This window comes from Cucumis sativus, chromosome 1 (assembly GCF_000004075.3).
Source record: "Cucumis sativus cultivar 9930 chromosome 1, Cucumber_9930_V3, whole genome shotgun sequence".
NCBI classification, from domain to species: domain Eukaryota; kingdom Viridiplantae; phylum Streptophyta; class Magnoliopsida; order Cucurbitales; family Cucurbitaceae; genus Cucumis; species Cucumis sativus.
Window position 1 is genome coordinate 9,364,642 of NC_026655.2, and position 144,179 is coordinate 9,508,820.

The 144,179-nt window shown below is 32.3% G+C and overlaps 5 protein-coding genes, 4 long non-coding RNA genes and 1 pseudogene across 41 annotated transcripts in view; 5 read left to right on the top strand and 5 right to left on the bottom strand.

Annotated features, from left to right (window-relative positions):
- Nucleotides 1-2,720, top strand: part of LOC101207379 (protein-tyrosine sulfotransferase) — a 7,641-nt gene extending 4,921 nt beyond the window's left edge. For all 3 annotated transcript variants that reach the window (XM_031880151.1, XM_031880150.1, XM_031880152.1), the window contains exons 9-13: nucleotides 831-883; nucleotides 958-1,020; nucleotides 1,121-1,240; nucleotides 1,765-1,896; nucleotides 2,463-2,720. In XM_031880151.1, the coding sequence (XP_031736011.1) occupies nucleotides 831-883; nucleotides 958-1,020; nucleotides 1,121-1,240; nucleotides 1,765-1,896; nucleotides 2,463-2,603 (509 nt within the window). In that variant the 3' untranslated portion in view covers nucleotides 2,604-2,720. The remainder of the gene's footprint in view (nucleotides 1-830; nucleotides 884-957; nucleotides 1,021-1,120; nucleotides 1,241-1,764; nucleotides 1,897-2,462) is intronic.
- Nucleotides 2,721-5,932: 3,212 nt separating this feature from the next.
- On the bottom strand, nucleotides 5,933-9,103 carry LOC116402296. Its single transcript, XR_004214812.1, has 2 exons — nucleotides 8,018-9,103; nucleotides 5,933-7,894 (listed from the first exon to the last, which is right to left on the bottom strand). It is a non-coding gene; the product is annotated as an uncharacterized LOC116402296 (long non-coding RNA).
- Nucleotides 9,104-16,886: 7,783 nt separating this feature from the next.
- LOC116404616 (protein-tyrosine sulfotransferase-like) lies at nucleotides 16,887-24,150 on the top strand. 3 transcript variants are annotated; one of them, XR_004217578.1, is made up of 13 exons: nucleotides 16,887-17,088; nucleotides 17,416-17,484; nucleotides 17,762-17,927; nucleotides 18,018-18,089; nucleotides 18,714-19,002; nucleotides 19,935-20,075; nucleotides 20,736-20,840; nucleotides 20,952-21,099; nucleotides 22,259-22,311; nucleotides 22,386-22,451; nucleotides 22,593-22,671; nucleotides 23,195-23,326; nucleotides 23,893-24,127. XR_004217578.1 is itself a non-coding variant. In XM_031887662.1 (13 exons), the coding sequence occupies exons 2-13, from the start codon at nucleotides 17,436-17,438 to the stop codon at nucleotides 24,031-24,033; spliced, it is 1,482 nt and encodes a 493-aa protein (XP_031743522.1). In that variant the 5' UTR covers nucleotides 16,887-17,088; nucleotides 17,416-17,435; the 3' UTR covers nucleotides 24,034-24,150. The 3 variants fall into 3 exon arrangements, 2 of the variants coding, with proteins under 2 accessions (XP_031743522.1, XP_031743527.1); XM_031887662.1 differs by having other exon boundaries at nucleotides 22,552-22,671; nucleotides 23,893-24,150; XM_031887667.1 differs by lacking the exon at nucleotides 22,386-22,451 and having other exon boundaries at nucleotides 22,552-22,671; nucleotides 23,893-24,150.
- Nucleotides 24,151-31,045: 6,895 nt separating this feature from the next.
- LOC116402482 lies at nucleotides 31,046-35,810 on the bottom strand. Of its 2 annotated transcripts, XR_004214874.1 has the most exons (3): nucleotides 35,598-35,810; nucleotides 34,907-34,998; nucleotides 31,046-33,294 (listed from the first exon to the last, which is right to left on the bottom strand). It is a non-coding gene; the product is annotated as an uncharacterized LOC116402482 (long non-coding RNA). The 2 variants fall into 2 exon arrangements; XR_004214876.1 differs by lacking the exons at nucleotides 34,907-34,998; nucleotides 35,598-35,810 and adding an exon at nucleotides 33,867-34,271.
- A 5,138-nt stretch (nucleotides 35,811-40,948) lies between these two features.
- LOC116406421 lies at nucleotides 40,949-48,241 on the top strand (annotated as a pseudogene).
- A 12,657-nt stretch (nucleotides 48,242-60,898) lies between these two features.
- On the bottom strand, nucleotides 60,899-62,480 carry LOC116406422. The gene is made up of 2 exons (XR_004219427.1): nucleotides 62,000-62,480; nucleotides 60,899-61,415 (listed from the first exon to the last, which is right to left on the bottom strand). It is a non-coding gene; the product is annotated as an uncharacterized LOC116406422 (long non-coding RNA).
- Nucleotides 62,481-68,048: 5,568 nt separating this feature from the next.
- On the top strand, nucleotides 68,049-78,518 carry LOC116406420 (protein-tyrosine sulfotransferase-like). Of its 3 annotated transcripts, none has more exons than XM_031890148.1 (13): nucleotides 68,049-68,250; nucleotides 68,576-68,644; nucleotides 68,922-69,087; nucleotides 69,178-69,249; nucleotides 69,893-70,181; nucleotides 74,081-74,221; nucleotides 75,092-75,196; nucleotides 75,308-75,455; nucleotides 76,387-76,439; nucleotides 76,514-76,579; nucleotides 76,680-76,807; nucleotides 77,419-77,550; nucleotides 78,227-78,518. In XM_031890148.1, exons 2-12 carry the CDS (start codon nucleotides 68,596-68,598, stop codon nucleotides 77,516-77,518), a joined length of 1,317 nt encoding a protein of 438 aa, XP_031746008.1. In that variant the 5' UTR covers nucleotides 68,049-68,250; nucleotides 68,576-68,595; the 3' UTR covers nucleotides 77,519-77,550; nucleotides 78,227-78,518. The 3 variants fall into 3 exon arrangements, with proteins under 3 accessions (XP_031746008.1, XP_031746006.1, XP_031746007.1); XM_031890146.1 differs by having other exon boundaries at nucleotides 76,680-76,799; nucleotides 78,227-78,512; XM_031890147.1 differs by having other exon boundaries at nucleotides 69,061-69,087; nucleotides 76,680-76,799; nucleotides 78,227-78,512.
- Nucleotides 78,519-78,629: 111 nt separating this feature from the next.
- On the bottom strand, nucleotides 78,630-105,906 carry LOC101215913 (ubiquitin-like protein 5). Of its 21 annotated transcripts, none has more exons than XR_969322.2 (4): nucleotides 105,590-105,902; nucleotides 103,804-105,457; nucleotides 103,538-103,594; nucleotides 102,521-103,415 (listed from the first exon to the last, which is right to left on the bottom strand). XR_969322.2 is itself a non-coding variant. In XM_031890155.1 (2 exons), exon 1 carries the CDS (start codon nucleotides 105,821-105,823, stop codon nucleotides 105,602-105,604), a length of 222 nt encoding a protein of 73 aa, XP_031746015.1. In that variant the 5' UTR covers nucleotides 105,824-105,906; the 3' UTR covers nucleotides 78,630-79,100; nucleotides 105,590-105,601. The 21 variants fall into 21 exon arrangements, 10 of the variants coding, with proteins under 10 accessions (XP_031746015.1, XP_031746014.1, XP_004139445.1 ...); XR_180779.3 differs by having other exon boundaries at nucleotides 102,521-103,235; nucleotides 103,325-103,415; nucleotides 103,538-105,457; XR_004219426.1 differs by lacking the exon at nucleotides 103,804-105,457 and having other exon boundaries at nucleotides 102,521-103,235; nucleotides 105,590-105,906.
- Nucleotides 105,907-108,516: 2,610 nt separating this feature from the next.
- LOC101216309 (50S ribosomal protein L19, chloroplastic) lies at nucleotides 108,517-114,086 on the bottom strand. 6 transcript variants are annotated; one of them, XM_031887988.1, is made up of 7 exons: nucleotides 113,692-114,086; nucleotides 113,076-113,176; nucleotides 112,414-112,678; nucleotides 110,442-110,690; nucleotides 110,261-110,347; nucleotides 109,945-110,078; nucleotides 108,517-109,016 (listed from the first exon to the last, which is right to left on the bottom strand). In XM_031887988.1, exons 3-7 carry the CDS (start codon nucleotides 112,657-112,659, stop codon nucleotides 108,911-108,913), a joined length of 822 nt encoding a protein of 273 aa, XP_031743848.1. In that variant the 5' UTR covers nucleotides 112,660-112,678; nucleotides 113,076-113,176; nucleotides 113,692-114,086; the 3' UTR covers nucleotides 108,517-108,910. The 6 variants fall into 6 exon arrangements, with proteins under 6 accessions (XP_031743848.1, XP_031743849.1, XP_031743851.1 ...); XM_031887989.1 differs by having other exon boundaries at nucleotides 113,076-113,173; nucleotides 113,692-114,077; XM_031887991.1 differs by lacking the exon at nucleotides 113,076-113,176 and having other exon boundaries at nucleotides 113,692-114,078.
- A 16,307-nt stretch (nucleotides 114,087-130,393) lies between these two features.
- Nucleotides 130,394-130,780, top strand: LOC116401781. Its single transcript, XR_004214144.1, has 2 exons — nucleotides 130,394-130,435; nucleotides 130,610-130,780. It is a non-coding gene; the product is annotated as an uncharacterized LOC116401781 (long non-coding RNA).
- The last annotated feature ends 13,399 nt before the right edge of the window (nucleotides 130,781-144,179 follow it).

Here is a 144,179-nt window from a genome sequence, read left to right on the forward strand (position 1 = left end):
AATTGCTTACACCATTGGAGGGAATTGAAGTCTTTCGAGATTCAAATTTTCCACTCGGGTTCTTATTTGTTTAATCCTTTTCCATCCCTAAAAAGATACTTTCCTTTATCTTTGTGACACTTGTTTTGACCCCATGGTGCGTGAGCATTGATAGTTCCAACAACAATGTGTGGATAGAATTAACTTTCAAAACCTGTTCTGGCATCCATCTTTGTAGTTATTTCATATTTGTAACCTTGGGTTATTCCTTTTCTTGATCACAATGGTGAAGATCTTTTTACTCAAAATTACTTTTCTTTCCAAAAAAGATAAAGAAAACAAGGAAATGGGAAAAGTGACCCATGAGAATTAGAAACAAAATGTTTTAAATGAAAGATATTGACACTTATTATATATTCTACTTGGGTACAATTTTTCCTAATCGTTTATGGCCCATAATAGACGAGTAGTGGTTATTAATTGTACCTAGTTGCTTAAGATTCTGCTGGTTGCTAATTTACACTGATTGACAGTTCAAAGTTTACTTATCTGGCACATGTTTATGGATCGATTTAGCAAGTGCATTATCTAAACAGACTCCATCCATTTTCATCATTTGGGATGTTTTGCCAATTGGATCTGATTTTCGGGTGAAAAACATTAGTCTGATTTGTATTCACTTGAAAATCCCATGCTATTCTAAATTCATAGGATTTCTGAAGAGTTATTATTTATTTATTTTTTCACTTCAATCTAATGGTTGTCTGAACTTCTAATTTGGATGCTGTATAGCTTATTTTTCAAGAGAAACGTAGGCCTGCGGTTTGACCAACATCTCTTTTTAAGTACAGGTAATATCAGCTCTTCGCATTTAGATTCTGAGCTTGAGAGCAATGTTGATCAGGCAAGCTTCTCTCATTGTCTAATTATATTCATATATATAATCCAGGATCTCTATTAATCCATTTTCTTTTACAGAATAATAGTACCTTAGATGAAAAGGCTACTGTCCAAGATGAAAGTGAAGCAACGAGAGAAAATGTATGTCACCTCAGAAAAATCACATTTTGGCAATTCATATATGGTCAATTAATGATTTTATTAAGCAAAAAAATTATATTCCTTTATTTCAACATGCCAGATGACTGTTGCAGAACTAATTGAAGTTTATGAAGGGTGCATTTCAAGTCTACTAAAGACTCAATCACGTCGTCGAATTGCTTCTTTAAAGAGGATTTCTCCTGCAAATTTCTCAAAAGAGGTATTCAGTTGTGTTGTTGTCACAAAAAATATTGAAGCCTGACTCGAAAATAAAAAGCTTACCTTTAGGGGATCCTTACCCTAAAAGCTTTGCTGAACCATTCGATTTTAAATCATGGTCCTTCATGTTAAATTGAATGGGGTTTCTCAGAGGTTTGTATTTGGCATTTGAGAAACATATGAAGACTTTAGAGAGTTTTTTCTAATTGTACACTGTTTTGGAAGAAAAAGGGTGATCTTGCTTTTCCAATGAAAAAGAATAGATAAGAAACAATTACCAGTGACATTTTTTTTTTCTTTCTTAAAATAATATTTTCGTATACAGATTTTAGTAAAAGAAAATTAATAATTTGGTTTCTTACTGTATGTTCCAAGGGTTTCAATTTCCTTTCCATTGAAAAAGAATGAAACAAGAAACTAATAAAACTCCTTATGCCTTTTATCTCTTTAAGAGATTGGAACAGAAGTTGTTCCTTACGTTTCCGATTTTCTTTTTTCTTATTCCTCAATAATACTATATTGCAGGCACGGCGTTCCATTTCTGATGAAGTTCTGCAGCAGATTAGAACGCTCAATTACTTGGATATGGAACTTTTTGAGCATGCTCGAGAAATCTTTGCAATGAGACGTGTACTGATGGGGAATATTGATATGAAAGTGAGTCTTTTTTACTTCTCAATTCCTTTTAGATTTCTCTTCCAACTTGAAATGTTGTCTTCATACTCATCATCTAGGAATCGACAATTTTGATGAACACAGGCATGGTCACACTAAAAAATAACCTCTATTCTAAGAAACACGAGCACTTTTTGTTTGGCTAGCTTGTCCACGTCCGACATGCATCAAACATTTGGATACATTTGTTGGACATGCATTGGACATTCATTAGTTCAACAAATGTGTTGGACACTAGTTGTGCAAGTCAAAATAGGATCAACATTTGATGGACTTCTATCAAACACTTGTATAGTAAGTTAACACGCATAATAAACCTTAGAGAACAAAATACATCAAACTAATTTTTTTACCATAGAAATGTATCTTTATCATGCCCATGTCCTAATTTTAAAAAATGACGCGCCGTGCCCATATTTTATATCCGTATCCGTGCTCCTTGGCCTTTAAATAGTTATACATTCCAGATAATACAAAATCTCACCATATAACAAACTGAAGTGTAAGTTGTCTCATGATTTCTCATGCAAATACAACAAAATTTGCAGGATGGATCAGAAGGCAAATTTGACCGTCTACGTGTGTTCGAGCTATGGAAAATTCCTTCATTAGTAGTGCTTTTTATCTTACTCCTTGTTCTCTTCGTATTTGCGAACGCTCGAAGAAGAGTATCTAAAGTTAAGGTATAGTTGTTGATTTAATTTATCCTCAAAGTGGGGAAGAAAGTCTATGCATCTGTTTGGATTTTAAATTTTTAAATGAATGAACAGTTTTGCCCATCAATCCTGTTTAAGGAATTGTTTATAGTTCTTGCTTTCCTGAGATTCTGTTTTTCGTCTCTGATTTTGAAATAGTTTTCTGCATTAAAGGCGGAGACTCTAAGGGGTTGTTTGATTTAAAGTTTTATGGATGTTCAATGATGAAGGAGGAAGGATATTTGCCTTCCATAAGAGGAAGTTATCACTTTACTTTTGCATGAACTTATAAGATATATGTGATCCCTTTAGAATTTGTTTGTTTGATGCAGGTTAGAAATAAGTACTAATATTTCCACGTGAAGCTTACCCTTACCTTTCCAATGTTGATCAATTTGTACATTTTTTTTCTATGGATATTTGATTTAAGTTCTAATAATGGAATTGAGGCCTTAAGATGCTCAAATGTAATAACTAATAAGTATTAACGGAAATCTAGAACATTAGAATGTGTGAAAAATCAATTGAGATCATAAAACAAAAAGACGATGAAAAAGAATGAGTTGAAAACTATGAAAATGAGGTGAGTTTGTTATTGCAAATAAGATTCCAAAACGCTCGATACAAATATGGGGGTTGGGTCATACTACATTACAACCTTATTAATTAAGGTCCTCAAGTAGCCTCTTTGCGTTGGGTCATACTACATTACAAGCTTATTAATTACAAGCTTATTAATTATGGTCCTCAAGTAGCCTCTTTTAAGTCAATGATCTTTGTATTTTGGATTTCAAAATTTTATAGCCTATTATTTTACAGCCTACTGATGCAATAATAGTAAACAATTCAGATCCATGATAGGTTTTAGGATAAAAAAAATGTTCACTGCTAATTTACTAGATGTAAACCAGTGACATAAAATGAATATATTCAAGATAGAGCAATATAAAACAATATAATGGTAAGGTCTATTTGTTTTACTTGTCTTTCTATAGATTTCAAACAATCTTTAATATTCTTGTTTGTTTGATAAGATTTCACCTTTTTAAAATTTAAGATTTTATTATCTAATGAACTTTAATATTGTAAGAATATAGTCTAATTATAAATTAATATCAATTAATTATTACTATTTATTTTAATTAATTAGTGAATTTAAACACATTATTTAAATTTATACAGTAAACATCAATTATAAGTAACATTTTATGTTAGATTAACTATTTAATATAAATTATTACTATTATATTAAAGAGAAATGATCTTAAACGAACTAAAAATATAGTAAAATATCAATACAAATATAACTAATATAACTAATAGTATGTTTGTGTATAAGAGTCAAGAGAGACATGGCCACACACGCATGTAATTTTTCTTTTAAAGGATCATAGTACGCAATCATGTAAAAAATGATATACAATCGCGTAGTTTATAATACGATTGTTAGTTCATGATAAACAATGGTTTTGAAAGTCATAATAAACGATTATGTAGATGATGATACACGATCATGTGTAGTTCATGATACATGATCGTGTATTTTATGATACATGATCACAATTCTTGATAATGATGGTTTTGAAAAATCTATGGTAAACGATTGTGTAGTTCATCTTTGTTCATGACACATTGAAAAAAATAATAAAAGATTGATGATTGATTAAAAACAAGGATAATAATATCATAAGTATAATGAAAAATAATAGTAATAATTGTATAACAATGATCATGATTTAAAAAAAAATTGCAGAGGAAGAAAAGGTGACCACCCATGTGAAGAAGATGGAAAGACAGAAGGAAGGAATAGGATCTGTGCGAAATTTAGAAGCGACAAGGACAAACATGAAATATTTTTTGAAAATTGTCGATTTCATGGACTTTTTATTTTGTTATACGAGTCGTAAATATTTTAGATTCTTGTTATATTTATGAAAAATAACATTAAATATTTAAATTTGAAAGATCAAAATAATATATAAAGCTAAATATTGAATAGTTTAAATTTGAAACTTAAATTAAACATGTAAGTATGAAAAACAAAACCAAAAAATAAATGTAGCTAAATAGAAAAGAAAATCTAAAATTAAATATAAAATTTGAAAATCAAATAATATATAAATCTAAAGGTTTTTTTTTTATATATATATATAAAAATATAACAAACCGATAAAATATTTACCCTATATATAACAATTTTGAAAATGGAAAAAATGCGTAAGTCCACAATGAAAATACAAAAAATGTTCCAGTCAACATACGATTAATCGGTCACGCACGCGTGTAATTTTTCTTCTACACAATCATAATACAGGCTCGTGTAAAAAATGATACATGATCATGTAGGTAGTATCAACATAATGGTGGAGTTCCTTTTCACGATGGAAAAAAAATGCTTCAAATCTGAACGATTGTGTTGACCACGCTAAACAATTGTGTTAACTATGGTAAGTGATCATTTACATTATGTTCACATGATCGTGTAGTTCTTTTTAAACGATGGAAAAAAGGCTTCAAATCTAAGCGATCATTGACCATGGCAAATGAATGTGTTGATTCGGTAAGCGATCATTTAGATCATATCCATATGATCGGTTAGTTCTTTTTAAACGATGAGAAATGAGCTTCAAGTCTAAATGATCTTGTTGACCCATGATAAACGATCGTGTTGACTAGGTAAATGATTATTTAAATATCACTTTGATATGATATTTAAACAAAGTGATATTTAAACGATTTGATATTCTGTAAGAGAAGTTGGAAGAGAGAGAAGATGAAGAAAGAAAGAAAGAAAAAAAGATAAATAAAAATAAAAGAAAGAAAATATAGAAGAAAAGCTGAAGAAATCTAAAAGAAAAAGATGCGAATAAATCACAAACAAAAAGAAAGAGATTAATGAATCGTCCGCGATATCAATTTCAAGTTAAAAAAAAATTTAGGTATTTTTTCAACTAAGTTTAAAATTAGTTAGAAAAATATAAAAAATCTTAACAAAGAAATATTTCAAGGATCAACTTTTGGTTGGGGTATGAATGTGTAGGGTAAAACACTTGGTTGAAGATACACAATCAACTAATATTTACTAAATACCAACTTATGACTTCTAAACTAAATAATATTAGTCAATTACCGAATCCATCGCTACTAGAAAACTGAAATGTAATGATGCAAATTATATGTCATAAATAGTTTCTGTGATACAGATTTTGCATCTTTGAAGCTCTTGTAAAGATTAGACATTTAGTGACACATTTAACATCAATAATCAATTTCTCCTAACATTCAACATCTGTCACGATTAATTGAGTTTTGACATAATTAAATTGTCATTGTTGAAGTCCAAATTAGTTTATTTTTATAACATTTTCGTTATTGACGACACTTTTGTTGTGTCATGGATTGACTTTTATTAACAATTTTGTTGATACAAACACTTCTTCAATGTCATTATTTTTCAGATCATACTATGGTTTTTACTAGAGGTGTTCACAGTTTGGTTTCAAACAAAACCACAAAATGCAAAAAAAAAATCTCATACAAAATCGACCAGAACCGCACGTTTATGACAAACTGAATCAAAAGCAGACTGCATATGTGGTTCGGTTTAAATCCCAAAGAATTTCAGGCCACCAAAGCTTGGAAATCTCGTCTCACCTGTAGGGTCAAGTGAATAAATTTTTGAAGAGCCTGCAAGCCGCTTAGTAAGAAAGGATTGTGGAAGAAGAAAAGAAAAGAGAGGATGCGCGAACAAGAAATAAGAAAGATGAGGAGAGGGCCTTGCGAGAGGATCAGACAAAGATAGAAGAATTAAGAATCAGGGAGGATGAGAAGCGAAGACAACAAGAGTACGCACACAAGACACACATGATGGCGACAAAAAGAGAAAAAGACAAGGCACACGAGCAGGATGAACGTCTTCGCCAATTATCTGCAAAGAAAAAGCAAAGTATCACCTCCCTAGAAGGAGCGAAGAGTAAGTTAGCGGAGGTGCAAGCCACTAAGAAGACAAAACTTGATACCCTCGCAGACTTAAGCGAGTAGGTAAACAGGGTGGCCGCTGCAAATGAAGCGATAGAAAAACAGGAAATTGACCACATGGATATTGTGGCTGAAGAACTGACACAGGAAATTGAAAGAATGAGTTGTATGGAATCATTAATGCAAACTGAATAACTCGAGCTTCTAATTAGAAAGAAAAAAGCCAAGGCAGGGACATCCATACCTAAGGATGATAGAAAAAGGGAAAATGATGGACACCCAAGATCTAGAAAAAATCATAAAGATTGAAAATTGCTATCTTTTAATGGGCTACTACCCGACTTTCTCTGCGGTCCAATCAAGGCGCTCAAATGAGAGAAGTTTTTTATAGGTGAAACAAAGATAAGGTTGGATCTAGTTGAGATATTTTATGCAGCAAATTTCCACCCTCAGGAATCATATGTCGTAGTGAAAGGAGAGAAAGCCTCGTTCACTTTGGAAGAGATTAATGAGTTGTACGACCTACTTAATGACCCTGAAGCATACTCCAACCAGCGCATTATTGACAGCTCAATGCGGAGCGATGCAAAAAAGGTTAACCAATTAATCGCAAGGCTAAGGGCTAAGTGGACAAAAACACCGATTGAAAGACTTCAACAGTTCCTACACCAGTTGACAACCAAGGCAAAAGTCTGAGTGTTTTTCGTTAAAAAGATCCTTCCTACATGCTATGATAGCACAATGCCCTTGGATTATGCGTTAGTTCTCTATTATATCATGACAAAGCAGACGTTTAATCTGGAAGAAATTATCAATAGAGCAATTCTTGATTGGCGAAGAAACTCAAAGGGAGCAACATCATTCCTATCTACCTTGGAGAAGTTGTGTCTAAAGTATCTATCAACCCTAGCTAGATTCCCACAAACTAACATGGCAGCAGGAAATTACAACCTCGCAGGTATGAATCGTATTCTAACTGTTCATCAAAACAAGAAGGAAGCGCAAAGATTAAAAACACAAGCGCCAAAAGAAGGAGAGGGTTCATAAACCCAAGAATCTCCATCATTGCCCCGCTCAAAAGGAAAACACAAACTACGTGGAAAGTGGGTGGTGTAGACAGAGAGGACCTAGCTCTCCATGAGCCAAAACATAAAAATTGGCTAAAGGTGCCTATTAAGAGAACTTTGATTTTAGAGTCGTCTGCCAAATCATCCCAAGAACAACATCATTCGCTTGACAATGATGCTGATGATGAAATTGATCCGCCACTTCCTTGCAAGAGAATTAGACTTTACCACCACATATTCCTGAAACACAAACCACACCTAGTTTAGTTGTTGATCCCCCATTACCATCCACTCCTATATCTCCTAGCCAGCAAAGTCCTCGCCTAACTCTTAACTTCCAAATCCAACTCCCTCATCACTCACCTACATTTAAGAACACCCTCACTGGCCAAACTCCTATAAGAACTCCTTCGCGAAAAACATATGTGTCGCCAAACCACTTATCTAGCCAATCATCCATCATTAACTTGGAGTCTGACCCAAGTGTGTTGAAAGTTCCTAAGAAAATTAGACCTACCAAGGATAATTCAAGTGAGCTCACGACAGACGATGTTTAGACCATACACAAAAGAAGAGGAATCAAAATGCATTGCTCTAACCTTTGAGTTACATAAGCCCTTATATTAGGGATACATAGTTCAAATATCTCTCATCTCATTCTTTTTAGAAAAAGGGAAAGGTAGATGCAATCTAGCGTTCATCCTCTAAACTTCAATATCATTTTAAGGCTTATAAAATTGACTCTTAATCAGTGATGCATGAAATGGTACCACAAATCTTGAAAGATAATAAATCAAAAGGAAATGACAGTTTCAGCTTCTTACTTGATTAAAAGATTTAGTATCAATGAATAAGAAAAGGACAAGAGAATGTGAAGGACGTTAAGTGAAATTCACGATACAAAACTTGAGTCCCCAAGTCAAACTATATGATCATATTAAACGATGGACTATATTTATGAGAAGCTCAAGATAAAATTCTATCATACAACTTGAAGTTGTGAAGTTGAGGCAAATTTGAAATGACTCGTGGATGTGGTTCAGCATTCGTAATAAGAATTTGATTGCAGAAGAAAAGTGGACTACCTTTCTACTTGGTACTTTAGTAATTAGTACCTTGATTACTATTTCCAAGGTATGATAGTTTTATGGTAGAAAAGACAAATAACGTTCATGTGTCAGCTTATGCAATATGTCAATGAAGACTAGAGATGTTGCATGCCAAGTAAATAAAAAATAAAGCACCAAGTAAACAAGGAATAAAGCAGTCAGATGCCAAATAAATAAAGAATAAAGCATCACATGGCAAGTAAATAAAGAATAAATCAGTCGGATGCCAAGTAAATCAAGATTAAAGCAGTCGGATGCCAAGTAAATAAAGAATAAAGTTGCGGGATACCAAATAAATAAAGAATAAAGCTGATGAATGCCAAATAAATAAAGAATAAAGCTGTCGGATGCCAAATAAATAAAGAATAAAGCTGTCGGATGCCAAATAAATAAAAAATAAAGCAGTCAGATGCCAAATAAAAAAAGAATAAAGCAGTCTGATATCAAATAAAAAAAGAATAAAACAGTCTGATGCCAAATAAATAAAGAATAAAGCAGTCGGATGACAATTAAATAAAGAATAAAGATGTCGGATGCCAAGTAAATAAAGAATAAAGCAGCCGAATGACAATTAAATAAAGAATAAAGTAGTCGGATGACAATTAAATAAAGAATAAAGTAGTCGGATGCCAAGTAAATAAAAAATAAAGCAATCGCATGCCAAGTAAATAAAGAATAAAGCAGTCAAATGCCAAATAAAAAAAGAATAAAACAGCAGAATGCTAGGATGCCAAATAAATAAGCAGCATGTCAAATGGGTGTCAAATATTCAACACACTTAACCACACAATAAATTGAAGCCTAAATCTAAAGAAACTAAGCATAGCAAATCGGCTTGGTCTAAATCCAATAAAATTGAAATCACACTAAAAGAATTCAATTCAAACAAAATTTAAAGTATGCAATAATTACCAAATCAATTCAGATCCAATTGAAAAAAGAAAGAGAAATTACCTTTGAAATACCTTGATTTGGAGATAATGTTCTTTTATCAACCCTCCCAAATAGGTCGAATGAGCAGATAAAAATATTTGTACACTCCATCCCTACAAAAAAACCTTCATTACAAAGTTGATCATTCTTTAGAGCAATGGAGTGAAGGCATACAAGGAAAAAACAAAAATAGTGGGGTGGATTAGTTGAGAAAAATAGAGAGGGGAAACCACTTTTTCCTTTATTTATTTTTTAAAATTTCTTTCTGTTTTTTATTTAAAAGGTTGAATTTAAAATTTGAATTCAAATTCAAACTCTTATATAAAAATAAAATGAACATAAATAAAGTAAATAAAATAAATGAATGAATATAAAAAATAAAAAGTGAAGAACAAAATACGGTATCTACAATATAAATGCAAAGATGATATAAATCTTTTATGGAGAGACAATGTATTCCTTAGTTTTGATGAAGTCATTGATGATACAAAAAAATTACTATGAACAAGAATTTCTAAATTCCTTATTGCCAAATGGATTTCCACCACATAAACTTATTTTAAAGAAAGGTTGTCCCATAATGCTTCTAAGAAATTTAGACCCATCAAACAGTCTTTGTAATGGGACAAGAATAGTGTGTTGAGACTTTGGAAAACATGTGATTTTTCTGAAATAGCAATGGGCCATATTGGCAAGCATGTCGTCATACCGCGTATACCTTTGAGTCGTGCAAATGATGAAGGGTGTCCATTCAAATTTAGGAGGAAACAGTTTTCAGTACACCTTCGTTTTGCAATGACCATTAACAAGGCACAAAGACAAACAATACCACATGTTGGAATTTATCTTCCACAAAATGTCTTCTCACATAGACAATTATATGTTGCACTTTCCAGAGGCATATCGATGAAAATGGCGAAAATTCTGCTGTATACAAATGTTGGAAATGTAACAAAAAAACATTGTTTATAAAGAAGTACTCATTTAAGTATGTCTTTAATATTATTATTTTTAAAATTTACCATTGCATACTATTTGTTCATTTTAGCAAAAATATATATTAACTAGGTTCTCACATGCAACACACGTTTTATATACTATATTAAAAGTGGCTTATGGAAGAATCATTTTTGGACTATTTTACCCTTTGCCAAATTCTAAATTTACAATATCAACTAAATTTAATTTAATTTTTATTTATGATTATTTAATAAATATAAAAAAATATAATTATCATTAACCATTTATAATTGTTTCAAATTCCCACCTTCATGCATAACTTATTCTTTAAGAGATCAAGAGGTTAAAGTATGAAAAACTATTTCTTATTATTAAAAGTTAAAAGTGGCTTCATGGTAGAATCATTTTTGGAGTGCTATGTGTTTAGGAAGCTTTTTAAGTACATATGTATTATCTAGCACACATCTCGAATATTCCAAACTTTTACTATGTGTTCCAAAGTCGAACTTCCACCGCTCTTAAGTTCTACAAGTGCTTTACGCATGTTTAGGAAACCTTTTAGGTATATATGTATTCTCTTGCACACATCTAGCACATTTCAAACTTTTACTATGTGTTCCAAAATCGAATTTCTACATCTCTTAAATTCTATGGAGTGCTTTTATGCATGTTTAAGATGCCTTTTAGGTACAAATGTATTATCTCGAATATATCTCGTACATATCTCACACATATTTTGCACACATTTCTCACATGTCTAGCACATTCCAAACTCGTGAATCCCAAAGGAAACATAATAACTAGTGAATTATGAAGGAAACACAATAACTGGTGAATCCCAAAGGAGACCCAATTGTAGAAGAACACATCACTACAAGTATGAGGCAACTACTAGTAATCCATAACGAAATCCACACATGTAAGTCATATCATAAATATTAGTCACATATTTAATCAACATGTAAAATCACCCTAAATCACATAAAACAAATATATAATTGATCACTGGATTAAATATTTGAAGTTTAGAAGTTGTAAGGTGTTTGCAAAATGTTTGTTAGATGTTTGTACGACACAAATAGTGGCTAAAAGCTCCTTAAACCATGTGGAAAATCTTCCTAAATCACCTATAATTGGTTGGATTAATCATTTGAAATTTGAAAGTTGCGAGATGTTTGCGAGATAAAAAAGAAAATAGTACCTAAAAACTCTATAAAAAAATGTGCAAAATCACCTAAAATAAGTATCAAATTGATTTAATTGGATATTTTCAAGTTTAAAACTTGTGAGATGTTTGCAAGGTAAAAGAAAATAGTAGCTCCCTTGATGTGTAAAATCATGCTAATTTTTTCATATTAGTTAAGAAATCATAAACTCAATTTAAAAAATCGACTTTAAAGAATTTCTCCATAAAAATTTCAATAGCATATAACAGTAAAAAAAAATTAAATTAACATTTACCAAATAACACGACAACTTAATCAAAAGTGACAAAAAGATTAATAGTAAGTTTGAAAGAATAAGTTTAATAAAATAGTAAGTAAATCAAACTTGGGTATATACACTTATCTAATTTCACATAAATAAATAAAATAATCATAAACCTAATTATTGTTTTGTTCTAGAATTTAAGCAAAAGTGAATTGTACAATAGATAGATATCCAAATTCAACTAGACAAATTAATGTAACATAGTTAAAAAAAATATGTTATCTAACTATAAAAAGTAAAAATAATCTAATTCATTACTTGTTTAAATTAACAACATGTTTAAAAAACAATCAAAACTTAAAATAAAAATGTTGTAAGAGTAGAAAATTATTTGATATAAACTTATTTCAAAAATATATTTTTAATAAATAAAATAAACAAATTTTCAAGAGAAAAAGAGTTTGAAAGAGGTTAGAGGAAGATAACAAGTGGGAGAAGAGAAGAGAGTGAGTTGTGAGAAAGAGAAGGAAAAATTCCCTTAAAGAGTAAATTAGACTTCTCACTTATATTTCAGGATAAAAGTCCATTTTCTCTTCATCAATCTTAAAACCCAACCATCCCTAAATTCTAAACTCTAAACCCTCAACTTAAACCTTAAAATGTTGGGTGGATCCACCGAAATAAAAATAATGTAAACATAACTCACTAGTAATGAGGACATAAAGGAATGATGGGCCATACTCTCAACGATCATTTTAATTAAACTATTAGTTTAATTTAAAATTTCCAACTCCTTATACATATAAACTTTTTTTTCTAAAATAACATGATTTTAGTAATTAAGGTCAAAAATAGGGTTGAGAAAAAACTATTAATAAAGACGATAATTTTGGGTCATCTTTCTTCTTTCTTTATTATATATTATATTATACGTGGGTCTCACATTTTTTTTTTATATATATTAACTGTGAACCCTATAACTTCTTCTTTTTTATATATATATATTATATATGTATATATTAATTATTTTAATCTGAAAAATATTTTTCCAATTTAATAATTTATTTTTATATATATATTAAATATCTCATTATTCAATATTCAATATTTTTTATTAAATTCACCTTTTCTAATTTAATTTGATTATTTCTTAATCAAAATTATACATATATTTTTTTTAATTTTCAATTTTTTAAAAAACACATATTAAAAAAGTTATGTTATTAAAAATATATTAAACCAAATTCTACTCCATTTTGTTTTGAGAAACAATAATTTTTATTATCTTATCTAATTTTTACATTCTTAAATTTGTATCTTATCTATGTGTAACCACCTATTTTTATCTTAGGTGTTTTTTTGTATTCTTTTAAAAATAACAGTAGTAATAATAATTAAGATTTTAATATTTTATATTCAATATTCAATATTTAATAGTTGTAGAATGTGTCTCTAATAATGCAAAAAAAAAATTCACTAATTTTACCAAAATAGTTTTGAAAACACTCCATATTCCCACTTTTTTTTTTATTATTATATCACTCGATGTAAAATGTAGTTGGACTACTATTTATTAAGTTAATAAAAGAGATTGTTTGTTAGTATTTATGATGGGTAGTGGTGACTTTCTTAATTCTTAATAATTAAAGGAGCTAAACAAAACTAGGCTATAAAGCCAAATTTTCAAGGACTTAAGTGAACATTCTAATGTTTTATCTTGAGACGTTAAGAATGCTCAAGCTACGTCAACTCATGCAGGACGTGACATGTTTAATTATTAAGTTAATAAAGAAGTATTTCTGTTGTGTAATGATTTTCTTATCGCTTAATAAGTAATTAAAGGAGCTAAACAGAACTGGGCGACAAGGCCAATGTTTCAAAGACTTAAGTGAGCATATATTTTGGGGTTTCATCTTGAGACGTTGGGAATGCTCAAGTCCCATGGCATGCAACATAATGAGTTAAAGAACGCATGTAAGACAAAACGTGACATCAATTTTATGATTACCTTTGAAAATCATTCATGCATTAAGAATATATTTACCCAATTATAATTCAAAATTGGTGTAAAGTAATAAAGTTCCATTTGATTGGTGAATTGTAGTAAGCCTAAATCACTAACGTAGTTGAATTTCTTTTGATCGTGTTTATTTAGAATTACAATATGTTACATTTATTGTTACCTTTACCATTTGACCCTAAACGATAATGGTAACAGTAAAGGTAAAAGTCATACTAAAATGTGACAAATTTATAAATTCTCATACGAGTATGTAATAATATTTCTATCTTATAATTATAACAATAACATTAAAGAAAGTATTGAGTCTCATGTAATTTTCATGCAAAATCAAATCAAACATCATTCTTTTGCATGAATTATGACAATGTGTAGAGGAGGTTGAAACAATTTGATTATAGATTTGGAGACGAAACATAAGTAAACAATAAATGTAATCAACTAGGGACTACTTTTTACATTTCTATCAACATATCGTTTACGTTTCACATAGGATAAATGTGGCCTAATTTTCAAACATGAATAAACTTCTTCAAATGTTGGTTTTACGAAATGGATGACTATAATTAATGAATGAACAATTTTCAACGACAAATTTTGTATTAGTAAATTGATCCGTGTATAAAAGTTTACGAGTCTAATTCATACCATTACTATTTCTACATAAATTTACGTTAGGTTTTTTCAAACATTATTACTTTTAAATTAATGAAAAACAATGATTACATTTATCAATGTCTACCAATATGTCGATATAGCAACACATATTAATGTTTGTGGGGGTGGGGTGGAACTAAAAAAGGAGGAAAGAGAAAGAGAAAACCATCCATGTCAACTAGAGATGTCCGCGGAGCGGGGGCGGGGATGCCACTCCGTGTACCCGTGACCCCCATCCCCACCAATTTCTCCTTATGGAACGGGGCAGGGATTCACTGTGGGGATTACGGGAGGATCATGTTACCCGTGGAAAAATATTATCTAATTTTTTAAAGTTTAATTTCATTTTTCAATCCACATTTACTTGAAATGTATATACACTTTCAATGTTGTTTTATTTTTGATAGAATATTATCAATTTTCTTATTTAAAACAATTAAAATGTCAAATTCTCATAGTTTATAAAAATAAAAATAACTATTGGAGATACAGTTGGAAATCTACACATAAATTTTAAAAATCTACAAAAAAAAAAAAAAAAAAATAATCCATAAGTATTCTTACAAAGTCTCAACTACAAACCTAATTTTTTAAGAAAAGTTTACTAATCACAAATTAAGACATAACATATAAAAGTTGATAACATAGAAATGAAAGAAAAAACATAAAAGAAATGGAATAGAGAAGAAAGGAAAGAAAGAAAATCAAAATAGCTTTCTTTTTACTCTTTTACATATTATTAAATAAGTAAATAAATAAATACTTATATTTATATTTAATTATATATATTTATGTAATTAATTATATTTTTGTTCGGGCCAGGGCAGGGATTGGGTTGGGGTCGGGAATGTATTCTCCTCTCCGGTCCCATGTTGTGAATGAAAAAAAAATTACACCACTCCTTTCCTTATTCTCCATGTATTCGAGAATTTTTCGCTGGTTAAATGGACATCTCTAATTTCAACATTTCAATTCAGCAAAGATAATATCAAAATATTTTAGTTTTGATCGTGGCATGTTAGCATTCAACTAGGGTCCAATTAATGTAGAACATTGAAACCAAATTTCAAACATCTAGAATTATAAAGTGTGCTTTTAAAATTTTGTTGACTAAATAAACACCAAATTTAAATATAAAATTCTTTTGATGTCGAAATTCGAATGTAAAGAAGTCTGACCTTTACAAAAACTTACATATGATACTTCACACATTTTAATATTATAGTGGTAGTGAGACGAAGAAGCTTGTTGAGTGAAAATAAGGATTCTCCTCAATTTTCTACTTTCCAAATTCTTGGTTCAAACACCTCCTTAATTACAAACTTTTGAGTTAGATTAGAGTAATCTTTTCTCTTACATAAATTGTGACATTCCAAAGATTTTTCTAGGATTCGTTTGAGCAACCAAAACCATTTTGGTTGTAGTCCTATTCTCAACTCGAACTTTGTTATTTCTTGTTGCTTCTATTTTATGTTAATTAAACAATTAATTAGGGGTGAGCATTACATATTGAAAACCGAGTCGATTAACCAAAACCAAACGAATCAAAAATGGTTGGTTGCAGGGGTCGATTTATTAAGGGTTGGAGAGTACGTGTCCTCCTCCAATTTCTAATTTTCGTATTTTAATATTAATTTTGAAGTGTTAGATTAAAATATATGTTAAATAATGTTTTATTGTTATTAAATTTTGTCTCTGGTAGAATGACTATGCACTCCCTTCAAAATTCCAAGACTTTGGGTTCAGTTATGCAGTACTCCTACATATGATTTTTAGTGTTCGACGTTGGTTTCAGAAAAACTGACATTTTTTAAAAATTTCAAAGGTTTATTAAAATGACCTATCAATATACCAATGATCAATTCGTCCTCCCTCGTAGTCAAAATTAGTTTCAACATCTACTAGTTGGTTCGATAACAATTTGATCCAAAAAATGACTTCTATCGAACGTTTGATGTAAATTCGCCCAACACAACCAAAAGAGTATCATATGCATGAGGTAATTGTATTTTACAATTTTACCCTCACAATAATCCCTTGGCGGTTTCTTAGACCGTCCTAGAACGTCCTTTTCACATCGTCAAACTCTGTCAATCTTTGTCTCTCTCTATATATACATATTTAGTGGCACTCTGTATTTTAAGCTTTTCTAACTTTCCTTCTGATGAAATCATTCCAAATTCTCTGAAAACTACAAAGGTCTTCAATTGTTGGGCCGAGAGATTAATCTTCCCCTTCGTTTTCGGAGGAGGAACTGGAGAAAATCTAGCCCTTGTTTAGTGGCTATGTGATTTCTGGTGTGTGTCTGTTGTGTTTTTGTTCAGGTGGGCATTTCTGATTTTAGCTTGTTTTTAGTTTCGAGGTGGTTTTGCATGGAACAACGTGGTTTAAGCCTTAAAGAGATGTTTAATTCATGACTTTATGAACGTGTGTGGAGATTGTCTCATAAAACAATTTACGTCTGCTTGATATGTTGTTTCTAGCTCAGTTTCTTAATTTTTAAGAGATTATGTAAAGGATTTGACAACCCTATATGTGTTTCTGTTGCCCCGTTCTCTAGTCAATACACAATCGATTTTGCTGTGAATAGTCTTTTCCATTTTTTTTTTTTTAACCTTGTGTCTCTTTTTTCTTTTTATTTTTTAATCCAGTGGTTGAAGGTGTGAGATGCATGGATCCTACTATCAAGTTAATTTTGCTTCTGATATTCTTCAGCATAGGTTGGTGCCTACCCACCCCTGCCTTATTTGTTTAGATTTCTTTGTACAACCTTTTGTTTTTCTTAAATCATTTTTACCTCTATATATATTCCTTGTCTCTAGTAAAATAATGCGAATCTATAAATTTAAATTTGAAGCTCAATCAGATCAGGTCATATTCATCGTTGTATAAATTGGAGCCTTAAAATTTGTAGTATTTTTTAAGATCATGTTTATTGTCGTTTTTCTTCTATTACTGAACTCATTGATGAACTAAGTTCTTTCCGTTACATGCCAGCATGTGCTTCAACCACTGAAAAAAAATTTGAACACTGTGAAAGGGTTGTAAAGGATTGGGCCTTATCTTCTCTTCATCAAGGTATCAACAATGATAAACATACACTAAAAGATTTACTGTTCTTTCTACATGTTCCAAGAACAGGAGGGCGATCGTACTATCACTGGTAACTTTCAAATCATAAAATTCGGTGGGTATTAATCACTCAAGTGTCGGAGTCTTAAGTGTTTTTTGGTTCTGTTCTGTAACTATGCAGTTTCTTGACAAAGTTGTACCCAAGCTCTCAAAACTGTCCCCTTTCTTATGATAAGCTACGGTTTGATCCCAGGTATAATTTTATGATCCCAAGTATAATTTCATTTTTCCAAGATGATTATCATTTTATTTTATAAATTGTTTCATATGACATTCATTCAACTTTTGAAATGTTATGTCTTACTCGCTTTACTGCCGCCTTGATGTAAAATAATTACCAACCCTTAGTTGCAAACTGAAGTTATGTTTGATGATTGTTAAAACTGTGACATGCAACCTTTGCATGAACCTGATAAATTGGTAATTGAATAAAAATAACTAGGATGTGGACGCATGAGCGGTTTACAAAAAATTTTAGTTTAGTTAGCGCAGAAGGTTAGCTTATATAGATAAACAATGAAAAAATGAAACCTGAATAAGAAGGTTCTGGAGGTCTTATTGTATTCTTAAGAGAACTGAGAATGGCATTAGGAAGGATGGTGGAAGGACATTGTTTAAAAAAAGTTTTCTTCTTTTTTAGTATTGTTTTTTGTTGGTGGGGAGTAAGGGAAGGGTCCTCCAAAGTATATTAGGAAACAAATGGAAAATCAGAACCTTGAAATTTTCTTCTTTTTTTTTAATTTTTTATTCAAGACCGACTCTTTGATAGTTTTGACTAATTTTGTGCGTTTGTATGGTATTTGAATCTGAATTGCAGCAAGACGAAGTGCAGATTGTTAGCTACTCATGATGATTATAGCATGATGGAAAAACTACAGAAGGAGAGGACTTCGGTGGTGACAATTGTCAGGAATCCAGTTGACCGGGTTCTTGGTTCATATGAATTTTCAGTTGAGGTAGCAGCTAGATCTTTGGTACATCCTGACCTAGCTTCTGCAACCAAAATGTCCAAACATGTGCGTGCAAAGACAAATGGAATGTCCGCACTGGATGTTTGGCCGTGGAAGTATTTGGTTCCATGGATGAGGGGAGACCTATTTAGTCGAGTACGTGTCCTGTTGGCTGATCTTGTGCTTCTTAATGATTATTTTCTTTTAACTCAAGCGGAGTGAAGATAAATATAATTAGATCTTGTGCATTTTAATGATCGTTTTGTACTTTCTTGTTTGGTCGGGGAGCTCTATTTCTTTCTCGTTTGGTTTTCATCGATAGTTGATTAATAGGGAAACAACGGAGGTTGCCACTTCTCTGTCTTTAATTGCAGAGTTCAGGTTTTTAGGCTTGGGAGAAGGGATATTGATTTTGGAGTCTCGACTCCTTAGAGGGTTTCTCTTGTAAGTCTTTTGGCATTTGCTGGATCCCTCTCTCGTTTGTAAGTCTGGACAAGTTTTTCTCAGTTGTGTGAATTGTATGGACTGATTTTTGAGGAAGTTAACCTTTGGGTATCGGTTTTGAAGACCTTTTGTGGTTGCTCTTTAGGCAACATTGTACACAGTTGGACCCCTTTTCTTTAATGGGGGGTTTTGTGGGTTTGGTTTTTGAATTATTCCATTTTTTCTCCCTAAAAGTAGTTGTTTCTTTAAATATAAAGCTTTGGGGCTGTTTTAGTATGAATCAGATTTCGATAAGTTAAGCAAGTTGTATTCGTAGTTTGAAGCCAAACCCGTCTGGAACTTTGTTTTTTGGCTTGCTTTAATGGATGATCTTTTCATTTCACTTTTTTTCTGGAACAACTGAAGCTATTTTTCATTAGCTTGTCAATAATGGTTTTCAAGTGCTCAAACTAATAGGGAAAATAGTTCCTGCCACAAACTAATTTGGAGTTGTGCGTAGCTTTGGATGGAGATGTTAGAATCTAACAAGTAATTTTTGTTTTGGCTCTGTTAGCCTATGTTTGTGATCAGGTAATCTTGACAATTTCTCTCTTATTTACTACAATCTTATAAAGAGATTACTGTTTGCCCACTGTAATGAACAGAGAGATGTTAGAAGGCAGAAAGGTTCAAGTGAAGCTAAAAGCGACAGTCCATATGACATGGAGGACATGCTTATGCCACTAAAGGAGTTTGTTGATGACCCCATTGTTCATGATCTTGTTCATAATGGGGCTACTTTCCAGGTAATTCCGAATTAATTTTTGTATTGGCGTGAATAAGACAAACAGTTAACAGTTTTAACTGTTGGTTCTCTACATGTAAATATTTGTTTGTATTTGATGGAATCTCGAGTTTCATTTCACATAAACATTACGTGCATCCTTTGTTCAAGGGTAGGAGGTGGGGAAGTGAAGTTGCTAATTCTCCTCTTTGTTGGGCCCAAGGAGTTAAGCTCATGACTGAAAAACATTAATTCCATGACTTATTAACTTTTTACATGTGCACTCCACTCCTTACCCCAAATGCCCTTATGTGATATGTAAGGTACAACAGTGATATAATTAAACCTTTTTTTTTCTTTTTTTTTTTTTGTAATTTTCCTAGGAATGGTTTTGGTTTTCTCAATATACTCTAAATTCAATGACCTGGAAAGTCGGCCAGTTAATTTGATCCTTCATCTGGTTGAGTGTCTGATACCAAATGAATGCTATCTTGTGGGGCCTTCAAGTAAACGTATTTAGTTATTATACACTTGTTGATGTTTTTTGTACTTTTGGACACCATCAGCTACATCAAGTTTTTAAAATTTTACCAATTCAGAATTTTGTTTTCTTGGGGGTACCCTGTTGTCATGCACTTTTTCATTCTTTTCAAAATGTGATTGACTGATTAAAAGTTCTCAGATAGCAGGACTGACAAACAACTCCTACCTAGCTGAAGGACATGAAATACGTCACTGTGTACAGAAACACAAGAGTCTTGGTCAACATGTTCTTCATGTGGCAAAGGTAACAACCGAAGGTTTCTTAAATTAGAACAGTGGATATATGGACAACTATCTTTCTGATACTTGGCCTCCTTATGGTTGCAATTATGGTAGATGCTTGTAAATCTTGCAGAAGAGGTTGGATGCTATGTTATATGTTGGTCTAACTGCGGAACAGAAGGAATCTGCGACGATGTTTGCAAATGTGGTTGGTGCACAGGTGATTTCACAGCTAAGAGACGCCAAATTTAGCATGGACACTTCAGCTGACAATCAATCAGGTTTATGTTTTGTTCTGTAGCTTTTCATTCAAAGAGGACAACTTTTAATGTAATAGAGACTATGAATCTTTCATTAATGATTACATACAAAAGGAGTGGGAGAGCACCTCTAGCAAAGGGATCAGTAGAAATTAAAAAAAAAGTAGGTGCACGTAATCAAGAAAATCATCAATTTGTCTTCAAGAGTAATTGAAAGCTTTTTTCTCTTCTGTCCAAGACCCCAAAAGAATATTTGCTTTGTTGTGCTTTCACAGGTTATTAATAAATGGCCAGCTCCAGTGAAGCTGTATAGTAATTATATTCTGGAGCTTTGCTGAGACTTGAAATTTGGAAATGAATTTTTGTTAGATGCGAATTGTTTATACCGTTGGAGGGAATTGAAATCTTTCGAGATTCAAATTTTCCACTTGGGTTCTTATTTTTTTAATCCTTTTCCATTCCTAAAAAAATAGTTTCCTTTATTTTTGTTACACTTGTTTTGATAGTTCCAACAACCATGTGTAGATGGAATTAGCTTTCAAAACCTGTTCTGGCATCCATCTTTGTAGTTATTTCTTATTTGTAACCTTGGCTTATTCCTTTTCTGGATCACGATGGTCAAGATCTTTTATTCAAGATTACTTTTCTTTCCAAAAAAGATAAAAAAAAAAAAACAAGGAAATGGGAAAAGTGACCCATGAGAATTAGAAACAAAATGTTTTAAATGAAAGATATATATATTCTACTTGGGTACTATTTTTCCTAATCGTTTATGGCCCATAATAGACGAGTAGTGGTTATTAAATTGTACTTAGTTGCTTAAGATTCTGCTGGTTGCTAATTTACACTGATTGACAGTTCAAAGTTTACTTATCTGGCACATGTTTATGGATCGATTTAGCAAGTGCATTATCTAAACAGACTCCATCCATTTTCATCATTTGGGATGTTTTGCCAATTGGATCTGATTTTCGGGTGAAAAACATTAGTCTGATTTGTATTCACTTGAAAATCCCATGCTATTCTAAATTCATAGGATTTCTGAAGAGTTATTATTTATTTATTTTTTCACTTCAATCTAATGGTTGTCTGAACTTCTAATTTGGATGCTGTATAGCTTATTTTTCAAGAGAAATGTAGGCCTGCGGTTTGACCAACATCTGTTAACATCTCTTTTCAGATTATATCAGCTCTTGGCGTTTAGATTCTGAGCTTGAGAGCAATATTGATCAGGCAAGCTTCTCTCATTGTCTAATCATATTCATATACATAATCCAGGATCTCTATTAATCCATTTTCTTTTACAGAGTAACAGTACCGTATTATATGAAATGACTACTGTCCAAGATGAAAGCAAAACAAAGAGAGAAAATGTACATCACCTCAGAAAAATCACATTTCGGCGATTCATATATGGTCAATTAATGATTTTATTAAGCAAAAAATTTATGTTCCTTTATTTCAACATGCCAGATGACTGTTGCAGAACTAATTGAAGTTTATGAAGGGTGCAGTTCAAGTATGCTAAAGACTCAATCACGTCGTCGATTTGCTTCTTTAAAGAGGATTTCTCCTGCAAATTTCTCAAAAGAGGTATTCAGTTGAGTTGTTGTCACCAAAAATATTGAAGCCTGACTAGAAAATAAAAAGCTTACCCTTAGGGGATCCTTACTCTAAAAGCTTTGCTGAACCATTCGATTTTAAATCATGGTCCTTCGTGTTAAATTTAATGGGGTTTCTCAGAGGTTTGTATTTGGCATTTGAGAAACATATGCAGACTTTAAAGAGTTTTTTCTAATTGTACACTGTTTTTGAAGAAAAAGGGTGATCTTGCTTTTCCAATGAAAAAGAATAGATAAGAAACAATTACCAGTGACATTTTTTTTTCTTTCTTAAAATAATATTTTCGTATACAGATTTTAGTAAAAGAAAATTAATAATTTGGTTTCTTACTGTATGTTCCAAGGGTTTCAATTTCCTCTCCATTGAAAAAGAATGAAACAAGAAACTAATAACACTCCTTATGCCTTTTATCTCTTTAAGAGATTGGAACAGAAGTTGTTCCTTACGTTTCCGATTTTCTTTTTTCTTATTCCTCAATAATACTATATTGCAGGCACGGCGTTCCATTTCTGATGAAGTTCTGCAGCAGATTAGAACGCTCAATTACTTGGATATGGAACTTTTTGAGCATGCTCGAGAAATCTTTGCAATGAGACGTGTACTGATGGGGAATATTGATATGAAAGTGAGTCCTTTTTACTTCTCAATTCCTTTTAGATTTCTCTTCCAACTTGAAATGTTGTCTTCATACTCATCATCTAGGAATCGACAATTTTGATGAACACAGGCATGGTCACACTAAAAAATAACCTCTATTCTAAGAAACACGAGCACTTTTTGTTTGGCTAGCTTGTCCACGTCCGACATGCATCAAACATTTGGATACATTTGTTGGACATGCATTGGACATTCATTAGTTCAACAAATGTGTTGGACACTAGTTGTGCAAGTCAAAATAGGATCAACATTTGATGGACTTCTATCAAACACTTGTATAGTAAGTTAACACGCATAATAAACCTTAGAGAACAAAATACATCAAACTAATTTTTTTACCATAGAAATGTATCTTTATCATGCCCATGTCCTAATTTTAAAAAATGACGCGCCGTGCCCATATTTTATATCCGTATCCGTGCTCCTTGGCCTTTAAATAGTTATACATTCCAGATAATACAAAATCTCACCATATAACAAACTGAAGTGTAAGTTGTCTCATGATTTCTCATGCAAATACAACAAAATTTGCAGGATGGATCAGAAGGCAAATTTGACCGTCTACGTGTGTTCGAGCTATGGAAAATTCCTTCATTAGTAGTGCTTTTTATCTTACTCCTTGTTCTCTTCGTATTTGCGAACGCTCGAAGAAGAGTATCTAAAGTTAAGGTATAGTTGTTGATTTAATTTATCCTCAAAGTGGGGAAGAAAGTCTATGCATCTGTTTGGATTTTAAATTTTTAAATGAATGAACAGTTTTGCCCATCAATCCTGTTTAAGGAATTGTTTATAGTTCTTGCTTACCTGAGATTCTGTTTTTCGTCTCTGATTTTGAAATAGTTTTCTGCATTAAAGGCGGAGACTCTAAGGGGTTGTTTGATTTAAAGTTTTATGGATGTTCAATGATGAAGGAGGAAGGATATTTGCCTTCCATAAGAGGAAGTTATCACTTTACTTTTGCATGAACTTATAAGATATATGTGATCCCTTTAGAATTTGTTTGTTTGATGCAGGTTAGAAATAAGTACTAATATTTCCACGTGAAGCTTACCCTTACCTTTCCAATGTTGATCAATTTGTACATTTTTTTTCTATGGATATTTGATTTAAGTTCTAATAATGGAATTGAGGCCTTAAGATGCTCAAATGTAATAAGTAATAAGTATTAATGGAAATCTAGAACATTAGAATGTGTGAAAAATCAATTGAGATCATAAAACAAAAAGACGATGAAAAAGAATGAGTTGAAAACTATGAAAATGAGGTGAGTTTGTTATTGCAAATAAGATTCCAAAACGCTCGATACAAATATGGGGGTTGGGTCATACTACATTACAACCTTATTAATTAAGGTCCTCAAGTAGCCTCTTTGCGTTGGGTCATACTACATTACAAGCTTATTAATTACAAGCTTATTAATTATGGTCCTCAAAGTAGCCTCTTTTAAGTCAATGATCTTTTCATTGTATTTTGGATTTCAATATTTTATAGCCTATTATTTTACAGCCTACTAATGCAATAATAGTAAACAATTCAGATCCATGATAGGTTTTAGGATAAAAAAAAAAAGTGTTCACTGCTAATTTACGAGATGTAAACCAGTGACATAAAATGAATATATTCAAGATAGAGCAATATAAAATGATATAATGGTTAGGTCTATTTGTTTTACTTGTCTTTCTATAGATTTCAAACAATCTGTATGATTTCACCTTTTTAAAATTTAAGATTTTATTATCTAATGAACTTTGAGAGAGAATAGTAAGAATGTAGTCTAATTATAAATTAATATCAATTAATTATTACTATTAATTTTAATTAATTAGTGAATTTAAACACATTATTTAAACTTACATAATAAACGTCAATTATAAGTAACATTTTATGTTAGGTTAACTATTTAATATAAATTATTACTATTATATTAAAGAGAAATATCTTAAACGAACTAAAAATATAGTAAAATATCAATACAAATATAACTAGTAGTATGTTTGTGTATAAGAGCCAAGAGAGACATGGCCACATACACGTGTAATTTTTCTTCTAAAGGATCATAATACGCAATCATGTAAAAAATGATATACAATCGCGTAGTTCATAATACACGATTGTTAGTTCATGATAAACAATGGTTTTGAAAGTCATAATAAACGATTATGTAGATGATGATACACGATCATGTGTAGTTTATGATATATGATCATGTAATTCATGATACATTATCGTGTATTTTATGATACATGATCACAATTCATGATAATGATGGTTTTGAAAAACCTATGGTAAACGATCGTGTAGTTCATCTCTGTTCATGACACATTGAAAAAAATAATAAAAGATTGATGATTGATTGAAAACAAGGATAATAATATCATAAGTATAATGAAAAATAATAATAATAATTGTATAACAATGATCATGATTTTAAAAAAATTTGCAGAAGAAGAAAAGGTGACCACCCATGTGAAGAAGATGGAAAGAAAGAAAGAAGAAATATGATCTGTTCGAAATTTAAAAGCGGCAAGAACAAACATGAAATATTTTTTGAAAATTGTCGATGTCATGGACTTTTTATTTTGTTATACGAGTCGTAAATATTTTAGATTCTTGTTATATTTATGAAAAATAACATTAAATAAACATATTAAATATTTAAATTTGAAAGATCAAAATAATATATAAAGCTAAATATTGAATAGTTTAAATTTGGAGTATGAAAAACAAAACGAAAAAATAAATGTAGCTAAATAGAAAAGAAAATCTAAAATTAAATATAAAATTTGAAAATCAAGTAATATATAAATCTAAAGGTTTTTTTTTTATATAAAAAATATAACAAACCGACGAAATATTTACCCTATATAGAACAATTTTGAAAATGGAAAAAGTGCGTAAGTCCACAATGAAAATACAAAAAATGTCCCAGTCAACATACGATTAATCGGTCACGCGCGTGTGTAATTTTTCTTCTACACAATCATAATACAGGCTCGTGTAAGAAATGATACATGATCATGTAGGTAGTATCAACATGATGGTGGAGTTCCTTTTCACGATGAAAAAAAAAATGCTTCAAATCTGAACGATTGTGTTGACCACGCTAAACAATTGTGTTAACTATGGTAAGTGATCATTTACATCATATTCACGTGATCATGTAATTATTTTTAAACGATGGAAAAAAGGCTTCAAATCTAAGCGATCATTGACCATGGCAAATGATTGTGTTGATTCGGTAAGCGATCATTGAGATCATATCCATATGATCAGTTAGTTCTTTTTAAACGATGGAAAATGAGCTTCAAGTCTAAATGATCCTGTTGACCCATGCTAAACGATCGTGTTGACTAGGTAAGTGATTATTTAAATATAACTTTGATATGATATTTAAACAAAGTGATATTTAAACGACTTGATATTTTGGAAGAGGAGTTAGAAGAGAGAAGATGAAGAAATAAATAAATAAAAGATAAATAAAAATAAAAGAAAGAAAATCCAGAAGAAATGGTGAAGAAATCTAGAAGAAAAAATGTGAATAAATCACAAAGAAAAAGAAAGATTAATGAATCGTCCCAGTATCAATTTTAAATTAAAAAACGATTTAGGTATTATTTTCAACTAAGTATAAAATTAGTTAGAAAAATATAAAAAATCTTAACAAATAAATATTTGAAAGATCAACTTTCATGTGTAAGGTAAAGCAGTTGGTTGAAGGTACACAATCAACTAATATTTACTAAATACCAACTTATGACTTCTAAAACTAAATAATATAGTCAAATACCGAATCCATCGCTACTAGAAAACTGAAATGTAATGATGCAAATTATATGTCATAAACAGTTTCTGTGATACAGATTTTGCATCTTTGAAGCTCTTGTAAAGATTAGACATTTAATGACACATTTAACGTCAATAATCAATTTCTCCTCTCATTCAACATCTGTCACGATTAATTGAATTTTGACATAATTAAATTATCATTGTTGAAGTCCAAATTGGTTTATTTTTATAATATTTTCGTTATTGACGACACTTTTGTTGTGTCATGGATTGACTTTTATTAACAATTTTGTTGATACAGACACTTCTTCAATGTCATTATTTTTCAGATCATACCATGGTTTTTACTAAAGGTGTTCACAGTTTGGTTTCAAACAAAACCACAAAATGCAAAAAAAAAAAAATCTCATACAAAATCGAATAGAACTGCACATTTATGACAAACTGAATCAAAACCAGACCGCATATGTGGTTCGATTTAAATCCCAAAGAATTTCAGGCCACCAAAGCTTGGAAATCTCGTCTCACCTGTTCGGGTCAAGTGAATAAATTTTTGAAGAGCCTGCGAGCCGCTTAGTAAGAAAGGATTGTGGAAGAAGAAAAGAAAAGAGAGCATGCGCGAACAAGAAATAAGAAAGATGAGGAGAGGGCCTTGCGAGAGGATCATACAAAGATAGAAGAATTAAGAATGAGGGAGGATGAGAAGCGAAGACAACAGGAGTACGCACACAAGACACACATGATGGCGACAAAAAGAGAAAAAGACAAGGCACACGAGGAGGATGAACGTCTTCGCCAATTATCTGCAAAGAAAAAGCAAAGTATCACCTCCCTAGAAGGAGCGAAGAGTAAGTTAGCGGAGGTGCAAGCCACTAAGAAGACAAAACTTGATACCCTCGCAGACTTAAGCGAGTAGGTAAACAGGGTGGCCGCCACAAATGAAGCGATAGAAAAACAGGAAATTGACCACATGGATATTGTGGCTGAAGAATTGACACAGAAATTGAAATAATGAGTTGTACGGAATCATTAATGCAAACTGAATAACTCGAGCTTCTAAGCAGCAAATGTCCTCAGAAAGGAAAAAGCCAAGGCAGGGACATCCATACCTAAGGATGATAGAAAAAGGGAAAATGATGGACACCCAAGATCTAGAAAAAATCATAAAGATTGAAAATTGCTATCTTTTAATGGGCTACTACCCGACTTTCTCTACGGTCCAATCTGTCGCGACGTGATCGCTACGCGGAGCGACCGACCTTCCCGTTTATTTAATTTTAATAAATAATTTTGGAGTCGCCACCAACCATATTAGGGTGTGATTGGTCACCCAAAAAAAAAAAAAAAATGGTCTGCGTACATTCAGAGATTTAAGTTCGGGAGTCAGTTGTGTGTAGGGAAGGTGTTAGCACCCTACAACACCCAAAAAATGGTTACCCAATTTTATCTTTTAAATTAAATTATAGAGGTTCACAAAACAAAGTTTTTATTTAGGTTTTGTTTAAATGTCCCATGTTTATCAATTCATATCGAAGAAAGTAAAACCTAAGCATGAATTGATGATTATGGGTGGCATAGGAACCATTAGAAAAATTAAGTTTATTTTTGTTTTAAAAAATTTTTATTCACCTTAAGAATATTAAGATACCAAAACTTGATATTTTAATATCTATCATAGGTGTTTAATGAGAAATTTCATGTATCTAGAATAAAAACACTACTCAGTCTCATTTAAAATATGAAATGTGTTTATTTAAAACAATCTATTAATTAAATTTCAAACGAAAAAATTTCATGGATTCATGGAATTTAAATTATAAAATCCATAAAAAACAATACTTTTCTCCGATTTACATTTTTATATTTCAATTGGAAAATGAATAATAACAATGAGCAAAACATTATGAAATTTGAAAAATACTTAAAGGGTAATATGTTGAGATAAAATAAATGCATAAAACAAATACATGATAATGTAAACAATATGCAAAATGTACAAGATGATTAATTAATACAGCAGAGGCAAGATAATTAATTAATGCAGAATGATACAAAATAACTAATTAATTCAAAACATGTAAAATAATTAATTAATTCAAAAGGATGCAAAATAATTAATTAATTCAAAAGGATGCAAAATAATTAATTAATGCAGAAAGGTGAAAAATAATTAATTAATGCGGAAATAGGCAAATTAATTAATTAATTCAGAAATATGCAAAATAATTAATTATGCCAGACGAGAGTAATAAATAATTACTCGAGGATGTCAAATGGGTGAAATAATAATTAACTGCAGAGTGTCCAAGTGGATGCAAATAATTAAAACATGTAAAATGAGTGTCAAATGATTAACAGAACAACTAATTAATGAGTGATTTAAATGAATAATTAAGACATCACCCAAATGGATGCCAAATAATTAAGCTAGTATCATCAACTTGAATAAAAAAAAAAGAACTTACAAGGTTTGCCTTAAATGCAAAATGTTCTGGGTTGATCCTCTTCACCTCTTCCAAAAAAAAATTCTTTTACGTGTCACTCTTCTCTATCAAATAATATATAAAGCTAAATATTGAATAGTTTAAATTTGAAACTTAAATTAAACATGTAAGTATGAAAAACAAAACGAAAAAATAAATGTAGCTAAGTAGAAAAGAAAATCTAAAATTAAATATAAAATTTGAAAATCAAATAATATATAAATCTAAAGGTTTTTTTTTATATATAAAAAAAATATAACAAATCGACAAAATATTTACCCTATATAGAACAATTTTGAAAATGGAAAAAGTGCGTAAGTCCACAATGAAAATACAAAAAAATGTCTCAGTCAACATACGATTAATCGGTCACGCGCGTGTGTAATTTTTCTTCTACACAATCATAATACAGGCTCGTGTGAGAAATGATACATGATCATGTAGGTAGTATCAACATGATGGTGGAGTTCCTTTTCACGATGAAAAAAAAAATGCTTCAAATCTGAACGATTGTGTTGACCACGCTAAACAATTGTGTTAACTATGGTAAGTGATCATTTACATCATGTTCACATGATCGTGTAGTTCTTTTTAAACGATGGAAAAAAGGTTTCAAATCTAAGCGATCATTGACCATGGCAAATGATTGTGTTGATTCGGTAAGCGATCATTTAGATCATATCCATATGATCGGTTAGTTCTTTTTAAACGATGAGAAATGAGCTTCAAGTCTAAATGATCTTGTTGACCCATGATAAACGATCGTGTTGACTAGGTAAGTGATCATTTAAATATCACTTTGATATGATATTTAAACAAAGTGATATTTAAACGATTTGATATTCTGTAAGAGAAGTTGGAAGAGAGAGAAGATGAAGAAAGAAAGAAAAAAGGATAAATAAAAATAAAAGAAAGAAAATCTAGAAGAAAAGCCGAAGAAATCACAAAGAAAAAGATGCGAATAAATCACAAAGAAAAAGAAAGAGATTAATGAATCGTCCACGATATCAATTTCAAGTTAAAAAAAATTTAGGTATTTTTTTCAACTAAGTTTAAAATTAGTTAGAAAAATATAAAAAATCTTAACAAAGAAATATTTCAAGGATCAACTTTTGGTTGGGGTATGCATGTGTAGGGTAAAACACTTGGTTGAAGATACACAATCAACTAATATTTACTAAATACCAACTTATGACTTCTAAACTAAATAATATTAGTCAATTACCGAATCCATCGCTACTAGAAAATTGAAATGTAATGATGCAAATTATATGTCATAAATAGTTTCTGTGATACAGATTTTGAATCTTTGAAGCTCTTGTAAAGATTAGACATTTAGTGACACATTTAACATCAATAATCAATTTCTCCTAACATTCAACATCTGTCACGACTAATTGAGTTTTGACATAATTAAATTGTCATTGTTGAAGTCCAAATTAGTTTATTTTTATAACATTTTCGTTATTGACGACACTTTTGTTGTGTCATGGATTGACTTTTATTAACAATTTTGTTGATACAAACACTTCTTCAATGTCATTATTTTTCAGATCATACCATGGTTTTTACTAGAGGTGTTCACAGTTTGGTTTCAAACAAAACCACAAAATGCAAAAAAAAATCTCATACAAAATCGACCAGAACCGCACGTTTATGACAAACTGAATCAAAACCAGACTGCATATGTGGTTCGGTTTAAATCCCAAAGAATTTCAGGCCACCAAAGCTTGGAAATCTCGTCTCACTTGTAGGGTCAAGTGAAGAAATTTTTGAAGAGCCTGCGAGCCGCTTAGTAAGAAAGGATTGTGTGGAAGAAGAAAAGAAAAGAGAGGATGCGTGAACAAGAAATAAGAAAGATGAGGAGAGGCCCTTGCGAGACGATCATACAAAGAGAGAAGAATTAAGAATCAGGGAGGATGAGAAGCAAAGACAACAGGAGTACGCACACAAGACACACATGATGGCGACAAAAAGAGAAAAAGACAAGGCACACGAGGAGGATGAACGTCTTCGCCAATTATCTGCAAAGAAAAAGCAAAGTATCACCTCCCTAGAAGGAGCGAAGAGTAAGTTAGCGGAGGTGCAAGCCACTAAGAAGACAAAACTTGATACCCCTCGCAGACTTAAGCGAGTAGGTAAACAGGGTGGCCGCCACAAATGAAGCGATAGAAAAACAGGAAATTGACCACATGGATATTGTGGCTGAAGAATTGACACAGAAATTGAAATAATGAGTTGTACGGAATCATTAATGCAAACTGAATAACTCGAGCTTCTAAGCAGCAAATGTCCTCAGAAAGGAAAAGGCCAAGGTAGGGACATCCATACCTAAGGATGATAGAAAAAGGGAAAATGATGGATACCCAAGATCTAGAAAGAATCATAAAGATTGAAAATTGCTATCTTTTAATGGGCTATTACCCGACTTTCTCTGCGGTCCAATCAAGGCGCTCTAATGAGAGAAGTTTTTTATAGGTGAAACAAAGATAAGGTTGGATCTGGTCGAGATATTTTATGCAGCAAATTTCCACCCTCAGGAATCATATGTCGTAGTGGAAGGAGAGAAAGTCTCATTTACTTTGGAAGAGATTAATGAGTTGTACGACCTACTTAATGACCCTGAAGCATACTCCGACCAGAGCATTATTGATAGCCCAATGCGGAGAGATGCGAAAAAGGTTAACCAATTAATCGCAAGGCTAAGGGCTAAGTGGACAAAAACACCAATTGAAAGACTTCAAGAGTTCCCACACCAGTTGACAACCAAGGCAAAAGTCTTAGTGTTTTTCGTTAAAAAGATCCTTCCTACATGTTATGATAGCGCAATGCCCTTGGAGTATGCGTTAGTTCTCTATTATATCATGACAAAGCAGACGTTTAATCTATAAGAAATTATCAATAGAGCAATTCTTGATTGGTGAAGAAACTCAAAGGGAGCAACACCATTCCTATCTACCTTGGAGAAGTTGTGTCTAAAGTATCTACCAACCCTAGCTAGATTCCCGCAAACTAACATAACGACAGGAAATTACAACCTCACGGGTCTGAATCGTATTCAAACTGTTCATCACAACAAGGAGGAAGCGCAAAGATTAAAAACACAAGCGCCAAAAGAAGGAGAGGGTTCATAAACCCAAGAATCTCCATCATTGCCCCGCTCAAAAGGAAAACACAAACTGCATGGAAAGTGGGTGGTGTAGACAAAGAGGACCTAGCTCTCCATGAGCCAAAACATAAAAAGTGGCTAAAGGTGCCTATTAAGAGAACTTTGATTTTAGAGTCGTCTGCCAAATCATCCCAAGAACAACATCATTCGCTTGACAATGATGCTGATGATGAAATTGATCCGCCACTTCCTTGCAAGAAAATCAGACTTTACCACCACATATTCCTGAAACACAAACCACACCTAGTTTAGTTGTTGATCCCCCATTACCATCCACTCCTATATCTCCTAGCCAGCAAAGTCCTCGCCTAACCCTTAACTTCCAAATCCAACTCCCTCATCACTCACCTACATTTAAGAACACCCTCACTGGCCAAACTCCTATAAGAACTCCTTCGCGAAAAACATATGTGTCGCCAAACCACTTATCTAGCCAATCATCCATCATTAACTTGGAGTCTGACCCAAGTGCGTTGAAAGTTCCTAAGAAAATTACACCTACCAAGGATAATTCAAGTGAGCTCACGACAGACGATGTTTAGACCATACACAAAAGAAGAGGAATCAAAATGCATTGCTCTAACCTTTGAGTTACATAAGCCCTTATATTAGGGATACATAGTTCAAATATCTCTCATCTCATTCTTTTTAGAAAAAGGGAAAGGTAGATGCAATCTAGCGTTCATCCTCTAAACTTCAATATCATTTTAAGGCTTATAAAATTGACTCTTAATCAGTGATGCATGAAATGGTACCACAAATCTTGAAAGATAATAAATCAAAAGGAAATGAGAGTTTCAGCTTCTTACTTGATTAAAAGATTTAGTATCAATGAATAAGAAAAGGACAAGAGAATGTGAAGGACGTTAAGTGAAATTCACGATACAAAACTTGAGTCCCCAAGTCAAACTATATGATCATATTAAACGATGGACTATATTTATGAGAAGCTCAAGATAAAATTCTATCATACAACTTGAAGTTGTGAAGTTGAGGCAAATTTGAAATGACTCGTGGATGTGGTTCAGCATTCGTAATAAGAATTTGATTGCAGAAGAAAAGTGGACTACCTTTCTACTTGGTACTTTAGTAATTAGTACCTTGATTATTATTTCCAAGGTATGATAGTTTTGTGGTAGAAAAGACAAATAACGTTCACGTGTCAGCTTATGCAATATGTCAATGAAGACTAGAGATGTTGCATGCCAAGTAAATAAAAAATAAAGCACCAAGTAAACAAGGAATAAAGCAGTCAGATGCCAAATAAATAAAGAATAAAGCATCAGATGCCAAGTAAATAAAGAATAAATCAGTCGGATGCCAAGTAAATAAAGAATAAATCAGTCGGATGCCAGGTAAATCAAGATTAAAGCAGTCGGATGTCAAGTAAATAAAGAATAAAGTTGCGGGATACCAAATAAATAAAGAATAAAGCTGGTGAATGCCAAATAAATAAAGAATAAAGCTGTCGGATGCCAAATAAATAAAGAATAAAGCTGTCGGATGCCAAATAAATAAAGAATAAAGCTGTCGGATGCCAAATAAATAAAAAATAAAGCAGTCAGATGCCAAATAAAAAAAGAATAAAGCAGTCTGATATCAAATAAAAAAAGAATAAAACAGTCTGATGCCAAATAAATAAAGAATAAAGCAGTCGGATGACAATTAAATAAAGAATAAAGATGTCGGATGCCAAGTAAATAAAGAATAAAGCAGCCGAATGACAATTAAATAAAGAATAAAGTAGTCGGATGACAATTAAATAAAGAATAAAGATGTCGGATGCCAAGTAAATAAAAAATAAAGCAATCGCATGCCAAGTAAATAAAGAATAAAGCAGTCAAATGCCAAATAAAAAAAGAATAAAACAGCAGAATGCTAGGATGCCAAATAAATAAGCAGCATGTCAAATGGGTGTCAAATATTCAACACACTTAACCACACAATAAATTGAAGCCTAAATCTAAAGAAACTAAGCATAGCAAATCGGCTTGGTCTAAATCCAATAAAATTGAAATCACACTAAAAGAATTCAATTCAAACAAAATTTAAAGTATGCAATAATTACCAAATCAATTCAGATCCAATTGAAAAAAGAAAGAGAAATTACCTTTGAAATACCTTGATTTGGAGATAATGTTCTTTTATCAACCCTCCCAAATAGGTCGAATGAGCAGATAAAAATATTTGTACACTCCATCCCTACAAAAAAATCTTCATTACAAAGTTGATCATTTTTTAGAGCAATGGAGTGAAGGCATACAAGGAAAAAACAAAAATAGTGGGGTGGATTAGTTGAGAAAAATAGAGAGGGGAAACCACTTTTTCGTTTATTTATTTTTTAAAATTTCTTTCTGTTTTTTATTTAAAAGGTTGAATTTAAAATTTGAATTCAAATTCAAACTCTTATATAAAAATAAAATGAACATAAATAAAATGAATGAATGAATATAAAAAATAAAAAGTGAAGAACAAAATGTGGTATCTATAATATAAATGCAAAGATGATATAAATCTTTTATGGAGAGACAATGTATTCCTTAGTTTTGATGAAGCCATTGATGATACAAAAGAATTACTATGAACAAGAATTTCTAAATTCCTTATTGCCAAATGTATTTCCACCCCGTAAACTTATTTTAAAGAAAGGTTGTCCCATAATGCTTCTAAGAAATTTAGACTCATCAAACGGTCTTTGTAATGGGACAAGAATAGTGTGTCGAGACTTTGGAAAACATGTGATTTTTTTGAAATAGCAATGGGCCAACATATTGGCAAGCATGTCGTCATACCGCATATACCTTTGAGTCGTGCAAATGATGAAGGGTATCCATTCAAATTTAGGAGGAAACAGTTTTCAGTACACCTTAGTTTTGCAATGACCATTAACAAGGCACAAAGACAAACAATACCACATGTTGGAATTTATCTTCCACAAAATGTCTTCTCACATAGACAATTATATGTTGCACTTTCCAGAGGCGTATCGATGAAAATGGCGAAAATTCTGTTGTATACAGATGTTGGAAATGTAACAAAAAAAACATTGTATATAAAGAAGCACTCATTTAAGTATGTCTTTAATATTATTATTTTTAAAATTTATCATTGCATACTATTTGTTCATTTTAGCAAAAATATATATTAACTAGGTTCTCACATGCAACACACGTTTATATACTATATTAAAAGTGGCTTATGGAAGAATCATTTTTGGACGATTTTACCCTTTGCCAAATTCTAAATTTACAATATCAACTAAATTTAATTTAATTTTTATTTATGGTTATTTAATAAATATAAAAAAAATATAATTATCATTAACCATTTATAATTGTTTCAAATTTCCACCTTATTATTTAAGAGATCAAGAGGTTAAAGTATGAAAAACTATATCTTATTATTAAAAGTTAAAAGTAGCTTCAGGGGAGAATCATTTTTGGAGTGCTATGTGTTTAGGAAGCTTTTTAAGTACATATATATTATCTAGCACACATCTCGAATATTCCAAACTTTTACTATGTGTTCCAAAGTCGAACTTCCACCGCTCTTAAGTTCTATAAGTGCTTTACGCATGTTTAGGAAACCTTTTAGGTATATATGTATTCTCTTGCACACATCTAGCACATTTCAAACTTTTACTATGTGTTCCAAAATCGAATTTCTATATCTCTTAAATTCTATGGAGTGCTTTTATGCATATTTAAGATGCCTTTTAGGTACAAATGTATTATCTCGAATATATCTCGTACATATCTCACATATTTTGCACACATTTCTCACATGTCTAGCACATTCCAAACTTGTGAATCCCGAAGAAAACATAATAACTAGTGAATTATGAAGGAAACACAATAACGGATGAATCCCAAAGGAGACCCAACTGTAGAAGAACACATCACTGCAAGTATGAGGCAACTACTAGTAATCCATAACGAAATCCACATATGTAAGTCGTATCATAAATATTAGTCACATATTTAATCAACATGTAAAATCACCCTAAATCACATAAAACAAATATATAATTGATCACTGGATTAAATATTTGAAGTTTAGAAGTTGTAAGGTGTTTGCAAAATGTTTGTTAGATGTTTGTACGACACAAATAGTGGCTAAAAGCTCCTTAAACCATGTGGAAAATCTTCCTAAATCACCTATAATTGGTTGGATTAATCATTTGAAATTTGAAAGTTGCGAGATGTTTGCGAGATAAAAAAGAAAATAGTACCTAAAAACTCTATAAAAAATGTGCAAAATCACCTAAAATAAGTATCAAATTGATTTAATTGGATATTTTCAAGTTTAAAACTTGTGAGATGTTTGCAAGGTAAAAAAAATAGTAGCTCCCTTGATGTGTAAAATCATGCTAATTTTTTCATATTAGTTAAGAAATCGTAAACTCAATTTAAAAAATCGACTTTAAAGAATTTCTCCATAAAAATTTCGCATATAACAGTAAAAAAAAATACTAAATTAACATTTACCAAATAGCACGACAACTTAATCAAAAGTGACAAAAAGATTAATAGTAAGTTTGAAAGAATAAGTTTAATAAAATAGTAAGTAAATCAAACTTTGGGTATATACACTTATCTAATTTCACATAAACAATTATATGTATCATTTTAAGGAAAAAAAAAAAGCAAATCAAACACAAAATTTCATAATATCTCATTTTGATTTATTTATATCATTTTAGAGAAAAAAATTAATTTATTTTACGCAACTTCCTAATTTAATTTATTCTTTATTTATTTATTTATTTATATATATATATATATTCAATATTCAATATTTAATAGTTGTAGAATGTGTCTCTAATAATGCAAAAAAAAATTCACTAATTTTACCAAAATAGTTTTGAAAACACTCCATATTCCCACTTTTTTTTTTATTATTATATCACTCCATGTAAAATGTAGTTGGACTACTATTTATTAAGTTAATAAAAGAGATTGTTTGTTAGTATTTATGATGGGTAGTGGTGACTTTCTTAATTCTTAATAATTAAAGGAGCTAAACAAAACTAGGCTATAAAGCCAAATTTTCAAGGACTTAAGTGAACATTCTAATGTTTTATCTTGAGACGTTAGGAATGCTCAAGCTACGTCAACGCATGCAGGACGTGACATGTTTAATTATTAAGTTAATAAAGAAGTATTTCTGTTGTGTAATGATTTTCTTATCGCTTAATAAGTAATTAAAGGAGCTAAACAGAACTAGGCGACAAGGCCAATGTTTCAAAGACTTAAGTGAGCATATATTTTGGGGTTTCATCTTGAGACGTTGGGAATGCTCAAGTCCCATGGCATGCAACATAATGAGTTAAAGAACGCATGTAAGACAAAACGTGACATCAATTTTATGATTACCTTTGAAAATCATTCATGCATTAAGAATATATTTACCCAATTATAATTCAAAATTGGTGTAAAGTAATAAAGTTCCATTTGATTGGTGAATTGTAGTAAGCCTAAATCACTAACGTAGTTGAATTTCTTTTGATCGTGTTTATTTAGAATTACAATATGTTACATTTATTGTTACCTTTACCATTTGACCCTAAACGATAATGGTAACAGTAAAGGTAAAAGTCATACTAAAATGTGACAAATTTATAAATTCTCATACGAGTATGTAATAATATTTCTATCTTATAATTATAACAATAACATTAAAGAAAGTATTGAGTCTCATATGTAATTTTCATGCAAAATCAAATCAAACATCATTCTTTTGCATGAATTATGACAATGTGTAGAGGAGGTTGAAACAATTTGATTATAGATTTGGAGACGAAACATAAGTAAACAATAAATGTAATCAACTAGGGACTACTTTTTACATTTCTATCAACATATCGTTTACGTTTCACATAGGATAAATGTGGCCTAATTTTCAAACATGAATAAACTTCTTCAAATGTTGGTTTTACGAAATGGATGACTATAATTAATGAATGAACAATTTTCAACGACAAATTTTGTATTAGTAAATTGATCCGTGTATAAAAGTTTACAAGTCTAATTCATACCATTACTATTTCTACATAAATTTACGTTAGGTTTTTTCAAACATTATTATTTTTAAATTAATGAAAAACAATGATTACATTTATCAATGTCTACCAATATGTCGATATAGCAACACATATTAATGTTTGTGGGGGTGGGGTGGAACTAAAAAAGGAGGAAAGAGAAAGAGAAAACCATCCATGTCAACTAGAGATGTCCGCGGAGCGGGGGCGGGGATGCCACTCCGTGTACCCGTGACCCCCATCCCCACCAATTTCTCCTTATGGAACGGGGCAGGGATTCACTGTGGGGATTACGGGAGGATCATGTTACCCGTGGAAAAATATTATCTAATTTTTTAAAGTTTAATTTCATTTTTCAATCCACATATTACTTGAAATGTATATACACTTTCAATGTTGTTTTATTTTTGATAGAATATTATCAATTTTCTTATTTAAAACAATTAAAATGTCAAATTCTAATAGTTTATAAAAATAAAAATAACTATTGGAGAAACATTTAGAAATCTACCCATAAATTTTAAAAATCTACAAAAAAAAAAAAAAAATTAATCCATAAGTATTCTTACAAAGTCTCAACTACAAACCTAATTTTTTAAGAAAAGTTTACTAATCACAAATTAAGACATAACATATAAAAGTTGATAACATAGAAATGAAAGAAAAAACATAAAAGAAATGGAATAGAAGAGAAAGGAAAGAAAGAAAATCAAAATAGCTTTCTTTTTACTCTTTTACATATTATTAAATAAGTAAATAAATAAATACTTATATTTATATTTAATTATATATATTTATGTAATTAATTATATTTTTGTTCGGGCCAGGGCAGGGATTGGGTTGGGGTCGGGAATGTATTCTTCTCTCCGGTCCCATGTTGTGAATGAAAAAAAAAAAATTACACCACTCCTTTCCTTATTCTCCATGTATTCAAGAATTTTTCGCTGGTTAAATGGACATCTCTAATTTCAACATTTCAATTTAGCAAAGATAATATCAAAATATTTTAGTTTTCATCGTGGCATGTTAGCATTCAACTAGGGTCCAATTAATGTAGAACATTGAAACCAAATTTCAAACATCTAGAATTATAAAGTGTGCTTTTAAAATTTTGTTGACTAAATAAACACCAAATTTAAATTTAAAATTCTTTTGATGTCGAAATTCGAATGTAAAGAAGTCTGACCTTTACAAAAACTTACAGACAGTGTGATACTTGTCACACATTTTAATATTCTAGTGGTAGTGAGACCGAGAAGCTTCTTAAGTGAAAATAAGGATTCTCCTCAATTTTCTACTTTCCAAATTCTTGGTTCAAACACCTCCTTAATTAAAAACTTTTGGGTTAGATTAGAGTAATCTTTTCACTTACATAAATTGTGACATTCCAAAGATTTTTCTAGGATTAGTTTGAACGACCAAAACCATTTTGGTTGTAGTCCTATTCTCAACTCGAACTTTGTTATTTCTTGTTGCTTCTATTTTATGTTAATTAAACAATTAATTAGGGGTGAGCATTACATATTGAAAACCGAGTCGATTAACCAAAATCAAACGAATCAAAAATGGTTGGTCGCAGGGGTCGATTTATTAAGGGTTGGAGGGTACGCGTCCTCCTCCAATTTCTAATTTTCGTATTTTAATATTAATTTTGAAGTGTTAGATTAAAATATATGTTAAATAATGTTTTATTGTTATTAAATTTTGTCTCTGGTATAATGACTATGCACTCCCTTCAAAATTCCAAGATTTTGGGTTTCAGTTATGTAGTACTCCTATATATGATTTTTAGGGTTCGACGTTGGTTTCAGAAAAACTGACATTTTTTAAAAATTTCAAAGGTTTATTAAAATGACCTATCAATATACCAATGATCAATTCGTCCTCCCTCGTAGTCAAAATTAGTTTCAACGTCTACTAGTTGGTTCGATAACAATTTGATCCAAAAAGTGACTTCTATCAAACTTTTGATGTAAATTCACCCCACACAACCAAACGAGTATCATATGAGGTAATTGTATTTTACAATTTTACCCTCACAATAATCCCTTGGCGGTTTCTTAGACCGTCCTAGAACGTCCTTTTCACATCGTCAAACTCTGTCAATCTTTGTCTCTCTCTTTATATACATATTTAGTGGCACTCTGTATTTTAAGCTTTTCTAACTTTCCTTCTGATGAAATCATTCCAAATTCTCTGAAAACTACAAAGGTCTTCAATTGTTGGGCCGAGAGATTAATCTTCCCCTTCGTTTTCGGAGGAGGAACTGGAGAAAATCTAGCCCTTGTTTAGTGGCTATGTGATTTCTGGTGTGTGTCTGTTGTGTTTTTGTTCAGGTGGGCATTTCTGATTTTAGCTTGTTTTTAGTTTCGAGGTGGTTTTGCATGGAACAAAGTGGTTTAAGCCTTAAAGAGATGTTTAATTCATGACTTTATGAACGTGTGTGGAGATTGTCTCATAAAACAATTTACGTCTGCTTGAAATGTTGTTTCTAGCTCAGTTTCTTAATTTTTAAGAGATTATGTAAAGGATTTGACAACCCTATATGTATTTCTGTTGCCCCGTTCTCTAGTCAATACACAATCGATTTTGCTGTGAATGGTCTTTTCCTTTTTTTTTTTTTTAACCTTGTGTCCTTTCTTCTTTTTATTTTTTAATCCAGTGGTTGAAGGTGTGAGATGCATGGATCCTACTATCAAGTTAATTTTGCTTCTGATATTCTTCAGCGTAGGTTGGTGCCTACCCACCCCTGCCTTATTTGTTTAGATTTCTGTGTACAACCTTTTGTTTTTCTTAAATCATTTTTACCTCTATATATATTCCTTGTCTCTAGTAAAATAATGCGAATCTATAAATTTAAATTTGAAGCTCAATCAGATCAGGTCATATTCATCGTTGTATAAATTGGAGCCTTAAAATTTGTAGTATTTTTTAAGATCATGTTTATTGTCGTTTTTCTTCTATTACTGAACGCATTGATGAACTAAGTTCTTTCCGTTACATGCCAGCATGTGCTTCAACCACTGAAAAAAAATTTGAACACTGTGAAAGGGTTGTAAAGGATTGGGCCTTATCTTCTCTTCATCAAGGTATCAACAATGATAAACATACACTAAAAGATTTACTGTTCTTTCTACATGTTCCAAGAACTGGAGGGCGATCGTACTATCACTGGTAACTTTCAAATCATAAAGTTCGGTGGGTATTAATCACTCAAGTGTCGGAGTCTTAAGTGTTTTTTGGTTCTGTTCTGTAACTATGCAGTTTCTTGAAAAAGTTGTACCCAAGCTCTCAAAACTGTCCCCTTTCTCATTATAAGCTACGGTTTGATCCCAGGTATAATTTTATGATCCCAAGTATAATTTCATTTTTCCAAGATGATTATCATTTTATTTTATAAATTGTTTCATATGACATTCATTCAACTTTTGAAATGTTATGTCTTACTCGCTTTACTGCCGCCTTGATGTAAAATAATTACCAACCCTTAGTTGCAAACTGAAGTTATGTTTGATTATGATTGTTAAAACTGTGACATGCAACCTTTGCATGAATCTGATAAATTGGTAATTGAATTAAAATAACTAGGATGTGGACGCATGAGCGGTTTACAAAAAAATTTAGTTTAGTTATCGCAGAAGGTTAGCTTATATAGATAAACAATGAAAAAATGAAACCTGAATAAGAAAGTTCTGGAGGTCTAATTGTATTCTTAAGAGAACTGAGAATGGCATTAGGAAGTATGGTGGAAGAACATTGTTTAAAAAAAGTTTTCCTCTTTTTTAGTATTATATTTTTTTGTATTGTTTTTTTGTTGGTGGGGAGTAAGGGAAGTGTCCTCCAAAGTATATTGGGAAACAAATGGAAAATCAGAACCTTGAAATTTTCTTCTTTTTTTTTAATTTTTTATTCAAGACCGACTCTTTTGATAGTTTTGACTAATTTTGTGCGTTTGTATGGTATTTGAATCTGAATTGCAGCAAGACGAAGTGCAGATTGTTAGCTACTCATGATGATTATAGCATGATGGAAAAACTACAGAAGGAGAGGACTTCGGTGTGGTGACAATTGTCAGGAATCCAGTTGACCGGGTTCTTGGTTCATATGAATTTTCAGTTGAGGTAGCAGCTAGATCTTTGGTACATCCTGACCTAGCTTCTGCAACCAAAATGTCCAAACATGTGCGTGCAAAGACAAATGGAATGTCCGCACTGGATGTTTGGCCGTGGAAGTATTTGGTTCCATGGATGAGGGGAGACCATATTTAGTCGAGTACGTGTCCTGTTGGCTGATCTTGTGCTTCTTAATGATTATTTTCTTTTAACTCAAGCGGAGTGAAGATAAATATAATTAGATCTTGTGCATTTTAATGATCGTTTTGTACTTTCTTGTTTGGTCGGGGAGCTCTATTTCTTTCTCGTTTGGTTTTCATCGATAGTTGATTAATAGGGAAACAACGGAGGTTGCCACTTCTCTGTCTTTAATTGCAGAGTTCAGGTTTTTAGGCTTGGGAGAAGGGATATTGATTTTGGAGTCTCGACTCCTTAGAGGGTTTCTCTTGTAAGTCTTTTGGCATTTGCTGGATCCCTCTCTCGTTTGTAAGTCTGGACAAGTTTTTCTCAGTTGTGTGAATTGTATGGACTGATTTTTGAGGAAGTTAACCTTTGGGTATCGGTTTTGAAGACCTTTTGTGGTTGCTCTTTAGGCAACATTGTACACAGTTGGACCCCTTTTCTTTAATGGGGGGTTTTGTGGGTTTGGTTTTTGAATTATTCCATTTTTTCTCCCTAAAAGTAGTTTGTTTCTTTAAATATAAAGCTTTGGGGCTGTTTTAGTATTGAATCAGATTTCGATAAGTTAAGCAAGTTGTATTCGTAGTTTGAAGCCAAACCCGTCTGGAACTTTGTTTTTTGGCTTGCTTTAATGGATGATCTTTTCATTTCACTTTTTTTCTGGAACAACTGAAGCTATTTTTCATTAGCTTGTCAATAATGGTTTTCAAGTGCTCAAACTATATAGGGAAAATAGTTCCTGCCACAAACTAATTTGGAGTTGTGCGTAGCTTTGGATGGAGATGTTAGAATCTAACAAGTAATTTTTGTTTTGGCTCTGTTAGCCTATGTTTGTGATCAGGTAATCTTGACAATTTCTCTCTTATTTACTACAATCTTATAAAGAGATTACTGTTTGCCCACTGTAATGAACAGAGAGATGTTAGAAGACAGAAAGGTTCAAGTGAAGCTAAAAGCGACAGTCCATATGACATGGAGGACATGCTTATGCCACTAAAGGAGTTTGTTGATGACCCCATTGTTCATGATCTTGTTCATAATGGGGCTACTTTCCAGGTAATTCCGAATTAATTTTTGTATTGGCGTGAATAAGACAAACAGTTAACAGTTTTAACTGTTGGTTCTCTACATGTAAATATTTGTTTGTATTTGATGGAATCTCGAGTTTCATTTCACATAAACATTACGTGCATCCTTTGTTCAAGGGTAGGAGGTGGGGAAGTGAAGTTGCTAATTCTCCTCTTTGTTGGGCCCAAGGAGTTAAGCTCATGACTGAAAAACATTAATTCCATGACTTATTAACTTTTTACATGTGCACTCCACTCCTTACCCCAAATGCCCTTATGTGATATGTAAGGTACAACAGTGATATAATTAAACTTTTTTTTTTCTTTTTTTTTTTTGTAATTTTCCTAGGAATGGTTTTGGTTTTCTCAATATACTCTAAATTCAATGACCTGGAAAGTCGGCCAGTTAATTTGATCCTTCATCTGGTTGAGTGTCTGATACCAAATGAATGCTATCTTGTGGGGCCTTCAAGTAAACGTATTTAGTTATTATACACTTGTTGATGTTTTTTGTACTTTTGGACACCATCAGCTACATCAAGTTTTTAAAATTTTACCAATTCAGAATTTTGTTTTCTTGGGGGTACCCTGTTGTCATGCACTTTTTCATTCTTTTCAAAATGTGATTGACTGATTAAAAGTTCTCAGATAGCAGGACTGACAAACAACTCCTACCTAGCTGAAGGACATGAAATACGTCACTGTGTACAGAAACACAAGAGTCTTGGTCAACATGTTCTTCATGTGGCAAAGGTAACAACCGAAGGTTTCTTAAATTAGAACAGTGGATATATGGACAACTATCTTTCTGATACTTGGCCTCCTTATGGTTGCAATTATGGTAGATGCTTGTAAATCTTGCAGAAGAGGTTGGATGCTATGTTATATGTTGGTCTAACTGCGGAACAGAAGGAATCTGCGACGATGTTTGCAAATGTGGTTGGTGCACAGGTGATTTCACAGCTAAGAGACGCCAAATTTAGCATGGACACTTCAGCTGACAATCAATCAGGTTTATGTTTTGTTCTGTAGCTTTTCATTCAAAGAGGACAACTTTTAATGTAATAGAGACTATGAATCTTTCATTAATGATTACATACAAAAGGAGTGGGAGAGCACCTCTAGCAAAGGGATCAGTAGAAATTAAAAAAAAAGTAGGTGCACGTAATCAAGAAAATCATCAATTTGTCTTCAAGAGTAATTGAAAGCTTTTTTCTCTTCTGTCCAAGACCCCAAAAGAATATTTGCTTTGTTGTGCTTTCACAGGTTATTAATAAATGGCCAGCTCCAGTGAAGCTGTATAGTAATTATATTCTGGAGCTTTGCTGAGACTTGAAATTTGGAAATGAATTTTTGTTAGATGCGAATTGTTTATACCGTTGGAGGGAATTGAAATCTTTCGAGATTCAAATTTTCCACTTGGGTTCTTATTTGTTTAATCCTTTTCCATTCCTAAAAAAATAGTTTCCTTTATTTTTGTTACACTTGTTTTGATAGTTCCAACAACCATGTGTAGATGGAATTAGCTTTCAAAACCTGTTCTGGCATCCATCTTTGTAGTTATTTCTTATTTGTAACCTTGGCTTATTCCTTTTCTGGATCACGATGGTCAAGATCTTTTATTCAAGATTACTTTTCTTTCCAAAAAAGATAAAAAAAAAAAAACAAGGAAATGGGAAAAGTGACCCATGAGAATTAGAAACAAAATGTTTTAAATGAAAGATATATATATTCTACTTGGGTACTATTTTTCCTAATCGTTTATGGCCCATAATAGACGAGTAGTGGTTATTAAATTGTACTTAGTTGCTTAAGATTCTGCTGGTTGCTAATTTACACTGATTGACAGTTCAAAGTTTACTTATCTGGCACATGTTTATGGATCGATTTAGCAAGTGCATTATCTAAACAGACTCCATCCATTTTCATCATTTGGGATGTTTTGCCAATTGGATCTGATTTTCGGGTGAAAAACATTAGTCTGATTTGTATTCACTTGAAAATCCCATGCTATTCTAAATTCATAGGATTTCTGAAGAGTTATTATTTATTTATTTTTTCACTTCAATCTAATGGTTGTCTGAACTTCTAATTTGGATGCTGTATAGCTTATTTTTCAAGAGAAATGTAGGCCTGCGGTTTGACCAACATCTCTTTTTAATTACAGATTATATCAGCTCTTGGCGTTTAGATTCTGAGCTTGAGAGCAATATTGATCAGGCAAGCTTCTCTCATTGTCTAATCATATTCATATACATAATCCAGGATCTCTATTAATCCATTTTCTTTTACAGAGTAACAGTACCGTATTATATGAAATGACTACTGTCCAAGATGAAAGCAAAACAAAGAGAGAAAATGTACATCACCTCAGAAAAATCACATTTCGGCGATTCATATATGGTCAATTAATGATTTTATTAAGCAAAAAATTTATGTTCCTTTATTTCAACATGCCAGATGACTGTTGCAGAACTAATTGAAGTTTATGAAGGGTGCAGTTCAAGTATGCTAAAGACTCAATCACGTCGTCGATTTGCTTCTTTAAAGAGGATTTCTCCTGCAAATTTCTCAAAAGAGGTATTCAGTTGAGTTGTTGTCACCAAAAATATTGAAGCCTGACTAGAAAATAAAAAGCTTACCCTTAGGGGATCCTTACTCTAAAAGCTTTGCTGAACCATTCGATTTTAAATCATGGTCCTTCGTGTTAAATTTAATGGGGTTTCTCAGAGGTTTGTATTTGGCATTTGAGAAACATATGCAGACTTTAAAGAGTTTTTTCTAATTGTACACTGTTTTTGAAGAAAAAGGGTGATCTTGCTTTTCCAATGAAAAAGAATAGATAAGAAACAATTACCAGTGACATTTTTTTTTCTTTCTTAAAATAATATTTTCGTATACAGATTTTAGTAAAAGAAAATTAATAATTTGGTTTCTTACTGTATGTTCCAAGGGTTTCAATTTCCTTTCCATTGAAAAAGAATGAAACAAGAAACTAATAACACTCCTTATGCCTTTTATCTCTTTAAGAGATTGGAACAGAAGTTGTTCCTTACGTTTCCGATTTTCTTTTTTCTTATTCCTCAATAATACTATATTGCAGGCACGGCGTTCCATTTCTGATGAAGTTCTGCAGCAGATTAGAACGCTCAATTACTTGGATATGGAACTTTTTGAGCATGCTCGAGAAATCTTTGCAATGAGACGTGTACTGATGGGGAATATTGATATGAAAGTGAGTCTTTTTTACTTCTCAATTCCTTTTAGATTTCTCTTCCAACTTGAAATGTTGTCTTCATACTCATCATCTAGGAATCGACAATTTTGATGAACACAGGCATGGTCACACTAAAAAATAACCTCTATTCTAAGAAACACGAGCACTTTTTGTTTGGCTAGCTTGTCCACGTCAGACATGCATCAAACATTTGGATACATTTGTTGGACATGCATTGGACATTCATTAGTTCAACAAATGTGTTGGACACTAGTTGTGCAAGTCAAAATAGGATCAACATTTGATGGACTTCTATCAAACACTTGTATAGTAAGTTAACACGCATAATAAACCTTAGAGAACAAAATACATCAAACTAATTTTTTTACCATAGAAATGTATCTTTATCATGCCCATGTCCTAATTTTAAAAAATGACGCGCCGTGCCCATATTTTATATCCGTATCCGTGCTCCTTGGCCTTTAAATAGTTATACATTCCAGATAATACAAAATCTCACCATATAACAAACTGAAGTGTAAGTTGTCTCATGATTTCTCATGCAAATACAACAAAATTTGCAGGATGGATCAGAAGGCAAATTTGACCGTCTACGTGTGTTCGAGCTATGGAAAATTCCTTCATTAGTAGTGCTTTTTATCTTACTCCTTGTTCTCTTCGTATTTGCGAACGCTCGAAGAAGAGTATCTAAAGTTAAGGTATAGTTGTTGATTTAATTTATCCTCAAAGTGGGGAAGAAAGTCTATGCATCTGTTTGGATTTTAAATTTTTAAATGAATGAACAGTTTTGCCCATCAATCCTGTTTAAGGAAAATCATAAAGATTGAAAATTGCTAACTTTTAATGGGCTACTACCCGACTTTCTCTACGGTCCAATCTGTCGCGATGTGATCGCTACGCGGAGCGACCGACCTCCCCGTTTATTTAATTTTAATAAATAATTTTGGAGTCGCCACCAACCATATTAGGGTGTGAGGTCACCCAAAAAAATGGTCTGCGTACATTGAGAGATTTAAGTTCGGGAGTCAGTTGTGTGTAGGGAAGGTGTTAGCACCCTACAACACCCAAAAAATAGTTACCCAATTTTATCTTTTAAATTAAATTATAGAGGTTCACAAAACAAAGTTTTTATTTAGGTTTTGTTTAAATGTCCCATGTTTATCCATTCATATCGAAGAAAGTAAAACCTAAGCATGAATTGATGATTATAGGTGGCATAGAAACCATTAGAAAAATTAAGTTTATTTTTGTTTTAAAAGATTTTTATTCACCTTAAGAATATTAAGATACCAAAACTTGATATTTTAATCTCTATCATAGGTGTGTTTAATGAGAAATTTCATGTATCTAGAATGAAAACACTACTCAGTTTCATTTAAAATATGAAATGTGTTTATTTAAAACAATCTATTAATTAAATTTCCAATGAAAAAATTTCATGTATTCATGGAATTTAAATTATAAAATCTATAAAAAACAATACTTTTCTCTAATTTATATTTTTATATTTCAATTGGAAAATGAATAATAACAATGAGCAAAACATTATGAAATTTGAAAAATACTTAAAGGGTAATATGTTGAGATAAAATAAATACATAAAACAAATATAGGATAATGTAAACAATATGCAAAATGTACAAGATGATTAATTAATACAGCAGAGGCAAGATAATTAATTAATGCAGAATGATACAAAATAACTAATTAATTCAAAACATGTAAAATAATTAATTAATTCAAAAGGATGCAAAATAATTAATTAATTCAAAAGGATGCAAAATAATTAATTAATACAGAAATGTGAAAAATAATTAATTAATGCAGAAATAGGCAAATTAATTAATTAATTCAGAAATATGCAAAATAATTAATTATGCCAGACGAGAGTAATAAATAATTACTCGCGGATGTCAAATGGGTGAAATAATAATTAACTGCAGAGTGTCCAGGTAGGTTTAATGCAAGATGCCAATAAATAATCACACTAGCCAATGGATGCCAAATAATTTTAGTGATTAATCAATTAATAAAGAATACAAATAATTTGAATGAGTAATTGACATAAGATGCCAAATGAGTGCCAAAATAAGTTAGCAATATGCAAATAATTAGCTCACAATGGAGGATGCCAAAAATTAAAACCGTCAAATACATTGTGCTAATTAATTAACAATGCATAATTAAGAGAGTATGTCAAATGAATAGTTATTTTCAAATGCATAATTAACATATATGCAAAATTGATCATTATTAAAGCAAGATACCAAATGGATACACACAATTAACATAGAATGTAAAATGGATGCCTAGATAATTAAAAAGATAGCAAATAATTAAATCAGTATGTCAAATGGGTGTTAAATGAGTGTTAAATAATTAAGACATCAATCAAATAATTAACAAATCATTTAATTAATTAACTAAATGAAATAATTAACATAGCACGCAAATGGATGTCAAATAATTCAAATAATTAATCCAGAACCCAGTAGTAGCCAAATGGATGCCAAATAAATAAACAGATGCAAAAAAAAAAAAAAACTAATTAATCAGGGCAACGCATGAGTGTCAAATTAATTAACTAATGCAAAACTCAGCAATCAAAATAGTCCTATGGCCAAATGGATGTCAAATAATTAATGAAGATGCAGAAAATTAACACATATCAAATAATTAACCTAGCATTGGCAGTATGCTAATTAATTAACCAAATGAAATAATTAATAGCAGCCAAATCAGATAATTAACTCACAACATTCAAATGGGTGCCAAATAATTAAACGGATGCAGAACTCAACCATCAAAATAGTCAAATGGCCAAATAGATGTGCAAAAATAAGTGTAATCAGATGCAAAACAAACACTAATTAATTAGGGCAGCAATCAAAGAGTCAAATAGGAGCCAAATGATTCAAATGATGCAAATAATTAAAACATGTGAAATGAGTGTCAAATGATTAACACAACAACTAATTAATGAGTTATTTAAATGAATAATTAAGACATCACCCAAATGGATGCCAAATAATTAAGCCAGTATCATCAACTTGAATAAAAAAAAAAAGAACTTACAAGGTTTGCCTTAAATGCAAAATGTTCTGGGTTGATCCTCTTCCCCTCTTCCAAAAAAAAATTTCTTTTACGTGTCACTCTTCTCTATCAAATAATCCTCCTAGCAAAAGAAACTCCCCCCCATATTGAATCTTCTCATTCTCTTTTTATAGGGAAATGTCTCATTTTTTTTAGATAGAAGTGAAGTAGGTTTAGATAGTGAAATGAAGTACAGCAGAGAAATGGGGAAAATGTGGAAGAGTGGGAGAACGTGAGAGATTGGGGAAGAAGGTGGAAGAGTGGGAGAACGTGAGAGATTGAGAGAAAGTGGGAGGGTTGTGACTCAGGAAAACAGTAGATGGTTGAGAAAAATAGGGAGAAGGAAAAAAAATCTTTACTTTTAATTTTAATTTTAAATATGTTTTTATTTTTGTTTTTGTTTTAAAACATAAATTTAAAAATTAAGATTTAAATTTAAATTCACATTCAAATTCTTTTAAAAAAATAATAAATAAATTAATGAAAAAAATAAAAAGGCAGGACAAAATACGGTATCTACAGTTTACCCCTTTGTCCATCCTGAAAATATTTAAAGGTGGACAAAGGTAATAGATAAGGTATTTGGGCCAATTTTTTTATTTTTTGAGAGAGAAAAAAAAAATCAATCTTAGCTCTAAGACTAGGGTTGATAAATAAGAGAAAGAACCTAATAGACATGCTTCGTTCCCAGCTTTAGATCTGGGCTCGATTTAACCAAATTTGAAAAAGAACATCAACCTTAGCTCTAGAACTAGGTTTGATAAATAAGGAAAAGGACCTGATAGACAGGGTTCGACCTCAGCTTTAAATCTGGGCTCGATTTAACCAAATTTGAAAAAAAAAACATCAACCTTAGCTCTAGGACTAGGTTTAATAAATAAGGGAAAGAACCTGATAGACAAGCTTCGACCTCAGCTTTAGATCTGGGCTCAATTTAACCAAATTTGAAAAAAACCATCAACCTTAGCTCTAGGACTAGGTTTAATAAATAAGGGAAAGGACCTGATAGACAGGCTTCAGCCTCAGCTTCATATCTGGGCTCGATTTAAACAGTTTTTTTTTTTTTTTTTTTTTTTTTAAAAAGACATCAACCTTAGCTCTAGGACTAGGTTTGATAAATGAGAAAGGACCTGATAGACAGGCTTCGGCCTCAGCTTCAGATCTGGGCTCGATTTAACCAAATTTGTAAAAAACACCAATCTTAGCTCTAGGGCTAGATTTGATAAAGTGGACACATCCTTCTTTTAAAACTTATTTGAAATTTAATTTAAAAATATTGTGCTTTTCAAAGGAATAAATAGCTCTCTACTCCATTTTACCAATACCATTAACAATCTATCTGCATAATCGTCGTAGGATAGAATAAGACATGTATCACGAGAACTTTTTAAGCTGTCGAACTCTCCACTCTTCGTATCAAATAAATTAATCCAAACTGCGAAAGACTGTACTATGTTGTAAAGACATAATGTTGTTTTAGTCTTGGACTTCACAAAACATGAATCCTTTAGGATGTGGACTTCCAATTGCAGCAACTCAACAATCATAGAGAAATTTGTTTGGACTTGTGTTACATTTCCTTAAGTCTTAACAAGAGAAAATCATAGCTTTTACTTGGTTTGCAAATACAATAAGTTGTACTGAATCATTGTTAATTAACAAATAGATAGAACAATAGACTAATGAATAATTGATGTTTAAGTTGATGATATTTTAAAAAAAAAGATGAAAGAAAGGATTGAAAGAATGGATTGACAAATAAAGAAGTGTTTGATAAATATGATAAGAAATGAAAAGATAACAACGATTCTTGGAATAGGAGTACAAAGAGAGGAGGTAAGGGACAATTTATACATATGAAACAACATTCTAAGAACTAAATGTAAGTTTCCTAGAAATACCCTTGACTTCTTTCAACACTACGAAATTTTCTATGAAAAGGCCTCACGCATAATATCTTCGAACATAATCTGAATTCACATGATTTTTTTAGCTCAACACCATCCATATTGGTTAAAGGCAAAGCTCCTCCTGAAAAAGTCTTTTTCACCACAAACGAACCTTCATAATTAGGAGTCCATTTTTCTCGATGATCATTTTGAAATGAAAATATCCTTTTTAACGCCAAATCTCCTTCTCAAAAACTTCGAGGGTGCAATTTTTTATTTTATGCTCGCATTAGTCTTCTTTGGTAAAGTTGTCTGTGACTTAATGCTGCCAAACATTTTTTTTTCAATGAAATTCAACTGCTCATAACGACATTCAACTTCATCTAACTTAGCTTCCATGATAACTCTCAATGAAGGTATCTTAAGTTCTAAAGGTAGGATACCTTTCATACCATAAACCAAATAAAATGGTGTTGCCCCTGTTGAAGTACGAACTGATGTATGATATCCATGCAGTGTAAACGGTAAAATTTCATGTCAATCTTTGTATGTTGTTGTCATCTTCTCAATGATTCTTTTAATATTTTTGTTGGGCGCCTCAACTGCCACATTCATCTTGGGGTGATATGGAGTCAAATTTCTGTGATTGATCTTGAATTTCTCACAAAGTTTGTCCATCATTTTGTTATTAAGGTTCTTGGTATTATCTGTAATAATACCCTCTGGTAGACCATAACGACAAATCAAATCTTTTTTGATAAACTTGAGCACCACTCCTCTTGTAACATTGCAGTAAGATGCTGCCTCTAATCATTTAGTGAAGTAATCAATCGCCACAAGAATAAAAGGTTGATCATTTGAGGCTTTAGGATCAATGGGTCCAATAACATCCATTCCCCATAAAGAAAACGACAATGGTGCTGACAAGACATGCAATGGAGATGCTGCTGCATGAATCTTATCCATATAAATTTGACACTTTTTACATTCTCTTGCATATTTTATGCAGTCTGATTCCATCGTTGTCCAATAATAACTAGATCTAAGTATTTGTCTAGCCATAATATGTCCGTTAGCATGTGTTCCACATATTCCTTCATGAATTTCAGTCATAATTTGTTTTGCTTCTTCCACATCAACACATCGAAGGAGTACCATATCATGGTTTCTTTTATAAAGAACTTTACCACTTAAGAAAAAGTTCATGGCCAACCTTCTTATTGTGCGTTTGTCATTCTCTGAAGCTCCATATTTCTCTACACTTTATGTATTGCTTGATATCAAAATACCATGGCTTATTATAATACAGGTGGGCTCTGCAAATACTGCTTGAAGATTGGTTCGCAGGTTGAAGTTAAATGCGAGATAAATCTGGATATGTAATTCAGTCTTCCAAGAAAAGCTCGAACTTCTTTTTCTATTTCAGGGGATGGCATGTCCATGATAGTCTTCACTTTATCTGGGTCTACTTTGATCCCTTCTTCACCGACAATGAATCACAACAGTTTTCCCGAGGTTTCCCCAAATGTACATTTGGATGGATTTAATTTCAATTGATACTTTCTCAACCAATTAAATAATTTTTGGAGTATAGTTGTATGATCTTCATTTGCTTTGGATTTTGCAATCATATCATCAACATACACCTCTATTTCCTTATGCATCATATCATGAAAAAGTGTAACCATTGCTCACTGATATTTGCCCCAACATTTTTTGAACCAAAAGGCATTACTTTGTAGCAGAATGTTCTCCAAAGGGTAATGAATGTTGGTTTTTCTTTTTTTATCTTCTTCAGTCATTTTAATTTGATTATATTCTGAAAAACCATCCATGAAGGAGAAAGTTGAGTATCCTGTAGTGTTATCCACCAACATGTCGATATGAGGTAAATGGAAGTTGTCTTTGGACTAGCTCAATTTAAATCTCTATAGTCCATACACATTCTCACTTTTCTGTCTTTTTGTTTGTTTTTTGGATACTGGAACAATGTTTGTCACTCGTTCAGGATATTTGGAGATTGTGAAGAACACTGTTTCAAATTGTTTATGTACTTCATCTTTTATTTTAAATAATATATCAAGCTTCATTTTACGTAGCTTTTGTCTTACTAGGTTGCATTCCGGCTTCATAATGTACTACAATATCCGTATTTAATCTCAGCATATTCTGATTACTCCAAGCAAAAATATTTGAGTACTCACGTAACAAATTGATCATTTTTCCGCTTCACTAGTCATTGATGTGCCAATTTTTGCATCATTTGATTCTTCTTGAGAACCCAAATTGATTACTTCAACTAGCTCTTGGTGAGGACCTAGGAACTTATCTTCTTCCTCTACCATTCTTAACAGTTTTGAGGATATTCCTCTGGCATCTTCATTGTCACTTTCTTTGTCAGATTTCGTAGTGTATATTAAGGTATCAAGGGTATAATTGGAATTACTAACATCTTCATTCTTATGAATGTTGTCTATGAAAAGGTTTGGACTGTTGTATTTAATTTGCCAAATGCAAGAAAGAAAGCAGAGAGAAGAAGTTGGAAGGAACGAAAGAAAAATGCGAAGATTTCATTAAATAACAAATAAAACAGTACATTCATATTGTAAAGCAAATAAAACATTGTGGCCTTGTGTAGAGCCACTATAAAATAAAAGGAATTTGACAAATAAAAGCTTAATCATTACTCTTTAAATTCTTTTGAAAATGTAGGTATATCTACAACATCCCAAGTATTAAGCTCGAAATCAGGTGGACATGCATAAACTGTTTCTCCTTCATTTTTGCACTTTTCAAACAAAGCAATCTACAATGTTCACTTTTAGATTTTCATGATTAGGCAGTGGATTGTTGTTGACATCCAGCTTCTCACCAACTTTTTTGAAGCTTAACCATCCATCATTAATTAAAGATTGCACATTCCTTTTTAAAGCCAAACAATTTTCAGTTGAGTGTCTCGCTCCTTCGGCATAATAATCACATTGAGCATTTGAATCATATCATTTTGGATAAGGAGATTGTATAGGATTCATTGGGATAGGAGCTAACTGATGATTTTGAATTAGATGAGGTAAAAGTTCTATACATGTCATGGGAATTGGATCAAATTGCCATGTATCTGAGTTGGTCTCGCTACCTTGACCTTGTACAAATGGTTGAGAAGAGTTTGAATTAATAGGTTTTTGGGCTCTAAAGAAAAAGTGAGTTGGTACATAATTGTTATGAGGGACATGAGAAACATTGCTTATATATGAAGAAAAATTTTGGTCATGTTTTCTTTGGCTAAAAAAACGATTTGTGGTTCCCTAAATTAGGAAAACCAAATGCATGAACCTCATCTTCTTTCTTCTTAGATGTTGTTCCTTTCTTTAATCCCTCATACTCAGCTGAAGCCTCTGCTAATCTCCCATGCTTTATCGCATATTCAATTCTTTCACCAATAACAATAATGTCACAAAAATTGGTTGTAACATTACCAATCATTCGATCATAAAATGGAACCCACAAAGTATTCATATACATAGACGTCATTTCTTTGTCTGTTAATGGTGGTTGAACCTCTACGGCCATATCTCTCCATCGTTGAGCATATTCTTTAAAGTTTTCTAAATTCTTCTTCTTCATACGTTGCAAGTCTAAACGATCTGGAGCCATATCAATATTATGTTTATATTGCTTTAGAAATGCATCAGCTAAATCCTTCCAAACATGAATGTGTGTATTATCTAATTGAATATACCATCGAGTAGCTGGACCAGTCAAACTGTCCTGAAAGCAATGGATCAACAATTTATCATTACCAATATGCATTGTCATCTTTCTACAATACATTATAAGATGACTCCTTGGACACGATGATCCATCATATTTCTTAAATTTGGAAACTTTAAACTTTGCTGAAATGATCAAGTCTGGCACTAAGCACAACTGTGTTGCTTCTATATTTCCATAAACATCAGTCACTTCAATTGCTTGCAATCTTTCTTCCAAAACATCTAGTTTTTGCTTAGCCGAAGTGTTCTCATTTTGCCTCATGTCTTGAATTTTAGCCTGAGCTTCCAATTGTTCTATATATGGGACAGGAGGTGGAACATCAAAAAGTGGATTCATAGCAACATAGTATTGAGCAGTTTGAGACTGTGTAACGTTCATGTGGCGTGACGTAAATCTTGGGGGATAAATGGGATCATTGGTGTCTTGAACTGGATTGCTTGATTGTGTTGTTTCTATGACGACTTTTCCTTTTCCTACTGAAAGCAATTCCAGTATTTTTGAAACTTGTTCCCCAAGACTATTAATATCTTGTCTCATTTTATCCATGTTTTTATCTTGTTCTTCCATGATTCGACTTTTATGCATCGTATTATAAGGATGATGAATTGGAGTAGGGTGAACTATGTTTTCCTTTGATTATTTTGAAAACTTTGAAGACTAAAGAGCAAGGAAAGAAAGAGAGAGAAAAATTTAAAATTTAAAATTTAAAATCAAAAATCAAAAATCAAAAATCAAAAATCAAAAATCAAAATTAAAAGAAAAAAACATGAAAAGAAAAGAAATAAGAATTTTATGTACTTTAGCTTAATTTTTTTTTAATATTTAGTTAATTTTAGAAAATGTAAAGGCTTGCATGTACGTCTACAATGTAAACATTACTTTCTTTAAAGTATGCATGAAACCAAATGACCCAATTTCTAGGGAACCAAGATAAATAAAATTTAAATATCAAACTCAAAATAATAATAATATAGAAAATACTGTTATTGAAATTATTTTTTTTAAAAAAAATGAAATATGTATTATTTAAAATTTTAGGAGAATGTGAAACTTTGTTAAAATAAATAAATAAAAATAATTTGAATATTTGACTTTTGGATAAAATATGTCAAAAAGAAACTGACATGGTGTTGGTATCATCTAAACTCTTAGAAATTAAAGGCCTTCAAACTTATTCTAATGTTATTTAAGAAATAACAAAAGAATTAATCTGAGCGAGGATTTTTCATGTGCCTACACGGGAGTCGAAACCCTCGAAGGTCAACACTACTCCATCCTCAATTCTAGTCCTATAAGGTTGTAGCCCGGGTAGAGGGCTTGTGAGTGTGTGTAAATGCATGCTAGCATAAAAAAATGTACCAATAACATAGTACAAATTATTACATATGAATCAATAAAAAAAAAAACAAATAATTAAGTGAACCAACATATTATAATATAATAAGAATAAAAGATAAAAATGTACTGGCTTGACTCTCTTACACATTGCAATGTCCCCAGTGGAGTCGCCAAGCTGTCGCGACGTGATCGCTACGCGGAGCGGCCGACCTCCCCGTTTATTTAATTTTAATAAATAGTTTTGGAGTCGCCACCAACCATATTAGGGTGTGATTGGTCACCCAAAAAAAGAAAAAAAAAATGGTCTGCGTACATTCAGAGATTTAAGTTCGGGAGTCAGTTGTGTGTAGGGAAGGTGTTAGCACCCTACAACACCCAAAAAATGGTTACCCAATTTTATCTTTTAAATTAAATTATAGAGGTTCACAAAACAAAGTTTTTATTTAGGTTTTGTTTAAATGTTCCATGTTTATCAATTCATATCGAAGAAAGTAAAACCTAAGCATGAATTGATGATTATGGGTGGCATAGGAGCCATTAGAAAAATTAAGTTTATTTTTGTTTTAAAAGATTTTTATTCACCTTAAGAATATTAAGATACCAAAACTTGATATTTTAATCTCTATCATAGGTGTTTAATGAGAAATTTCATGTATCTAGAATGAAAACACTACTCAGTCTCATTTAAAATATGAAATGTGTTTATTTAAAACAATCTATTAATTAAATTTCAAACGAAAAAATTTCATGTATTCATGGAATTTAAATTATAAAATCCATAAAAAACAATACTTTTCTCCAATTTGCATTTTTATATTTCAATTGGAAAATGAATAATAACAATGAGCAAAACATTATGAAATTTGAAAAATACTTAAAGGGTAATATGTTGAGATAAAATAAATGCATAAAACAAATACAAGATAATGTAAACAATATGCAAAATGTACAAGATGATTAATTAATACAGCAGATGCAAGATAATTAATTAATGCAGAATGATACAAAATAACTAATTAATTCAAAACATGTAAAATAATTAATTAATTCAAAAGGATGCAAAATAATTAATTAATTCAAAAGGATGCAAAATAATTAATTAATAAGGTGAAAAATAATTAATTAATGCAGAAATAGGCAAATTAATTAATTAATTCAGAAATATGCAAAATAATTAATTATGCCAGACGAGAGTAATAAATAATTACTCGCGGATGTCAAATGGGTGAAATAATAATTAACTGCAGAGTGTCCAGGTAGGTTTAATGCAAGATGTCAATAAATAATCACACTAGCCAATGGATGCCAAATAATTTTAGTGATTAATCAATTAATAAAGAATACAAATAATTTGAATGAGTAATTGACATAAGATGCCAAATGAGTGCCAAAATAAGTTAGCAATATGCAAATAATTAGCTCACAATGGAGGATGCCAAAAATTAAAACCGTCAAATACATTGTGCTAATTAATTAACAATGCATAATTAAGAGAGTATGTCAAATGAATAGTTATTTTCAAATGCATAATTAACATATATGCAAAATTGATCATTATTAAAGCAAGATACCAAATGGATACACACAATTAACATAGAATGTAAAATGGATGCCTAGATAATTAAAAAGATAGCAAATAATTAAATCAGTATGCCAAATGGGTGTTAAATGAGTGTTAAATAATTAAGACATCAATCAAATAATTAACAAATCATTTAATTAATTAACTAAATGAAATAATTAACATAGCACGCAAATGGATGTCAAATAATTCAAATAATTAATCCAGAACCCAGTAGTAGCCAAATGGATGCCAAATAAATAAACAGGTGCAAAAAAAAAAAAAAACTAATTAATCAGGGCAACGCATGAGTGTCAAATTAATTAACTAATGCAAAACTCAGCAATCAAAATAGTCCTATGGCCAAATGGATGTCAAATAATTAATGAAGATGCAGAAAATTAACACATATCAAATAATTAACCTAGCATTGGCAGTATGCTAATTAATTAACCAAATGAAATAATTAATAGCAGCCAAATCAGATAATTAACTCACAACATTCAAATGGGTGCCAAATAATTAAACGGATGCAGAACTCAACCATCAAAATAGTCAAATGGGCCAAATAGATGTGCAAAAATAAGTGTAATCAGATGCAAAACAAACACTAATTAATTAGGGCAGCAATCAAAGAGTCAAATAGGAGCCAAATGATTCAAATGATGCAAATAATTAAAACATGTGAAATGAGTGTCAAATGATTAACACAACAACTAATTAATGAGTTATTTAAATGAATAATTAAGACATCACCCAAATGGATGCCAAATAATTAAGCCAGTATCATCAACTTGAATAAAAAAAAAAAGAACTTACAAGGTTTGCCTTAAATGCAAAATGTTCTAGGTTGATCCTCTTCCCCTCTTCCAAAAAAAAATTTCTTTTACGTGTCACTCTTCTCTATCAAATAATCCTCCTAGCAAAAGAAACTCCCCCCCATATTGAATCTTCTCATTCTCTTTTTATAGGGAAATGTCTCATTTTTTTTAGATAGAAGTGAAGTAGGTTTAGATAGTGAAATGAAGTACAGCAGAGAAATGGGGAAAATGTGGAAGAGTGGGAGAACGTGAGAGATTGGGGAAGAAGGTGGAAGAGTGGGAGAACGTGAGAGATTGAGAGAAAGTGGGAGGGTTGTGACTCAGGAAAACAGTAGATGGTTGAGAAAAATAGGGAGAAGGAAAAAAAATCTTTACTTTTAATTTTAATTTTAAATATGTTTTTATTTTTGTTTTTGTTTTAAAACATAAATTTAAAAATTAAGATTTAAATTTTAGAATTTAAATTTAAATTCACATTCAAATTCTTTTAAAAAAATAATAAATAAATTAATGAAAAAAAATAAAAAAGCAGGACAAAATACGATATCTACACAATCAAGGCGCTCAAATGAGAGAAGTTTTTTATAGGTGAAACAAATATAAGGTTGGATCTGATTGAGATATTGTATGCAGCAAATTTCCACCCTCAGGAATCATATGTCGTAGTGAAAGGAGAGAAAGCCTCGTTCACTTTGGAAGAGATTAATGAGTTGTACGACCTACTTAATGACCCTGAAGCATACTCCGACCAGCGCATTATTGAGAACTCAATGTGGAGCGATGCAAAAAAGGTTAACCAATTAATCGCAAGGCTAAGGGCTAAGTGGACAAAAACACCGATCGGAAGACTTCAACAGTTCCTACACCAGTTGACAACCAAGGCAAAAGTCTGAGTGTTTTTCGTTAAAAAGATCCTTCCTACATGCTATGATAGCACAATGCCCTTGGATTATGCGTTAGTTCTCTATTATATCATGACAAAGCAGACGTTTAATCTGGAAGAAATTATCAATAGAGCAATTCTTGGTTGGCGAAGAAACTCAAAGGGAGCAACACCATTCCTATCTACCTTGGAGAAGTTGTGTCTAAAGTATCTACCAACCCTAGCTAGATTCCCACAAACTAACATGGCAGCAGGAAATTACAACCTCGCAGGTCTGAATCGTATTCTAACTGTTCATCAAAACAAGAAGGAAGCGCAAAGATTAAAAATACAAGCGCCAAAAGAAGGAGAGGGTTCATAAACCCAAGAATCTCCATCATTGCCCCCGCTCAAAAGGAAAACATAAGCTGCGTGGAAAGTGGGTGGTGTAGACAGAGAGGACCTAGCTCTCCAGAAGCCAAAACATAAAAAGTGGCTAAAGGTGCCTATTAAGAGAACTTTGATTTTAGAGTCGTCTGCCAAATCATCCCAAGAACAACTTCATTCGCTTGACAATGATGTTGATGATGAAATTGATCTGCCACTTCCTTGCGAGAAAAATCAGACTTTACCACCATAGATTCCTGAAACACAAACCACACCTAGTTTAGTTGTTGATCCCCCCATTACCATCCACTCCTATATCTCCTAGCCAGCGTAGTCCTCGCCTAACCCTTAACTTCCAAATCCAACTCCCTCATCACTCACCTACATTTAAGAACACCCCCACTGGCCAAACTCCTATAAGAACTCCTTCGCAAAAAACATATGTGTCGCCAAACCACTTATCTAGCCAACCATCCATCATTAACTTGGAGTCTGACCCAAGTGCGTTGAAAGTTCCTAAGATAATTACACCCGCCAAGGATAATTCAAGTGAGCTCACGACAGACGATGTTTAGACCATACACAAAAGAAGAGGAATCGGAATGCAATGCTCTACCTTTGAGTTACATAAGCCCTTATACTAGGGATACATAGTTCAAATAACTCTCATCTCATTCTTTTTAGAAAAAGGGAAAGGTAGATGCAATCTAACGTTCATCCTCTAAACTTCAATATCATTTTAAGGCTTGTAAAATTGACTCTTAATTAGTGATGCATGGAATGGTACCACAAATCTTGAAAGATAATAAATCGAAAGGAAATGAGAGTTTCAGCTTCTTACTTGATTAAAAGATTTAGTATCAATGAATAAGAAAAGGATAAGAGAATGTGAAGGACGTTAAGTGAAATTCACGATACAAAACTTGAGTCCCAAGTCAAACTATCTGATCATATTAAACGATGGACTATATTTATGAGAAGCTCAAGATAAAATTCTATCATACAACTTGAAGTTGTGAAGTTGAGGCAAATTTGAAATGACTCGTGGATGTGGTTCATCTTTCGTAATAAGAATTTGATTGCAGAAGAAAAGTGGACTACCTTTCTACTTGGTACTTTAGTAATTAGTACCTTGATTGCTATTTCCAAGGTATGAGTTTTGTGGTAGAAAAGACAAATAACATTCATGTGTCAGCTTATGCAATATGTCAATGAAGAATAGAGTTGTTGGATGCCAAGTAAATAAAACATAAAGCACCAAGTAAACAAGGAAGCAGTCAGATGCCAAATAAATAAAGAATAAACCATCAGATGCCAAGTAAATAAAGAATAAAGCATTGGATGGCAAGTAAATAAAGAATAAATCAGTCGGATGTCAAGTAAATAAATTAAAGCAGTCAGATGTCAATAAATAAAGAATAAAGTTGCGGGATACAAAATAAATAAAGAATAAAGCTGTCGGATGCCAAATATATAAAGAATAAAGTAGTCTGATGTCAAATATATAAAGAATAAAGTAGTCTGATGCCAAATAAAAAAAGAATAAAACAGCCTGATGTCAAATAAAAAAAAATAAAGCAGTCTGATGCCAAATAAATAAAGAATAAATGACAATTGAATAAAGAATAAAGATGTCTGATGCCAAGTAAATAAAGAATAAAGCAGTCGCACGCCAATTAAATAAAGAATAAAGCAGCAGAATGCTAGGATGCCAAATAAATAAGCAACATGCCAAATGAGTGTCAACTATTCAACACAATGAACCACACAATAAACTGAAGCCTAAATCTAAAGAAACTAAGCATAGCAAATCAGCTTGGTCTAAATCTAATAAAATTGAAACCACACTAAAAAAATTCAATTCAAACAAAATTTAAAATATGCAATAATTACCAAATCAATTCAGATCCAATTGAGAAAAGAAAGAGAAAATACCTCTGAAATACCTTGATTTGGAGAAAATGTTCTTTTACCAACCCTCCCAAATACATCGAATGAGCAGATAAAAATATTTGTACACTCCATCCCTACAAAAAAATCTTCATTACAAAGTTGATCATTTTTTAGAGCAATGGAGTGAAGGCATACAAGGAAAAAACAAAAATAGTGGGGTGGATTAGTTGAGAAAAATAGAGAGGGGAAACCACTTTTTCGTTTATTTATTTTTTAAAATTTCTTTCTGTTTTTTATTTAAAAGGTTGAATTTAAAATTTGAATTCAAATTCAAACTCTTATATAAAAATAAAATGAACATAAATAAAATAAATAAAATGAATGAATGAATATAAAAAATAAAAAGTGAAGAACAAAATACGGTATCTATAATATAAATGCAAAGATGATATAAATCTTTTATGGAGAGACAATGTATTCCTTAGTTTTGATGAAGCCATTGATGATACAAAAGAATTACTATGAACAAGAATTTCTAAATTCCTTATTGCCAAATGGATTTCCACCGCATAAACTTATTTTAAAGAAAGGTTGTCCCATAATGCTTCTAAGAAATTTAGACCCATCAAACGGTCTTTGTAATGGAACAAGAATAGTGTGTCGAGACTTTGGAAAACATGTGATTTTTCTGAAATAGCAATGGGCCAACATATTGGCAAGCATGTCGTCATACCGCATATACCTTTGAGTCGTGCAAATGATGAAGGGTATCCATTCAAATTTAGGAGGAAACAGTTTTCAGTACACCTTAGTTTTGCAATGACCATTAACAAGGCACAAAGACAAACAATACCACATGTTGGAATTTATCTTCCACAAAATGTCTTCTCACATAGACAATTATATGTTGCACTTTCCAGAGGCGTATCGATGAAAATGGCGAAAAATCTGTTGTATACAGATGTTGGAAATGTAACAAAAAAACATTGTATATAAAGAAGCACTCATTTAAGTATGTCTTTAATATTTTATATTATTTTTAAAATTTATCATTGCATACTATTTGTTCATTTTAGCAAAAATATATATTAACTAGGTTGTTGCATGTACTATATTAAAAGTGGCTTATGGAAGAATCATTTTTGGACGATTTTACCCTTTGCCAAATTCTAAATTTACAATATCAACTAAATTTAATTTAATTTTTATTTATGATTATTTAATAAATATAAAAAATATATAATTATCATTAACCATTTATAATTGTTTCAAATTTCCACCTTATTATTTAAGAGATCAAGAGGTTAAAGTATGAAAAACTATTTCTTATTATTAAAAGTTAAAAATGGCTTTAGGAGAGAATCATTTTTGGAGTGCTACGTGTTTAGGAAGCTTTTTAGGTACATATATATTATCTAGCACACATCTCGAACATTCCAAACTTTTACTATGTGTTCCAAAGTCGAACTTCCACCGTTCTTAAGTTCTATAAGTGCTTTGACGCATGTTTAGGAAACCTTTTAGGTATATATGTATTCTCTTGCACACATCTCGCACATTTCAAACTTTTACTATGTGTTCTAAAATCGAATTTCTACATCTCTTAAATTCTATGGAGTGCTTTTATGCATGTTTAGGATGCCTTTGAGGTACAAATGTATTATCTCGCATATATCTCGTACATATCTCACACATATTTTGCACACATTTCTCACATGTCTAGCACATTCCAAACTCGTGAATCCCAAAGGAAACATAATAACTAGTGAATTATGAAGGAAACACAATAACTGATGAATCCCAAAGGAGACCCAACTGTAGAAGAACACATGACTACAAGTATGAGGCAACTACAAACATAATAACTAGTGACTTTCTTAATTCTTAATAATTAAAGGAGCTAAACAAAACTAGGCTATAAAGCCAAATTTTCGAGGACTTAAGTGAACATTCTAATGTTTTATCTGGAGACGTTAGGAATGCTCAAGCTACGTCAACGCATGCAGGACGTGACATGTTTAATTATTAAGTTCATAAAGAAGTATTTCTGTTGTGTAATGATTTTCTTATCGCTTAATAAGTAATTAAAGGAGCTAAACAGAACTAGGCGACAAGGCCAATGTTTCAAAGACTTAAGTGAACATATATTTTGGGGTTTCATCTTGAGACGTTGGGAATGCTCAAGTCCCATGGCATGCAACATAATGAGTTAAAGAACGCATGTAAGACAAAACGTGACATCAATTTTATGATTACCTTTGAAAATCATTCATGCATTAAGAATATATTTACCCAATTATAATTCAAAATTGGTGTAAAGTAATAAAGTTCCATTTGATTGATGAATTGTAGTAAGCCTAAATCACTAACGTAGTTGAATTTCTTTTGATCGTGTTTATTTAGAATTACAATATGTTACATTTATTGTTACCATTATCATTTGACCCTAAACGATAATGGTAACGGTAAAGGTAAAAGTCATACTAAAATGTGACAAATTTATAAATTCTCATACGAGTATGTAATAATATTTCTATCTTATAATTATAACAATAACATTAAAGAAAGTATTGAGTCTCATGTAATTTTCATGCAAAATCAAATCAAACATCATTCTTTTGCATGAATTATGACAATGTGTAGAGGAGGTTGAAACAATTTGATTATAGATTTGGAGACGAAACATAAGTAAACAATAAACGTAATCAACTAGGGACTACTTTTTACATTTCTATCAACATATCGTTTACGTTTCAGATAGGATAAATGTGGCCTAATTTTCAAACATGAATAAACTTCTTCAAATGTTGGTTTTACGAAATGGATGACTATAATTAGTGAATGAACAATTTTCAACGACAAATTTTGTATTAGTAAATTGATCCGTGTATAAAAGTTTACGAGTCTAATTCATACCATTACTATTTCTACATAAATTTACGTTAGGTTTTTTCAAACATTTTTATTTTTAAATTAATGAAAAACAATGATAACATTTATCAATGTCTACCAATATGTCGATATAGCAACACATATTAATGTTTGAGGGGTGGGGTGGAACTAAAAAAGGAGGAAAGAGAGAGAAAACCATCCATGTCAACTAGAGATGTCCGCGGAGCGGGAGCGGGGATGCCACTCCGTGTACCCGTGACCCCCATCCCCACCAATTTCTCCTTATGGAACGGGGCAGGGATTCACTGTGGGGATTACGGGAGGATCATGTTACCCGTGGAAAAATATTATCTAATTTTTTAAAGTTTAATTTCATTTTTCAATCCACATTTACTTGAAATGTATATACACTTTCAATGTTGTTTTATTTTTGATAGAATATTATCAATTTTCTTATTTAAAACAATTAAAATGTCAAATTCTCATAGTTTATAAAAATAAAAATAACTATTGGAGATACATTTAGAAATCTACACATAAATTTTAAAAATCTACAAAAAAAAAAAAAAAAAGATTAATCCATAACTATTCTTACAAAGTCTCAACTACAAACCTAATTTTTTAAGAAAAGTTTACTAATCACAAATTAAGACATAACATATAAAAGTTGATAACATAGAAATGAAAGAAAAAACATAAAAGAAATGGAATAGAGAAGAAAGGAAAGAAAGAAAATCAAAATAGCTTTCTTTTTACTCTTTTACATATTATTAAATAAGTAAATAAATAAATACTTATATTTATATTTAATTATATATATTTATGTAATTAATTATATTTTTGTTCGGGGCAGGGCATGGATTGGGTTGTGGTCGGGAATGTATTCTCCTCTCCGGTCCCATGTTGTGAATGAAAAAAAAAAATTACACTCCTTTCCTTATTCTCCATGTATTCAAGAATTTTTCGCTGGTTAAATGGACATCTCTAATTTCAACATTTCAATTTAGCAAAGATAATATCAAAATATTTTAGTTTTGATCGTGGCATGTTAGCATTCAACTAGGGTCCAATTAATGTAGAACATTGAAACCAAATTTCAAACATCTAGAATTATAAAGTGTGCTTTTAAAATTTTGTTGACTAAATAAACACCAAATTTAAATTTAAAATTCTTTTGATGTCGAAATTCGAATGTAAAGAAGTCTGACCTTTACAAAAACTTACATACAGTGTGATACTTGTCACACATTTTAATATGCTAGTGGTAGTGAGACCGAGAAGCTTCTTAAGTGAAAATAAGGATTCTCCTCAATTTTCTACTTTCCAAATTGTTGGTTCAAACACCTCCTTAATTACAAACTTTTGGGTTAGATTAGAGTAATCTTTTCACTTACATAAATTGTGACATTCCAAAGATTTTTCTAGGATTAGTTTGAACGACCAAAACCATTTTGGTTGTAGTCCTATTCTCAACTCGAACTTTGTTATTTCTTGTTGCTTCTATTTTATGTTAATTAAACAATTAATTAGGGGTGAGCATTACATATTGAAAACCGAGTCGATTAACCAAAATCAAACGAATCAAAAATGGTTGGTCGCAGGGGTCGATTTATTAAGGGTTGGAGGGTACGCGTCCTCCTCCAATTTCTAATTTTCGTATTTTAATATTAATTTTGAAGTGTTAGATTAAAATATATGTTAAATAATGCTTTATTGTTATTAAATTTTGTCTCTGGTATAATGACTATGCACTCCCTTCAAAATTCCAAGATTTTGGGTTTGGTTATGTAGTACTCCTATATATGATTTTTAGGGTTCGACGTTGGTTTCAGAAAAACTGACATTTTTTAAAAATTTCAAAGGTTTATTAAAATGACCTATCAATATACCAATGATCAATTCGTCCTCCCTCGTAGTCAAAATTAGTTTCAACGTCTACTAGTTGGTTCGATAACAATTTGATCCAAAAAGTGACTTCTATCAAACTTTTGATGTAAATTCACCCCACACAACCAAACGAGTATCATATGAGGTAATTGTATTTTACAATTTTACCCTCACAATAATCCCTTGGCAATCTTTGTCTCTCTCTTTATATACATATTTAGTGGCACTCTGTATTTTAAGCTTTTCTAACTTTCCTTCTGATGAAATCATTCCAAATTTTCTGAAAACCACAAAGGTCTTCAATTGTTGGGCCGAGAGATTAATCTTCCCCTTCGTTTTCGGAGGAGGAACTGGAGAAAATCTAGCCCTTGTTTAGTGGCTATGTGATTTCTGGTGTGTGTCTGTTGTGTTTTTGTTCAGGTTGGCATTTCTGATTTTAGCTTGTTTTTAGTTTCGAGGTGGTTTTGCATGGAACAAAGTGGTTTAAGCCTTAAAGAGATGTTTAATTCATGACTTTATGAACGTGTGTGGAGATTGTCTCATAAAACAATTTACGTCTGCTTGAAATGTTGTTTCTAGCTCAGTTTCTTAATTTTTAAGAGATTATGTAAAGGATTTGACAACCCTATATGTGTTTCTGTTGCCCCGTTCTCTAGTCAATACACAATCGATTTTGCTGTGAATAGTCTTTTCCATTTCTTTTTTTAACCTTGTGTCTCTTTTTTCTTTTTATTTTTTAATCCAGTGGTTGAAGGTGTGAGATGCATGGATCCTACTATCAAGTTAATTTTGCTTCTGATATTCTTCAGCATAGGTTGGTGCCTACCCACCCCTGCCTTATTTGTTTAGATTTCTGTGTACAACCTTTTGTTTTTCTTAAATCATTTTTACCTCTATATATATTCCTTGTCTCTAGTAAAATAATGCGAATCTATAAATTTAAATTTGAAGCTCAATCAGATCAGGTCATATTCATCGTTGTATAAATTGGAGCCTTAAAATTTGTAGTATTTTTTAAGATCATGTTTATTGTCGTTTTTCTTCTATTACTGAACGCATTGATGAACTAAGTTCTTTCCGTTACATGCCAGCATGTGCTTCAACCACTGAAAAAAAATTTGAACACTGTGAAAGGGTTGTAAAGGATTGGGCCTTATCTTCTCTTCATAAAGGTATCAACAATGATAAACATACACTAAAAGATTTACTGTTCTTTCTACATGTTCCAAGAACTGGAGGGCGATCGTACTATCACTGGTAACTTTCAAATCATAAAGTTCGGTGGGTATTAATCACTCAAGTGTCGGAGTCTTAAGTGTTTTTTGGTTCTGTTCTGTAACTATGCAGTTTCTTGAAAAAGTTGTACCCAAGCTCTCAAAAGTGTCCCCTTTCTCATTATAAGCTACGGTTTGATCCCAGGTATAATTTTATGATCCCAAGTATAATTTCATTTTTCCAAGATAATTATCATTTTATTTTATAAATTGTTTCATATGACATTCATTCAACTTTTGAAATGTTATGTCTTACTCGCTTTACTGCCGCCTTGATGTAAAATAATTACCAACCCTTAGTTGCAAACTGAAGTTATGTTTGATTATGATTGTTAAAACTGTGACATGCAACCTTTGCATGAATCTGATAAATTGGTAATTGAATTAAAATAACTAGGATGTGGACGCATGAGCGGTTTACAAAAAAATTTAGTTTAGTTATCGCAGAAGGTTAGCTTATATAGATAAACAATGAAAAAATGAAACCTGAATAAGAAAGTTCTGGAGGTCTAATTGTATTCTTAAGAGAACTGAGAATGGCATTAGGAAGTATGGTGGAAGAACATTGTTTAAAAAAAGTTTTCCTCTTTTTTAGTATTATATTTTTTTGTATTGTTTTTTGTTGGTGGGGAGTAAGGGAAGGGTCCTCCAAAGTATATTGGGAAACAAATGGAAAATCAGAACCTTGAAATTTTCTTCTTTTTTTTTAAATTTTTTATTCAAGACCGACTCTTTGATAGTTTTGACTAATTTTGTGCGTTTGTATGGTATTTGAATCTGAATTGCAGCAAGACGAAGTGCAGATTGTTAGCTACTCATGATGATTATAGCATGATGGAAAAACTACAGAAGGAGAGGACTTCGGTGGTGACAATTGTCAGGAATCCAGTTGACCGGGTTCTTGGTTCATATGAATTTTCAGTTGAGGTAGCAGCTAGATCTTTGGTACATCCTGACCTAGCTTCTGCAACCAAAATGTCCAAACATGTGCGTGCAAAGACAAATGGAGTGTCCGCACTGGATGTTTGGCCGTGGAAGTATTTGGTTCCATGGATGAGGGGAGACCTATTTAGTCGAGTACGTGTCCTGTTGGCTGATCTTGTGCTTCTTAATGATTATTTTCTTTTAACTCAAGCGGAGTGAAGATAAATATAATTAGATCTTGTGCATTTTAATGATCGTTTTGTACTTTCTTGTTTGGTCGGGGAGCTCTATTTCTTTCTCGTTTGGTTTTCATCGATAGTTGATTAATAGGGAAACAACGGAGGTTGCCAGTTCTCTGTCTTTAATTGCAGAGTTCAGGTTTTTAGGCTTGGGAGAAGGGATATTGATTTTGGAGTCTCGACTCCTTAGTGGGTTTCTCTTGTAAGTCTTTTGGCATTTGCTGGATCCCTCTCTCGTTTGTAAGTCTGTCTTGGATTCTTTGTGGAGAAGATTTTGAAGAAAGTCAACTTCTTTTCTTGACAAGTTTTTCTCAGTTGTGTGAATTGTATGGACTGATTTTTGAGGAAGTTAACCTTTGGGTATCGGTTTTGAAGACCTTTTGTGGTTGCTCTTTAGGCAACATTGTACACAGTTGGACCCCTTTTCTTTAATGGGGGGTTTTGTGGGTTTGGTTTTTGAATTATTCCATTTTTTCTCCCTAAAAGTAGTTGTTTCTTTAAATATAAAGCTTTGGGGCTGTTTTAGTATGAATCTGATAGAACACTGATGTAGTGTTTCTATTTATTGATATTTGCAACGGAATTACAATCTCAAAGCAGTAAAAGAAAATATAAAGAACCCTAACCCCTTGCCCTTCCTCTCTTTCAAGGAATATTGCAGCCTTAATTCTTCACCCTTCTCCCTCCCAACAGACTCCTATTTATATTCCATACCCAACTCCTATTTATACTCTAACTAACTTTCTCTCTCCATGACAAACTCCTACTTATGCTCTATTATTTTATTATGGAGCAAGCACGTGCGGTTAACCTTCTTCTTTTTCCTTCTACTGTACTGGTGTATAACTGGGGGTCTATCATTACATTCCCTTTCCAAATGCACCTTGTCCTCAAGGTGAAAATTCGGAAATTTCCTCTGAAAGTCTTCATACTCCTCAATAACTGGAATGAGAAACTTATCGGGTATAGTCACGCTGTTTAAGACTCTATAATCCACGCAGAATCTCCAGCTTCCATCCTTCTTCCGTACTAACAGAACCGGGCTGGAATATGGGCTATTACTTGGGCGAATAACTCCTGAACTCAGCATCTCTTCCACCAATCTCTCCATCTCCGCCTTTTGTTGGTATCCATAGCGATACGGCCTCACATTTACCGGGTCAGTTCCTTGTTTCAAATAGATATGATGCTCAATACTTCTTCGTGGAGGTAGAGTCTCCGGCCATGTAAAAACATCTTCGAATTTCTTTAGGACAACTGAAACTGCCTCGTCCACCGTTAGTATTTCCTCAATTCCATTATCTTCTGAGGGCTCGTACATTGTCTCCATTGCTCGGCACTCAATTAAGAATCCTTGGTCAGAATCCTTCCATGACTTAATCATATTCTTGAGGCCAACCATGGCTTTGGTTAAGCTGGGGTCTCCTTTGATTTTCACTTTCTTCCCGTTGTTTAGAAAAGTCATGGTCAAGTTTTTCCAATCCACTTCCGTCACGCCCAATGAATACAACCACTGCATTCCTAGTACTCCATCTACTCCTCCCAACTCAAGTGGTAAGAAGTTCGCTTCCACTTTCCATCCCTCCAGTTCTAGCTCGATGCCTTCACAAATTCCTTTCCCCTTCACCGCTGTACCCGAGCCCAAAATCACTCCATAGTGTGAGGTAGTCTTCGTCGGTAAACTCAGTTCCTGCACCACCTTGTCCGAGATGAAGTTATGGGTTGCTCCACAATCTATTAGGATAATTACTTCTCTATCCTTAATCTTTCCTCTCACCTTCATCGTTTCGGGATTCGTCAGCCCCACCACTGAATTTATGGAAAGTTCAACGATAGCCTGATCTTCTGGATTTATCTCGACACAGTTCAATTCTGTCTCATCCCATTCCGCTTCCTCCACAATTTCATATTCCTCATCCTCCTTTACCACATACATTCTTAGTTCCCTTTGCTCCCTTCCTCTACATCGATGTCCATGAAAGTACTTTTCATTACAGCGAAAGCAAAGTCCCTTCTCTTTTCGGGCTTGAAATTCTGCATCGGGTAGTCTCTTCGTTGGACCTTCTTTCTTAACTTCTCCAGCCGTTGTTCTTAATGTCACCGTCCTCATTGGAAATATGGTATTTCCCTGGTTCTCACTGTTATTCATCGCTGCACTACTCTTGATGATTGAAGAGTTTGGAGGGGGGTATTTACCCGTGGCATAACCGTTTAGGTTCGCCTCCTTGCGAATGATCTCCCGGTTCTCCACGAGTTGAGCTGCGTGCATCATCTCGGCCAAACCAACCGGTTTACAAAAAACTACCTCAGCTTTGATCCACGGAAACAGTCCATTCATAAACGTCTCCTCTACCACACGATCTTGCAAGTCGGCGAGTGGTGCCATCAACCTATCGAACTCATTGCGATATTCTTCCACTGTGGTCTGCTGTTTAATCCTTAAGAATTGCCCACAGATGGATCCTTCTCTCGACGATCGAAACCGCACCAGCAATCTCTCCTTAAGATTGTGCCATCCTGTAAACTTATCGCGTTCTTCTTGTGCTCGGTACCAGTTTAACGCTGGGCCTTCAAAACTGATGGTCGCCACCAAAACCTTCTCTGCATCACTCAGTTTGTGAATTTGGAAGTACCGGTCGCGCGCAGAACAACCACGAATCCGGATCCTCGCCATTGAATACTGGCATTTCGACCTTCTTAAATTTGTCTCTCTCATTCGCACCCTCTTCGTCCTCAGTCCTCCTCTCCTTTGTTTCATTCTCACCTCTCCTACTTGTCGAACTTTCTCCTTCATTACTTTTTCTGCATCCAGTTTCTTGTGCGCTGTAGTCTGCCAACTTCTCACTGGTTGTCGTCCGTTCTTTCGCAATGGAATCCATGAGTATCATCAGCATTTGATGCGTCTTTTCAGTTTGATGACTGATCGCTGTTAAGCTTTCTTCGATCGCTGGAATTTTACTCACTTCTTTCTTCATCAGCAACATTTCCTGATCGTAAGCTTCCATTCTCTCTTCCAATCGCGTGTTAACCATGGTTTTCTCCTGGTTTTCTCCTTGCCCAGATTCGACAGGCTCTGATACCAATTTGATAGAACACTGATGTAGTGTTTCTATTTATTGATATTTGCAACGGAATTACAATCTCAAAGCAGTAAAAGAAAATATAAAGAACCCTAACCCCTTGCCCTTCCTCTCTTTCAAGGAATATTGCAGCCTTAATTCTTCACCCTTCTCCCTCCCAACAGACTCCTATTTATATTCCATACCCAACTCCTATTTATACTCTAACTAACTTTCTCTCTCCATAACAAACTCCTACTTATGCTCTATTATTTTATTATGGAGCATCTACTAACAATATTAAAACTAAGGCTATTCTCCTAGCACGTGCGGTTAACCTTCTTCTTTTTCCTTCTACTGTACTGGTGTATAATTGGGGGTCTATCAGAATCAGAATTCGATAAGTTAAGCAAGTTGTATTCGTAGTTTGAAGCCAAACCCGTCTGGAACTTTGTTTTTTGGCTTGCTTTAATGGATGATCTTTTCATTTCACTTTTTTTCTGGAACAACTGAAGCTATTTTTCATTAGCTTGTCAATAATGGTTTTCAAGTGCTCAAACTAATAGGGAAAATAGTTCCTGCCACAAACTAATTTGGAGTTGTGCGTAGCTTTGGATGGAGATGTTAGAATCTAACAAGTAATTTTTGTTTTGGCTCTGTTAGCCTATGTTTGTGATCAGGTAATCTTGACAATTTCTCTCTTATTTACTACAATCTTATAAAGAGATTACTGTTTGCCCACTGTAATGAACAGAGAGATGTTAGAAGACAGAAAGGTTCAAGTGAAGCTAAAAGCGACAGTCCATATGACATGGAGGACATGCTTATGCCACTAAAGGAGTTTGTTGATGACCCCATTGTTCATGATCTTGTTCATAATGGGGCTACTTTCCAGGTAATTCTGAATTAATTTTTGTATTGGCGTGAATAAGACAAACAGTTAACAGTTTTAACTGTTGGTTCTCTACATGTAAATATTTGTTTGTATTTGATGGAATCTCGAGTTTCATTTCACATAAACATTACGTGCATCCTTTGTTCAAGGGTAGGAGGTGGGGAAGTGAAGTTGCTAATTCTCATCTTTGTTGGGCCCAAGGAGTTAAGCTCATGACTAAAAAACATTAATTCCATGACTTATTAACTTTTTACATGTGCACTCCACTCCTTACCCCAAATGCCCTTATGTGATATGTAAGGTACAACAGTGATATAATTAAACCTTTTTTTTTCTTTTTTTTACTTCTTTTTTTTTTGTAATTTTCCTAGGAATGGTTTTGGTTTTCTCAATATACTCTAAATTCACTGACCTGGAAAGTCGGCCAGTTAATTTGATCCTTCATCTGGTTGAGTGTCTGATACCAAATGAATGCTATCTTGTGGGGCCTTCAAGTAAACGTACAACAGTGATATAATTAAACCTTTTTTTTTCTTTTTTTTACTTCTTTTTTTTTTGTAATTTTCCTAGGAATGGTTTTGGTTTTCTCAATATACTCTAAATTCACTGACCTGGAAAGTCGGCCAGTTAATTTGATCCTTCATCTGGTTGAGTGTCTGATACCAAATGAATGCTATCTTGTGGGGCCTTCAAGTAAACGTATTTAGTTATTATACACTTGTTGATGTTTTTTGTACTTTTGGACACCATCAGCTACATCAAGTTTTTAAAATTTTACCAATTCAGAATTTTGTTTTCTTGGTGGGTACCCTGTTGTCATGCACTTTTTCATTCTTTTCAAAATGTGATTGACCGTTTAAAAGTTCTCAGATAGCAGGACTGACAAACAACTCCTACCTAGCTGAAGGACATGAAATACGTCACTGTGTACAGAAACACAAGAGTCTTGGTCAACATGTTCTTCATGTGGCAAAGGTAACAACCGAAGGTTTCTTAAATTAGAACAGTGGATATATGGACAACTATCTTTCTGATACTTGGCCTCCTTATGGTTGCAATTATGGTAGATGCTTGTAAATCTTGCAGAAGAGGTTGGATGCCATGTTATTTGTTGGTCTAACTGCGGAACAGAAGGAATCTGCGACCATGTTTGCAAATGTGGTTGGTGCACAGGTGATTTCACAGCTAAGAGACGCCAAATTTAGCATGGACACTTCAGCTGACAATCAATCAGGTTTATGTTTTGTTCTGTAGCTTTTCATTCAAAGAGGACAACTTTTAATTTAATAGAGACTATGAATCTTGTAATTATATTCTGGAGCTTTGCTGAGACTTGAAATTTGGAAATGAATTTTTGTTAGATGCGAATTGTTTATACCGTTGGAGGGAATTGAAATCTTTCGAGATTCAAATTTTCCACTTGGGTTCTTATTTTTTTAATCCTTTTCCATTCCTAAAAAAATAGTTTCCTTTATTTTTGTTACACTTGTTTTGATAGTTCCAACAACCATGTGTAGATGGAATTAGCTTTCAAAACCTGTTCTGGCATCCATCTTTGTAGTTATTTCTTATTTGTAACCTTGGCTTATTCCTTTTCTGGATCACGATGGTCAAGATCTTTTATTCAAGATTACTTTTCTTTCCAAAAAAGATAAAAGAAAAAACAAGGAAATGGGAAAAGTGACCCATGAGAATCTAAACAAAATGTTTTAAATGAAAAATATATATATTCTACTTGGGTACTATTTTTCCTAATCGTTTATGGCCCATAATAGACGAGTAGTGGTTATTAAATTGTACTTAGTTGCTTAAGAATCTGCTGGTTGCTAATTTACACTGATTGACAGTTCAAAGTTTACTTATCTGGCACATGTTTGTGGATCGATTTAGCAAGTGCATTATCTAAACAGACTCCATCCATTTTCATCATTTGGGATGTTTTGCCAATTGGATCTGATTTTCGGGTGAAAAACATTAGTCTGATTTGTATTCACTTGAAAATCCCATGCTATTCTAAATTCATAGGATTTCTGAAGAGTTATTATTTATTTATTTTTTCACTTCAATCTAATGGTTGTCTGAACTTCTAATTTGGATGCTGTGTAGCTTATTTTTCAAGAGAAATGTAGGCCTGCGGTTTGACCAACATCTCTTTTTAATTACAGATTATATCAGCTCTTGGCGTTTAGATTCTGAGCTTGAGAGCAATATTGATCAGGCAAGCTTCTCTCATTGTCTAATCATATTCATATACATAATCCAGGATCTCCATTAATCCATTTTCTTTTACAGAGTAACAGTACCGTATTATATGAAATGACTACTGTCCAAGATGAAAGCAAAACAAAGAGAGAAAATGTACGTCACCTCAGAAAAATCACATTTCGGCGATTCATATATGGTCAATTAATGATTTTATTAAGCAAAAAATTTATGTTCCTTTATTTCAACATGCCAGATGACTGTTGCAGAACTAATTGAAGTTTATGAAGGGTGCAGTTCAAGTATGCTAAAGTATCAATCACGTCGTCGATTTGCTTCTTTAAAGAGGATTTCTCCTGCAAATTTCTCAAAGGAGGTATTCAGTTGAGTTGTTGTCACCGAAAATATTGAAGCCTGACTAGAAAATAAAAAGCTTACCCTTAGGGGATCCTTACTCTAAAAGCTTTGCTCAACCATTCGATTTTAAATCATGGTCCTTTGTGTTAAATTGAATGGGGTTTCTCAGAGGTTTGTATTTGGCATTTGAGAAACATATGCAGACTTTAGAGAGTTTTTTCTAATTGTACACTGTTTTTGAAGAAAAAGGGTGATCTTGCTTTTCCAATGAAAAAGAATAGATAAGAAACAATTACCAGTGACATTTTTTTTTCTTTCTTAAAATAATATTTTCGTATACAGATTTTAGTAAAAGAAAATTAATAATTTGGTTTCTTACTGTATGTTCCAAGGGTTTCAATTTCCTTTCCATTGAAAAAGAATGAAACAAGAAACTAATAACATTCCTTATGCCTTTTATCTCTTTAAAAGATTGGAACAGAAATTGTTCCTTACGTTTCTGATTTTCTTTTTCTTATTCCTCAATAATACTATATTGCATTCCTTATGCCTTTTATCTCTTTAAGAGATTGGAACAGAAATTGTTCCTTACGTTTCTGATTTTCTTTTTCTTATTCCTCAATAATACTATATTGCAGGCACGGCGTTCCATTTCTGATGAAGTTCTGCAGCAGATTAGAACGCTCAATTACTTGGATATGGAACTTTTTGAGCATGCTCAAGAAATCTTTGCAATGAGACGTTTACTGATGGGGAATATCGATATGAAAGTGAGTCTTTTTTACTTCTCAATTCCTTTTAGATTTCTCTTCCAACTTGAAACGTTGTCTTCCTGCTCATCATCTAGGAATAGACAATTCTGATGAACACAGGCGTGTTCACACTAAAAAATAACCTCTATTCTAAGAAACACGAGCACTTTTTGTTTGGCTAGCTTGTCCATGTCTGACATGCATCAAACATTTGGATACACTTGTTGGACATGTATTGGACATTCATTAGTTCAACAAATGTGTTAAGACACTAGTTGTGCAAAGTCAAAATAGGATCAACATTTGGTGGACTTCCATCAAACACTCACACAGTAAGTCAATACGCATGATAAACCTTAGAGAACAAAACACATCAAACTAATTTTTACCATAGAAACGAATAAACTCGTTGACTTTGAATTTCCTCCTTGTTCCATACTATACACAGGCTTTAAAAAGTGTTATCTTTATCATGCCCATGTCCTAAATTTTAGAAAATGACACATCGTGCCGATATCTCATATCCATATCCGTGCTCCTCAGCATATAACAAATAGTTATACATTCCAGATAATACAAAAACTCACCATATAAGAATAGTTATACATTCCAGATAATACAAAAACTCACCATATAAGAAACTAAAGTGTAAGTTGTCTCATGATTTCTCATGCAAATACAACAAAATTTGCAGGATGGATCAGAAGGCAAGTTTAACCGTCTACATGTGTTCGAGCTATGGAAAAATTCTTCCTTAGTAATACTTTTTATCTTACTCCTTGTTCTCTTTGTATTTGCGAAGGCTCGAAGAAGAGTATCTAAAGTTAAGGTATAATTGTTGATTTAATTTATCCTCAAAGTGGGAAAGAAAGTCTATGCATCTGTTTGTTCATAAGGAATTGTTTATAGTTCTTGCTTACTTGAGATTCTGTTTTTCGTCTCTGATTAAAGGCCGAGGCTCGAAGGTATTGTTTGATTCAGTGTAACTAATTGCTTTAAAAATTTGCGATCATTAAGATCTTAAAATTTTGATCTAAATTCCGAAATTTTCTACTACTTTTAAGTGCCTTCACATCTTCTATGAATTATTATTCTACTTTAAAAGGAACTTAAAATCCACAATTAGAAATATCCAAAATATTTCAGTCAATACATAATTAATTACATCTAAACGACGATCATGATATGCGCTCGGGCAAGAAATGATATACAATAGATAGAATCAGGAATTAGGCTTCCTTCCCTCTCCTTCTTCCTCTTTCCCGCGATTGAGACCATTCTCGCTAGTGGGCCTATAGATAAGTGCCTCTTTAGTTGGGGAGCTTCTTTCCTTTTCTACCAACCATTGTTCATTGAGGCAGTTCTGGCGTCCTTTGACATCCGTTTGAACCCATGAATTTTGGTTCCAAGATAAGGGAATAGAAGAGATCTTCATTCTGCTGCGAGACCACACACTCCTTTCTTCTCCACTAACTCTCTTCTTCGTTTCCCTAACCTTTTTCGCTTATTGAGCCTTTGACCTCAAAGAAAGCTCAAAGTGACTTCTTTACCCATATAAATGTCTATTTCTTAAAAAATTGAAAAATAGAAACAAAAAGTGAAAATGTTATCGACCCTTGAGTATTAAAAAATGATCATTTATATAAATGTAACAAAACTAAAAAAATATTTATGGTCATATAACAAAACACAAAAACCCCATAAAATACTTTCATAATTTTTTAATATACCTGAAAAATGTGAACAATTCGTTGCTTCACTTTCTTCTTCCTTCCTTGTAATTTCTTCCCTTCTACATTTTTTCCTCTCATCTTCCATATTTTCCTCCTACTTTTAAATAAAATTTATTCTTCTCCATTTTCGACAAGATTATTTAAAGTTATTTCATGATTGTTTCAATATTCTTCCTTGTATTCGAGAACATCAAAATCGTTTCAATATTATTTTAAATAACTAATACAATCATTTAATTTTGAAATTTTTTTTCTCATTGTTTAAAATGAACGACATGATCTAATCAATCACTCGTATAACATAATTGATACATTTCATTGTCAACACGATCGTCAGATCTGATGTTTTTAATGACTACACGATTGCTTATCATAATCAATTGTTTAAATTTAAAGTCTTTTTTACATCATTAAATAAAACTAAAAAATCGTATATCACATGACCTAAATAAACTTTAGATCGTTTATTTAGAGTGTAGTACACAATTGTTTTGAAGAGTACTACTCACGGGTGTGTCGTGTGTGGCCAATTAATCACTTGTTTCTATACCATGTAAATATTTTATTGATTTGTTATATATTTTTTATAAAAAATTCTACTACAAAAAAAAATGGTACTTTTTTGGCCTAAGTTTAAAATTAGTTAGAAAAATATAAAAAATCTTAAATAATAATAAATAGTGACGACTAAAATTAATTAAAACTAAATTCTACATCTTGTGTCAATTACTTGTATGAAATGAATTTTTAAAATGAATTCACATATCTTAAACTATATAAAAAGGACAATAAATATTTCAAAGATCAACTTTTATAAAGAAACCATAAATATTTCAAAGATCAACTTTTAGTTGGAGCCTGCACGTGTATAGTAAAGCACTCAGTCAAAGGTACACAATCCACGACTATTAGAAAACTAAAATGTAACGACGTAAATTATGTCATAGCCAAATTGCCACGCTTCGCCATGCAACGTGTTTCGACTCTCACGTTGCGACACAAAAACGCGTCTTAAGTAGTTTTGACACCTCTAAGTGAAATGCTCCATCTTAAATTGAACTTGCACTTTTAGAACTACTAAGCGATAAACACAACACATGATATCTTTATGACAAGACAGTAATAAAACATACATTAGTTTCTCTTAGTTTTTTCACCAAGAATATTAACCATTTCAATGCATAAACTACTTCTTTTTCACCAAGAACATTAACCATTTCAATGCATAAACTACTTCAATGCATAAACCACTGTGATTTACCACAATCATTAGAATCCCTTGAAAAAGTTTCCAATTTACTTCTCGTTGTTCAGGCTATTAACTCAATACACTCATTTCAACACATTGGCTAACTTCTTACTGCCATGTGATCCGTACACCCTATGGTTGTCTTGATTCATTATGTGCACATAATAACTTAGCTTATAATAGGAATAAAGTTAATAGTTTACTTGTATCCAAATACAATCATCACATTGAAGCTTTAGCTTAAAAAATTTCTTTCAAATTAACAAGCTATTCAATAAACTTTAAGAGCGTTAAACATTTACAACAAAGCAAGACTTGGAAAGAATGCTTTAGTACACTAATGTTTCTTTTAGAAAATCACTCGCCATTGAGATTCTATGTATGCAACTATGCTATGTAATAAACATGGTCTCACATGGAATATGCTCACTATCCATTGAGATTCTATGTATGCAACTATGCTATGTAATAAACATGGTCTCACATGGAATATGCTCACTATGTCTTTAGGTTAGGATCGTGCAATAAAAGGTATATGATACTTTCCTTATATAACTACTAATTCTGCATTAAGTACAAGTTTTTCTCTCACTTGCACAAGCGAAGCAAGAGGTTTCTTAGATAAATCAAGATTGAACATAAAAAAAAATCTATCAAACTTAGTTATATATATGTATTACTATTTACACGAGAGATTATGTAGAAGTTGACATCAGATGGTGCAGTTGTGAAATATATGTATTACTATTTACACGAGAGATTTTGTAGAAGTTGACATCAGATGGTGCAGTTGTGAAAAATGAACTAACTTAAGCTGTAGAAATATGAAGGAAGCTTTCTGCGTTTTGGATAATTAAACCAAATGGTGGCCCTTGATGCGATAGAGATTACATAATCATCTTCTAATTAAGGTGAGCAACCTCTTGATGCCTAATGCCACACTTGCTCACCTCTCCGAATACAAATGATAAAGAAGAATTATGGGATAGCCATCTAAGTTTCCTTATTTATAAGAATCACGTTACCTCTCTATATAAAACGAACAACCTCTTGATGCCTAAACACCACATTTATTCTCCTTCTAGGTTGCAAATGATGGAGGATAAACACTAGAACTGAGCTTGTCTCTAAGCCCCTTTCTATACATGCTTAAGGGTTTTATTTGCCCTTCGACTATGCTTTTGTTCATCAACGAACGCTTTCTTTCTTGTAGTGTCTCTCATCCAATCGTTTGTAGATGCGATTGGTTCTTGAGTATACCCTAATGGGTGTTGGACTTACTTTAAAACATGTCTAGATTTTAAGTTTGGGATAGACTGAAGTCTTTCTCGTAGACCCTTCAAGTCTAGATTCCTACGAGGAAGATTCATAATCTTTCTAGGTTGAAGGGTTGAGTTTTCCCATAAGCTTCTTCTTTTCGATGGAGTTGAAGATTCCTCCTTCCTTTTGAGGAATTTGGAAGTTTCAAGGGTTTCAAGGTTGGTTTAACTTTAAAGCTTTGAGGTTTCAGACAAGTGATTTGACGTTTCAAACGAGGTTGAGTTTTCCAGTAAAAGTGAAGAACACACACAAAGTGAACAGTCTTACGCTAGAAAGCTTAAAGAATGAAAGCTTAAAGAATGAAAATACATGGTTAGATTTTTTTATTACTAAAAAAGGATTTGGCACGATTACAAATCCTATTAGGAAATTAACTTGTTGTCCATATAAATAGACTACATTTTGAACATTCTTTCCTCATCATGCAGAAGAAAACAAATCTATGAAGTTAGGAAAAAAGTTCCTTCTTTTTTTTACTTTTTGCCTTTTTTTTTTCTTACGAAAACTCTAACAAAGGTTTTTTTTCCTTTTATATATAATTTTTTTTAGCTATTCCTTAAAGGCTCCATACAAGCACATATAAAGAGATATCTACTTCTCAGATTGGTTCAAGCAGACCAAGCAACTCTATCATGTCATTCCTTGACTTCCTGTTACAACTCAGCTTGGTTCATGTTACAGATAACCCCATAATGGTCTAGACACTCTATCATGTCACTCATCTTCTCAGATTGGTTCAAGCAAACCAAACAACTATATCATGTAATTCCTTGAATTCCTGTTGCAACTCAGGTTGATTCATGTTAGAGATAACCCCATAATGGTCTAGACACACTATCATGTCACTCCTCGACTCCCTAGTACAACTCGAGTTATTTCATGTTAGAGATAACCACAGAAAGGCGTGGGCACTCTATCATGCCACTCTTCAACTTCCTATTGCAACATGATTTGGCTCGTGTTAGAAAGGAACTCAAAACAGTCTAGGCAACTCTATTATACCACTCCTCGACTTTCAACTGCAACTCGATTTTGAAGTGGTAATACCACAATATCAATGCATGCTTCAAAAATAAAATCTCTTAGGATTTTTATTATACTTTACTTTTCATATATTCCTTCTTACTAGACTATGTCATCAGTTTTTAGTGATATTTCTATTTCTTTTTCAGAACAATGATTTATTTCACATGACGACTATCATGTAAAAAGAGACCTTGTAGAGAAACCATTGGCTTGCCCTTTTGCAAATTATTGGCCAAACTTAGGTGACAACCTGATTCTTCTCAAATCAGTAGAGATACGTTTGATTTAAAGAAAATGCATGAGTCTTTCAACCTTCTATCCATGATGAGGCACATAATTATGATCAAGTTCTCACTCACAATCATATAATTAAAGGCCAAAGTCGTTGGGGTGCCATGACTATGGTCCTAGATGAATTCAACTTTATTGGTTGTTATTGGAAATGGCTTGTGCTAGTCGAAATAGGCAACTTACTTATGATTGCTCATTTATTTGGCGTCCAAACAACTTTGAACTTTGTACATATATGATCGTAATAGTGATGTGGTTCGAACATTTTGTGAAGTATGGTATCCTTCAACAAATACTCTACATACCATGGTAGGTGAATTATCCATTTCCTTATTGAAGGAATTTCCACAAGAAAAGCATATCTTCCCTTACAGAGTTAGTCACCTTACGAGATAAGGCAAAATATCTTTTAAGGACATGAAGTTCCAATAATGACTATGAGTTCCTAGGTTTCATTATGGTATCTTGGCTCTAGAAACTATGATAAGCTAACTACACAAACAAAATAATGCATCATGCTCCAAATCCATCCAAAATCATGATGAGATGTGGAGCAAGTCTCTAGAAAGGTCCACAACAGGAAACATTTTCTTTGAAGGATGAACCATATTTAGTTGCATTTCTATCTTGTTGGTTATGCCTTTTCTTATTTCCTCAGAAGGGATCCTTCCTTCATCCCAACTTTTTAAGATTGTAAGCTTAATGGTCGAATGAAAATATCTTCAATCTTGCTATCCCAGTTCTGCCAGCAAATCTCATGGGCTAGGTATGTTAACTGAAGCCTCAAATCCAATCGGATGACCTTTTCGTATTTCCTCAAAAGAGATCCTTCCTTCATCCCAGACTCTTTAAGATTGTAAGCTCAATGGCCGATGAAAATATCTACAACTTTTCGAATGTCTTTCACTTTTTCATGCATTATGTCCATGACTGGTTGGCTTATTATTTTGGCACACATTATTCTATTCCAACAGAAGTTCATTATCACAAGATGGCCAACTTTCCCCACAAATGTGGATCTATTTATTTGGGAGAATACGATGCGCAAGAACTAATCTACATAAGTGCAAGAGTTTAGTGGCACACAAACCTTAAGAACCAAAAGATATTCATGAGTCCTCATTCCTTCAATCTTTCTATCTTGTAAGTATGCATTCATGCTACTTATCACTCTTCTACAAAAACTTTTATATTATACAATCATACTATCCAAATTAGTTTGAGTGACAATTTGGCTTTTACCAAGAAATTCATAAGGATATGGGAGAAACATCACCTTTGATCACACCAAACAACATATTATACCAGTGGAGGATATGGGAGAAACATCACCTTTGATCACACCAAATAACATATTATACCAGTGGAGGAAATGCACGCGACGTAGAACTTGTGACGTTGTTAAAGCCTTGCAATCATGTGACATCGCAATTCAGAAATTAGAGGACAAAATAGCACGATACCTATTTCAAGGATAATAGACATCCTTTGATGAGTAGTGTCACAGTCATACTTGTCCTAATTTAAGTAGTTGCCTTTCATTTTAAGTCATAAAGCTTAGGTGTGACGTTTGGCATTTTCACATGCAAGTCTACCAGAAGTGAAAATGTTCACAATGTACTATAAGGGAGACATACCAATTGAATCACAGCCCAAACATTAGTTGTACTCTTTGCAAGCAAACATCTTTCCTTGCAACTGACAGTCTTCAATGGATATTATAACATCTAAATGTATCTTTTTCTTTCTCACGTTTTATAAACAAATTTTCCAAGAATGCAAAAGAAGGTTACATCATATGTCGACTATGTCAGTGATTTTCAGATTTTTATTGGCCGACTTGTTCATCGAGTTAGAACAAGTGCCGCACAATCGTCCTTAAAATGCTACGATGTGACAAGTGGTATCAGAGCCAAATTGACAGTTGAGACAGAAAGATCGACTAAAACAGATGGGGAAGACCCATAATGAATGATTGGTGGAAATCGAAGAGCAAATGCTCTATCTAGTGGAAGTTCCTAATTCCAACAGCTCCTTAGAAACCCGCCTTAACGAGATTTCAAAGAAAGTTTATGTCATTGATGTGGTGTCCGATCATCTGGACAAATTATCCATACAAGATTTGTTTGCTAGAGTTGATACTCTAAAATCCTAAAATAAGAAAACAAGAAATGTGAGCTACAAGCGTGGGAACAATTTGTTGGACTCTGTTGTCTAGATGAAAGAATGAGTTATTGAACTAGATAACTCCCAGAAGAATATAATGAAAATGATAAACGACGCGACAGAGAATTTTCGAGCCACCCAGGATGTCGTTAGGAATGAAATCGTAGAGGTGAACACGAAGATGAACCTTACAATGCGAGTGTTGGCAAATCAAGCTCCAACTGGAAGAGCAATTACAGTTGGCAAGATAAAGATCCCATAACCGAAACCTTTCTGTGGAACAAGAGATGCAAAGGCCTTGGAAAACTTTTTTTGATATTGAACAATACTTCAAAGCTACAAACACCATTACAGAAGAAGCCGAAGTGACATTGGTGACCATGCATCTATCTGAATATGCAAAATTATGGTGGAGATCCCGATATGTTGACATTCAGGAAGTACGTTTAACTATGACACTTGGAACAGCTTAAAGAAAGAACTTTGCTCGCAGTTTTTACTTGAGAATGTCAAAGTTTTGGCTCCACGAAAACTATGGAAGTTAAAACACACTAAAACCATTCGAAAGTATGTGAAGCAATTTGTGAGACTGATGTTAAATATATCTGATATGATCAAAAAAGACAAAATCTCCAGTTTCGTTGAAGGGTTGAAGTCGTGGACAAAAACTAAGCTATATGAGCAATGAGTTGAAGACTTCACATCAGCCTACAGGTGTACAAATGTGGGTTGAACCCGAATAACCCAAACTACCCAACCCATATTATAAGGGTTGGGTTGGGTTAGATTAAAATAAGGGTTGGGTTGGGTTAAAAAGAATAATTTTTTCGGGTTGAGTTGGGTCGGTTGAAAAATTCGGTTCAACCCATCCCAGCCCGAATTAATATAATATATAAATAAATAAATAAAAATATATTATTTTAATAAAAAAACAAATTAAAGGTATATAAATCTTGAATTTATTGTATGAAAGTTTAAATTATGTATGTTTGAAATTTAAATGTAACAATTTCAAACTTTTATAATCATTAGAAATTAGAAATTAGAAAACGAAAAAAAAAAAGTTCTTAAAAAAATTATATATACAACCCGACAACCCAACCCAACCAATATTTTACGAGTTGGGTTGGGTTGAGTTAGAAACTAAATTTGGGTTATTCGGATTGCCAACTCAAATAACCCAAAAATATGGATTAGGTTGAGAATGTCTTCCAACCCAACCCGATTTCACCCCTACATCAGCCTATGCAACAGTTGAAAGCTTGTTTGATCTGTCTAGTAACTCTCAAGATTCAAGGCATCATCAAAGTTCTTCACCTGGAAGACACTGAAACAACCGATTGAGTTCTCCCAAGGCTACCAGTTAAAACAAAAGTCTCGATAGAGGCTGTAAGCCTTCCCAAACCAACACGAGAGACACCTGGCGAAGACGTGACAGTCCAAACACGTCAAATCGTCCATTCATTTGCTACATATTGATGGATCACATTGGACTAAGGAATGCCCAAATAGAACGACCTTTCGTGCATTTCAGGACTCTTAAGCTTACTCTTAAGGTACCATTTTCAAATATTCTTTCATTGGATTTTGATTGTCTGCATAGATCTTTGCAATTTTCAAAAGCATCATCATTACTTTTGGTCTAAGTTATATATTCAAAAGAAGTGTGCATGATCTTATCTTGAATGTCCTCCTACGTGATGAAGTCATTTTCTGAAGGAAGTTCAAAACTGTCTATTTAGAAATCCATTGAGAAGGTTAGGGTGTTCTGCCATCTACACTGAAATCCATTAAGAAGGTCAGGGTGTCCTGCCATCTACACTTCTTGGAAGTGTTTAAAAGAGACTTAAGAATCTAGGGAGGGATAAGTTTGGATAAGACATTTTTCTAAATGGACCGTGGGACAGACATTTCTATTTATTAAAAAGTTGTATGCTATGAAAAGGCATAATTTGTATACCTTCATAAGATGCCATAAAAAGTTCAGACATTTCATATGCAGGCAGTCACAACTTTTTGTAAAACACTATGATAGCTCTTTTCGCGAGTTAGCATAAACCTTTTGTTTGTATAGAATTGATTTCATTCCAAATCCTTCATTTTCAAAGACGTATTCTTTTATAAACAAATAGATTTCACTTAATCCTTTCCAATTTCATTCCAAGCTTTTAGTGTTTCTAAAATCTACCAATTGTCACAAATAATGGATAAAAATAAACCAAAACGAATTACAATCACCTTATGTTGTTGAGTTTAATTCAACCACAAGTTTTAACCTAATTATTAACGATTACCATCAATCAGAATGTAAAGTCCCAAGCACAAATTTGGGAATCCAAATTCAGCACTTGAGAACCCCAACCTTTTCATGTGTTCCCAATATCGTGAGCATGTTAGTCCAAAGTGTTATTTGTCTATGGTCGAATCCCCAAAAAACCAGACACCACCCTGTGTTTATGCTACTTAGTTTAGCTTGGATCCTTCAATTCTATGTTACTTGCTTTTAAGTAATATTTCACAATTTTTATATTGAAGTTTATCCTATCTAAAAACGTTTAAAATGAATTAAAGAAAAAACTCACCCATCAACTTTATGACTAAACCTTGTTAATCTTTCCAATTTTAAGTCTTCAATGATTATGTTTTCAAAGCCTCTTTCAAAAAAAAAAAAATGTAAAAGAATGTTACATCATACTAAGAGTTTTCCCATATTTTTTAATTTAATACGACTGACTTATCCACCAAGATAGTGGTAGAGACAAATTCTGCATAAATGCTTGTCCTGCATTCAAAAGGAAGATTATGACACCCAACAACCACAAGTCGTCTTTGCAATCTTCCTCCCAACAACCAAGTCATCTTTGCTTGTCTTTGCAAGTAAAAATGAAGCTACTAATTTCATAAAGCAACACTAATCCTTTCTGTATATTTCGTTCTAACTTAAATACTTCTTCCTAAAATTGTTTCACTTTACCAACAACATAAAATTGTTTAAGCTAAAATTGTTTCACTTTACCAACAACATAAAATTGTTTCACGCTAAACACACCACTTAATTACGGAGTTTTTATGACTACCACTAAAAATGAGGGTCCAACTTGTTAGCAGGGCTCAAGAGACATTTGTTAACCATATATCCTCAAGAATCCATCTCCTCCATATGGCGCCCTCCATATCCATTTAACTTGAAGAGTTATAAAAACTATGGTACCAAGAAAATGCAAACAAATACAAGAATGAAACCTAATCAACACTACTAAATTTCAAATTAAAAATAGAAGTAATTAAAATATAATTAAAATAATTAAAACTAAAGGTCTAACATAAACGTAAGAACTTTGCAATACATTGCCACTTAAAAGCTATCTTACATTTCCAATATCGTTCCTTTTTTATATTTTCATGGAAAATCAATATAATAATTCTTTTTTTTTTATATTTCAATAACCATTCCACTTAAAAGTTTCTTCGTTTAATTTCAAACTAAAAGTCAATCAAACATGAGGTAGGCCTAAAAATTGAACTATCCAATCCAAGGTTCCGAAAATTGTAACGTAGTACACATGACTAACGCCTAAGAGGCTTAGAAACATTGCTACCTTTCTAATGCTTCAATAAGAATAGTTCCTTACAAAAATGAACTACACAATATAACGTGAATTAAGGAAGTGATAAAACTTTATCAATTCATAGTCAAAACAATCTTTCATTTCCTGGTCACTTTTCATCTTCCTTTCAAAGAAAATTAGGTTGAGGTTTTAACCATAACCATGAGCTCCTTCTAAGTAACCTTACAAAAGTTCTTTCCTCTTTTTTTTTTTTTCTGTCTTTTAACATTCCTAAAAGTCCATATTTCGTTTCATATCATCCTAAAAGTCTATATTTTCTTTCTTTATCATAAATGAAAGTAATATTGGATAATTTAACACAATTGTATATCTAACATATGCCTCAAAGATTTGCTCTTAAATGCACATCTTAAAACAAGTTCCCCACGATTACTTATGACCTAAACAACCAAGTCACCTTCTATAATGCTATTAGCATGAAACAAGAAAAGCCAAAACAAAACCAACAACCAACAAAAACTAGCACGAGGTCATAAGTAACTAATGAGAACATTTATTATAAAATTTATTTACTGACTGGACTTAAAGAATGATCTTTAAGTTGCCTACGTACCCTTTAAAAAAAGGAATCAAGTCATAACGTAGTTCTACAGATTTTGCTTTATTTAAAATTAATATGTTTGATTGAATTTAGTTATTGGCAGTACTTAGACTTGAACTTGATTGTATTTAATTATTGGCAGTACTTAGACTTGAACTTGAACTGTTCAACGAAGATCAAGTTGATCAATAATGCAACCTACATTTGGATAACACTTTCACAAAACGGGTAAACATCACCACCACATTTGGATAAAAGTGCTTGTTTTGTTAATTTTGGAAGTACTTTTCCTTCTCTTTTTAAATTCTTTAGTGTAAGGCCCTTATCCAAAAGGAAGACTTATTGAAGGAGAGGCATTTGGCAAGGAAAGATGTGATAGGAAAATAAGGCGATGCAATTAAGGTAGGTAACACTATCAGATTAACTATGAGGAAGAAGCATGCTTTTGACGCTAAGAATTAGGCGAGCAGGGTAGCAGCAATGCAAAAGAAGTACCTACACTTAAATATGCATATATTGCGATGGAGAAGGTGTTCTGTTGGATGTTTTAGATGACCCTCTAAATAAATTAAATGTGTCAAGGTTTTCAAGAAGAAAAGTCAGGAGAGTTGAGCATTCCAGATAAGCTTAGCGTCACATGAAAATGTCTAAACACAAAATGACGACTAGATTATGTGTCAGAGCATGGATTGGCTACATGGTGCGACACAACAGTGAAGTAACACGTATAAAGCACAAAAAGGACCCATGGAAATGAAAAGTCACTATAAATATTACCAAAAATCAAAGAAGAAAGGGCATAAAATGCTAAAAACTCCAATGATGGTTAAATAAAGGCTTTGAATGTTGCAAAGGCTAGTTACATACATCACTAGGTAGAAAAGAAAGTCGAAAGCAAATGGAAAAAAGAAGTTGAGTCGAGAATTTATGAATGATCCTTATATTGATATATAATTTTCGTAACATGATTCTTTGTAAATGAATGCATGTTTTTATGTATAAATGAATGATTGTTTTAACTGTAAGGTTTGAACCGATGACCCTTGTAACTTTGTGCTGAAATAACGCTTTTCATTTGTTGTCTAGAATAAGAGTGTGATGTGTGGTGCAATAGAATTAGCACAAGACCAAGATGAAAATCTTAGATTTATCATGAAACGCAGGTGCAGCGAATCTAGGTCCAGGTGATGAGATGCTGCTGAAAGCAAATCTAGGTCTGTGTGAGAAAGAGACGTGTTTCCTTCTCTTGAAACTAGATGCTGGTGAAAATGAATCCCAAAGAAGACGATGGTCAAGTGAATTTCACACTTAAGTATGGAATGAATTGTGAAACACTGGTAAAAGTAAATCTCAAACCTATCACAAGATGGTGAAGTAAATCACAAGTCCATGCAATGAGGTGCTAGTGAAAGCTAATCCCACGTCTGAAATCAATGAATACTACAATACGCGGATAGAAATCTCAAGTGTATCAAGATGTAACTTGTGTTCATTGGTTTAAATCTCAAGTGTATCAAGATGTTACTTGTGTTCATATTGGTTTAAATCTCAAGTGTATCAAGATGATACTTGTGTTCATTGGTTTAAATTGACAATTGTTATGTTTCCCAAAACGATATTTCCTAAACTCATCATTCATTGACTTAGGTCTCAAGTTCTTCTTCTCTAGATCGTCACTAAGTAAAAAGTGGATGTCACTGTGAAAACCAAAGTAAGAAGAGAAAGATGGGTTGTGTAACCTTGTGTGGCGAGCAAGTCACACTGCTCCATATCGTACTTAAGGAGTCAGTAGATAAGAACATCACTCCTTAACGTTAAAGACTCTCATAAGGTTAACTGATGCGTCAAAGTTGGTGAGGCCGAAAACGATGTCTATAAAAAAACTGAACCAGACAAAGGAAGCTCTAAAGATTATCCTAAAATGGTTGTCGGGCAATTAAGGAGAAGGATGAAAATAAGGTTCTTATACTCCCAAACACTAAACAATATCCCAACGGACAAAGGATAGGCATGTAGCGTAGAACTCAAGTTTTACATTTATACATTGTGAGATAATGAATGTGATTGGTTAATTGAAAACTCTGTGTAAAGCGTTAAATTAATAAAAAGAAGTTTTGTTTATTCTGTTGCATTATCATTTATACCAATCACTTAATGAATAAGCTTCAGTTAAGAAGTACTAGGCAATTGAGTAAAGTCCAAGGATTAAATATTTTTGTTGCAATGTTTCTAAAGCTCAGGGTAGAAGTATTGCGATAAGACAAGTTGTCTCGCTTACCGGACATTCATTTGTGAGTTGTGTGATGGATGTCTAGGCAACACGCTCCCATTTATGGCAGAGAGTGACAATTAGGTAGTTCTACCTCATCCAAGCATAATCGTATTTTATCCATGTTAATGGCAACCTTCATTTAACCAATTTCCAACCACTCAAGAAAGCACGAAAGAAGCTAATGAAGGTAATATTCTTTTCAAAGTAAGCATTTAAAATCTAAAATTACCTCATTAAGCCAACTATTTTGATCTAGAATTCATAAACATAAGAAAGGAGATGGAAGCAACATTTGAAAATCTGAATCATAACTTCTATGGTCTAAATCCATACTCTTGAAACTTTATATACAACTTTTTTGTTTTAAATTGTTAAATATTAAATTTTATTTTTTTAGAAAGGAAGAAGAATCAATGGAGGAAAGATGATATTATACTCCTTTTCTCTTATTTCTCTCAATTCTATCTATTAGATCAGCTCTCCAGCCAAGTTGCCTCGAGTATTTGAAAATACACCAGCTCTAATAGACATTGTCAAGTGTGGCTCATTTTTCTCCAGCCAAGTTGCCTCTTCAAAATTGCAATAAGCGCTCCAGTTTAAATAGACAATCTCAAGTGTGTGGCAAGATTGACTGAATGTATTATACTTACAATGTCCTCAAACAACATAGGCATTCACTCTCAAGCCTTCTCGTCAATTTACTCGTCCACTAATGTATGTCAATTTGATAGGTTCTTGTATTGTTTATACCATTGTGGGTGGACTCCTTTCTTTTGCGTTTGCTTCCTCCCTTCCTTTATTTTTGTCTCTTCTCTTTTTTCTTTTCATAATCATTTTCTCAAATAAGAAAAAGATAAACAATATACACTTATTCAACTCCATGTCTTTTCAATCACTCTTCTTGTTCATTTCGTGAACCAATTTGTTAGATCCAAGTTTTTGAGCTATTGATTTTTTTATTTACTTTCGACTAAATTTAGAATTTGTTTGCGTGATATTTGTGGGAATAATGTGAGCCTTGGTCATTTGCTATACTGATATGAGCTTCAAGGGAGTGTGCTTGGGAATTGGTTAAATGAAGGTTGTGGCGTAGAAAGTTTAGAATGAAAAAGAAAAGGCTCACTGTATTTTGAAGAAGTCTAGGTCTTTAGTTTGGAACACTTAGAAAGTACAAAAATAGGCCTTCATTATTTGTAATTAGCTTGCTTATTGAGAAGGAGATGTCTATATGAAATTTGCTTATCAAGAAAAAGTTCTGCATCAAATTTGGGATGTTATCTGAATTCTAAAAGAAAGAAAGAATGAAAAAACAACCAGACCCGATATTTTTGACCCAACCCAAATTCGGGAGGGTCAAACTATCAGCAGTAAGACATCTGTACATTGTAGGTCGGATCGAATTTGAAGTAAAACCAACACAACCCAGTGTTTCATATTTATCAAGGGATCATTTACCATTTTAATGATAACCATCTTCTCAACAAAATGAACATACATTTATCTACACTGAAATATATTTCCCACCTTATTTCAATAATTCCACTACCATATAGTTCCTTGCAACAAAAGAAAATCGATAGGGGAAACATAGTCACCGATGAAGGAAAAAAAAGATTAAATACTGGGAAGCATCTTTTGAAACCAACTAGGTCATTTTGTATCATGTTATAAGAAAGACTACTCTTAACCACGTTTGGCTTGAAACACACTTTCAAATTGAAAATTTTAAGTACATAACTTTCTCCATCAAATTTATTACGAAACATCGCACTTATTTAAAGTTCAGTGTTTGGTTCTTAAAATTAATGAAAACAAACATTATTTCATGTTCGAAAGACACTAACGTTAGCTTGTATTAAAAGAAAGATAAGAGCGCACCCTTGCTGAATACTATTATCCAAAGTGATGTCAATGAGAATTTGGAAGGTTACATTCTTCACCTTATCCTTGCAGGTTGCACCTAGTGAAATGGTGGGAAAGTGGATCTTCACAATTGATCTGAAGAAAGCTAGGAGTACATAGAATTCTCTAGACTTTAAAATACTTAAGATCTTCAAGTTTAAGACGAGAAAACTAGATAGTTTAACACAATATAGGACTCCAAATCTTATTATTCCTCGTTTCCTTCACAATAGTATACATGACAGGGACTTTATACCATTCTACGTCTACAAGGTAGGTTTATACAGTCTTTTCCTATCAGTTCGTAAGACCTTCCATTTAACATACTTACGAAGGGGTAAAAACAACCCTTCAAAGCTACTAGAGAAAATTAAGACACAAAGTCAGTTATTGAGAGAGAAAATCGTTGATAATGTAAGGGTTTTCAAACGACAGACGAGGCAGAGATGTTTTAGGGTTAAACCATCAAACGAGATGGGAGTTTTCTTCTTGTTTCTCATCTTGTCTTAGCAGTTTCATAGAACTCTTGAATCATTACATTTCACAAACTCAATATAATCGTTCCCTATTTTGGACATGTTTTTATAGTTTCTTCCTACTAATATTGGCTCTAGTGGCTAAAAAGAATATCTCACCCACAAAGATCCAAGAGAATAAGGTTAGAGATGATTTTATAATGGCTAAAAAAAATCAATGTTATAACTGCACATTAATCATTTTCAAGTTTGAATTTTCCACAAGTAAAAATAGAGGAGACTAGTCATTTCACATACGCTCTGTGTATATATGACAAGGGGAGAATCTTCCAACTAGAGATAACTCAATTGAATGCTTAACGACACTAAGAAGCAAAAAAAGTGTGTTCCTCACTTGTCTATCTTTAATGGTGTAATTTCATTAGAAAAACTGAAGTTCGACTGTCAATATGCACATTAACAAGTTCCAATACGTAGGATTTATGGAATTTCGTTACTATGCCCATCTGATTAAGTAGGTTATGAAGATCAGGAACTTCAAAAAGCTTTGCTGCAGATTTTGACAATTAGGAACTTCAAATAACTTAAATGTAATCATTATACTTATTCTAGTATTTATTTACTTCTAAATCCAATTTTTGTAACATCAAAATTGGTTTTGACCGATCAAAAGTGTAAATCAAAAGTATTTTAGAAAATGACAAAAGTAATTCAAACCAATTCAAAATCTGCCAAATGCAGTCTTCTTTAGACCTATTAAAGTAAAATAGCTGAGTCTAGACCAAACACAAGAGGAGAGGCCTCAAAATGTGATGCTCTAATATTTGAGCTACATATAGGGATATAGTTCAAATACGTGGAAGGAAATTCTCTTTCTAGAATAGGAAAAGGTAGATGCAATCTAGTGTTCATCCTTTAAACTTCAATATAGTCATCAATGATGCACGGAATGGTACCACAAAACTTGAAAGATAATAAATCGAAAGGAAATGAGACTTTCAGCTTCTTACTTGATTAAAAGGTTTAGTATCAACCAATAAGAGAAGGACAAGAGAATGTAAAGGACGATACAAAACTTAATTACCAAATCAAACTTTTCAGCTTCTTACTTGATTAAAAGGTTTAGTATCAACCAATAAGAGAAGGACAAGAGAATGTAAAGGACGATACAAAACTTAATTACTAAATCAAACTATGTGATCATAGTAAACGATGACCTGTATCTGTGAGAAGCTCAAGATAAAATTTTATCATACAACTTGGAGTTGTGAAGTTCAAATGCAAAGTTGAATTGACTTGTGGATGTGGCTAAACTTTCTTAATAAGAATTTGATTGCAAGCTAAAGAAGAAAAATGGACTACTGAAGTATTTAATGCCTTCATTGCTTTTTCCAAGAAGAAAAGGCTAATAATGTTAAGTAAGTTTACCCATAGTTTCTATAGAAGACAAGTTGAAGACAACTTTTTCGTACTTCAATAAGGAGATTTAATTTTTCTTTTCTTTTCCTTTCTTCTTTTTGTTCAACGAAGTTTGAGGCATTGATTTGCTTCCACAATATTTGTTTTTTTACATCAATTTTATTTATCTTAACAGTGTATCACAGAGCTACCTTGAATTTTCCAAACTCATTAGTTCGAGTTGAAGCAGCTTTATTAAAGGAATTGTTAGTTTGGGCTGCGAGCAATTTTGAGCGATTTTTTCTGGTAGTAAAATAAAACTTTTGGTTTGTTGGCAATTAGTACAAGGTGGTCTTGGTATTGGACCAATCAGTACAAACATATGAATTTGGTTCTAATCGGTCAAACAAATTTAACAGGCACACTAAGAGCAATTAGCATTCGAGTCTGGGTTAACATATCTACAATTTCAAAGATGTTTGTGTTGGTAGTTGCAGTTCATGTCTGTAACGGCAGACACATTATGTTCTGGAAGAAACCTTCATCAAATCAGATAAACAATTTCATGAAACTTGGATTTCTGATGACCTTCGCAGAAGTTAAACTTTCAAGTGTCCCTATTAGGCTTAATCTGGATATCTATGAAAGCTTTGACGGCTGAAGGGACATGAAGCACTATATGGAAATATGTGAACTATAGTGATAAATAGATTTCCTTGGGTAATCGAAAAGAGAGAAAGATAACACAAAACAAGCATTAGACAAATAACCATTATTTCTACAACAAGAATAAGAGTGGGTCAGTGGCACCGATCACGCTACTACAGCCATTGCATATACCAAATCAGGCTGGGAGGACATACTCGTGACTGTGAAGGTTTACCAAAATCAAAGGTACAATGATGGTTGTGAATAGATTTGAGCAAATACGGACATTTTATTCCTTTGAGTCATCCATATGGGGCTAAGAGTGCTGAAAGTCTTCATTACTAAAATTGTACAATTACATGGATTTTTTAGACCATAATTTTCTTTTTTAGAAACAAGATTTTTGTTAGTAGTCTTTTTGGTGGAATTTTGTTTCTTCCATGGCACTGTACCCAAGAGAAGCACAGCCTTCCATCAAATAGATGGACAGATATACAGGGCAAATCGTTGTGTCGAGTCGTATTTCAGGTGCTACTACATTGAGTAACAAAAACAGTGGAGAATATTGATACAACACTGCTTTACATATTTTAATTAAAACACCTCCATTCAACATAATGCACACCCATCCAGCTCGAGCGATAATTTCATACGAGGATGGAAAAACTTCTAGTGATAGATTGAAAAGCATAATGGATTAAACGAGACTGAGCCTTCGTGGCTTTGTATAAGGCATACACAACATGCTGGAAAAGGTGGGAGCTGTTGCCTAAAAGCTGGACTTTCCTATAAGTCATCCTCTTAATGTTCAATGGTGCCTAAAAGCTGTGTCAGGACGCTGAACAATGAGATGATATAGAGAGTGAGGCTACTTGCAAGTTGTAGGCTGGGTTGAAGCAACAATTTCCATCCCTTGACCTTGACTAAAAAGTGAACTAATACCTAGGAGGGAATAAAAAGCGAACTAATACCTAGGAGGGAATGAGAGGCCCACAAATACATACATATAAGGAAGAAGTAGAAGGGGAATTTCAAATGAGGAAAATCGTCCAAGTGGAGTTTTATTAACTAGTTGAGACCATTTAAAAAGAGGGGTTTATTAAAAGTGGTCTTCTGTTGAAGGGAGGGCATCGAATTTGCAATCAATACTGGCTTGTGGGACAGGAATTCCAGCCCTCCAGAGTTAGGGTGTACTAGGGTTCTTAATGGGTTTTTTGTTTATCCTTCTTGTTGATTTGATGGAGTTTTATTAACAGTTTACAGGTGAAAGACTCCCCACCATTTCATTGCTACTGCTAACACTTGCGGGTTCTTTAGGCTCTAACCAATTGAAAATTCAAACAAAACCTATCATTCATTAGGGTTCTTCAGGCACAGGAAGATTGTGGCATAAATAACTTTGTGTGTTCAATCTAAATAGCTTGTAAACTTGTTTTGTGTCAAAGTCTACATTCCTTTTTAAATCATGGGTTCTTCTGGCTCTTGTTTTACTTCTTTCTCATGCCTCTTGTTTTGTTTCTCTTCTTCGAGCCATTGAAGAGCCCAAAAATCTCCTACCTTTTCATCCACCTATTTAAAAATTGTTTCTATGACACATATATCAAAGTAAAAGCTCTAGAAAGATTGAAACTTGCAAATTTTAAGAGAAAAAATTGGCAATCGAACAGTATAATCCAAAACAAGTATGATTTTACTTCTCCTACAACATAAGACCAATCAAAACACTTCAGATCTCTGGCATGTAACATGAAGGAGAAAGGCTAACAACAGTACTATTACTACAAGATGCAAGTTGTCTGATGTGAAGATTTCCATGGGAATTTCAAAACATGGTTCAAGTTAAAGAAGGAAAACAGAGAAGTTAAGCAACAGGAACTTCAAAGCATATTTAAGTTGTGTTGTGAAATTTAGAGGAGAACGAATTTAAGGAGCATTCAACTTAATATACTCACAGCATGTATTATAAGTGGGAATATAAAGGTGAAAGGGCATAACAATTCAGTGTTAATTTCATCTCATAGACCTTGATCCAAAATAAGTTGACTGCTCAGAACTTTTGTGGAGAAGGAGAATGATGCACAGGATATCAATGCATCCAATGACCATGAATATCTCTGTAAACCTGGAAGCAAGGATTAAGGCTAGGATACTTAAATGACCATAAAGAAGCTACCTAGACGTCTTCGAAAGGACACTGAAAAAGAGAGAAATTGACTGAAAACCCTATAAAAGGATCGATGAAAGAGTAGTTCCAAAACAGTGACAAATAGTTACAGTTAAATAGTTGAAAGGGATAAAAAATCGAGAGAGAAGCTCGGACTTAAAAACGTAAATCAGCATCATTGTGGCAAGAAAATCCACAGGAAGATGATAAGAAATGTTGTTCTTGATTTCAAGAAACCTTCATTGATCCATTCGAATCTTATCTTGTTAAAACAGTGAAACTAATTGCATGGATAGCAAAGAGTGAACTATGGATTAGGGAGCTAAGGAAGCTAATTTAAATCGTAAACCAATTTGTTGAAATGACACTCCAATACAGCACCTTCTCATATGGAATTGAGGAAGAGACAAGGATTGCCATTACTCTGGAAGGAAAATCCCCAACGGCACCTTCTCATAATAGATCAAAAACTACTTGAAACTATTCCAAGCTTAGGGCTGTGTAGGGAAATAATTAACCTGCTGGAACTTCAAGGGTGTAGCTCATTTTAAAACCCTACGAGAAGGATGGAATATGAAAACAAAATTTAATAAAAAGGTGTACTTAAAATATAAAATTAATTTTAAGGATTGATGTGGGGGCCTGAGGGAGAACCTAATGACAAAGTAATAGAAAGATAATAAACTTCTGTAAGTATGTGCTGGCCAATGCGTGATTGGAAATTTTCGACTTTATTTAACATGTTTGACATTAAGGGATGCATTGGGTCTTATTTTTTTCAAATTTAAGCTCGACACTAAAAAGTCCAACCCACAACCAATTAATTTAGAAGTCCACATAAATCTAGCTATCCAAAACAAAATATAGACTAAAATAAAGATAATAGTAGGAACAATCAAATGATGTAATTAAATCATTGTTCTTACTCTCTCTCTTCCTATCTAAATCACGATTCACACCTTGTCCCTCTTCACAACATCATTCTTCAATCTTCGCCTTTTACTTTCATTATTAGTATTATCTTAAAATCACTCTGTTCCTAGATATACTAACCTAAGTTAGAAATATTATAACAATTAATCGGGTATCACCATGTATGTGTGTATTAGAACAAAAGCATCAAATACATTGATAACTTCAAGAATAATATATAAGTTAAATGTTGTAGAAGTACCTCTCTCAAATATGAATTAAACATAGTCAAATCTTATGAAATAAAAGATTCTGATAGTTTTCCAATTCAGGAATTGAACACTGAAACTTTGAATGAGAAAAATCGTTAGAGGATAGTGCACAGTTTAGTTAGAATGGTGAAGCCTGATAGGAAGGGGAAATTTATATGAAGTATTGGTTTGAAGGGAAGGGCATCAAATCTAGGCCTTCAAGAAGTTTTGGGGTCTTAAGGCTCTTGATGTGGTTCTTGTTTATCTAGTTGTTGATTTGATGTTAGTTCCCTTTTGAGTTGCTTTCTAAAGTTTATAAATAAATCGTACCAAGGAACTCCTATGTTCTTGGGATTGCTTTATTGGGATTTATGTTCGCAAGGGATGGATTCCTAACAGTTTTATTGTTTATTCTAAACACCTATTGGCTCTCCAGGCTCTAATTGATTGGAAATCATTCGTGCAAAAACTATAATTCATGGGATTCACAAGGCACAGGAAGATTGAGACTTAAACAAATTTACATTCACTCTAAATAGCTCAGAGTTGGTTTTGTATCAGTTTAGATCCCCTTGAATATAACGGTTCTTCAGAATCATGTTTATACCTACGCCTCTCTTGCTTTATTTTTCTTCTTAGGGAGATTGAAACGTCCAACAATTTTCTACCTTTTCATCCACCAATTGAAACTTTGCTTCTTATAATATATATGTGATATGTAGGCACACACACATACATCTATGTATAGAAAGATTAAAACTTAAAATTTTTTAAATCTTTCCAGAGGGAAAAAAAATTGGCCAGTGAACAATACAATCAAGGACACAAGAATGATCTTACTTCTCCTAGAACATAACATCAATCAATACACTTAAACTGTCTGGCATGTAGTGTGTATGATATGAAGGAAAAAGGCTAAAAACAAAACCACTATTACTAGATGCAATTCATCTAATGAACATTGTGAAGATACAATGGGAACTTCAAAGCATGGGTTCAAATTAAAAGGGAAACAGGAAAGTTAAGAAATCAAGAACTTCAAAGCAGTATCGAATTGTGCCGCAAAAATAAGAAGTGAATGCATTTAAGGAGCATTCTATCTAAAAGATGCTCGGTACACATTAAAAGTGGGAAGCAAGGGTGAGGGGCCATAGCAATTCAGTGTCATTTCATCTAATGAACCTTGATCAAAATTAAGTTGAATGCTCAAAACTTCTATGGGGAAAGAGAAGAATGACAGGATACCAATGCACCAAATGACCATTAATATTTTTGTAAGCATGGAAGGAAGGATTAAGGCTAGGAATACTTAAATTGACTGAAAAGGAGCTGACAGACGTTGTAGAAAGGACATTTTTTTAAGAGAATGAAAACACTATCAAAGGATCAACGACAGAATAGTTCCAAAATATTGATGAATATTTACAGTTAAATCGTTAAAAGGGATAAAAAAAGAACAAGAAGTCAAGCACATAGAGCTCGGACCTAAAAATGCAATGCTGTTTCTTTTTTTTTTTAATAAGAAACAAGAATATATTATAGAATAATTGTCAGACAGAAAAAACCACCAGAAAAAAATACACAATGATTCATAAACGTAATCCAAGATTAAGCAAGATCATTATGAGATAGTAAGATAGCCTTGATTTCAAGGAACCTTCAATGATCCATCCAAATTATATCTAGATAAAAGAGAAAAAAATGGAAAAACTAATAGTAAGGAAAAGAGAAGGATGAATTAAGGAGTAGATAGCAAAAGAAACAACGCTTTAAGAGATACATAGGAATCAAGGACGAGAACTAATCCAAGCTCAAGGAGTGTGTTGGGAAAGAGATACATAGGAATCGAGGACGAGAACTAATCCAAGCTCAAATAGTGTGTTGGGAAACGACAAGTAGAGAGGGCATTTCTTTCAAGGTTACTTTTGAAATATAAAATGAACTTTAAGAAATGACGTGGGAGCTGGAGTCCCTTAACTTCAAAACCAATAAGTTAATATTGAGATACTAATCTCTTAAATATGAACTAAATAGTGTCGAAACATAAAATCCCAGATTAACCAAACTTGGACGGATTTTTAGTTAGAAATAAATGAAAATCTCTTCTGAACATGTTCTAGGACAGGCATATCTGGATAATCCTAAACTGATCTATATACTCCCCGATAGTGGGAAAAACGACTGGGGAAATGGCAGCACACAACAGGTTTTCCGTGTTCTAATTTCAATCAAAACTGATAAATGTCAAAATCCAAAGGAATGAGTCTTCTACCATAAAAAAAAGGGAAAAAGAAAATGTGAGATGAATGGTTCCAATTCAGTACATTCGAGTCCGAATGAATCAAATCATGCAACATAAAGACGTCCAAAATGATAAGCTGTGAAATACTGAACTGCCTTTGTAGGAGGAAAGATAGATCATTGAAATGACTTAGAGGACGTTAAGGATATTGTAGAACTATTGGTAAAACGGCATGATATGAGCAGTTGAAATTCCTAAAAAGAAAGCTATACTTGCTTGTAACGAGATCATGATCAATTTTCAGCTGAGTAACTTTCAAGAAACTAATTCCACGTCATTCCAAACGACAAATTAAATATATTAAACTTGAATTTACAAGAGGACTGATTGATTAGAACATATAATGATTCTAGATGCTTTTAAAACCAGAGGCGACCTAGACGGTGTTCTCTTGGGATATACATGTATTATTATGATTGAACAAAAGAAGCATTTGTAGAATGAAAATTATAAAAATAAATAATAACAGACTGGTAAGAATTCATTAAAATTAAATTCTCAGAAATTGTGAGTTTTCTACATGGAATCTCCAGAAGTGTCACTATATTCACTAATTTAGTTTCTTTTTATAATATTAGTTCTGACCTACAACTTCTATTCAATGAGAAAAACATACGAACAAAGAAGGCTTAATTGTTAAATTTGGCGAGAATCAATTTTGGGGGGAACCAGGAAAATTAATGAAGTTTCCGATCAAGGCAACAAAAGTTTGAAGCTTTGAACAACCAATCAATAATTCATACATATCCTCCTATGAGATGTAGTAAACAATGAAGTCACCCTCCTTGTTTTCTAAGACAGCAAATTAGTTCTCCCTGACTCACATCAATGGCAACATATTCAGAAACATCTGATCAAAACCATCCTTATACACTCATCAATAATAATTTGAGTCTGATTAAACTCGGTGTTAACAGCACTAAAACCCAACTCAACCTTTATTATTTTGATAAACTACCACAACTCAAGTTCCCAAGGAGGAAATACACTTAAAGTCAAAGAGGACGGTAACATAGTTCATTCAGTACAATTAAGTACACTACTGTTCGCTGAATCAAATCAAAAATAAATATTGTATTTGCAAGGTATCGTTAGTCAGATGTGACAATATTACTCCAGAAACGCTCTTGCGCAATGCCATAAAGACACCTAAATCCCTCACGAATCTTTCACTTTTTGAAGTCCACAACCTGAGTCAAAAATATTATGGCAGAGAAACACAATGGAGTAGAATTTGATAACTGAACAGCCAAAGAGAAGAAACCACAAACCCGGCTCTCGATCCTCAATTCCGCCAATCTAATCAACTAATAATCCATGAGGCACAAATAATGTTGCCTTCACACCACGAGAGACGCTACTCCCATCAGATAACTAGTACCATCAGATGACCGATAGATGATAGATGATTGACAGATGGTGTCTAACAGAGCAAATAAAATTCCATCATCGAAGGGTCACCATCCTTATTTAGAAAGCAATGGTTCATATAGAAATCGAGGAAATGCCTACCCTTGGTACAAAAAATTGACTTCTCATCAAATAGCAAAACTTGATGACAAAAAAAACTGAACCCTGAACCCTAAAGCAAAATTTGTGTCATCTTGCTTGCACAATAAATGGATTCATTGTCAGTCGGATAACACAACAATCTCATCCTGAACCATTCTGCCACTGAATATAATTGTTTCAAATGGTTTTGAGAGATGGAAGAGAAAACAATACCAGATTAGCTTGGTGGTATCCACTCAGCATTCCAGTTACTTTGAAACTGTTGTGTTCCTATATGTCACACCATGAGAAAACTATACTAATTCACATCTCGTTATATGAACCTAAACAATGATAATGATAATGGATCAAAAATTGATTATTTTAGAAAAAAATTTAGATCATCTTCAAGAGTGGCTGCAGTTTTGGTGAATGGATAACGGATAGCTCCCCATCTAATATTAAACCGAAGAGAATGTACTTGGAACGGAAAATTATACGTGAATGTTGCAGTCTTCAAGGACAAAACCCAATGAGACAGGGCGGCAGCACATGACATAGCCACACAACAACCAGGCATCAACTTCAAATTAAAATTTCTGGCTCATTTAAAGAGCTGAAGAATATGGGAAAACGTTGAAGCCCCTACAATAAGGAGTCAATTAACAGAGAATTAAGATGAGCACAACAAATATATGGTTCCTTTAAATAAGTTTCTCAAATAAACAACTCCCTTCACAAAGAAACCTCCAACACTTTTGAGGAACCCATTGTAATCCATACGGTAGGTAATTCCACAAACAGGTACGCGTCTTTCATAGGATTTCCAAACCTCAGAGAGAGAACGCCCATAGATTTCCATACCTCGGAGAGAGAAAACGCCCATACATCAGAGCAAATACCATATTTCAAAATATGAAAAAGGAAAGAGAAGGGAATCCTTGTCACAAAGTTTCTGCACTTCGATTTACACACTACGACGAAATCCAGCGTCACTCCATCCATCCATCGAAAATTAATCTTTGATTGATCGTCTTAGAAGCCAGAACCTTAAACACAACCCACAATAAAACAGCACTAGACGGATCATATAGGAACCACCAACAAGGGAACATAACACATCAAGATTCAGTCAAAAAAGCCGTAAAAACTCACAGCCATACGTAATCAATTGTAAGAGTCGCAGCTCCATGCCGAGATTCTCTCTGTAGATTTAAGAACTATTTCAACGATGATTTTGAGAGATGGGAGAGAAAAAGTACCAGATTAGCTTAGTGGCCCCCTCTCGGCATTCCAGTTACTTGAAACTGTTGCATTCCTATTGGTCAACAATGGACAACTATACTAATCCATATCCCGATAGTATGAATTTAAACAATGATAATGATCATGGATCAAAATTTGATTGTCAAGTTAAAAGAACCTTTAAATCAGCTTCATGGATGGCCGAAGTTTTGGTGAAACAACTACAGATACCTCCGGATCTAATATTATAACGAATAGAATATAACATCAATTATGCGCGACTCTGGCACCCTTTAAGCACACAACCAATGGGAAAAGGCCGCAAAGAGTAGAGAACTTCAAAATGATTGTTTAAAAAGTTGGAGATAATGGGAAAAAGGATGAAGTCCCCTACAATAAGGAGTCAATTAACAGAGAATTAAGATGAGCACAACAAATATCTGGTTAACTTTAAGTAGGTTTCTCAAAGTAAACAACTCCCTTTATAAAGAATTTCAGATGCTCAAAAGAACGCGTTGTCATCCACAGGGTTGCTAATTCCACAAAAAAACAGTTTATGGACATCAAAACATTGAGCGTAGCGTTCGTTAAGCAGACCAAAGATTACAAGGCCTGCATCTTCCAAAGGATTTCCAAACCTCGGAGAGAGAAAACACCCATTCATCAGAGGAAATACCTTGACTTCAAAACTAGTAACCGAGTTCATATTTCAATGGAATACATAAATCTCCAAAATATAAAAAGGAAAGAGAACAGGATCCTTATGTCAGAAAGTGTCTGCAGTGCGGTTTGACGCTTCATATCCACCGTTACCACAGACATAACCTCGTTCCACATCCATCGAAAATTAATTGACATAACGTCTAAAAACACGCGCTTCGATCCATCTTAATCGCATCAAACGGAACCCTAAAATCCAATAAAAACTAAACAAGACGTTCTACAAATTGAATCCAACAACAAAATAACAGTAGATAAATCATAAAAGAACCAACACGCGAGCATAACCCATCAAGATTAAGAAAAGCCGTAAAAACTCACAGCGATACGTAATCAATTGTAATAGAGTTCCAGCCCCATGCCGTCATGAATCTCGTAATCCTTAAGAGTGATATGATCCTTATAGATATTATACCACTTCTGGATCCTGATTTTCTCAGTCCGGGTTCCGGTCTGAGCGGCGACAAGCTTCTTCAAGTCTCCAATCGTATCATCCTCGTTGCACTTCACACGGACCTTCTTGCCTAGACGATCGTTGAGCACGACCTCGATCATCCTCGCCCCCAATCGGAAATATTATGAACCGCAGGTGAAAGAGAGATTTTGTGGATGTGAAGAGATTTGGAGGGCAATCGATGCTATTTATACAGTAAAAGAGGAAGAGAAGGAGGGGAAGGCGGTGGTGGTTTTTGTTACGTGTTGAACACGCTTTACGCGTTTTGTGGGGTCCACAAGAACGTCTTTCTCTCGAACGTTCGTGTTATCAATTATCTACCGCTCGCGTTTGGTATCATCCAGGCGCTTCTTATATCCGAATTTATTTATTTTTCCTTTTTCCTTTTAGGAAATATTCCCAAAGTTTTTAACATTTTTCATATATATTAAAGTCATTAACTTCATAGCTACGCAATAATTTAATTTTTATACTTTGTTTAAAATGTGTAGCCATGCATACACTACTATACAATATTATAATAACTACATTTACCGATAGATATTATTTTAAAATTTTGATTTAGGATTGCATTTACTAATTACTTGAAATTCATTTTTTTTATTATTTGCTATAGCATTTACTATTTTATTTTTCAGTCATAAACACGAATTAAACGGCTCATAAAGTCTTACTCCAAACATGGCGAGGACTCTAAAATTTAGAGAGAAAAAAAGATAATTTAAGTCCATTAACAAACCGATCGTTTTTTAATAAATTTCAGATTTATTCTTTCCTATTCACGTCATCTTTATTTTCTCTTCTAAAATTTATTCATTCTTCTTTATCTTCCATCTTCTTCTTTATTCTTGATATATGATCTAAACTATCGTGTAAACCATTATTACTAATATCTCGTTTAAATTTGGTAAACGATCTCTCAAAAATAAATCATCATTACTAATAGTTTGTTTAAATTTGACACACGTTGAGACGAGTATAAGACCGTTTACGTGTGTGATCAATTAATTGTGAAGTATTTTTCAAACTATTTATGTGTGCAATCGATTAATTTATTTTACTTGTGAGCTTTTTTCATTTTTCAAAAATTGTTCTATGCCATATTCACCCTTTATTCTACTTGTTTAATAAATTCCATGAAAAGATTTCAATAAAAAATAATTTAATATATAATTTGAGAAATTATCCCTAATTAGAATCACATTTATCACTAATTCACACCAAAAAAAATAGATTTCCCAGAAAACGTTTTTACCTCTAGTTGAAATAATTTTTAAGAAATCACATTTTTAAATTTTGTTTAGAGAAAAAAAGATTTTCCAAAAAAATGGACTAAAGTTTTTTTAAAATGACTTAACCAACTGGCTTTTCACCCCTAAATGTTTAAAATAAAATTATAAAAATTGAATCAATATTTTGTATCCTAACAATTCATTTTTATTTTTCTTTTTAATATAATTTAAAAATTATTTGGTATTTTCATTTTTAAAAAAAAAAAACAGTATATTTAATCGACATTAAAGATTTCTTAAACCTAAATTTAATTCAAAATATATTTTATTTGAATTTTGGAATGCAAAACATTACTTGCACTGCAGTTCCTCAAACCATCTTTAGAAGAAGAAAAAAGGAAAATAAAAAGAAAAATAGATAGTAGGGTGAAATTTGCACAAATCTAAACGAGGAAGAAATCAACAAACAACAGCGGAATTTATTTTATTCTATTTTATTAAAAGATGGGCGGTGAGTAGAACCACAAAACAAAACAAAAGAAGAATCGACCCAAAATTCCTATTCCCGAGCAAAGTATTTGACCCAAAATTCCTCGTTGGTGGAAAACGCACCCACAGTTTTCTTTTTTCCAATACCCAGCCATTAGCTTTTCTAATTAACCTAAAAATGAACTTAATCAGGTTGGATCCAAAATTTACTTTTTAAATCCAAATCTAATCTAAACATATAACAGTGGATTGTATAAATTATAAAAAAATTATTGACAAGGCACCCATTATTTTTTAAATATCCCTATACTTTAAAATGCTATTTTAACCTATCTTTTCTCATACCTATTTTCTTTTAATAATTATAGAACTAAAAGAAACTAGAGTACATTGAATTAAAAACAAATGCTTAATAGAGAGACTTAAAGTAGATACTATAATCGATTTTGCATAAATTTGTAGACTATCATATCCAAGGAAATGATGAAACTCAAACTAAAGATCACATCTCGAGACTGAGGCTGACCCTACCATTGCATGAAAGGGGAACATTTTATGCATTTAATTCTTAAAAAAGAAGTCTAGTCAACGTTGATCTAGATGCCCTAAGTTAGAATTTTCCTATACATACGTTATAACAACTTCAGAAAAAACTAACAGCGGAACCAAAAGCAAACATAGAAAATAAAAATAATAACTGGTTTCTACTTATTCTATTAGATTATCAACTGTTTACCTGGCTAATTAATTAAAACATATAATCGAGTAAAAACACATTTTTAGTACCATCTCTCCTTCATGGGAAGTTATTTATTAAACTGTATACACTAAAAGTTTCCGAGTACTATAGCAGTGCATAGTACTTTCCTTTAGAATTAGACATTGTATTATTTTAACCTATGGTCCTACACAATTGTTAAATGAAGAGATACACAGTACTAGATAGGTATTTTCTCCAAGGATAAGCTGCTAAGAATATTATACAACTCGTCCAACAAATTTGCCGACCAATAATGCAGTTTACAGCCTGAGCCCTACACTTCATCTATTTAAAATGAACAGCACGGGGAAGGTTTGTAAGGAATGGAAACCCTGTTAATGATAAAGTAATAAATATATCCTTAGTTCAAAAAGAAGATTTCATCAGCCACAGACATTATAAACAGAAAGCTCTTTGGCATTTCAAGGAAGGGGCAAAATCCGGCAACCGACCAACAAAAAGATAAATGATGACACGGTTTGCTTGAGCAACTAATCATACAAAAGAAAGAACATTTTCTTCTCGAGGCAATCGATGCGAAGTCATTTTTGTTTATTCTTATTTTAGCTCCACTAGTTTATCACGCTGATCCTCCATGCATAAAACAGGATAAAATAATCATGAAAGCTCGTGAGATTTTTCGCTCAAAAGGATTTAAACGCACCATGTTACGGAAACACTTCTGATCCCATTGAATAGAAAACTTGCTACTGCTTCTTAAGCGCGTTCATTTTGTCCCTAAGATAGTAAAGCTTAGCTCTGCGCACTTTCTTCTTCTCCAATACCTTAATCTCTTTTATGTTCGGTGAGTATCTGTCATGCACAAACCACTTATTTTAGTCAGAAGCACAAAGTTATCAGAGGCGAGTATCATTTAAAGAAACAACTGTATAGAGAAAGACCATACATATATATGTCCATATTAATACATAACATTCAATAAGTATTGTTCACCAATCACCATATACAATTTTACTAGAATCAAGGGTGAAGGGAAAACCAAAAAACTCTAAAAGCCGAAATAAACTGACCGAAACCACTGTCAGTTCACTTTAATATTGGTTTGGATCGACAGGATGGCTTTGTTTTCAGTTTAAAAATCCAATTATATTTAAGACTCAAATTCATAAAGATTTGCACCTTAAGGTTAATGATTTGTATTAAATTTTTAAGAAGCACAAAGATGACAGACATGCATGGTGACATGTCAATTTCTAGAAAATAGGACACATACATGTTGCAGACACGCTTTATGAAATAAAATACGTGAAGTATTGACACTGCTTTATAGATAAAAGTACATAAATTTATCATACAAATATAAAAAGTTTAGTCATTTAATCATATTGAAATCTTAAAAGATGTAGAAATTTTAGTTGGCAGTGACCAAAGAAAGAAAAGGTCGTCCTAATACTTTAGGATGGATCAATAATTCAATATTTATGGATAAAGTCTATCATAAAATCTCCATTCCCACCCCCACCCCCACCCCATTTCTAGGTTAAATATTTTTGAAAGACGTGTCCAAAATTAGGAAAATAATAATCATAATAATAATCTTGAAACATTTTTTAGTGTCCCAGATACGTGTCAGGTGAATGTCTAGATGTATCCGAGTCCTTTTTCCCGGATACACAATTCTTCAGTTCTTCATCACAAAGGTGAGCAGGGCCAAAGACAATCAAATTAGGAATGTAGCGTTTGCAGAAAATAATTACATAAAAAAATCAGCAATACTTACAGAGGAAAGAGGGACTCAATCCCAACACCAGCAACTACCCTCCTTATTCTAAAAGTTGAGTTTAGACCGGCATTTCGTCTGGCTATCACAATACCTTTCAATGTTGAGATACGTCGCTTGTTCTCAGGTACTTCCTGTTCAAAAGCCAAAAGCTGTTCAATAAACTCATCTACAACTGCCTTTAGGTATTAAAAACGTCTAAAGGTAATGAAACAACATGATATGATTTGACTGAAATGAACTCTACCCTTCTTTTTATACAGACAAGTACTTTCATAGAGAAAAATAATGAAAGAATACGAGTAATGAACTCTACCACTTTGAGCTGCACAATATAGCCTGGCTTTATATCTGGAATTTCTCTTCGTGCTTTTACCTCCTCAACAGCTTCCTTATCTAAAATCTGTGAGTAGAAGAAAGCAATGTATTGAAAGCATACAGAAGGGAAGATGAGGTGAAATTAATTCTTTTCCAACAATACTCAGAAATGTGAATACCTGCATTATGTGTCTTGAGGTTTTATCAAGCCTCTTAAATTTGATGCGAGGTGGTATAACAGAATCAACTGCAGGGGATCCCTGTAGAGCTGATTCCATCGAGCTTGTCGTAGCAATGCCCCTACTAGAAAAAGGAGCTGCAGTTTCTGCCAACTGAAAAAAATGTGGCCTAGAACTTTGGAATGCTGAAAAAGTTGAAGATGCATGTTTTCTCAAAGGCACAAATTCCATTTGAGAGCTCATATTTTTCTGTTAAATATTGATGTAAATTGTTATAAAGTGATACGTTACAAAACAGACTCTTAATGAATAGATATTGCTTCCAATGAGTACCCAAAAACCAATAGCAAGCTAAGTTTCAGCAACAATGAAAGAAAACATTTGCATATTGTCTTTCTCAACGAGTACCGCTATACACAGTTTCTGAAAAAAATTCTCACAAGGATAGTTGACAGTTTTTTCTAATTTTCAGCAACATTGAAAGAAAAGAGGTAGATAAGAGGAAGATAACCAATCTCCAATGATGGCAAGGAAATTACAGAAAGGCACCAATTATCAAGGATCATAGAAGAAAAGAACTATAACCACATTGTTTTCCTAGAAAAGTTACATCAGCTTGACGCAAGCTAAATACAGCTTAGACAGACTACTTACAGAATAAATAGGTGGTTCTCTACACATATTTTGTTGAGAGGGAAAATAGGATATTGTTAGACCTCCAATTGTATTTAAATATAGCAGGAAAGGGAAGAATGATAGCATACGTGCGAGTGGGAGAGTGAGCACTAAGGGTCCCACAGTGGTGAGACCACAGTTAGCCAGAGAAAAATGAGTGAAATAGAGAAGTTGCAGGCACGGAGAAGGGGGATCATTTTGTGAAGGATTTTTGCAAAACTTCATTGAGAGAGAGGAAAGGCAGAGAGGGTAGTTTCTTTTTATTATGTTCTTAGTTTTTCTACAATTCTCAATTCCGAATTGAGATTATCAATTTCCTCTTGTAATTGTAAAGTTTATATCAATATATTACGAACACAGCTTCTTGGTGTTCTATCATATACATAATAAATAAGAGTCTAAGACAAGACAATAATTGTAAAGTTTATGTTTTTTATTTTTTTTGACACAAAAACCTTACATTGAAAAAATGAAAGAATAAAAGGAAAAAAAGCTCCTGAAAACAAGAGACCAACACAAGCTACAAAAAAAAAAAAAAAAAAAAAAAAAAATCCAATCCAAGAGAACAAGATCAATATCATGATTACAAAACAATCTAGTGACTGAAACTCAAATGGAAGCATTAGACTTCAGTCCTCACCAACTACCAAACTACCTCTCTAGATTTCTCCACATCCCTAAAAATTCTACTATTGCACTCCAACCAAATACTCCACAAAATAGCAAAGAAGCTTGCTTGCCACAACACTCCTCTCCCAAAAAAGCGGACTCCAAAACCACTTTCCCTCCAACAAAGAACACCCATCCCCCCAATAACCCCCCAAAAAAGAATTGCCACCTAAAAGGTAATTTGAGAGCAGGCATTCCCACAGGTACACCAAATGACTCAGATCCATAATTAAGTTCAAGAGCCAGTTCTAGCTCATGTATTCATACTCTACGTTACTTTATAGCAATAAGACGTTCAGCACATATAACGTCTGGTCAGTATTAGAGGCATGTTCATAACACACATAATTGATCAAATACTGTACATATTACCCTCTCCCCAACCACCAGTCAGGTGTTGGCCAATACCAATACCAATATCACGAGATTTACTTGTCTCGCTACTTATGAATTAAAACATTAAGCACAAACTCATAAAAGCTTCCAATTTGAACTAGACTAAATGTCATTAATTATATATGCAGTATGAACCAAAGTGAATTTACTGAATAGTTATAGAACCTCCCAAAACAACACAAGAATGAAACATACTAGTAAACGACCTAAGATGAAAAGTAGGTATACGAACAAAAATACATACGAAGGCTTCCGGATATTGATTGCCCGACCTCGAGAAAGACCTCAAGAAGGAACCACACAAAGACCCATATGACTTCCCAAAAAGATAAGGAATAGTAAAACTGTTTTCCATCGACATTGGGGCCGAGCAGCTACAGCCAGCATCCCCATTCAGAGGATAACCTCTAATCAATTTGAAATTAGCATCAGGAATTTGCCTTCGTACCAATTGATTAATTCTGCGAAAACCTTGCATTTTCGCACTAGATTTCCAGCTGCATTATCCACAGAAACTCCATGAGCGTTGAGTAATATAAAACAATCTCCATAGAATTGTTACAAAACAAGCAGGTGAGAAGAAACATGATGGAAGTGAAGCAGCGTATAAATAATGTAGCTTAAATATACATTGCACTGATCAAGATTTCTGGAAATGTCAGCTTATCCTAGATCACCAGTAAACAAGAAATTCGAAAAACAGAACCAAAAAAGAAAAAGAAAGTAGAGCACTGGATGATTGATTCACGTCCAAATCAGATCAGCCAAATACAAACCACGTTTCAATTTTGTTATTAAAGAAAACAAACAACTCTTCCACTGTTTCATTAGACAAGTTCAAACTCGTGTGTTTTCAATTGACAGAGAAAACGCAGATGAAGATTGGGAGAATACCAGTGACAACAAAGGAGTAAGAAATCAGTGCAAAACCGCTGGAAAAGAGGGCTCGACAGCACGAGCGTAAGAAAGACGACGGCGGCGGCGAAACCGATCTGCTGAAACAGAGGAGGAGACGGCGTGAAGATGAAGAAGAAGAAGAAGAAAACGATGATGATGAAAGAGTTATTTTGATTTTACGAAATGGTTTAGGGTTTTTCGCTTTCTTTTATTCATTATATTTATTTTACAAGTTTCTCCTCCTCCCTCACTTAGCTTTATTTTCCTCCAAAACTAAATAAATAAAATAATTGTAATAAGTTTAGCTGATTTATTTTCCCTTTATTTTTGTGAGGTAGAATTAGGGGTGAAAACGGGTTGGGTTGGGAGACATTCTCAACCCAACCCATATTTTTCGGATTATTTGGGTTGGCAACCCAAATAACCCGAATTTAGTTTTCAACCCAACCCATATTTTACGGGTTGTCGGGTTGAACATTTTGTAAATGGAGATGGACTGAACATTTTGTAAGTGGAGATGGACTGAACATTTTGGCGATGGATTGAACATTTTGTAAAAAAATATGTTTTGAATTATTAAAAAATTCAAGAAACAAAATGTTAATATACTTACGGAGGAGGATCAAGATTTGAGATTGGAGATGGACGAAATGGATGTCTCAGATCTGAGACGCAATGGTTGAAATCGGAGATGGGTGAAAGCTACGGGCCGGTCTCGTTATCTTGGATTAGGACAGAAGGGATGTATCTGATTAAAGATGGACGAAAGAGGAGACGCCAGAGACTTGAGACGAAGGAGAAGGAGACACTGGATACTTGACAAGAGGTCGAAGAATGAGAAGTCGGAAACTTGAGAAGACGCCGAAGAAGACTCCGGCCTAAAACTTGAAGACAACCGAGGGAAAGAGGAGGCGGAAGACTTGAAGACGCGTGAGGGAGAGAGGAAGCGGAAGGCAGAAACGTTGAGAAGGGAGAGGCGAACGCGGACGCGGACGCGCGAGGGATGAGATTTGAGAATATTATTAACCTAATTTTTATTTTTTATTAAATACATAAATATATATATATATATATTATATTAATTCGGGTTGGGTTGGGTTGAATCGAATTTTTCAACCCCCAACCCGAGACCCAACCCAACCCGAAAAAATCAATTTTTTTTAACCCAACCCAACCCATATTTTAACCTAACTCAACTCAACCCTTATTATATGGGTTGGGTAGTCCGGGTTATTCGGGTCCAACCCATATTCTTACACCCCTAGGTAGAATCCTTAAGGTGGACAATAAAATAATATAAGCAGTATGACAATTATATTATACTTATGCTATGATTTTTGTGTATAACCCAATGTATACCTTTTTTACAAATATCCAAACTAAAAGGATAATGATGCATACTAGGAGGAACTTTTACCACAAGATTGCCATTTTCTAAAGTTTTGGTGTATCTTATAGTCCAAAAAACTCGTGCAGGTGCTAATGTAGTAGGAGCATATACCTAAAGTAACTCAGTCGTCATTGATTCCCTCTAGAAATTTGTCATTAACCATCTACCAAAATTGTAATAGATGTCCGACTATAGTTCACCTACGTATAAACAAGTTCGATTGTTCCACCTTCATCAGTGGGAAGCGTTGTAAAGACTTCAAGGCTCCGACAATCGCGAAACCAAGATGTACGATCTTTTAGGATCTCTGCAATCTATAGAAGTACTTGTGATGGTGAACAAATAAATTCAACTTCACACTATTTACTACCATAATACACATTGTTATATCAGTAGTATGAGCATGCTTGCCTTAATCATGGACTCTAAACTAACAAGACCACAAGCTCGTGTTACCACTCCACTGCAACTTTGTGAAATGGCAAAATTCCCACCGAATCCGAACTAGGTTGGACAAAACACTCCTGCAACAAATCCAGATTAGAAAGCTATTAGGCTAAGGAATATTAACTTACAAGCCACATACGAAAGTAAATTAGAACCTTCATCCCAGGCATCTGGACCCAATCGACAACAGTTCCTATAGCCTTTAATAGGAAGGCTACCAAAATCTCCTTTGCAATAGACAAGAGTCTGTCATAATTGTTATAGATTAGACAAGGCAAATTAACATTATAGCTTGATAAACAATGCAAGAAATAACGTAGAGTGTGGCTCTGAAATTACCCAGTAGGGCTACTAGCATCTCTAAGTGAATGTTGGGGCGTAGTAGCCACTGAGTCACAAGCTGCATCAGTAGTTGTTGCTGCTGGTGCCTATGAAACAATTGAAATACTATCAATAGACAAACAAGTACCCAAAAAGACAACGACACACATAATATTGATCATTTCAATCCATAATTCTCATAAATCTTCAACACAGGGCATCCCATTTTATAAAGTGAATTAAGGCAAATATCAACATAACATAAAAGAGAAGCTACTCAAAATGTGAAAGAGAGAGTACAAAAATAAAGATGAAATGATCTCAGAAGAACGAAAAACAGGAGGAGAAAGGCATACATTAGTAGTTTGCAAATGTTGGTGCATGTACCCATTCTCACAGACGAGCTGAGACACTTGCTTCTGCAACCTATCATTCTCCTCCATCAACAGCTTGTTTATGGCCGTCAATTTACTGTTTAGTGACGGTAAACAAGAAGCCTCTTTTATTTGTTTCTCTCTACATCTATAAAAGACCAACAAAACTCATTAAAAACATTCAAATCCCATAAAAGCATATAAACTCAACCAAACTTCACAAAGGATGGAGATTCCAGTTCCATAGTACGCAAGATATACTCACAAATTGCAATACTCTCAATAAATGATTTCAAAAGAATAACAAGCAGAAGAAGAAGAAGAAGAAGAACCCCATCAAGTTTTCTAATACATGTGGTTTTGGAACCAGACTTTGATATGCTTAGATTCGATGTTGGCTAAAATGGGGCAATCACGAATTAGCTGTTGGTGGCGCAAAGAGCTTGGTTTAGGGCATTCCGCATAGACTCGCTCAAGAGCTTCCACTTGCTCCGTCATGTAACGGACATATTTTCTGTTGGATCGGTATGGCAACCCTAGAGGGGGGTGAATAGGGTTTAAATAAACTTTTTGACAAATAAAAAGTAAAGTCAACTAATTAGATACTTTTTAAATTTAAATAAAGAACTTTGTAAACTTTGTTAAATAACAAGATTGATAAAAATATATGAATGGAAGTATGCAATCAAACTCAACCAATAAGAGTATGTAACTAAAATTAAATTAAAAATAATTAGAAAAGAGTTAGAGAAGAAGACACCGTAATTTTATAGTGGTTCGGTTAAACTCAACCTACATCCACTTTCCCAAGCACCTCTTGGGATTTTGATTGAAAATCTTCTTTGGACTCTTTCCACGGATTTGAGCCGAACCGATTTTTGCTCCTTTTTCGGGTTCAAGAGTAAACTCGATCCTTTCCACGGGTTAGGATCCAACCGTTACAATATGTTGAAGTTTTTAAATCACACAAAAAAAAAAACTCTCTAAAAGAGTAAGCATACAATTTGAAGCTCACAAATTTAATCCTCACAATACAATAAGAAGCTCTCAAGAATAAGATTAAAAGAATAAAAATTGGAAGCTATAGAGAGAATAACAATGTTGGTTTTTTGCACTTTTTGAGGATTGTAAAGATTTTTAATGATCTTGTGTAAATGTGAAGTATTTAAAAAGAGAGGAAAGATAAATTCAAAATCATTTGAGTCATTAGATATAAGTAAAAGAAAAATGAATGGTTGAGATTTAAACTTAATTAGCCGTTAGACACAATACAAATAATAATATAAAAATATGTCTTTTCAAAATACTTTGTTTAAAAAGAAATCAATAAAGCAACTTCACCATCTTTTAAAATAACTAGCCGTTACACACAAGGAAAAATAATAATATTAAAATCATTTTCTTTTTAAATTCATTTTCTTTATAAAAGCCAATAAAACATAACAAAAAGCCACATTTGTTACTCCTTCACTGCTCCAAGTGGCTTTCTCTAATTGGTTCAAATTGAATGTTTGGTTGCCACGTCACCATCTCGGGTATTTCTCCGTTAACCTTCTTTTAGCAATATTTTCTTCGTTTGAACTTCGATTTGGGTGATTCAAGAGGCGTTAGAATCATTTTTCCAAGCTCTACGATATGGTCTATTCAAATTAATAAAATTGTCAATAAAAAAAAATCAGATTTGTTATCATCAAAACATAAATTAATTGAATAATTAAAATAAATTAATTTGAGATTAAGGGCCAAAAAGCCAACAATCTCCCCTTTTTTGATGATGACAAATCATTGAAGAAAAATAACTTGAAACACACATGATCAACAAGTAATTCTATTATCAAGATGTATAACCATAAAGCTCATGTATATATTTCACCACAAAGAACATACTTGAAAACAATTGATAAGAGAACCTTCTTTGTCCTTAATTAATTTTTTCTCTAAAAAAATATGCATTATTCAATAGAAACAATTATGCAACAAATTGATAAAAACATATTTTTCTTATACTTCTCCCCTTTGGAATCATAAAAAACAATACCAATGAAGTTAGCTCTCCCAAAAAAACATGAACACATATAAAATGTCTAATTCTCCCCCTATCAATATGCATTACGGTAACAATATCAAGTAAGATATAAAATAAAGATGCATCCCAACGAATAATTCCAAGCTCAAGCCTATTTTTACAAGAGCTTTCTTCACTCAAAGGCTTGGTAAATATATCCGCTAATTGATTATTGGAGCTTACAAACTCAAGAGTAATATGACCATTTTGTACATGCTCTCTAATAAAGTGATGCCTAATATCTATATGCTTAGTTCTAGAATGATGAATAGGATTCTTAGTCAAATTTATGGCACTAGTATTATCACAAAATATAGGCACATTATCAAATTTTAATCCAAAATCACAAAGAGTTTGTTTCATCCAAAGAATTTGTGCACAACAACTAGCAACCGCAATACATTCCGCTTCGGTAGTGGATAAGGCAACCGAATTTTGCTTTTTACTAAACCAAGATACTAAGGAACTACCAAGAAATTGACAAGTCCCACTAGTACTTTTACGGTCAAGTAAACTACCGGCAAAGTCCGCATCGGAATATCCTACCAAATTAAACTCAACATTTCTAGGATACCATAATCCAACATCAATAGTTCCAAGCAAATATTTAATTATCCTTTTAACAGCATGGAAATGTGATTCCTTAGGACAAGATTGAAATCTAGCACAAAGACATACACTAAACATGATATCGGGTCTACTAGCGGTCAAATAAAGTAAAGATCCGATCATACCTCGATAAGTCTTTATATCCACACACTTACCTTTTTCATCTTTGTCAAGCTTAGTGGTAGTGCTCATAGGAGTTTTTGCAACTTTACCTTCATTTAATTTGAATTTCTTGAGCAAATCCCTTGTGTATTTTCTTGACTTATGAAGATGTCATCCTTGAGTTGTTTGATTTGAAGACCAAGGAAGAAACTAAGTTCTCCCATCATACTCATCTCAAACTCATTATGCATACACTTGGAAAATTCTTCACACAAAGATGAATTAGTAGAACCAAATATAATATCATCCACATAAATTTTTACTATAAGCATGTCAGTATTTTTAACTTTAATAAATAGAGTATTATCATTTTTTCCCATCTTAAAGTCATTCTAAAGTAAAAACTTGCTAAGTCTATCATACCAAGCTCTTGGAGCTTGTTTTAAGCCATAAATAGCCTTTTTCAACTTATAAACATGATTGGGTAAATCAAAACTTTCAAAGCTCGGAGGTTGTTCTACGTAAGCTTCCTCCACAATATAACCGTTTAAAAAAGCACCTTTTACATCCATTTGATACAAAATGAAATTTTTATAAGAAGCAAAAGCAAACAACATTCTAATAGCTTCTAGAAACAATGTTTAGGAAATAAGTTCTTGATTAGAAACAAGATTCATAATATATATAATGTTTCTTTTACATTCACATTACTACATGGTAGTCCTCCATTTTCATCTTTGTTGTGGTAATGTTGGTTCACAAATGTATGTGTTATGGATGCTTATATACATGTTGTCTTTGTAGGTTCAACCGGAGTCGACAACTTCATGAGTTTTTTTTCAAAGAACATTTTCAGAGACGAGCATTCTCGGTTGGTCATTTATGCTTCTGCAGAAAATCTTGTTAGATGTATTCTAATGCTATTTAAAATATTTTTTGATTAAGGGTTGAGATTTTATACTTGTAAATTGTTGACACTTGATTGGAAATGTACGAATATTATAAATTGTATTATATCGTATATATATTAAAATGTTGGCTACTTTTTTCTATATGAGTGTCAATATTATAAATTCAAAATTGTCATTCTCAGCTACATTATTGTCATTCAAATGGTTCGTGTAATGGTAGAGCGGAAAAAACTGTAGTAAATTGAGAAATTTGCAACAGAAAATAAATGACGTAATAAATGAATTTGTGACAGTTATTAATTATTGTCAATCTAAAAACGATGACAGTTGTTTAATAAAATAAATTGTCACGATTGCCCTATATGTGACAGGAAAAAAAATGTCGTCAATAGCAAAACAATGACATTTTTATACAGAAAAACTGTCGCGATTAACATATTCATGACAATTAAAAATGTCACAATAAATGAATTCACGACATTTATTTAACCGTCGTTAATACACAAATGATGATAGTTATTTGTTGTCATAAAATAAAATATGACAGTTATTTGACGTCGTTGAATTCTAATTAACGACATTTATTTCATGTCATAAAATAACTTATTGCGACAGTTTTTAAAAACTGTCATCGAAGGACTTTCCATGACTCCCGCTTCTATGACTGAAAATAACTGTCGCGAATTTCGTTTACGACAGTAAATAACTGTCGTCGTAGACCACTTTTGTACTAGTGTCTAATCTAGCAAATTCTTGCAAAGTACGATTTTTCCTTTCAACTACACCATTTTGTTGAGGAGTTCTTGGAGAGGAAAAATGATGGGAAAAACCATTTTCTTCACAAAAAGCTTTAAAAGCATCATTATCAAATTCTCCTCCGTGATCACTCCTAATTTTGGAAATAAAAAATCCTTTTTCATTTTGTACTCTTTTTGCAAAACTAATAAAACTTTTCAAAGCATCATCCTTATGTTTTATCATCAAAACCCAAGTAAATCTAGAAAAATCATCAACTATCACAAAAGCATAATAATTTCCTCCATAGCTAGCAATTCTAGAAGGGCCAAATAAGTCCATGTGTAATAGTTGTAAGGGTCTAGTAGTAGAGATCACATTTTTAGATTTGAAAGAGGACTTAGTTTGCTTACCCATTTGACAAGCATCACAAACTTTGTCTTTTTCAAATTTAAAACTAGGAAGACCTCTAACCAAACAATTTTTAGAAATATTTGAAATTAAGTGCATGCTAGCATGTCCTAGTCTTCTATGCCATAACCAAGAATCATTATACAAAACCGAAAGACATTTATCAATAATAGGATAATCATTCAAATCAAGAGTGTACACATTTTCATCCCTATTTCCAACAAACAAAACTTTTCTATCACTAACATTTTCAATTATGCAATTTTTTATATCAAATATTACTCTAAATCCTTTATCACACAATTGACTAATACTAAGCAAATCATGCTTTAAACCATCAACCAAATGAACATTTTCAATCAAAGTAGATGAATAATTTCCTATATTACCCTTACCAATTATTTTACCTTTCTTGTTGTCACCAAAGGTTACCATGCCTCCATTCTTTTTGGAGAAAGAGATAAGCTTGGATCGGTCTCCCGTCATGTGTCTTGAGCAACCACTATCCAAGTACCATTTGTTTTTCTTGGAGGCTTTCAAACAAACCTAAAAACAACTAATTTCAAGTTTGATCCTTTGGTACCCATACTTGTTTGGGTCCTAGAATGTTAGCATTTACATATTTAGGGATCCATTTCATTTTTTCATAGACATTACAAGCACTAGATCTAGATAGGTAACAAGAATAAGCTTTATGTCCATACTTGCCACAAGAAAAACAAACAACATTATGCAAAGATTTATTTTTCATAACAAATTTATGTACTCTACTTTTATTGGAGAAATTCTTCCTTGGAGCAATGTAAAACTTTGCTCTTTGCGAAAAATTTCTTCTTGAATAAGTATTTTGAGCATACTTCAATTTAAAGCATTTAGGTCTAATGTGACCTTCAACACCACAATTATGACATATGGGTACAAAACTAGATTTAACATGATTAGACACATGATTAGACATGTTAAACTTAGGCACAATAGGTGATGCTTTAACGAATGTAGTTTTAGAACTTGAAGGAGTAGATGATTCATCAATATAGCCTAAACCTCTCTTATCACCATAAGATTTTCCTACTTCAATAATTTTGTCCAATCTTTGAGCACCTATTGTCAACTTTTTAATAGTTTCTTTAGCTTTATCAAGTTCTTGTAAAACACTTAGTTCATTTTCTTTAAGCACTTTAATCAAGTTATCTTTTTCACAACTATCATGCTCAAGAAATCTAACTTTATCAAGCAAAGCATCTTTCTCAATACAAACATGCTTATCACTAGAGACATTCAATTCTTCAATTTGCTCAAAATTTTCATTCTCTTTAAAGCAAGCAATTGTATCAAGTAAAGACTTATTTTCACTAATTAAAACATTGTATTTCTTCTTAAGCACAACATACTTAGAACTAAGTTTTTCTAGGTCATTTTGCATGCTTTCAAAATTTTCAAATAATTCATCAATAGAAAGAGGTTCTAGAGTTACCTTATCATCATGTTCATCATCTTTTGTCACTATGAGCCATGAGACCAAGATTTGCCATTTCTTCAACTTCACTTTCACTTTCACTACTATCATCCCATGTAGCCTTCATTGCCTTCTTCTTGGATTTCTTAGATGATTTGAGGAGAGGACAATCCGTTCTTATATGACCCGATCTTTTGCATTCATAACAAATCACCTCATCCTTTTTGCTTTTCTCACCTTTTGACTCTTTTTGGGTTGATAGGTGTTTCTTGAAATATTTCTTTCTTTTTATGAAATTTTTGTACTTACGTGAGAAATAAGCAATGTCATCTTCATCAAGGCCATCCTCATCTTCGGGATCAACTTCCAAGGAGATAGTCTTTAATGCAATGCTCTTCTTCTTTTTGGACTCATCCTCCAAGTGCTCCTTCATGATGATCTCATGAGTCATGAGTGAGCCAATAAGCTCCTCTAGTGGAAGTTTGGTGAGATCCTTTGCTTCTTGAATCGCCGTTACCTTAGCTTCCCAAGTCTTAGGTAGAGACCTTAGAATTTTTCTAACATTTTCGGAAGTTGTATAAACTTTACCAAGACCCTTCAAAGCATTTATGATGTTAGTAAATCTAGTAAACATATCGGTGATAGTCTCATTAGCATCCATCTTAAACAATTCATAATTATGAACAAACATGCTAATTTTAGACTCTTTAACTTGATTTGTTCCTTCATGAGTAATTTCAAGAGTATTCCAAATTTCTTGAGCGGAAGAACACATGGATATTCTATTAAATTCATCTTTACTCAAGGCACAATACAAACAATTAATAGCCTTAGCATTAAAATGAACACTTTTTCATTTCATTTTCATCATACTCTTCTTCTAATTTAGGCGTATCAACATTATCAACATTTTTCATGGGTACATAAGGACCTTTAGCAACAATTAACCACAAATTATAGTCAATAGATTGCAAATAAATTTTCATTCTAGCTTTCCAATATGCATAATTTGAACCATCAAAATAAGGAGGTCTAGAAGTAGATTGACCTTCAACAATACCATTTGCCAATAGGTTTGCCATAATGCTCTAACAATAAAGTTTATCAAGAAATTAAAATTTCAAGATGAGCAACCTTGCTCTGATACCAATTGTTGGATCGGTATGGCAACCCTAGAGGGGGGTGAATAGGGTTTAAATAAACTTTTTGACAAATAAAAAGTAAAATCAACTAATTAGATACTTTTTAAATTTAAATAAAGAACTTTGTAAACTTTGTTAAATAACAAGATTGATAAAAATATATGAATGGAAGTATGCAATCAAACTCAACCAATAAGAATATGTAACTAAAATTAAATTAAAAAATAATTAGAAAAGAGTTAGAGAAGAAGACACCGTAATTTTATAGTGGTTCGGTTAAACTCAACCTACATCCACTTTCCCAAGCACCTCTTGGGATTTTGATTGAAAATCTTCTTTGGACTCTTTCCATGGATTTGAGCCGAAACGATTCTTGCTCCCTTTTCGGGTTCAAGAGTAAACCCGATCCTTTCCAAGGGTTAGGACCCAACCGTTACAATATGTTGAAGTTTTTAAATCACACAAAAAAAAAAACTCTCTAAAAGAGTGAGTATACAATTTGAAGCTCACAAATTTAATCCTCACAATACAATAAGAAGCTCTCAAGAATAAGATGAAAAGAATAAAAATTGGAAGCTATAGAGAGAATAACCATGTTGGCTTTTTGCACTTTTTGGGGATTGTAAAGATTTTTAATGATCTTGTGTAAATGTGAAGTATTTAAAAACAGAGAAAAGATAAATTTAAAATCATTTGGGTCATTAGATATAAGTAAAAGAAAAATGAATGGTTGAGATTTAAACTTAATTAGCCGTTAGACACAATACAAATAATAATATAATAATATGTCTTTTCAAAATAATTTGTTTAAAAAGAAATCAATAAAGCAACTTCACCATCTTTTAAAACAACTAGCCGTTAGACACAAGGAAAAGTAATAATATTAAAATCATTTTCTTTTTAAATTCATTTTCTTTATAAAAGCCAATAAAACATAACAAAAAGCCACATTTTGTTACTCCTTCATTGCTCCAAGTGGCTTTCTCTAATTGGTTCAAATTGAATGCTTGGTCGCCACGTCACCATCTCGGGTATTTCTCCGTTAACCTTCTTTTAGCAATATTTTCTTCGTTTGAACTTCGATTTGGGTGATTCAAGAGGCGTTAGAATCATTTTTCCAAGTTCTATGATATGGTCTATTCAAATTAATAAAATTGTCAAAAAAAAAAAAAAATCAGATTTGTTATCATCAAAACATAAATTAATTGAATAATTAAAATAAATTAATTTGAGATTAAGGGCCAAAAAGCCAATATTTTCCAGTGCTGTCAAGGTGGCCATTGATACCCCATCGCCACTCTCCCTGTGATGGGCCATAACCATGGCCATTTCCCCAAATCTTCAAACCAAAACAGTAAAACCTCAACAAAAAAAAAAGGAAAAGATGGGTTTGTGTTCAAACTAAAGAAAACAAAGTTCCTTGGTAAACTCCGCCAGATGTGAAAATCAAAAGTCTCTAAAGAGACGAAGTTCAGATAAACGTTAATAAGAAGATTCAAAGAAAAAGTTCCCTTGATCGTGAAAAATCCCAACAAAATCTGTTAGGATTTATCTTTTTTTCTTCTCCCAAGCTTGCCAATAGATTTTTCAAGCTTCCAATGGTTTTCACGTATCTTTTTTTTAGCTTCAAAGTTTCACAGAAAGTTCCAAAAGTTAAAACTCAGATTCCTCGCTACTTTTTTAACCTCAATAATCCCTTCTTCTTGCCTCCTACTTTATCCCCAAATCCTCTAAATTCATATTCCCACTAAGATTCACAAAAATCTCACTTCTTTTTCCCAAAAATGTATAAGCTCCAACTTCTAGTCTTCCACTATAACTTCCCAAAAAACCCACTTCAACCACAGAGCAAGAAATTAAAAAAAAAAAAAAAAAATCTCCACCAAACATTCAACTGAAGAACAACCCTACCAACTCTGCATATGAAGGAATGGAATTTCCATAGCTGAAGTGTGTGAACGTCGTGCAAAAGAAATTCAACTTGAAACACATAGAAAACACCTAAACATGTCCCTATGGAGGATAAGAAGAAAAGAAAACTAACCTTTGTAGAACCTCCCAAGAAGTCTCGAACCTCCGAAGAAACACCACAGAATCTTCCTTGTTATCCTCAAGATAAAAAAAAACACATAGACTTTGTGGAGCTTATGTGTTGTTGTTTTTTTTAAAAGCAAAAAAATATTTGCAGAGAGAATTAGACAGTTTGTATATCATCTTTCTTCTATATCTTAACCAAAAGATATGAAGAGAGATGGAGAGGGAAGTTATTTTGGTAACTTCCTCCCTCTCCTATTACGTCTATTATTTAAATTAATATTAATATAAATATAATATAAATTCAAATTATATTATATCTTATATAATATTAAATTAATATAACCAATTGTTTAGATGTTCTCATATGATCTATAATTCTAATATGAATCGAATCCATATTAATTTTTAATCTATAGTTTATTTATGAATCTTATTCATATTATTATTATTTGAATCACATATTCAAATATTAATTTCTCTCATAAAAACTTTATATTATAATGTATCAAATACATTATATTTAATTGTATCATATACAATTTATTATCTTTAATCAATTTGAACGATTCAAATTAAAGCAAAATAAATTTGATTCTCATTTATCTTTATTGAGTTAATAAGGGGACTATTAATTAACTATCAGTCATTCCACTAAAGACCAATAGTTGCACTCTTCTTACTGTATATATATTTTTGTGTCCATTTGATATAATCAATCAACAGTGCAATGATCCTTCACAAATTATTCATAAGTACAACTATGCCAAAATTACCGTTTTGCCCCTATAGTTACATCTAACTCCTTAAGTACCACCAATCCCTCTAATGAACAATAGTTATAGTCCCACTATAACTAAACTCATCTCGAGCCAAGAGAGGTTGTGACCCCGCATTGTTCAAGCCTTGGAATCAGCCCTTAAGAGAGCAATTTCTCTACTTACTCTATCTATAGAGAATGAGTAAATTCTTTCTTGTGTAGTGTTCCCAGCTCCCTAATCAAACGAATCCCCAAAATGGTAGGCCTATTGAGTCGGCGATATAGGTCACTCTCACCCATGCAAATCAAAGGACTGCCTTCATAGGCAAGAGTTCACAACTCACTCAGGATTCAGGTCAAGTCACCTATGGTCATTTTGGTGAAATGTAATCTCAACTAGTAACAGTGTTAATAAGAGAGACTGTTCATTTCATGGTCCGATCTTATACAGACTCTTTGTATAGAATACCCATGCTCTAATATCTCGACATGAATGATTAGGATCAAATCATTTGTAGCACTTTAGAACAATTGTAATAACTACAAAGCAAGTCGTATTCGTATTCATAGGTTATCATTTAAATATGATCCACTTGTATGTCTCCACATACATGTTTAGGTTACATATGATAACCTTGGATGTTAGTTTATTGGTTTTGTGGGTTAGTGCAACTAAATGTCAAATAAAATAACACATTTTATTTTATAAGATAAATAAAATATTTGTATAATATATACAATTACAAACTACAAAATCACAAGATTTAGGGCTTCAATCCCAACAACATAAAAATCAAACAAACCCATCAAACATTCAACAACAAACAGCAACAGGCCCTTTCTTTCAGAATTCATGCATATATATATACACGCACACATAGAGAGGGAGAGAGAGAAAAGGGTATAGTCTTGTTGCAGAGATGATCAAGTTCTTCAAATGTTGCATGGTGGTTCAATTTTCTTTTTCTTTCAATTTTTTTCTAATTTTCTTGTTTCTTGAGTTTGGTCGTTGTCAATAGTGTTTGTTTGAAATGACATGATAGACAGGTAGCTCTTAGGCCCCTTCGTCAATCTGTCTTTCAATTTTTTAACAGAAGAAGGACAAAAATCTTTTTCTATAATATTCTTCTCTCTTTTTTCTATTAGTTTTTCATTGTTTTTCTTCTTCTTTGTTCATTATATTTCAAGAGCTCTTCTGGTGTTTGATCTCTGACTCTCTCTATGAACAACACCGAGTTTTCAGATTGCTCAAATGGAGTAGTGGGCAAAAATTTTCAGGCGACTATTACCAATGGTGTAATCCTAATGAGTTTTCATTATAACCTAATTATATAGGTAATTGGATTGATTTTTACAGTTAAATATTTTTAAAATAAGTAATTTGAAAAATAATTAAAGAGTTTTTCGATGTTCGTAAATACCAATCACTAGTAGAAAAATGGTCTACTATGACAGTTGTATATATCCCAAATTGAAAGGAGAAAATAAAAAACTGTCACAAAAGCTAAAAAACCGCGTTTTTGGCGGAAAAAGACGGAATTTTTCGGATTTTACTTTCCGCGACAGTTATTTGGTGTCATAAAAGATACAAAAAATATTTTATTTAATTTATTAAAATAAAATTTATTTTAAATAAAAAATTTATTAAAATCAGATTTTTTCATAATTCTAAAAACATTAAATAATTTATTTATTAAAATAAAACATCTCCAAAACTTTTTCTCTACCTCCTCTTCTTCTTCTTCTTCTCTTCTTCTTCTCTTCTTCTTCTTCTCTGTGGAAGATCCACACGTCGCCCCTCTTCGATTTTTCCTCCCTTCCGCTAACCATCTCTCTCCCTCTCTCACGTACGCCGGAAAAGACTAGACTTTTGGTCAACAACGCGCAAAATCCCTCTTTTTCTTTCCTTCAGCCGATGCAACCACCCAACACCCCTTGCACCGCTGAACTCACTGTGAATCTCAACCATTATTTCTATTGTTTGCATTTATACAGTATATTAACTTCAAATGCTTTCATTTTACCCACAATGTGATATATTGATGGTTCTTTTTATGAAAAACATCTCTCATAGTTTTGCTTTTATATGAGATATGTGTTTGTTTTGTCTACCATCCTATTCAATATTGTTGTTTACAATCATTTTTCTAATTTGAATCTACATTTTTTCTTTATGGTTGGCTATGTGATGAAACATTTTGGTAGCTTACAATGTGTTTGATGAAATGCCTCAATGAACAATTTGGTTGATTTTTTATTGATATTTGTTCGTTCGAATTAGGAAATCAAGGTCAAGGGAGATGTCATGGCTATGGGCTGAAGCTTTGAGAAAAAGAGAATGAAAAATGAAATGTGAGATTTTAAACTTTGATAGTGTGTAGAGACTTTTTGTTTGTCTATGCATTTTCCAAGTGAATTTTAGTACTTTTGATTTTTCTATTGATATTTTGTTTATGGTTACTATTGAGTTGCTTTGATTGAAGGATAGAGGGAAGTGATTATTGATAATTATAGGTATGTTCTCTCTCCCTTTCTTACAATAAGGATAGTAGCAACAAAAACTACTACATGTTCTATATTGAAAGGAAAAACAAAAAAATGATGGTAAATTAAGATTTATTTTGTATGGTAGAATTTTATTTGCCACTTACCATGCTAGATCTTTCCAAGAGGAGTAAATTTGAAAATGTTGAAATACACCCTCTGCTTGAAACATAAACCGCGATGTATGTTATACACATTGGAAAGGTATGAATGTGTATGTTGAAACTTAAGCCTATACACTTTCCAAGGGAATTTATGTATGTTATCTATTTGGTTTTTGGTTTTAAGTTTTTGAAACTTAAGCCTATACACTTTTTTTACCTCTACTTTTTATCAACGTTTTTAAACTATATTTTCTTCCTATGACTACCTTATGACATTTTGAATAATTGATTGAATTGAGGATTAGCATAAAGTTCTCTTACTTCAAGGACGTTGTCGTTATTTGTTCAAGTAAGTAGTGTCTACCTCCCTACCAAAATACATATTCAACTATTGTGGTTTAAAGTATATTTTATATAATTCTAGTCTCGTTGAAAGTGTTTTAGTCTAATTAGTATGGTATATTAGTAGTATATCAACGTTTGCTTGAATTAATATCATCCAAAATCTCCATAGTAGTTATTTCCTTACTTTGAAAGATCTTGTTGTTCCTTTCCAACAATAGTGTTGGAAATTGGGGGGAGGGGGATTAAAGGCTTTATGAGAGTTATCAACTCAACTTTGTCAAATTGTCATGTAAATGGAGTACGATTTAATCATTGAACATTTTTTCATACTTCGGGCTTGAAGAATCCTCGAGAGAGTGACAATGCTTGTTGAATTTTTATGAAAATGCAACATTGAAAATGTATTACTTATGAGTATTTATGTTCAATCTTATTTTGTTGTGATCAATTGAGATGCATAATATGCACTAGAAATTTGTTAAAGTGCTAGACTTATATGTTTTTTTTATAGGATTGGAAGGGCTCCAAGGTACGTTTTTAACTATTGAATTACAATGAAAATTGTTTGGACTTGTTAGTTCAAAGCTTAAATTGAGTTTAGCTTGTGAAACTCAAAGATTTCATTTGTATACTAATTATATATGTTGGTGTGGAATAGTTTATCTTGCATGTACCTGACAAAATGATTATGTTTGCTTGATTATATTTCTATTTGTCAATTTTCTTAAAGGTTTTGAGTGAACTCAAGTTTATGGTAGATTGGGGTACATTAAAGTTTATTGAACTTACTTTTCATTGTCCCATTACATAATGTCCTATATAAGGTGTGTATATATATATCTTGTTATATTTTTTTAATCTTTCTTAAAGTTTATAAACCATGGAAAGTAAGTTGAACAGTAGTTTCTCGTTAGCTTTTGTTTCTAGAGACATGTCTTTTATGTACATAGTTCTCTTTAGGGTTTGTTGTGAATATCTATGGATTTTATGAGAGTCACCAAAAAAAAAAAACACAATGGTTTGTTTATCCCACATTGTTCTTGTAGTGTACCATTTTGATCAATTATGTTAATAACATGTTTTGAAATTGGAGCTTCTGCGTTTTGTTGTGTCGTTTGTTTATTGATTAATGGTAATTTGTAGTATCAAGTCTACCCTAATCTATTGGCATATTTGAGGAGATTGTTGATTTTTCTTCCCCTGTATTTTACTTCTTCAAGTTAAACTAAGTGAATAATGAATCCCATTTCATTCATTTTTGCTATTTGGTATCTCATCGTATTTTTTTTTTATTAAAATGAAGTTTGTTTAATGGTCAACATTGAAAAGGTATTGCTTATGGGTATTTATGTTCAATCTTATTTTGTTGTGATCAATTGAGATGCATAATATGCACTAGAAATTTGTTAAAGTGTTAGACTTATCTGTTTTGTTTTTTTTAATCAGGTTGGAAGCACTTCAACGTACATTTTGTTAAAGAAAATTTGATCTTTATATGGCTAGGTTGATGAGTTTCCAATTTCAAAAGTCTATCTAAAGCTCTATTGTTTGTTTAACTCAAAGGTAAAAAAAGTAAAGTATGTGGACTTGCACCGAATAGAGCCATGGTAAGTTTCCAATTTCAAAAGTTTACCTAAAGCTCTATTGTTTATTGATGAGTTTCCATAGAATTTTGAAGGTTTGAGAAGAGTTGTGGAAATTTGGGACAATACCACCTCCTTACTTGTATTTATTCTCATTCTTATTAAGTTTTTCTAACTATGTTTCTTTGGTCCCTCAAGGATATGTCAAACTGTTCAACTTTAAGGACTACAAATTGTCATACATGTATTGTCGTAGCGTTTTTGTTGTAAGGACTAAGAACGACCCAACTTTAAGGACTACAAATGGTTATTTTGCTCTACTTTAAACATTGTGAACTTTTCATTGATGAAATTTGCATACCTTGGACATTTTCTTTTTGAAGTACCTTTCTTATCATGGACAACAGTGCAGTAAGCCTAGGGAGGAGGAAACTTTTGTACTAGTGAATCTTAATTGACTTAGGGAAAAAGTTTCTAAAAATAACTAATTTTGGTTTAAACATTGTACATTATTATCAATAACACTTCAAGAGTTATTACTAGTAGTTGTTAAGCACTCTTTTTTAAACGAGGGGTTTGACAACTTGAGAAATTTAGGAGAGCTAGGTTGTGTGGATAAAAACAAGCCAATTCACTATTTGGTTCATCAATAATTAAAAAGGTATTTGCAATCAAAATTGATCCTCAATCAATTGGCCTTTATGGGACCAACTGTCATAAATTAATGAAAAAATGTCCAACAACAAGATTGATACTAATTTAAGGGATTATATTTCCATCTCAACGATTTTCATTAAGAATCTACAAGAATTGCATTAAGAACAAGAGATTCAAATTGAGACTTTTTAAAGTAAGATAGTCTCTATCTTTAAAAAGATTAATTGAGATTATTTCAATTCAACAATTAAAGTAAAATTCAATAGGACGCTAAATGATGCTAAATAATTCAATCTAAGATCATTAACAATCATGCTTTAATATTGAGATTAACACTTCTAAGAATTGAAATTAAATTCTAAAATTATACAGTAATCAAATCTACTTTTAAATAACTTTTTACTAAAACGCATGAAAGGAAATAATCCAAAAGATTGATTAAGAATGCAAGATTATACAAGGATTCTTAAAGGATTAAGATTAAGTACACCAAATTTCTCTAAAAGTTACCTTAGTTCATCGTGGAAATTGAAGAAGCAAACAAATTTCGATGAACAAGAGTAGACATCCTTGAAGTTGATGTGATTTTATTCAATTCTTGGAGAGATTTACATTAACTATTAGAGACTTTAGATTGGAAACTAAAAGATGATGTGAATAATGAGTTACCAAGTGATTTTGGGCTCTAATAAGCCATAGAGTCAGTTTGGGATAAAAAAAAACATGCACAAACATGCACTTTTGACATAATTTTAAAGTCCAAAGTGACGCGGCGCCTGATTTTTACAAAATAGTGAAACTACTATTGAACTTGTTTCGGCCCGTTCTCACTTGTTTGAGCTTTGATTTAAGCTATTTTCATTGCATTAGGCTTGTTGCGATGTCTAGATTATTTTTATGTACAAAATTGTGAATTTAATGAATAAGTGAGATGATGAGGGAGAGTTAAAAAGGGCATGTATCCCGATTGAGACAATGAAGACGGGGGCATGTATCCCATGATAGTGAAACTATTTGAATTGATTTTGCATTACTAAGTTGATATTGTTATACTATGCGACATCAATTAGTTTCAAATAAGGTTTGCCCATTAAGTTCTAATCTTGAAACTTAATGTTATATTAGGAGCCTTCTAATAGTTTGAGAAATATTTTTTAAACATTTGGGTAAGTAGATTTCTAACCATTGATGTTTGTTTTCTTGTGTACTACATGATCGATGGCTGTTAAAAAAAAAAATCGATAACCCGATCAATTCAAATTACCCAACCCAAATTGTAAGCGTTGGGTTGGGTTAAAAAATTGAAAAAAGAAATATTTGAACCGGGTTACCAGGTTGGGTATTTAAGGGATCGGGTTGACTCAACCCAACCATGTTATAATATATATATAAGCCTAGGCCTTCATGCTTGAGCACGACCATTTCCCTTGTTTCCTACTTCATGCTTCAATAAACCCATTTTCCTTGGGTTAATATTTTGCTAGTCCATTTCGAATTTTTTTTAAAAATAATGTGTTTTGTGAAAATATTTTGAAAAATAGGATTGTTGGGAAAGAAATTATAAGAATAAGGTTGTTTCCCAAACTATTTTCAAAAATAGGTGTTTTTTTTAAATTGAACGAAGTCGTGTACCCCGTACACGACTTCCTAAATGCACATGTCAGCACATTTGACCACTTCGCTCCACGTATGCACGAGTTTGACCCACGTGGACGGAAGTCGTGTACGGGTACACGACTTCCTAAATAATTGTTTTTAAAATTATTATATTTTAAAAGATTAACTATTTTTAGGGTAAAAACATTTGTGAAAGACGGATTTGTTTTTAAAATAATGTGTTTTTAAAAAGTATTTTCAAAATTAGGGTAGTTGAAAATTTATGTTTTTGTTTAAATCTTCAACTTTAAATATGTGAAAATTTTAGTTTTTGTTTAAATGGCCAAATTTTTGGTAGTTTATGTTTATTATGAACAAATTAAAAAAATAAACCAAAGGTAAACACATCATTAGTGATATCTTATAAGAATTTTGAACGTTTTTTTTAATACTTAGTTCTCTACTTTTAAAAAATATATATTATATATTGATATTATTAAGAATACTCCTACATCTAAATCATGTATTAGCAACTTCTAATTTATAATTAATTTAAAAAAGTTCAACTTTTTATTTATACAACTTGAATAAGTTCTAGCAAAATTTAAAAACACTTAAATTATACAACTTAAGAAGCTTCCTCATCTCCCTCTACGACATCATCGCCTTGTCGTCGTCGTCGCCGTCGAATGCGTCTACGATCTGTGTCGGCAACATTTAAACGTCGAGTCCGCTGAACAAGGCTGTCTATATCTCCCATGACTTCGTCACACATTGGACTAAAAATTTCAAAATTGTTTTCCATGGAGACTCGACGTACGTCTTCAACAAAATTATTCTGAACGATTGTAAATAATATAATTAAAAAATGTTCATGCTTGTATTAAATTTATAAATCATATTAAAACTATTATTCTTATTGGTATTGTTTTTATTATTATTATTATTATTATTATTATTATTAGTCAAATCATTATTATTTTTACTATTATTTTTTTTATTATTAGTCAAATCATTATTATTAGTCAAATTAGGATTATTTTTATTATTTTATTATGATTATTATTATTATTAGTCAAATCAATCGGGAAAGAAAAAAAGTACATTTAACATTAATTAGGTTAGGTTTTGATTTTTATTAATAATTATTATTTTTAATAATAATAATAATAATTTTATTATTAGTCAAATCAATCGGAAAAGAGAAAAATTACATTTAACATTAATTAGGTTAGGTTTTGATTTTTATTAATAATTATTATTTTTAATAATAATAATAATAATTTTATTATTAGTCAAATCAATCAGAAAAAAGTACATTTAACATTAATTAGGTTAGGTTTTGATTTTTATTAATAATTATTATTTTTAATAATAATAATAATCATTTTATTATTAGTCAAATCAATCGGGAAAGAAAAAAAGTACATTTAACATTAATTAGGTTAGGTTTTGATTTTTATTAATAATTATTATTTTTAATAATAATAATAATCATTTTATTATTAGTCAAATCAATCGGGAAAGAAAAAAAAGTACATTTAACATTAATTAGGTTAGGTTTTGATTTTTATTAATAATTATTATTTTTAATAATAATAATAATAATTTTATTATTATTATTATTATTTATAAGGTTAAAAAATAATAAAATTAAAAAAAAATATATAACAAAATTCTAAGGCATATAACAAAATTCAAAAGATAGATGAATGCGACAATGGAGGATAGGAGAAGCCTACAACAAAAAATAAATTATTTTATCAACATAATAATAAAATAAAATAATTTTAACAACAAAATCGTATACCCTGTCCACGATTTTTAGAAAAACATACTTTTATGACGAAATAGAAGAGAAAAAGTGAAGAGAGGAAGAGAAAATTTGAAAGGAAAAATGGATGAGAGGAAAAGAGAAGAGGGGAAGAGAAAATTTGAAGTTGGAAGGGAGAATGAAATAGGAAGAGAAAAGATGAAGAGGGGGAAAGGAAAGATGAAGTTGGGATGAAGAATGGGTTAGAAAGAGGAAAGATGAAAGATGAAGAGAGAGAAAACTAGATGAAGGAAGAGGAAATATGAAGGAAGAGGAAAGGAAAGATGAAGGAAGAGGAAAGGAAAGAGGAAGGAAGAACGAAAAAGAGGAAGAGGAAAAATTTAGAGAAGAAGGAAAAAATATTTGGAATGAAGGCAGAATGAGGGAATTTTAGGGCTTTTAAAATAGGCGAAGTCGTGTACCCTGTACACGACTTCCTGCATGCGCGACACGTGTCCACACCCTCTGAACCCTACGTCCACCCGTGAACCCTACGGTTGACTGGACTGTTGACCGTTGACTCATTGTACGGAAGTCGTGTACGGGGTACACGACTTCCACCATACGCGGCAAAATGTGCCAGCTGTACGGGAGTCGTGTACCCGGTACACGACTCCAGTCAGAAAACGTGGGTCGGGTCCATGACTCCACTCGGATATCGTAAGCCCGGTCCACGACACCAAATCGATTTGTGGAAGTCGTGTACCCCGTACACGACTTCAGTCACCTATTTTTGAAAATACTTTCCCAACTACCCTATTTTTGTAAATACTTTTACAAAATACATTATTTTTAAAAAAAATTCGTCCATTTCTCTTCCCTTTATGGTTCAGTTGACCCATTTTTCTAATACATTGGTTTTCCATTTCACTCCACTGGCACTCCCACTAAACAAATATGAAGAGATTATAGAGAAAAAAAGACAAATTTTTTGGGTTGGGTTGGATTCATATTTTGCCAACTCCGACATTTTGAGTTGGTCCATATTTTTTCCTCAACCCGGCCCAACCAGACTTATGTACACCCCTAGCATGATGCTTAGTTTATTACTATTATGCATAACTATTAAGTTTTTATTATTTTGTCATGACTATTTGTTTTGTAAATATCAATTTACTATTATGACTTATGTATTATTATTGTGGATACATATCAATTTATTTGACATTAATCTATTTTTCTTTTTTAATTTTTTAATTTTTTTTCCCAAAGTATGTTCCCTTTAAAAGACAAAAAAATGGAGGTATATCTCCCGTATATTTATTTATTTGTGATTTATCATTTCTTTTCATAATAACAAAACAATTATTGTTAATAATAATAATATCATAATCCAAATCGAAAATGAAAACTTGTCAATCCAATAAAACAATAAAAATATTATACATCGTGTTATTATTATAATTTAAGATATGTGTAGACGTGAATGAAAATGCATCAAATGAATGGATAAGTGATATTAATTTGTTAAATTCAAAGATTGGTCAACAATGTAATCAAAATTTAAATAAGGCAAGAGAACTAATAATTACACTACAAATAAAAATACTTATATTGTATATATATACTACATATATACAATTTATATATAGTATATATATACATGTACTACAGATATATACATAAATATATGTGTAATATGAGTATATATTATGAAACATGTATGTTTTTTTTCTTAGATGTAATTAAGCTGAAAACATTTTTTAGTTTAACTTAACATTTTTCTTTGAACGATATTACAAATAGATTAATTTTTCACGTAGTTTTGGTTGTAATGATTGATGAAGAAAACATGAAGAAAACATGAAAAAAATATTAGATATTAAAAAATATGTGAGATGAGAGATACAATGACAATAGCTTCAAAATAAATATCTTGAAATTATTTTAAAATAAATGGAGTTCGAGTGTACTTATTTAAGTTTTTGTATCAAAAGATAAACGAGGGTGATAACTATATTTATATTTTTCATTTGCCGTTTACGTAGCCACATAGCAAAAGTTGAATAACGTATTTATTACTTTCGACTTTCTGCGACGTATGTCAGAGTAGTGTCATAGAAAGTTGAATTTTCGACGACATCACTAGATCAAACGTCGGAAAAGTCGAAACTAACAAATATGTTATTCAATTTTTCGCGACATGGAGGACCGTTGCGTCACCGAAAGTTAATTTTGAATTTTTTAGTTTTCATTTTTCGCGACGTGTCACACCCTCACGTCGCGAAAAGTTGAAACATTTTATTTCTCTGCAGACTTTTCGCATCATTTGAGGACACCTACGTCGTGGAAAGGCGAAAGAAATAAATATGTTATTCAACTTTTCGTGACGTGGAGGACCGTTGACGTCGCCGAAAGTTCATCTAAAATTTATTAGTTTCCACTTTTCGTGACGTGTCACGCACTCACGTTACGAAAAGTCAATAGTTTCGTTTCTCTACATACTTTTTGTGACATTTGAAGGCATCTACATCGCAAAACGTTTATTATTTGGACTTTATGTGACGTATTTTGGATACACATTGCTAAAATTCTAAAAAACAAATTACATATTCACTTTTCCGCGATGTAGGTCAGAAGTGCTTCGTGAAAAGTTTATCATTTGAATAAATATTTGGACTTACCGCGATGTCTCTCCGAGACACGTTGTAGAAAGTAAAAAAAAAAAAAAAACTAAATATTCACCTTTCCACGAGGTTTTGGAGATAGACGTCGTGGAAAGTCTTCGATGAAATGAAGCGTTTCGTGTTCCTGCGACGTGTTTGAGAAGTATGTCAGGAAAAAGTAAAATAACAAATTAAATAGTAAACTCCTACGACGTTGTGATCCCAAAAGTTGCGAAAAGTGTCATACAACGACGTAGTTTGGCGGACGTCGTTTTTGGCGTCGCGATAAGTGAAGTCGTTAAATATTATTCAATATTTGTACGTGGTCTAGATCCTATTAGACTTGATTGTCTGAATTGATTGTCATAAGTGAAGAGACAATTCAGACAATTCAAAACTTAATAGAATATTGTCAAGTGAAGTTACTAACGAGAGATTTTACATCAAGCTAATCGATATGTTTTAGAGAATACAGTTGATGTGTAACCATATATAGAGAGTTTTTATCTATATAATCATGAAATTTAAAGTAATTACATTTCAACCTCATATTATATTTTACAAGGAAGTACATTGCAACAACACCACTAAAATATATCAAAAAACCAAAAATGAATTCAAGATGAACACAATCGAACATTCATAATAGCTTGATTACAAGGAAAATTATAATACAAAATTAGATATTTAACACTATCCTTTCTCGTTTATATTCTAATTGTCCAAGTTGTTGTTACTTAGGTTGGAACGAAACTTGCAACGAGAGATGTTGAGGTTTCAGATAACTTGCGGTGGATTGCTCATGATCCTCATTCAGTAGTGACTATTTACAATAGTTACACTAGTAATGGATGTCACTACCACACAAAGTCGCATGACAGAAACAAAACTCTACAAAATAGTAGAGCCTGTTTAGTTACAAAAACAATGAAAGTATGTAGCTTAAAAAATAAAAATCTTATGGTTGTCATTTTTAAATGTGATTAGGTTGAAAATAGTAGTCGTGTATCAAAATTAACGAGCTATGATTTGTGTTAGTTGACTTAAATTAGAATAGAGCACAAGAATGATTTTTTCATACTCGTAACCCAGGCAAGACAACTGTTTTTTGTTGACATCCAAGTGATGGTTGATGGTCTACAACTCTTACTCTACCACAAAGAGATTTAACTGAGAGAAGAACATTTGGTTTCTGAAACCATATAAATTTTTTTTTAAAGTCTACATTTTATATTTTTTAAAATTTAAAAATTTTAATTCATAGAAATTTTAAGATTATTATTTATTTATTATTTATTCATTTCCTCTTGTAGAATGTATTCATTTTTTTCCATCTATCATCTTCTTTTTTTCTTCTTGGTATAAGATCTAAAAGATACTGGTACATGATCAAAACAACCATGTACCAATATCTAAACGATCAGTTGTCTATCCCAAATAGACAGAGATATAAGATAGACCACTATCACTAGTATATCGTTTAGACTAGGTACAATAGTGCAAGATCGTGCTGCAAAATCTTTTAGATTTGGTAGAATATCGTTTAGACTAAGTACAAAGATACAAGATCGTTTAGATTGGGTACAATGATACAAGATTGCTTACTAATATCATTTAGATTGAATGCAAGACCGTTTAGACTAGGTACATGATCGTTTAGACTTGATACGAAATCACTTTTTCACGTGTGTGAGACCAATTAATTGCATAATATTTTTGTTATTTCATGTTGTGGGTTTGGTGACTTTTTTCTTTTTCAAAATTGTTCTATATAGTGTAAATATTTTTTCACTTTAAAAAACTTCAATAAAAAAATGTGTGTTATTGTTACAATTATGTTGTTACTTTTCGTCACATTTTTATTTTATATGTAAAAAACATTCAACTTTAAAATAATATGCATTTTAATTTGTTTTAAAATATAAACATTTATTTATTATTAATCTCAAAATTATTTTTATTTTTTATTGTTCAACAAATTTTGGTCAATTTATATAAATATAACAAAATGCCAAAATATTTACGGCATAGTAACAAAATAAAAAAACTCATGAAATCGACTATTTTTTTTTCATATTCTTTCTTTGGCAATTTTTTTCCTTCCATTGTCCTTTTCTCTTCTTCTTCTCCATTTTTTAAAAAATATTATTTGATTCGTGATCGCGTACCAAATATAAAAGAACAATTTTTTATTTTTTTTCAAACTGTTATTTGATTGTTAAGATCGTGTGCCAAGTATAAAAGATTGTGAAAAAAACCGTTGGGATATTGGAAAGCTAAATCCAAACAATTATGTACCAAAAATATAGACAAATCTACATGATTTTGTACAAAGAATCTCAAAAAAGTCATCGTATACAAAATCTAAACGATCATGTACTAAGAAATTTTGAAAAAAAAAATCGTTTAGATTTGGCTATCCAAATTTAAACGATCGTGTACAAAAAAAATAATTGATTTTAAATGATTATGTACCAAAGAATCTTGAAAAAAATTATTTAGATTTGGCTACCTAAATTTAAACGATCGTGGACAATTTTTTTTAAAAAACAAATCGTTTAGATTTGACTATCTAAATTTAAACGATTAAATCTAAACGATCGTGTAGTAGAGAATAACAAAATCTAAACGATCATTTACCAAATATATTATGTACGGGTGTCCATTAATCATAGTGGCAATTTTTGTATTTTTCATTGTGGGTCTGTGGGCTTTTTTTCGTTTTCAAAATTATTCTATACCGTGTAAATATTTGATCGCTTTGTTATATTTTTGAAAAAACCCATAAATTTTCATCAAGATTTAACATTTTATTGATATTTTAATTCTTTTTCATAAAAATTCACCTTTTACCGTTTATGCTAAAACCATAATAGCAACTTCTTTCCTTCCTTATTTGACACATCAATAAATGATTATTTGTTTACCGATTTTCCAATGAGATATTAGGCATGTATTTAGTATACATGTTTTTGAAAAGAAATTCACTTTCCAAAATCAAGAATAACATGAGTTTTGAGATAATATTATTAAAAAAATTTAAGAACTCATATAATATGAGTTATTTAATACACTACAAAAGTGTGAGGTAATGTTGGAGAGAAATGTTTTATAAATGTTGTGTTACAAGTATTCTTTCGTAACCTTGTGTTTATGCTTGGTGCATGACTTTGTTATTGTTGTGATAATCTGTGGTAGGAGTAACTGTGAGCTAATACTCCCTTGTTATTAATTGTGTGGTTTGTGGGTGTGGTGTGGTTTGATTTATCGCAAGATGCTGGTAGAAATCCTAGGTAACTCGTCAGACGCTAGTCGAGTGTGAATTTCATGTCTAGATGAGGGGAGAACCCTAGGTTGAGGCAAGTTGTGATGAAATCCTAGTGTTGGATGCTGGTTGAGTGTGAATTCCAGATCTAGGTGAAGAATAATGTACAAAACACTGGTTGAATATGAATCCCAGGTCTGAGGGAAAGTTAGAATGTGGTAAGACATTGATTGAATGTGAATTCCAGATCTCAGGAAAAGCTTGAATGTGTCGAGACACTGGTGGAAATCTCAGGTAACTCGTGTGACGCTAGTTGAATGTGAGTCCTAGGTCCAGGTGAGGGGAGAATCTCAGATTCCGGTTATAAGTTTGGAATGCGTGATAACTTAAGCGCGTGAAACTTATTTGTGCTTGTAGTGATGGTTTGATTATGGTATGATGCGATGAAAACCATATGTTTGTAATATGACTTGGTTGCAATTATTATATGAATTTGTTGTATTCCCAAAAGGTTTTTCTCAAACCCATCACTCACTAAGTCATTTTATAGAATTAGTTTGTATTTATCATGAGTTAGTTCTCTAAATAAAATTAAAACAGTTTATGTTATAATTAAAAAATTATTTACCCGAATAACCAATGTTTTGTACAATATATTGATTATTGATAGCATCTAAAAGGAAAAATGAAATATTTCTTCATTGACTAATACTACGAGCCTTGGGACAACAGTGGATTAAACCAAACATTCTTAGAATCGAAAGAAAAATAAACTATCATTGGTTGAACAATTTGACCCATTTAGTCTAATGTATATTCTTTGACTGAAATAGTGTGTGAAGATAGAAACTTTAAAGCCTAGAAATGGTATGAAAATTGTCTAATGTATATTCATTTTCAAATGTATAAGAACTCTAACAAATAACATTTAAATTAAAGTTAACATAATGATTTTCAGCCACATAATTAAAAACTTAAAGACTTGCAAAATTTTATAAGTATATAGGTTTATTAGACACAATTTTTTAAAAGTTCATCAACTATTTTTGCATTCAAACTTTCCTTTTTTTTTTTTAAGGTAGGAAAAAAGGAAGTTGCTATGAGGACAATTTCTAAAAAAGAAAAAAAGTCATACATTCAAAGTAAAATGGTATAGAATTGGGTTGGTGGGTGTAGATGGAAATTTGTTGTCCAAAGTGGGTTGATTTCATACATACTAATGAGATGAGATTCAAAGCAAGAAGTGGCAGTAATAATGTTCTATATAAAGAAAAAGAACATTGATTTAGTGGATTTGTTTCTTTATTTTTATGTTTTGAACTTTTTCTTCAAAAAGCCAAAAAGTTTTCACAATATCGAATTTCTTTTTCCTTCCCAACCATTCCCCCAATCACACAAACATCCAATTCCCTTTTCTAACAAATTACTAATCTAATAAGCAAAATGAAAGTTAGAAAGAAAAAAAATGAAACCACTCTCTCCAAAATTGATCTCTATTTATGAAGGTGGAGGTTGGTTTTATGAAATCTGTTCTTTAAGAATCTTTACACATAAGTGTATATATATTTGTGGATGCAATAACGTGTTAAAGATTAAAGATAAATGATGATACATACCAAAGTCAAACAGATGTTTTATTTCTTTATTTGATGAAATCAACATTCTTTCTTCTTTGTCTACCATAACCTTTCTCTTTATTCTCTCCCTCTCAAAATTGTTGTTCTTCCTTTTGTAAGATATGATTGCTTCTTGCTAATGGGTATGGAAAGGGCTTCCCATTTGCCTTTTTTGTCACACCAGCCAGCCATTGCTTTTCTTTTCTTCTTCATCTTTTTTTCTTTTTCTTTTTCTCATTTCTCATAGGAAAAAAGGAATATTAATTGCAAATTGGGCCCCGTTTTGGGCCCAATCCAGTGGGCCCAAAATGTGTCTCGGTCACCTCTCCATTCATTTCATTCCCTTCAAATCAACGTTTGTTTGCGTAAATTATTAGAAGGCTGACGTGGCTACTGCCTATGTTGACCCCTCCACCCCCCACTTAATCACTCTCCCAATAGCTTCATTTTTGCAAACTCATCTTTCTTTAATATTCTTTTTTCTAAAGTTTTATCCTATACATTTCTTTAATGATATCTTAGCTCTTAATTAATGGAATTTTTCCCTCAAAAGTTGTGTGTGTTTTGGTAGATGTATGACTTGAAATTGGAGGAAAAAAGTGAAACATCTACTATTTCTTTTAAATACACATTTTACATTCATGTGAAGTTACTAAAATGAAAACCTTGTGCATAAGGATTGAGCTCTTGATTCTTGCTATCTTGCTCTTTTGCTATTTCACTGACTTCACCTTTTCCTCTTTCTCCATTGCTCTCCATGTCGATGCAAATCAAGAAAGAAAAATTGTGAAGATGAAAAAGAAGATAAAAAGATTAAGGATAATATAGTTGATTTAGTTTCTTAAGTTTATGTCATCTTTAATAAGTCATTTAAGATGGAGAGTTTTTAATAAAGTTAAAACTTTAAAACTTTGTATTTGATATTTTTTTAACTTATAACAAATTATAGATGTGTAGTTAGATTATAGAGTTAGTCCACATCTAATGAGATTCAAAATTATGAATTATTTATTACATGTCATTTAAGCTCAAAGACTCACATATGAAAAGAAGTGTGTCAAAAGACTTACTAGACACCTAGAATAAAAGTTTTTTAAAAGTTTGAATACAAATTGAACAAATGTTAAAAATATAAAAACTAAATTTGTAGTTTCAACTCAAACAAATCTCGATTTTTCATCTAATACTATATTTTGAATTTGACAATTATACAATAAAATTCTAATATTGTATAAAACAATAAATGACGAGATCTTTAAACCGGATGATTTTCACAACCAATTTTAGTTAGAATAACATATCGCTCAATGGTCTTGAAAGGATGGTAATTCTCTTTTTTAACATTCTTTTAGAACTTAATTAGATTCAAATGATATTATCTTTTTACTTAATCAACCTAATAAAATAATAAATCTAAAAAATAAAACAACATGTTAATAATTATATTATATTTAAATAAATTTAACAAAAACACTAATAAAAATTCCTATATAGATAATATAGTACTTAATTTAGTGGTAAAACTATCATTTCACCCTAATAATAGTCCAAGTTGATTGTAAGAAAGGGTGGTTAAAGGTGGACTAAAGACGATTGACAATGGCATGAGAGGTGATGATGAAAGATTGAAACTATTAAAGAGTTGGAAATTGTTTTTTGTAAAAGTTAGTTTAGAGAGTTTTTCACAAATTATTTGTTAATTTGGGTTGTGATTAATATTTGTTAATTTAGTCAATTAAACAAATATTCCAAACACACTCTAGACGAGTGCTCAAAATAGGTAATAGGTGGAGACCTCCAAAATGCTTTGATATATGTGTATAATGTTGACCGTTTAAAGTTGAAATAAGAGGAAACTCCACCTCAACTTCAGCATCCTCTCCTTAATGCTCAAATTTTTTATCATGTTTTTAGTAATCCATGACTTTGTTGATATCTTTTGATTTATTAAATAATGCATTTTGCCATTTACTCTCTTTCCTCCTACAAATTATCAAACACTCTCCTCTTTAAAAATTGGTTCGATCTTTATTTTGAAAAATTAAATTATAAAATCTAAACTATATTTTTAAAATAAAAGTATTAAGACCTCATTTTTATTTTTGAAAATAGATTAAAATTACTTATTTACTTGAAAAAGATGGAAGTAGCTTAAAATTACTTTGCTACATTTTCTTTAATTCAAACTGTAATCAATTAATGCAAGTAAGAATGG

What these genes read in the sequence shown, in the direction of transcription:
- LOC116406420 (XM_031890146.1), top strand. Translation starts at nt 68,596, where the DNA reads ATGGATCCTACTATCAAGTTAATTTTGCTTCTGATATTCTTCAGCATA. An exon ending in GGGCGATCGTACTATCACTG is followed by an intron (nt 69,088 to 69,177) that starts GTAACTTTCAAA and finishes GTAACTATGCAG; the next exon opens with TTTCTTGAAAAAGTTGTACC. An exon ending in TGGGGAATATCGATATGAAA is followed by an intron (nt 77,551 to 78,226) that starts GTGAGTCTTTTT and finishes CAAAATTTGCAG; the next exon opens with GATGGATCAGAAGGCAAGTT.
- LOC101215913 (XM_031890155.1), bottom strand. Translation starts at nt 105,823, where the DNA reads ATGATCGAGGTCGTGCTCAACGATCGTCTAGGCAAGAAGGTCCGTGTG.
- LOC116404616 (XM_031887662.1), top strand. Translation starts at nt 17,436, where the DNA reads ATGGATCCTACTATCAAGTTAATTTTGCTTCTGATATTCTTCAGCATA. An exon ending in ATAATGGGGCTACTTTCCAG is followed by an intron (nt 20,076 to 20,735) that starts GTAATTCCGAAT and finishes AAAAGTTCTCAG; the next exon opens with ATAGCAGGACTGACAAACAA. An exon ending in TGGGGAATATTGATATGAAA is followed by an intron (nt 23,327 to 23,892) that starts GTGAGTCCTTTT and finishes CAAAATTTGCAG; the next exon opens with GATGGATCAGAAGGCAAATT.
- LOC101216309 (XM_031887988.1), bottom strand. Translation starts at nt 112,659, where the DNA reads ATGCAAGGTTTTCGCAGAATTAATCAATTGGTACGAAGGCAAATTCCT. An exon ending in AAGCCTTCGTATGTATTTTT is followed by an intron (nt 110,691 to 112,413) that starts GTTCGTATACCT and finishes AATATTTAACAG; the next exon opens with AAAAATATGAGCTCTCAAAT. An exon ending in ATTGAGTCCCTCTTTCCTCT is followed by an intron (nt 109,017 to 109,944) that starts GTAAGTATTGCT and finishes TGTGCATGACAG; the next exon opens with ATACTCACCGAACATAAAAG.